Consider the following 121,896-nt stretch of genomic DNA (forward strand, 5'->3'; position numbering starts at 1 on the left):
CGTTCCAGAAATCAACGCAACTGTTCGTGGCAGTGGTGGACTGGATGAAAGGCTCACCTGTATCCACCCAGCGCATCTCCATCTGGATCAAAGCCTGCATCAAGTCCTTCTACGAGCAGGCGAAGGTGGTGCTTCCAGGACCTATATCTGCGCACTCGACCAGAGCCCAGGCCTCGTCGGCGGCCTTCCTGGAAGGAGTGCCCCTGCAGGATATCTGCAGAGCAGCGACCTGGTCTTCGATCCATACTTTTACATCCCTACTATGCCATCGTGCAACAGGTGAGAGAGGATGCAGGCGTCGGCAGAGCCGTGCTGAGAAGGGCTGCTCGCCAGTGACTCCTACCCACCTCCAAGATATGGCTATTTAATCACCTATACTGGAATGGATATGAGCAATCACTCGAAGAGAGAAAACAGGGTTACTTACCAGTAACTGTTGTTCTTCGAGATGTGTTGCTCATATCCATTCCAAACCCACCCTCCATCCCCGCTGTCGGAGTCGGCAGAAAGAAGGGACTGGGGGCCCGCAGGGTCGGCAGCACCCTATGTACCACAGCATGAGCGCGGCACTCCAGGGGGCGCCGAGGCCGGCCCTATGGGGGTTGCTAGGGGCAAAAAAGGTTCCGGGGACTCGTGCACGAGGCGCGCACTCACCTATACTGGAATGGATATGAGCAACACATCTCGAAGAACAACAGTTACTGGTAAGTAACCCTGTTTTTCCCCATGTAGGAAAGAAGAGGTGTAAATGGGATGTTAGAATTTAATATCTCTGTTAATTCCCTGTAAGTAGAACCTGTAAAATATGGTCAGCATTGGAAGCTAAATGGCATATGAATCCAAGTAGCACATGAGAACAAACTACACTGTAATTTAATAGATAATTACCTAATTATACAAGTGCTTAAAATACTGGCAGGTGTACAAGTGAACCAAACAACTGACTAAATTATTACTAAGTACTCTAATTTCTTTTATATTATTTTAGCGTATTCTATTCATACTTGCACGATTAATTCTTGGCTAAGATTCAATGTATACCTACCTAGCCATTGGTAGGGCTCTGGAGTGGGTGATCCATCAGGTATTTTTCCTTGTCTCAGTACTGTGAATTTATTAGTTTGATAATTTGATAGCTTGCTTTGTAAAAGAGGATTTCTGTTTGCTTACACTGGAATAAGGATGGTCTATCCTGTGAGCAAGATTGGGTCTCCCTTGTAACAAGATGCACCATAGGGGAATTGCTCAGCGATGGGCACCATGTCACCTGAGTTTGTCTCCTCTTCTGTTCATTCTTTCTAATTTCAGTATTTCAAACACAATCTGTGGAGAGAGATGATAGAATAGAGAGGGGATCACTGTGTTGTTGAGGTGGTCAAACTAGCTGATCATAATGGTCCTGTTTGCCTTAGCATCCGTTTACTAGACAGGTTAGATTGTTAAATGCGTGACTAGGATTATCCCTCACCCATTCATCTATTTGCTCATACAGAGGGAATTTAATTTTAAAAGGAATAATTTTAGGGCTCTTATTCCTCTGATACTACAATGCAGTATATGAAAATGAAAGGTTGTTAAGTACAGTGCCTTTCCCCACCAATTTGCATTCTGTACTCCCTCCTCCCCCCCAATGTGCTATGCTGTTTGTCACCTAAGAAGAATCGTACACATGGACAAAGCAAAAGGGCACCTTTGTATTTGAGACAAGAGTGCAGTAGCACTTCCACCAATCTCCAGCAGAAACACTGAGAACAAAAGTTGGACACCTCAAAGATCCTGGAATGTGCTTCAGTGACATCTTCTTTAAGCTCTGTTGTAGCTGAATGGCTTTCCCAAATATACTGTGTGCAGGTAATTTGCTGCAAAATCTGCAATTTTTGTGAGGTGGACTGCTCACCTATAAAACAGAATTTGTTCTATTCTTGGAAGTTTAGTTAGGTGGAGAATGTCAGAAGGGAGTAACTCCACACTCCCTCCCCCCCTCCCCCATTTTAGTACAGTTGTTGCTTTCCAGAATATGCATAGTCTGTTTTCTTCAGATGATTATCTGATAAAATAATTAGCTGTTAGGCAGGCAGAGGGAAAGGATCACATCTTCACAAGGCAGGAAGACTGGGACAGTAGAAAGGGGAAAAAATATCCCTACTTAAATCACAGCTGCCCACCACGCATAGTAATTAATAGAGCTTGCCAAGAATATTCACAGTGATTTAGGGAGAAAAGCTGAGGAAACCATTTAAACCCCAGTTAGCTTGGATCATTGACAAACTCTGTCATAGACTATTCCCACTTAGGCCAAAAGGTTTTCAAGCCATGTTTCCACCCTCCAGCCACACACACACACACACACACACACACACACTTGCAGTAGCAACACAAAATATGTAGTAAATGACAAAAGTGAATTTTCAAAGCAGCTTTAATAACTGAACAATAGCTGAATGTAGAAACACTTATTCTACCTTGATAACATTACCATCGTTACTTGATCTTGTGATTTACAATCAAGAGCTGGGCAAATAATCCTTGACTAATTTAAGGCAATGGGAGACTTGGCATGCATTTTGGATCAGGTAATTTAACTAGTAATTTTGTCTGTGTTTATGCATTGTCTGCGATCAGATCAGGTTTTCTCCCAAATGCGTTAATCCAAAATTATTTGCTAAATAATTTCTGAGAACAAGTGTTGGTCCATAGATTGTTCACGAGCAGTTAGTGCTGAGTATTTTTTATTTGCACGGTTGCTTGTAGCCGTGTTGGTTCTAGGATACGAAAGAGACAAGATGGGCGAGGTAATATCTTTTATTGGGCCACCTTCTGTTGGTGAGAGGGACAGATTTTTGAGCTCCTCGGAACAATGCAAGTGAGTACCTTTCCCAGACCTGAAGAAGAGCTGGTCTACCTCGCGTCTCAATATGTTTTATAAAAGTTTGAGTTGTAGATAGCTGTTCCATAGCTGGATGAACACATCTTCTAGAATCAGGTTTCCAGTCAGGATACTTCCATTTAATCATTAAAAATGTGCTTCTTGTGAATATCCTACAATATTTACTTAAAATCTGCTGTTTCTGGAAACATCTTTACTAGCAGCAGGAGAACTGAGTTCTTCAAGTGCTTGCTCATGTCCATTCCAGTGTAGGTGTGCGCTCGCCCCGGGCACCGCCGCCAGAAAGTTTTCCCCTCAGTGATATCTGTCGTCTTGGCTTTGGCACTCCCTGGAGTCACGTGCGGTATAAAGGCCCAACTGCCCTGCCACCCCATTAGTTCCTTCTTACTGCCTGAGACAGTTGCTGGAATTGCTTCACCCTTGCGTTCGCAAATATCCCTCCGTGGACGTGGTTTCTAACTTGTATACGGTTGCCATTATTATAGCTGTTAAGTTTTAGTTGTTAGAATACTTAGGTAGGTAGGTTAGCAAACCCCATGTTGTGGGGTTAGTCCCTGCCCGGGCACCAGGTATGCCTCGGTCTCTGGGGTTTTAGCTGTGTGATTCTTGCCACAAGCTTATGCTGGTGAATGACCCCCATTCCAGCTGCCTTAAGTGCCTGGAGGAAGCTCACGTGTGGGAGTGTTGCAGGATCTGCAAGGACTTCAGGCCCCGCATCAGTAAAGACAGGGATGTGAGACTAAGGTTCACACTCACAAAGGCAGCTCTCCGTCCTCCGTCTGATCCGAGTCGCTTGGACTCAGCACCGAGTACTTCAGCTTTCTGTCAGGAGTGCCCGAGAGACTCTTCGAACTTAGCACTGGTCTCCATCCCCAGCATTGACAACTGACATTGATCTTGCCTCTTGGGAACCTCGGCAACGTCTGTTGTCTCTGGGGCCGAAGAAGAATGCTCCGGCCAAGGACTCTCCACACCACTCTCCAGAACCAGTGCCAAAAAAGAAGCAGAGAAAAATGGACAGAGGTTGATGCCCGACCCCGAGGTCACAGAGGGACTCTAGTAGAGTGCGATCCATGCAGGGACGCTCTGAGACCTCTGCAACCCGCCTGGTACTGTTGACTCTGGCCCTGGAACAGGTACCCTCGAGTCTGGCACCATTGGACTCCCCTGAGAGACACCGGTTGCCTACTACCCTGGTGCTACCTTTAGCACCAGAGGCATTTGTGGCTGAGAGAGACTTGCTCTCTCTCCTGCCAGTATGGGAGAAGCTGACTGTGGTTCTGATGGGAAGATCTGCCATGGCACCAAGACTCCAGGTGCCCTCAAAACGGGCCATGATGGCTCAGCTGTGGTCTACTCCCCCCTCCTGTCACAGTTCACCGGCACCGGCTGGCACCACTCCACCTTGGTCTCTAGGAAGGGATTCCTCGGGGACAGACTCAGAGGCAGAGTCTTATGTCTCCCACAGGAGTTGGCACTCCAGCCAGTGGTACCCGAGAGCAGACCAAGGCCAGGGTATCCCGTTTCCAGCGCGGCCACCAGCACAGTGGTAGACACCAGAACCGTTGCCCTTTTGGAATTCCTGGGCATTCCCCCTGGCACAGGAATTGCATTCCAGCAAATCATACTCTGTGGCCTTGGAGTCCGTAGAGCTTGCTCCACCATTGGAGCAGGATCCGACTCCTGGTGCTGAATATCAGGACCTGGTACCATGGGACCTGTCTGGTGCTGAGGGCGAGGAACAGGACCCCCCAGCTGGTGCAGGCATCCTCCTCTTCCTCCCCGGATGAGGTGGTCACAGGAGCGGAGATCACCCTCCCAAGATGATTACAGGGCACATCAAAAACTCCTTAAATGAGTGGCGCAAAACCTGGAGATCCAGGCAGAGGAGATCAGGGAGTCCTCCCACACCCTAGTGAGCATCCTAACAGCATTGGACCCTTCAAGAGTGGCATTGCCATTAAACGAGGCCATTATGGACCCTATCAAGGCCTAATGGTAGACTCCAGCACCCGTCAGCCGATGATGAAGAGATTAGAAAATAAATACTTTGTTCCCGCTAAGGGATTTGAATTTCCGTACACCCATCCCCCACCGAGCTCTTTGGTGGTGTCAGCGGTCAATGAGCAGGAATGGCAAGGTCACTTGCTGCACCTCATCAACAGGGACCAACCCCCAAGGCCAAGGATGCCAAGAAGGTAGACATCTTTGGCAGAAAGGTCTATTCACTCGGGGGTCTCCAGCTCATGATTGTGAATTAGCAGGCACTCCTGAGCCAGCATAACTAACTCCTGGGACACTGTGGCAAAGTTTAAGGAGCTGGTACCACAGGAGTCCAGGCAAGAGTTTGCTGCCATAGTGGAGGAAGGCAAGTTGGTTGTGAGGGCGTCCCTGCAGGCATCCTTGGATGTGGTGGACTCGGCAGCCCAATCCATGGCTTCTGCGGCGGCTATGCGCATGAGTGGTCCATCCATCCAGATGTTGTGAAGGACATCTTCCAGAAGTGGGGGACTCCCCACTTAGACTTGTTCATGACGAGGCACAACAGGAAGTATCTTCAGTTCTGCTCTTTCCTGGGCCACAGCCCAGGGTCTCTTACAGATATTTTTCTCCTTCCTGGCACGGACCACCTCTTCTACGCATTTCCTGCCAACCCTGTCATACACAAGGTTTTGCTGAAGATCAGAAGGGACAGGGTGTGTCTTATCCTGATAGCCCCGACCTGGCCCTGTCAGCACTGATTCAACACCCTCCTGGACCTTTTGGTGGAGACACTATTCCGTCTACCTCCATTTCCAGACCTGATCCGCCAGGACCATGGCTGTCTATGTCATCCAAACCTCAGGTCCCTTCATTTCACAGCCTGAAAGTTCCATGGCTAAACCCCACAGAGCTAGCATGCTCAGGGCCGGTTTGTGAGGTGCTTTTAGGGTGCAGAAAGCCCTCCACTAGAGCCACTTACCTGGCAAAGTGGAAGCAATTCTCGGTCTGTTTGACACAGAAAGGTATTTCTCCTACATAGTCAATACTGCCTTTCATTTTGGACTACTTGCTCCAATTGAAGCAACAAGGCCTGTCTGTGTCATCCATCATGGTCCATCTAGCGGCAATCTTGGCTTTCCACCCATGGGTGAATGGCCGTTCCATTTTCTCGAGCTCCATCTATGGTCATTTTCTTAAAGGCCTGGAGAGATTATACCCCCAGGTATGACAGCCTCTCCTTCCCAGGACCTCAACCTGTTGTTGGCATGGCTGACAGGACCCCCATTTGAACTGTTGGCAATGTGTACTCTGCTCTCACTATCATGGAAGGTAGTCTTCCTGGTGGCCATTACTTCTGTCAGCAGGGTCTCAGACATCCAAGCCCTTATGTTGGAGCCACCTTATACAGCCTTCTTCAAGGACAAGGTTCAATTGCAGCCACATCCAGCCTTCCTTCCAAAGGTGGTCTTGCAATTCCATAGTAACCAGGATATCTTCCTTCTAGTCTTCTATCCCAAGTCACATGTCAACAGAGAGGAACAGAGACTCCACTCACTGGATGTCAGACATGCACTAGCCTTCTATATAGAAAGCACTAACCCATTTTGAAAATCTACACAGCTTTTTCTGGACATTGCATACAAATTGAAAGGCCTCCCAGTCTCAGCTCAGAGAATCTCATCCTGGATCACTTCCTGTATCCAGTTCCCAGCTCAGTCACAAACTTCCTAAAAGACCTTGAGCTAGTCCTATAATCCACCCTCTGCCTTAGTTCCCCACCTGTACAATGGCCTATAACCCTTCCCTCCTGCTGGGAGGATAAAATCCATGAATGGTTGCGAGGCACTTGGATACTCCAGTGATGAGGCCTGTATGCATAGACAGATGGGTATAGTCTAGCAGACGAGTTTGTGATCTGTGTGGGAAAACTAACCAAAAAGGGGCATGAACAGAACCAAAGCAAAGTTATATACAAAAAAAGCACCCAATTTTGTTTTGTTTAAGTGTGTGTGCACACACAATCACCTATGCTCTACTAGAACCGCCTGAAATTATGCCCATAAGGAGGGAAGGGTCAAAGAAGGCAACAGTCCAAGTTGCAAGTTATATTCAAGTCAGGGACTGAGTCCCTGAGTCCGTGACTTGGATATTGCAGAGTTGGCAAGTCCCCTTTCAGGGAAGGGCAGGGACCCAGAGCCCCTGCCTTCCAAAGGTAGAGAACGTGGTATCATCTTGAGCTGAGACTGTGGGATAAGAAATACACAGCTCACAAGGGAGGGCGGGGAAGATGCTGTTACTGTGGTCTGATGATTAGAGCAGAGAAACAGGATTCAAGACACCTGAGTCCCGCTGGCAGTTCTGCCACTAACTCACTGTGTGACTGGCCATGTCACTCTATGTATCTGCACTCAGTTTAAAAGGGGAATAATGGTCCTTCTCTGTCACACACAATAGGTGTGAGAATTAACTAATTACTTGGGTCTGATCCAACTCCTCCTGAAATCAATGGGAGCTGGATTGGACCCTTAGAGATGGTTGGGTGCATGGTGCTAGCAGTAGAAAATTGTCAGTTTTTTCGGTTTGTTCTTTTTTTTTGTTTTTTAACATACCTTATAGACAAAAATCACCTTCCAATGCCAGCGTAGTGCAGCGAGCGTGGCTACATGATAGACTCTTTGGGGCAAATGCATGGATTCTGGGCATCCCTTAAGGCATTGTCTCCATACTGAGGGGAAGTCCTCCTCCAGTGCAATACCTGGCTAAATGGTCTGTGTGTTTGGGATGCTGCAGAGAGAGAATCTCTTCTCCCACATACAGAGGGTGCAGCACAGATGCTCAGGAGCTTGCTGGTGAAGTTGGTCAGAAGATCTGCAGCTCTGCCTTCAAAAAGTAACATGGAGCCACCAGATCTGCCCCCAAAAGCAACCTCCTTCTTTGAGACGGGGACATCACAGGGTGCTGAGTATTTGCAGGAGCTTGACTTTCTTTCTATATCCCAGTACATCCAGGACCTTCTGCCACCACTCAGTGTGAGGGGAACAGGGCCTTTACTACCTACTCTCAAAGTATGGGATACCGAAGGGGGGAATCCTGCCAGCAGTTATGCATGTGAGTAAGGTTATTCACGTGAAGTTACTCCCACCAAAGCCAATGGAGATGCTCACATATGATAACTGTTTGCAGGATCAGGCCCTAATGCACAATTCCACTTTTGAGGGGCTAGAAGTGCTATTTTAATCTAAAAAGCGGCTCCTGGTGGAGGCTGCCTTCTGGAGCATGCTGACATCTTTGAATCACTGAAAAATGCATGTCTTCTAATGCATTTTCCAGAGTTGCTGGGTTATTTATTTGGAGCGGCGGGGGTTGGGTTAAATGAAGTACAAAAGAAAATGTTTCTGTGTGTACATTCATGGCAACAGCCACACAGAGACACAAACTAATGGAAGGCCCATATGTTGAGAAAATAGTGGCTGTAATGAGAATTGCTGCATTTTTGTAAAACGTAATGGGACAGATAGGCAGCAGCTGTGGGTTACTCAAGGAGCAGCTAATTCAGCAAGCTGAATTTAAAGATATTTCCCAGATCTCCAAAACAATGAATAGCAGTGTTGTTTAAGATTACCATTACGGCTTACATCCTCCTTGGACTGGAAGCGTCGGGAGGAAGCCTTTATCTGTGCTTCTGGGGCAGAAGTACATGATTAGTGGCTAGCCTATCATAAGAAGCCCCAGGGGAGCAAAGAGGACTGGATGTGAAGGAAGGAAGGAAATTGTGTAGGATAAACAAAAAAGAGCCTCAGGAAAGCACTTGAGATGGGCAAGACTTGGTAAAAAGTCAAATGCTCATGGGATCTATTTGAGTCCTAGCTAATTTTTAAGCCTTGTAAAAAAAGGAATAAAAAGCTTAAGCAGATGAGGCTTGATCTAAAACTGAATTAACAACATACCAGGTTCATGTTTCTGTATATTTAGTTACATTCTAAGCCAAAGTATTAATAGTTTAAAATATAAATAGCAAGTTTTAGAGCATGTGTGTCCGTTTGACTTTATTTTCCCAGAGCTCAATTACAATTAAACAACAACAACAAAAAAGTGAAACTATAAACCAATTGCAATTAGTGTTGAATGATTAATATTAATCATTTGGTTCATGGTGGCACTTACAGGTCCCACCTGAGCTCAGGGCCCCATTGTGGTAGGTTCTATACAGACGCACAGAGGCAGTCCCATTCTCTGAAAGATTAGGTCTGCAGAAGTGCAGAAGGCTGGAGGTGTAAATTCCAGTTGTAGGAGAAATAGCCAGGCCAACTGTACTTGAGTCAGCGCACTAAAAACAAAGAGTCTCCACAGCAGCGTGAGGGGCTAACCGCCCCGAATACGTTCCCATCTGAGACCTTAGCTGTGTACTCAGGGCAGCTAGCCACGCCCAGTTCTATTTTTAGCATGCTAGCTGGATAAGAGCTTGCACAAGTCTGTCTCCTCAAGCTGGAATTTACAGCTCCAGCATAGACATACCCACAGTCTACACAGATAAGGAAGCTGAAGGGTGGAGGGAAAAGAGAGGTGACATGACTTGCCCAAGGTCACAGAGTGGCAGATCCAAAAGCATAACGCAGGTTTACCAACTGCCAGTCCAGTGCCCTATCTACTAGACCACGCTGTCTGTAGTCATAACTGGATTAACTGTTAACCATCATAAATGGATTAAAGGACCTACTAATGGAAAGGTGGGAATGGAAATCCAATGGACTCATTCTATAGCTATTCCTCTGTTTTTATTTTACAGGGGGACACAAACCAGGAATGACTAACCCATATACAGAAACAGTTCACTGTATGCTCTCTCTATTGCCAAGAAAAAAGTGCTAATTCAAATGCAAACTCTCCCTCCAAAAACCCCAACCTGCAATTTTCAATGGCGAAGGCATTTATAGGACAAATATTACAACATTATCAAATTATCCAACCATCAAGTTTGCCAAGAACTAATAAGCCAAATGGCATGTTGCAGTTTTAAGTCGTCTTTAGGCAGCTGTTCTTGTCGGGGAGGGGGGACTGGCTAGCCTTGTGTCCAAATTTGTTGCAGGTTTCATACATGTAAACAAAAGAGGTTGGGCAGACAATCTGGGGCCTTGTTAAATTAGCTCCGTGAAGATCTGTCAAATGTAACTCAATGTTAAAAAAACAAATTGAAAGAGGCCATACAAGCTAAAAGTGTGTTCAGTGATTTTCAGTTAATGGTAATTAAGCACATATTTGAAAGCAACATTACTGCACATGCTGAATTACGATTGTAAAGATGGATCACATTTATTTTATTTTGTTTGATTCCCTGGCCACGATGTTACGTTTTCTATTACCATGCAGCTCAGATAACTGAAAGATCTAATTGCCCGTAAAACCACTTGATTGCCACCCAGACAGTAGAGTTTACATAAAACAAATAAATAAATTTCTAAATAAATGCCCCTTTGGGATCAAATTCTGGTCTCTGTTCCACCAGCGTAAATCAGGAATAACTGCACTGAAGTCAACATAGTTACTGTGGATTTACAGTGCTGTAACAGAAGGCAATTTGGTCCTTTGCAAACACGAGCGCTATGTAACAAACCTGGCTTTAGAGAGCAATAACAACTACAGCAGTGTCTGTGGGGGTGGGAGAGAGGTTTGTCAAGCCACATCTTAATTGCAAATTGACAAAGTGCATGACCATGCACAGAGAGGGATCATCGATCATGCTCCCACTCAAATCACTGTTAAAACATCCATTGACTGACATGAGCCAAGATCAGGCCCCAAAGTGCATAATGACAGAGCTCAACTCAGAAAGGCTCTCTGTGACCAAAGACCTTGCTTTCTTTTCGCTATATGTTCTGTGAAATGTACACATGTCCGGGATGTACTTCTACTATAAAAGTCTGAGCTCAAGATAGCTAACTAAGTTAGACGCCTTGGAACTACCTGCTGTATATTTTAAGTAAACAAATATTTTATTACTAAAACTATACAAGCAGACCCCTTATTTTTAGAACAAAGACCATATAAAACACTGCCACCCACCACGGTGTTCTTATATCAGAACAAAGCTCCAAGCACAGCACAGTCTTAGCATATATAGTCACTACATATACATATCTAAGCATATATCACAATTTAGTCCAGAAACACCTTGTTTACTGTTGCCCTTGTCCATTCTCAGCTCACATCACCTATTGCTTGTTCACAGCTACATCTAAAATGAGGCCTTTGTACTGCTGGGCATGACTGGGCCCTGCGTTTGCAGTCAATGGAGCTCTGCACAACACAGCCTTCTGTCCATAAGTGGCAGCTTGCAGGGGCAGGACCATGTATTGCACAAGGCAAGCAGTGAACTGAAAACCTGCCTCGCTGGAGCTAATGGGAGGTTTGCCATCAACTTCTCTGGGGTCAGGACCCCCCCCCCCCCCCCCCCCCCCCGGGTCTTTGTAAAGGGTGCAACATGCTTTTGGGTGCTGAATAAATAATAAAAGCAAATGTGATAAGCAGAATAGGAACAAGGCCTTAGGGGGCAAATACCGAATTTGCCATTAATAACACAAGACACTTCTTTTGCACTTGGCAGGGGTTTTATTTTCCCTGAGCAGTATATAATTCATTGAATTATGCCCAAACCATACAAGAAATACTCCAGACGATCTGCAGCATGGCACCACAACATGTAGGAGAGGCCCAGAGACCAACCAGTCTAGGAATTTTTCTACAGAGAACTAGTAAAAGGTGCAAATTACTTCACAAATGGTCATCCCAATAGGTGTGTGCGGGAAAAAATGACAGCTGCAAGAGTAGGAAAAATAGAGTTAGAATGACTAGTCATTACAGCAGGAAAATGGAAGGCAAGGCCAATGGTCTGCCTTTGACTGGGCACATTGCTTCGTTTATTTGTGCCTCAGTTTATCTAGCTGTAGCCTTGGTGCCATTGTTCACAACTATAGTGAGGCTTTGTCAGCATGCAAAGAGAAGGCACAGCAGTAGCAAAGTAATGAAATTAATAGGCAGCGGGTTTAAAACAAAACATAAGGAAGTACGACTTCATATAATGCACAGTCAACTTGTGGAACTTGTTGCCAGGGGATGTTGTGAAGGCCAACAGTAAAACTGGGTTCAAAAAAGAATTATATAAGTTCATGGAGGATCGGTCCATCAGTGGCTATTAGTCAAGATGTTCAGGGATGTAATCCAAGGCTCTGGGTACCGTAAGCCTCTGACTGCCAGAAGTTGGGATGCAACAAGAGGGGATGGATCACTTGATAATTCCCCTGTTCTGTCCATTCCTTCTGAAGCATCTGGCACCAGCCACTCTGAGAAGACAAGATACTGAGCTAGATGGACCATTGATCTGACCAGTATGGCCGTTCCTATGTAAAACAGCAAATTTGAAATACATGAATGTCAGACTTTTGTCCAGCCTAGAGTGTCTAGTTAAGCTTGATAACATTTCCCAAGGGGACAGGAGGAAGACTCCTCTTTTCTTGCAGAAAAGTTTGTTGATTTTTAAATATCTGATCCACAAAGAGACATATCACTGCCCTTCCGCCTCCAAACATCGAGAAACCCAAATGCAGGCCACACGGCAGAGGGGTGGCAAGGCAGCTAAAGAGTGCAGCAGCGAAAGGAGATGGTGAATACATGCATACAAAGCAGATCTGTAGAACTGCATACAGAAGAGCAGATGATAGCATTACTTATTTTCACAGACAGCTACTTAACAGTCAACATAAGGATCAGCCATGAATAGAGAACGGCAGACAAGGCATAAATCACAAGACCAACTAAAAGAAGAATATGGATCACATACTACTTTAAAAGGCAGACCAGATGTCTTCAGATACATTCAACTGTTCATTCGGCAAGAAAAAACGCTTTCCAGATTAGCTAATAAGGTTACCCTGCATGTTTGCTCTGCTCAGCGGGATGGAGCTCCTCCACTGCCAAGAGGTGATTCTTTCAGCAACCAGGGCTGTGTGCAGTTAAAAAAAGTATGAAGGAGTGAGCGAGTCCATCCAAGTACGTATTGGAACGAAAATGACAAAGAATGCTGGGTCTGTTTTTGGAATATGGAGTTGAGCCTCTTAACCTCAGGCCCAGTTTTTCAGAGATTGAAGAAAGCCTCTCATGTTTGCACTTGTCTGATTTGGCCTGTAAATTGCCAGTTGCATATTTGGTCCCAAGTGCAGTATCCCCAGTTGGCCTGCACACACCCGTGGGCTAAGTCATTTAGGCACAGAGGTGCACATATCTGGGGAAAATCAGGCCGCAGAGTTCAAGTGGCCTGTAGTCCCCACACATCCCCTTTGCAGTCTCACCTAGCCAACTAGCTGGCGCTCACCCCAGTTCTCCGCATGTCAGCATGAGTCTAGTCAATCTGAAAGAGGATTACTGCTTTTGCTGGATCATACTCACCATTCCATTTAAGTGGATTAATGCAGGTTAGCTCCAAAGTAGCCCCAAACAGCATTAGCCAAGTCACATTAAGTTCTCTACTACTGGCAGTGTTTTTGCTTTTCTCTTGTCGTGATGCATTCTTAATAGACTTGTGTGCAAAAGCAGCTTTGTAAACTCTTAGGGCTCCTGGTTTCCAACATAGAAGATCTGGCACATCAAGAGCGCTATGAATATTTAAACCTATAGTTTGGTTTAACTTACGCAGAACTGACATTAACCCTTGCTGGACTCTGTTACCACTAGTCCTGGGAGAATGGCATAAACACACCAGGCCTATATCAATACTCCTCTGCCCCCATAATAGACCTGTCTGTTCCCCACTTGTTCGATCAACAAAAAAACAGCAATATCTTTGGATTCTTTCCATTAACCTCAGGATTAACTGCTCTGAGGAATTAAAAGCTGGTGAAGATGCAGTGTTCTCAACAGAGGACTTTCACCTTACTCCTCCTGCCCTATTTTATGAAATGAGGGTATAAATTGTTGTAATGCACTGAAATGAAGACACTTCTTATTGTTATTTATTATTTTTATTAGAATACAGCCAAAAATCCCCAACCGAGGTCAGGGCCCCATAGTGCTAGGGGCTATCTGTACACATACTAAGAGACAGTCTCTGCCCTGATGCGCTTATGATCTAAATAGACAAGACTAAGGAAGGATCATTATTCCCATTTTACATATGGGCACCCGAGACACAGAGTGATTAAATGACTTGCCCATGGTCACATGAGAAGGCTGTAGCAGAACTGGAAATTGAACCCAGCTCTCCTGAATCCCAGCCCAGTGCCTTAACCACAGATCATCCTTCCTCAGAAGAAATTTGCTCTTTAAGTGTTTAAAAAAACACTTCTTACTCCCTTATGCTACACAGTAGCCTTTCCCAAGTAACCAAGTAATCTTATTAGTGTTTTCCTGTCATTCCTTCTCCAACCCCTCTCCCACTTCAGTGAGTTACACCTGGGATCAGTTTGTAAGATCTGAGGGTAAAGGATCACGTATTCCAATCTGTACAGTGAGGAACCCAGGATGCTCTTGGGTGCTGCAAACTAGTTGTAACAGCTGTGTGGGCTCAGGCTTTAAACACGACACCCAATCCACACTTATTCCTGCATTCATTTTCTAGTGAAAGGCAGCCCGCCTTTGGACCTATGTACAATACAAATGCAAACGTGTATTCAAACGGGAGTCACGTGCCCCAGGTTAGCTAAATCCTGCTTCTGTTTTACAGAATAGACAGGAGCTAAGCCAGCTTTGTAAGAACTGCCATAAAGCCTGGCTATGGTCCTGACATGGATGCAATGTTAGTTTAAATGATCTTATAGTGTATCACTAGTGGTATAGTATCGCTGTACAGCTCCATATGAAGTTGAACGGGTATCTTTCTACTTCCCAAATACATCTGAGAAGTATTTATGTTTAAATGAAATACATTTAAAATGTATAAGCTTGGGAGGAACCTCTGTTATTTTTAATAACATTTTATAAGAAATAGTGCCTTTCAACCCAAGGCACTTTTCAAATTATGTATAATAACTTTACTCACCATGGAAATGCAGCTACCTCCGGAATGGAATACAGCAGCTGCTTAAATGTGCATAGCAAGAGTATATATCACTTTAGGATAAGAAACAAGAAAAAGACTACTGTCCCTTTGAAAACATAAGCATAAAAATGAGATTTTGGCCAAAACAATGCGGCTACATCCATACAAAAAGAGGGCCATGAAATCTGTAGGCCCACATTTGAAAAAGTGCCATGCAAAAGTCCAACTTTTGCGTAAGCACAAACAATACAAACATATGTGCAAACTTGCAAGTTAGGCAACTTCTTCAAATATAGACCACAATCCCGCGAAGACATACGCCTGGGCTTAACTTTGCACCTCAGGGGATTACTTGTAATGCATTAAGTTAAGCATGTTTGGGACCTTCAACCATAAATGACCTCATGTAGTGAGGACCTCAATTTTACATCTCCTCTGGGACATATCAACCTCCAGTAGCAGTGTCCACCTGGACCCTGTTAGGGTTTTGGTCCAGATGTCAACTCAGAGCGTCAAACCATGACACTGCTTTCTGCAGCCACTGGGCTTCGTTGGAGGTCTCCCATCTAAGTAGGTACTACGCACTCACTTGTGAACTCAGAGGTGATCAAAGCTTGAGGGTGTCTAGCCACAGGCCATATTTTATATGAGAAAATACTTCTGAGGCTTCATAAATTAAACTGCAGTTAATCCTACCTATTCAAGTGTGTTACTTTGCAAATGTTTGGACCATACATATTCAGTGGAACACTCTCTTTTGAATTGTTACTAACAGCAAAACCCAAGTATCTTGCTGGGACTCAGGTATAATTCTCATTACTGAAGTACAAGTCTAAGGAAATCTCTTGAAATCACTGACTTTCAGACTACTCCCAGTTTATTTCAGAGATGGAAAGATGCCTTCCTTGAGGTACAGGATGGAAAAATTTAGGAGCAGACTGTTCATTTTGGCAACAAACAAAAGAGAATCATCCACCTACAACACTTCAAAAATTGAGCCAGTACACTCAGGCTGAATTATCACATGATGTGGCTAACCCTTCAGCAGCCAGAGCTAGACTGAAAAGCAGAGGGCATTACTTGACATATGCCTCTCTTCAAATTGGGAACGCTTTCCACATTCCATCACATATGCTTCATCACTATATGTGATTAAGAAAACCCGCTTGTATATGAGCATCACTATCACTATTAGACAGCAAGCTATGCTAAGGCACAGAGGGGAAAGCCCACATTTTCAAAATTTCACTAATTTTAGGTGCTCAGCTTGATGCATTTCAGCCTGATTTCCAGAGGTGCTCAGCACCTGTAGCTCAGACTAATGTCAGAGAGAAAATCAGGATCTCGATCTCGAATTGGGCTCCAACATTAGCAGATATATTTGGGAATTTTAGACTGAATCGACTTATGCAAGATCACACATCCAGTCAGTGGTAGAACAGTAACTAGAGTTTGAGTCATATTGAATGTACCAGGTTCTGTTACCTCAACTAACCTTCTTTCATGAGTTAGTCAAGCAAGAATAGTCACCTACTCCTGCTTTCATCCAAACCAATGGCAGATCTTTCGCTGACATCATTTGGAAGCGGGATCACAACTTTGGCCCTTATATAGAGTCTGTGATGGCCACTCAGGCTGCAGCTGTTACAAACAAGTTACCCTTTTGCATCTGTTTATTGGGAAGGGGAAAGTGTACAGAGTGTATTTACACAAATCTAAAATAAACACAAAGAGGCATTTTTGTATTGTTCTATGGTGTATGTATTGGCCGATATTTTAGAAAAATAAATATTTAGATAAGTTTCTAAATATGAGGCCTAGCGTGCAATCCTGGCTCCACTCAATGAGAGTTTTGCCACTGGTGTCAATCAGACTAAGATTACCCCCCTGATTTTAAAAAGTGCTGAGCATCCAACAGTTCTTATGACCTCCAACAGGAGCTGCAAATGCTCAACTCCACTGAAAATCAGGCCACTTTTATTTAAGATCCTAAATATGGACTTTGGAGCCTAATCCTAAACACCTAGATTTGAGAAGTTTGGTCCTGATAGTGATACAAGTCTGTGGCATAATTATTCTTTAAACTAAGGGATATGTGAGTCCCAGAAAAAAGGTATCGTACATCCAGTCTAATCATACCAGTTTAAAATGATAAATAAACAAACATGCTCTGTCCTCACCACATGCCACATATTCCCATCTAGGATTATTTTGTGTCCCTTTGGGCAGCGAAGAGCACACAGGGAAACTATACAAGAATAAGTATGTACAATAAGACAGGGAAAACTGGATGATACATAACAGAAGCTCAGAGCAGTCACCCAGCTGGGAGAGAAAAGAGGATGATGATGCAGCAGCAGCAACCAGTTGCAAAATGGCAGCTTTAGGGCTGCGGCTGCTTAGCACTGCCAAATTTATAGGACCAGCTGTAGCAAAGCATGCTGGGGGAAAAGGTTCCTATTGGAGGGTGACCTAGCACTGGGGTAGTCACCAAAAAGGGTATTCCTGGGTGAAGGACTGCTTTGCTGTATAGAAATTACATACACTGTAAATACAGCATGTTTTGTGCTCAATGAACAAAACCTCTTTATCACTGTTACATTAGATAGGGCACAAAATTATGAGGCATATAAAGCTTCATGCTTCAGGTCATAAATTAACCACTAACTGCTTGAGCTTGGTAAGAAATATCCTCTATGGGCAGGTAATTCCAATAAAGAGTGTCTTGCAGCTTCCTTCTGAAGTATCGGCTACAGGAACAGATGGAGACAACATCCCAGTCTAATAGGCCATTGGTCTGTTCCAGTAGGGCAATTTCTATGTTCCGCACTATTGAATGTTTGCAACAGCTAGTTAATAGAAAACTATGCTAGTACATTCCCAGCACAGGAGGATTTCAGTTTCACTTTAAATAAAATGTTGCATCAAAATAATGGGAAGATAAGCATCTGATGTAACACATATAAAGGAGATTCTTTCAGAGGTTCTCTCTTCTCTATCATAAAGAAGAATGAATGAATGAAGAATGAATCACACATTCATAAGGGTCTAGCTTTGTTCCCCATGACAGTTGCAATGTAACAGAGCAAGTACACCAATTCATAGCACTCTACCGATCACAGTACTATTCTCTCACTACCCCTCGCCCTCGGTACTTTCAGCGCTCTGTCAGTCACATCTGTAGATCTCATTCCTTCCATTTGGAAGCTGGGGCTTCCAGGCGGCGAACACTTCTTGAAGATTTATTTCAAAGCTCAGGTGGTCACAAATGGCAGTTGCTTCACTAAAAAGGTATCGCATTTCCTACAACTTCAAAACCTGTCTCTGTTCAGCGTCTGCATTCTTCACTCCTCGTGCCACAGCTTTACAACCACTTCCTTTAGGACCTTGCAATAACGTCAGCATTGATGGCACCTTTTCAGAGCTAAGTTGAGTGAAGGAGTTTACATTTATTTTTAACAAGCTCCTTTCAGGGATGCTCCCTCATTTTAGTGCATCTCTATTGTGCACCATCACAGAGCAACCCTCATATGTTTAGACTTTCACTCGCTGGTTAGTGTTTTAAACAGACAATGTCAACTTGAAAGCTAACCAGATTTTAAAAGATGAATTTAAAGTGGTGTAGAGGGACCACACCTGCCCTGAATGTTCCTGCCAATTATGTGTCTTTAAATCAGAGCTTCTTATTGTTTTACAATGTTTTTCTCTTTCCTTTTGGTGTTTGAAAGTCTCATGAGAAGAAGGGAAATTGACCAAATGAACACTGGAAATGGTGAAACTATCCATATACAAAGTGCTGTCAAAATGCACAGCATGAACAAACTAGACAAATATAAACAAAACTCTAATTTCTTTTGTTTCGTTTTACATTTTCACTCCTTCCTATTCATTCCACAAGCTTAGGCATCTCTTGTAACAATGGCAGGTACCTCCTTTGCCGACAGAGGTGACATCAGTTGACAGGGTGCCTTTTAAGTGACCTTGAGTTTTCTCTCTTGCATTTTCCACACTTTTCTTTGCAATTTTAGCTTGCAAACATACTTGTGCTCCGCCTTGCTCCCAGCACACTCACTTCCTGCAACTGTCTCCTAACCATGCTGAATGTACGACGTTCTGGTGGCAGCGCACTGTTATCACCCACAGCGTTATGACTCCACAGCCGCGGAAGGTGGCTCTTATTTCAAACACAAATCTTTAAGACTAGAAATGAACATGTTGTGTTATTGGCAATGTAAATTCCTTTTCATGGGCTATGTCCACAGCCACAGTAACATCCTAGAGGAAGGGGGGCAGAACAGGTGGTCTAGGAAATTGCGTGAGGGTAACCACATGGAGTTCCCTGTGAATGCACTTCTTTGGGAGATGGGCCTTGAGAACACAGAGAAAACACAGGGCTTTCCAAAACTGGTGACTCCTGAGGGTGAAATCCTGGCCCCACTGAAGTGAATGGGAGTTTTGCCAGTGACTTCCAATGGGTTAGGAATTCATTGCTGGGGTGCATGGGGAATGGCAGCTCTATCTATGCAGTGCTTTTCCCTGATCCTCTCCCACCTGCACTGGGAAAAGTAAACTCAGGCAAAGCCTATGAAAACACACACACTCAGTAAATCATTTGTATCTTTACTGCGCATTTAAGTTTTAAATTAAATTGACACAGTTTTGCCAATAACTTCCTGATATCTTTCATTTTCTCCTCTTCTTCTCCACAGCAATCTGCCAGTCCCCCTCAGACTATGTCTCCACAGCAATAAAACCACCCCGTTGCAGCGAGTCTCAGAGCCTGCATCAACTGACTCGGGATTGCCCTGCGGGGCCAAAAAGAGCAATGCAGACATTTGGGCTCAAACTGGCAGGCCAGGCTCCGAGACCCTCCCCCCATTTGCCAGGTTTCAGAGCCCCACCTCCAGTCTGAGCAGGAACATCTGCACTGCTATTTTTAGCCCCATAGCGCAAGCTTGACTCAGATGACTCAGGCCCTGAAATTCCCTGCTGGGGTTTTGGGTTTTCTTTTTGCTGTGTATATACCCTCGGTCTCCCAGACTTCTAGTGTCCCTGCCCCATGGGGTTTGACCTTGTTAGACACACAGATCGGAGAGACATCTGCATCACAAATCACTCCACTCCAATCAGCACTTCACAAAGGCTCAGAAGTGCGTGGGCATTCATGCACTCTACTCTAGAGCACATGTGGCAAGACAGGGAAGGGGAGTGGGATGGCATCTGACTACTGCCCCTGTTGTGATGGAGGAAGCCATTTTCCAATGGTGTTAATCTGGCACCTTTATTGCCAAAAAATCATTCGGAAATATCCCTTCATCTCATCTGATTGAATGCACAGGTCCAATACACCCAAGATGTACAGATTTCCTGGTACAGCCACAGCTTAGTAATGGTTGTTTCTTTTTATTGTCCACTTACAAACAACCATAATTGCCATTCAGCATTTAGCTATCAAGTGAGAGAAAACTAGGCTGAGATACCTTCCAGCTGCCTGACAGATGTTTGCTTCAGAGTATCGATGAATAAACCTGTTTTTCTTTTCCACTTTGGAAGGCTTCCCTTCTCAGTGGTTGGGCCTTGCCAAAGGCCAATGTGGTTCTGGGGTTTTCCTCAACACATTCATGTGCATTGAAGCACACCACTAAACAAGCAGAGAGTTCCTTTGGCGATGCCCAATCCAGGGGCTACTGCATGGAAGCCTCTTTCAGTGTTGTCAAGCCAGTGAGGGATCCCATGCTGCTGGATTTTATTGGGTTTTTTTTAAAGTGCCCCACATCTTGGGTTTTCAGCTCACTTTGGTAATTTCAAGATTCTGCTTCTGTAGCAATTTCCCCCCTACCTGTTCCTTTTTGCAGCCTGAACCTTAGCAATGCTGATCTCTAAATGTTCCTCTTAGAACATCAGCACCTGCTGGGGAGAGAAGGGCTGGGCATGGACGTTATAGAAACAGCTGGGTGCTCAGCACTTTTGAATAAAGATCTTTAGTCAGTTGCCTAAATATGGATTTAAGACTTTTTTTTTTTTTTTGAAAATCTGGAACAAAAACAATGGTGTTGTTTCTGAGATGTGTGCACTAAAAATACTGTGTCATGTTTTGAACAGGATATCTGCAAAACATGGTTGAAGTTTGGACTTTCTAACTTGGCTTGTGTCATAGTTTGTAATTAAAGGAGAAAAATAAGTCAATATTATAGTTTTAAAGTTGTGCTTTTCAAGTCAGAAATGTCATGAGGGCAGAAGAATTTTGCTATATAAACTTCTAAAAGAGGTTGAATTTTTAATGCATCCAGAGTTTGAATCACCCCAGAGCTAAAGGTGATCTGAATTTAGGAGGTCTCAAATTTAAGGGTGACTTGGGTTTGGGAAGTTGTCAAACTTGGTACTTTAAGTTCAAGAAATTTACAATTCCACTGGCAAATTTCCCTTCCCTCTTCTCTTTTTAGGAACATGAAAATTCCATCCACAAAAACAACCAAATAAGCTGACATTATCACAGCATTAAGGTAGAGAATTCCAATATTAGGAAAAGCACCCTTGAGATTGGAAGCTCAACATTAAAATAATCACTTGCTTTAGACTATATTTTTGTCAGTTGTGAATATTATTGTAACTTAATGAATGTAGGTTTTGAAAAAGAAATTTCAGTTTATAGTACATTGTGTACTTGAGATACATAATGGTCTAAGGATAAACCACATTTTAAGAGTATATATTGCAGAAGGGAGAGAATTTAGATTGAGTTTAACTCAGCGTTTGTTGACTTTGGAGTGGTTGAATTTTTCAAAGTGTGTGTTTATTGATATATCAATAGACAGTTATCACACATGCATGCACAAAGATACATTTGGTCTTTTAGAGTGCTTTAAAAAGATACACCAGTCAAAAGTACTGCTGTCGTCATTTTGTCTTACTCTGCATAGACAGCGGGCTGCATTAAGTGACTTAATAGAAATCAGACCCAAGTCTGTCAACTCTTCCTGAGTTTGTTTACAGACGAGGAATAGCAGAATCAGATGAATGACACTGACTGGCTGTGCATGAATGCAGGAAGGCACGCTAAAAATATTTGGAGAGATTCAAGCGCGCCGCACCAAAAATACATGCATAGTTTCCACCATTGTAAATATCTAGTCTCTGGTCAAGAGCCAAGCATTTTTATATTTATTTCCACTTGTGCCATCAAGCCGTGGAGGAATTTAATCTCATCATTCAAAATGTTAAGAAAACAGCTAAAGGCACATCATCCTGGGCTAGGATGAGGTATTAGAAAGATGTTAATTCCTTTAAGCATCATGTGCTGAAGGCATTGAATGGTTTCTGGTGTCTGGTGTTATTTCTGCCCTGAAGGGATGCCATGCTGCTGGGTTTTATTTATTTGTTTTTAAAAAGATCCACCACTTAGTTTGTAAAAAAGGGCTGGTCATTTATAAAATTTTATCCATAATAAACATTAGGAACACACACAACAATGTATATGCCAATGGCTTTCTCGTGCATAAGCTGAAACTGTCATGACAACTGGCTGGCAATTCACATTTCCAGACAGAAGGAGCACAAGATCCTGATTTCCATGTTCTATATGGATTGAAATGATTGGTTTGTTTCATGCTCCATCTAGCAAGTTTGTTGGGTAACCCAAAACTTCTCAATTAATTTATACAGCTAAGCTGAAAGCCTGCTAGAGAGAAAGGAAAGATGGGCTTGTGATAAGGCCCTAGTCTGGGATACAGGCTATTTCTGTTCAATTCTTGGCTCCATCAAAGATCTCCTGTAGGTAAATCACTTAAACTCTATGCCTCAATTCCCCATCTGTGAAATGGGGATAAATAATGCTTGTCTATTTAGATAAGCTATTTGAGGACAGGGACTGTCTCTTACTATGTGCCTACCATAGTAAGGCCTCAGTCTTGGTTGGAGCCGATATTAGGTGCTACATAATACTAAATGTACTATTTCATAACAATGTCAGAGCTCCTGGTCCCTGTGATGAGAAGGAGAAAAGCAGCTGGGGCTCCTGAAGAGTTGCAAGAGGTGGGAACAGCCAAAACCATGCTTGTCCATGAGAGAGGCGGTGCAGTTCTACTGAAAGAGCAATGAGTGTGTACAGACAGGATTGATTTGGGAGAAGTCTTATTCTCCCACCACATCAATTAATTGGTTACAAACCTGTTTTTATCATTTACCAGATTCTAAAAGCAGCCGTGAGTTTTGTATCTCCTGGTTAAAGGGCTCTGTGTCTGATGGTAACAGTGAGGAGCTGAAATCATTCGACTAAAATATTTAATGATCAGGCAACATTAAGAATCTGACCTACAAGAAATCTCCCTTGTTTTTATTACAGGGATTGTATAGGTGGAGAGACACGTATTAAATAGCTGCATATCTCTGGATGTTCCAGCAATCTCAGGCCTGATTTCCCTTCCCCCTGCACTCCTACCAGGAAACAATCCAATGCTCTTTCTCCCAATCCCAATCCTCACCAAGGCAACAAACCTCTCCCTTGTAGCCTGTATTTGAATTAAAAATACCTTACTCAGAGATCTCCCTTGCCGCTTCCTTGAATCAAACATCCATATCATTTCCTTACTTCACTGACCCTGATGTTTGTGACAAGTGTCTAGTTCTGCATCTCCCCCTGACTTTGGTACTGCCTTTATGGGGTAGGATTGGTGGAGGTGTTTGCAAGTTTCCTGAGTGGGCCTGGCTAATAAGCTCTTCTCCTAGCCCACTCCCTGGAACTTCACAACAGCTAGGAGAGTGCAGAGGAAAGGAAATAAGGGATATTCCAATGTGCTCTCTGTCACACAATATGTCTGCTTCCCAGACATTAAAAAGAGTTTTTTAAAAAAATATTTAGCTACATTCATTTTGGTATAAGAGGAGACTTAAATGTAATAAAAAGCAGTGGGAGTTTCCTTTTAATTCACCCTTCTCTTATCCAGAAGCAAGGCAAATCAGAAGTGACTATTAGGAGTCCTGTCCACATTTTGCCTTTTCATCATTTGCAAATGTGATTATAACACACTTTACACAGCACAAACGCAACATGTGAGGAATAATAAATATAGACAAGAATCATGCTATATAAACTAAACACAGGGTAATATAGAGCACTAGCTGGATTGTTATAAAACTAACCTTTCCCATGCTAGGCAGGGAAATGGTGTTATTATCACATTGATCTAAGAGGGAAGTTGGATCAGGCCCTTAATATTTATTACTTCAGTCTCCCACTTAATTTTAAACTCTTAAACTGAACCTCTTATGTTTCCTTGCTTATTTCAAAGGCAGGACTTGTGGTTTAAACTGAATCCTGAGTTGATTAGCTGAGACACCTTCATGAATGAACCAGATACAATAAAACCAAGTGCTTAACCTTGTACCTAAGCTAAATTATGATTTAATTGGCATCATTGAACTTGGTATGATAAATTTCATGCCTAGAATATTAATATTGAAGGGTACAACTTGTTCAAGGAGGACGGACAAGCAAAAAAGGAGCAGGTGTTGCCTTATACATCAAGACCATATATACTTGTCCTGAAGGAGGTGAAAGTGTCTGTGTGAAGATAAAAGGGCAACCCCCCCTCCCCCCCAACCAATCATGGTAGGAGGTCTACTACAGACTACCAAATCAGGAGGAGAAGGAGGTGAATGAGGCATTTCTAGAATAAAACAGAAATATCCAAAACACAAGACCTGGTAGTAATGGGGGCTTTACCTACCCAGACATATGTTGGAAAAGTAATACAGCAGAACACAAAATGTCCAGTAAGTTCTTTAAAGGTATTGGGGATAACTTCTTGTTTCAGAAGGCAAAGGAAGTAACCAGGGGGACAGACATTTTAGCCTTGATTCTGACTAATGGAGGAATTGGTTGTGAACCTGAAGACTCAAAACAATTATGGTGAAAGTGATCATGAAACGATAGATTTCATGATTCTAAGGAAAGGAGGCAGTGAGAATAGCAAAAAGACAATGGACTTAAAAAAAGATGACTATTTACAAAATCAGAACTGGAAAGTATGGTCCCCTGGGAAGAAAATCTAAGGGAAAAAAAGAGTTCAGGAGTTCTGGCAATTTCTCAGATAGAATATTAAAGGCACAATCGCAAAGTATCCCAATGCAAAGTAAAGATAGGAAGAATAATAAGAGGCCAAAAAGGCTCCATCAGGAGCTCTTTAATAATCTGACAATCGAAAAGGAATCCAAAAAGAAGTGGAAACACGGACAAAGGGGCACTTCCAATTATTGATCTGGGCTTAGACTTGGAAGCTTGTATTTCTAAATGTATACTATATGATCACAGTCTTCCTGCCTATGGCTTGTTGTGGTGGTTCCTCCCACCATAAAAATGTATGGTGAATGTTTATGGCTAGAAGGAATTCTTGAAGTGGAGCGGAGGGGTAACGCCAGATTTAGGAAGATTCACACATACAGCATACTGAGCAGATGCTAGTGCCTTGGAGATGGATGTATGTCTCATGGATTAGGGGAGATGTATGTTACAGCTGTTTGGTGATGTCTTTTTAACAGACTGAAATATTTCAGTTACTCAAGTAGTAAATCTTCAGAAAGTGAGTTACTTCTTTGATTCACAGGTCACGTTTATGGAAGAGGACATCAGAGACTATGAGAAGATATATATGGCCCTGTAAAGGCCGAGACAAGAAAGGAGGAAAGAAATCTCGTGTCATGGGGCCACCTGAAAACACCCTGCACCAAAAGGCCCAAGAAGCAGAGCTGAAGAATTCAAGCCCATAACTACGGTGATAGAATGTGACAAACTGTGAGTTGCAGCCTTTTAAGAGTAACCGTGTCCCCAGTCCAGGAAGCAAAGATTGCCTGTTTGTTGGCTAGCGGCAATGCAGACCACAGGATTTTCTATGCAATGATAGGCCTTCTAAACACAAGTCCTGACTTACATTGCAAATACTACTCAGGTGGTCTGCGTAGTTTGTGTGGGTTGAGACAGAAAAATGTTAACAAAATCAGACCTAGAATCTTTGAAAAGTTATGACAAATGCCCAAAGTCAGACCATTTAGGTTATACATTTAAAAGGCTTCTCTGGTTTGGTGGATGGATGCAGAATTAGGTAGCATGCCTTTGTTCAGAAAGGACTCTTTGAAATGCTTTCAAAGGACAGTCTTAGTTCAGCACATGTCCTATTGCACACCCCATTCCACAATATTCAACACAGTTCCGTTACGCTTCAGGCACAAACAGCAACTAATTAAATAATTTAAATAATTAAATTGGCACTCTTGTATGTCACTTCAATATTAGTTTACTGAAAAAACAGCTCAACAACAAAAACAGAACCACAAAAGTACTCAGTGTTGGTCTAATTCTGCTCCCACTGAAGTCAATGGTAAAAGGTACAATTTACTCACCTACCCATAAGTTTTCTGTCTCTGAAGTGAGTACCAGGTACTCTGTGATCCATTACATCTGGATATTCCTCCTCATTTTCCAAGTATGGAGGCTCCTTTTTTTTTTTAAACCTCTCTCTACCTTCACAATGTAGTAACAGCAGGCGATATTATTCATTCAGAGACCCGATTGCCACTCTAGTCTACACTGGAAAAGATTTGTGGGTATGGCTCTACCAACAAACTCTCCTAGTGTAGACTCAGCACTCTTTTGCTGATCTAACTTATACTGGTTTCACTGAATGAAATAAATTATGCAGCATAACTGCATCTACATTAGGGCTTTTCCCAGTACAGAAATGTCATAAAAATAATCATACCCTTAACCAAGATGGCTATACTGACAAAAGTTTCTAATGCAAACCTGGCCCAACGCCCCAGTCAGCTGCCCAATCTGAGAAGACAAACTATAAATTCTGATTAACAAACATTACGAAAGATGGTAGCCATCTCCAGGCAAGATTCAGGCTTGATCCTTTATCTGCTAGTTCATTTATTATTTAAAAACAAAAACGTATAGCAAAACAAGATCTCCAAGTGAGGAATCCCAAGATGTCTCCATCTCTCTCTTTTTCTAAAGGAAACTTCTGTAAAGGGACAAAAGGAAGGATTGAAATATTTTCCCTCCGATTAGAATTTAATGCCAATTAGATAATAGTCCGGGTGCAGTCTCCCAGAGCAACAAACTGCCCACTCCCGAGAAAGAAAAATTTAGGATAAGTTCTTGTAAGCACCTTATGAGCACCAGGTGCTCTGTGATCTATAACAACTGGGCAGTAGCCAGCAATAAAACCAATCTCCACAACCATCATCAATAAAAAAGTGAGCCAAGAGAAAAACCAGTTTTTATCTGCAGCTGAGAGTTCTTTTCGTTCAACTTTTGCTTTTCTTTTTCCTTCCCCCACCATATGAAAGGTGCAGGCCTGCGAATCACCTCATCTGGGATAAAAATTGCACATAAGGACTGCAGATGGATAAGGCCTCAAACTTACTTACTCTTCTGGCCAATGTAATTGTTAATAGGAAAAGTATTTTAATAGAAAGTACAGGGAAGATTCCGCCATATATTAAAAAAAGAAGGTTCAGAGATTACCTAAAGCATCAAATTATTCTACTAGTCTCCTGAAAGCGTCTTGGGTACTGCACAAAAGGGCAAGAAGTGGAACAGGCAACAAGACGCCTAACAGTCAGATTTGTATCTTTGGGAACCAGGACTCCACCCCAATCAAAGCCCCTCTAAAACGAACTCCAGTATTTCTCTGGTTGAGACACGATTCTAGTACTTTCAAGTGCACCATGAAGATCAAGTTCTCAGAAGCCCTTGAGATGCCCAGATTTGGGGATAGTTTCTAGATCTGAGCAGGAAGTCCACAAACTATCCTGAATGTTCAAGTTCTAGGAGACCAGGAAATGGAGAGGTTTTGCCAAGAAACTTAAATGCTCTAAGGTTGTAGGGAGAGGATCCTGGAACAGAAATTACCCCCCGACCAGGAGCTTCAAGGATGCTTAGCTGATGTATTTAGGAGTCAAAGGCTATGGGTGACTGGGCCACAACATGTCTAATAATTGCTTGAGGACTCAGCATGGCCTAGTAGTGGATAGGTACTGGACCAGGACTCAGGAAACCTGGGTTCAGTTCATGGTGCTGCTGCTGCTTTGTTGGGTGACCTTGGGCAAGTCACTTCCCTCCCTATGTTTTTCCGTATGTAAAATAGCAATAATGATATTGCCCTCATTTGTAGAGCACTTTGAGATCTATGAATAAAAAGCACTATAGAAGAACTAGTTTTATTCTCATCTATCCAACTGGCATCTGCTTAGTCAGGTGACCTGTAGGCTGCTCTTCCTGTCCTTATAGGGGGCTTGGTAAGCACCTAACATCTCGTGGGCACTACTATCAACAAACAGTAAGTAGTAAATCAACAAAACTTCCTGCTCCAGGAGTAAGAAAATTTCCCTTGCTTCATTCAGGATTTTTAAGTTGTACTCCAGCCTCAAAGTGCCAGTATGCCCTGAAGAGGCACTATTGTTACTTCTCATGTGAATGACCAATCCAGAGGAAATCTTGAGAGGGAAATCTTGAGATCTTCTTAGTTGCTTACTACTCTAGGACATTGTTCTGATGAGTTTCTCCAGACAACCATTTTCCTTGAATTGAATGGGGCCTGTTAAAACTCCCTCAGTGATGCAGAAGATCATCTGGTTCCTGATTCTGGAAATTCAATGGATAATCAGGAAAATGTATAGAATACAGATGTATATCAACAACACAGAATAGACTTTAATCCAATCACTGTCTCACAAAATAAGTGGAGTACTTGGGGAGTTCCCAGAGGAAATACAAACTGTGAAATATTTCCTTGAGCAACTGTACTAGAACCAAGAACATCTGACAATGTCCCGAGGCAGGCCAGATCCTGAATGAGAGGGCATTAAGGAACACCTCCGAAAATAGATGAACAGTTGGAAGATCCACTCAGTATGTGCCAATACTATTTTGTATTGGTGGGCCATCAACAAGTCACCTAGGAGCTTTCTTTCATAGACTGGCCATCAAAATGTTTTTTCTTTCCCTTCCCCTTTTTGTGTGCGTCTCATTCCCTTTTTGGGGTGCTTTTTTTTGTTATAGTTCACTAAGGTATCTTACAGAAGGCTTGAACTAACTGCCTCGGAAATGGCAGAGTCCCCAGTCTACCGGGCATCCCAGCCTCACAGCTATAAAGACGGCTGCTTCCACAGCTACAGCTTTTTGCTGCTGTCCCAGTCTATGGCCTGTCCTTTGGTGAGCCAAGTGAATGCCTTTTTATTTAAAAAAAAAAAATCATTTACAGAAGCAAGGGAAGATTTGGGGGAGTGGGCACCAGCATGTGCACCCAGTTCAGAAGCCCCTTACTCGTGCAGTAATGCTTTGTGAGCTTTAAAGCCTTGGCTGAAGTGGTTTTAAAAACACTTGTACAACAAAATGGTGTGCTCTCCTCTCTTAATGGTGAGATTTTAGATAGGATCACAGCCTTTCTGATTGTCCACTGGAACTGGCAGGGATACTCCGCAGTGTCAGACTCAACACAAAGGCTGGCTAGGCCAAACTGGAACACACCAAGGGGAACTGGAAAATCTTCTACCTGCAGATTCCAGCTATTTTGGTATACGCAGTGGGGTGTAGCCATGTCTGTCCTAGGATATTAGCGAGACGAGGTGGGTGAGATAGTATCTTTTACTGAACCAACTCCTGTTGGTGAGAGAGAGAAGCTATTTTGGTGGTACATGCAGGCTGGCTGTATGGGCTGGGTTGCTGTGCTGCCTTGGTAAGACAAGCAATCAGCAGGTGTGTTAAACAAACAAAAAAAGGCAGGCTGGGTTAGACCACACTGATCACAGGGAAGCCAAAGAGAAAGTCTGCTGGAACTAGTAGGCTAGTAGTGTGGGCTACATCATGAACAAAAACAAATCCAGAGTACTGGATAAGGCTGCACATGAGGTAGCCCGGGGAATTGAGGGTTAACATGCACCAGCAGGCTGGCAGCATGGGCTAGATGCTGTGACTGGGGGGGCAGAATACATTGGGGGAGAGGGGAGGGAGAAAACGGGACAATAGCAGGCTAGGCAGAAACCCACAGCTGAGGGAGCTGAGAGAACACGGGCACTGGTACCAAATACAGGCAAGCCGAGCCATTTGAGAATGTGCGTTTTGGGGTTTGAACTCTGGTTTTGGTTTCAGAGCCTGTAAGATTCAGAGCTGCCCTAAGAGGGAGAGGGCTGGCAGAACCAGTGAGGGGATGGGGTTTCAAGAAACCAGCCAGGACTGGATAAAGCCCCTTCTTGGAATTACTAGGGTAAAAAAATTTGGCAACTGAGGCAGCTTGAAAAGTGTGAGGGTTTTGGAGGGTGGGTGGGTCCTGTGCTGTGGGTTTTCCTTCTAACCTACCAGCCTCTTAAGCAACACTCGAGGACCCAGTATTTCACCCAGTCAGAACAGGAAATAGCCTAAAGTCCAGCCAAGGACCAGATCCTGCTGCTGAATTTCCACCCCAACAGTTCAAGGCTTGCCTACCACACAGCTGCTGTTGGAGTCAGCCAAGGCTGCCATGCTTCACCTTGGCCTGCAGCACTAAGTAGCTAGAGACAACTGGCTTGGAGATTTTGCAAAACTAGTTCCTGCTGATGAATTTCTGCCCTAAATAGCTTAAGGCTCACCTGCCACGTTGCTGTACCGTGGTGGAGATCCAAAACTCCTTTGATGTTAATTGGGCCTGCTACAGAAAAATCAAAATTAAACACAGTGGGAAGCCTGGAGACACAAACAAGAGTTCTAGGGGAACTTCCTGCTTCTCTGAGTGGAGATGAGATACTGGGAGGCAGCCAGATCTCTGAACAGCTCCACCGGCTAGCAGTACATTGTCACTCTAGACTAGAGAGAGAGAGAGAGAGAGAGAGAGAGAGGAAACTCCATGACTGAAAAATGAGGAATAACCCAGTTAAAATAGAGCACCAGGTGCCCATGAAGGAAAAATGCTCAGACTTCACTGGGTGCAGAGTTACACCAGTGCTGAATGCTATAAAAAAACCTCACTAATTGCAGAAATTCACATCATGCGTTTACCTGGCTTAAAAAAATTAAGTTTCTTCCTTTATCCCCTCCACCAAGTAAACCCTTGATCAGGTTTCTCTTCTGTGTTGCCCATATTTGCGACAATGTTGCCCCCATCTCTTTCAGATTTGCAAATAATATAAAGCAGCAGCATTTTGATAAGATGTATTTATATTTACATGGGCTACGCTGATCATACATATTAGAAACAATAAAAAAAAAGTTAACTAAAATGTACATCATACACTTGTATATATATTTTTTACACAGAGGTAAAAAGGCTTATAAAAAATCAATACAACAGGGTTTTAACTTTTAGTATACAGATACATTATGGATGTAGGCTTCAGGCACTTTAATTTGTTAATGTGAGCAATAGCTTGAAAAAACCTTTTTACAACAGAAAGAAACTTTTGGTTAATGTTTTGTTATCACAGATACAAAAATAAAATCTGGATAATTTCTCTCAAATGATTGATGTCAGTATTGCAAAGCTGACTGGGAAAACACTACACACTGTTCAGCTGCAGTGTGGAGATCAATGAGAAATATTTACAAAGAACGCCTCCATTTCTACCATTGTGCCCTTACACCACTGCTTCACAAACCAAAGAAAATGCGTAGCAAGATCTACAAGTATTACAAAAACCAAGAGGGGTAGGGAAGAGGGATTTTTTAAAAAGAGGACATACATAAAGGCTTGAAATATGTCTGATTTAGTTAAATAAATAGGGGCACTTAATAGAGACGACAAAAAACTGTAAGAGCTCTTCGTAGTGTTGTGCTTTGTAGAGGCAAGACCTTACAGACGTATGTTTATAAGAAACAACGCGCAAAAAAAAGGTTGTTCCATCACATCTTATTGAGGCTGGCTTGATGTTTACTAGACACCATTGAGAGATTTGTCATTTGCGATCAGGCACAAAATATTTGTATTTAATTCAACGAACCCAGACATGTTATACGAAGAGCAAAACTCCATCCCTTTCTATTTTCAATTTTTGAAACTAAACCCAGCAACTGCTGCAAATTGAGTTTACCAAACTCTATAGTCTATAAGCACGTTGCATAATTAATGGATGGTTTACAAAAAAAACTGATTAACTCTCAGAGGAACTGTTGGAACATTCCAACTAGAAAGAATGGCAAGCATTTCTTAAATCTATCTGGCAAAAATAAGTTCCTTTCCTTTAAGACTGATGTCAATGTGCAATAAGAGGGAGGGAAGGGGCATGCATCCACTGGCAATTTACTGCAGAAAAAAATTATGGCAGGAACAGCAGTGCCAGCTTGGACAAGCCAATCCCTAGCTGCCTCAAAATATTCAGATTGTACTATGCTAGTTATAGCTAACTGCTCTAAATCTTTTTATTTTTTTTAATAAAAATTATTTGGCTATTCCTTGTAATATATTAGAAAAATATTCTTTCCCCAGCTAATTACAAGCCTTGTACAAGACATGACATTAAAAAAAATTTAAAGAATTCTCATCTTGCTGTATGCATAACACAATGCTCTGGATCCACTTGCTATATCTGGGTGGTGAGCTGGGAGGAGAAGGGTGTAGGAGACACTTAGGCCCCAATCCCGCAAACACTTACTCACATGATTAACTTTACACATGTGAGTAAGTACTTCTGAAGTCAATGGAACTACTCACGTGCATAAAGGTGGCACATGAATAAGCATTTGTAGGGTCAGGCCCTCAGTCAGGAAATGGGAGTGGTGGTTACATTTAGGCTTTTTATTTTAAATACATATTCAGAGTTGCTCTAACATGTGGATTTCATTGTGAATGTAAAATTTTCATGCACATGTATTTATTCTATAGAACAAAATGTAATTGAAAAATATTTTTTCTGCCTAATTCACCACTTGTTCAATGTTTCTCAAAATCACTATGGATTATACTACTACTTTTGTGGTTGAACTGGCTAGCTTATTAATAATTCTTTGCATAACAACAAGAAGAATTTTTATTCAGCTAAAATATTAGTGTTTTATTCTCAAATAAAGACATAGCCAGGTAATGAAAAGTTCCTTTTTGTTATGTAGAATTCCAAAACTAAAGTTTTATTTGCAAAATTATTTAAGAAAAAAGCCTAAATTGAAATTTCCCTTTCAAATATTGGTCTGAAATGAATGCAGTTTGGAGAACTATCAGATTCTCAAAAGTTAACTGAAATTAAGGCTCATTTCCCATATTCACTTAATATTTGAACTTTAACATCAGAGAAATAATTTAAGATGTTTGCCAAAAGAAATGATTATGGACTCTAAAGAGAAACTGCAGCTTATATGAATATTTTGGCTTTAAAAAACAAACAGTGACAGCAATACTGTGTTGTGGTACAAGTTTGTTACTAGAACACCTTCTATACATACAATAATTGACTGCAGGTTAAAATACCTTCTGGGTGGGATTTCGTTCCATTACACCACATTTCTCAAAGTGCCAACGCTTGCTAGATGTAGATGGTACTGCTCAAGGCAAGCTATGGCAAGATAGATCCAAATTAGAGATTTCTAAAATCCAACACCATCCACCGTTCATATTTCAGAGTCCTTTTAACTGAAAAAATATAAACATGTACACAACATTCTGTTTGATTAGATTAATAATACAAAAGTCTATGCTGTAGGTTAGTTTGTTAGAACACTTGAAGAGCAATCAATGCAGAGTGGCCTCCTGAAAAACCAAACATAAATGATCCAATTGGTTTCTGGACTCTGTTGGGCACACTGCCTGCATCAAAATAGAAAGGATTTGAATGCTCCAAACCAACGTGCTCCTTAACTGCAGGGAAAGCATAACACATTTTAAACTTGTGTGTAGTCATCCAGCTGCTTTGTGTTTCCCACCACAGCACCTGCACATAACCCCACAGTGGTAACAAGCCCGAAGGGGTAAGTAACAGCACATACATGGGGCAATGAAGGACAAGGCGATAAGGGCCATCCACCGGAGGCAAAACTTTTCATCACTGGTGTCACATGAACAAGGGTCTGTATAGTCTCCTTCCGGATCAGACATACAGTGATAGAGCATACTGTCCGCACACCACATACAGCTGACTCGACGGATGCAACTTCTGACGCGGTCTGGTGCATCCTGACACTGACCCCGCCTGTTTTCCTCATGATTGAATATGTCCCTGCAATACACACACCGCGACCTCTCCCCATCTTCCTTCCGTCTTGGTTTGAACTTTCTTCCATCAGGCTGAGTCTTTATCACAGCACCCTTTATATCTTCGCCTGGGTCAAAGTCTGAGCTGTCTACATACGGATAATTGTAATCATGTTTTGAGGCATCACTTTTGGCAAAACGTACGTATGAGTCCACGTCATCGGTGTCGATGTACTTCCCCCGTGATGGGGCATGGCGGTAGTCCTCATAACCTGTCATCCAAATCTTTTCCCGAGGGTTAATGCGCACTATCTCCTCATCATCATCTGGAAAGCTGACATGTCGATAGGTCCTTGGTATTGACTGGTGGAGAAAAGGCAAAGTTTATTTTTCAATCAATATCAGTCAGAAGCTTTTGACATTTTTTGATCAAGTGTTACTAAGCATCGGGACCTTTGATCAGTGTTTTCTTAGTATTTTTAAAATTTCTTTTGATCAGACATTATTAAAATGGTAAAATTAACCAAATAATTCTCTTTTCATTTTTCATGCTCCTAATTTTTGATTATGAAAACAGACAAACCACTTTCACTTTATCGTGTACCTCACTTTCTCCCTGAGCATGGTGGTAAAAACCTTTTACATGTTGTGACCTTACGTTACAACAGAAAATAGCTTTGGAACCTGCATCCCATCTAGACATAAGGAAAGACGTGTTGCTCACTATGCCTCCCTCTCCATTCCCCAGACACGTTTGTGACCACCACAGGGACACAGCCCCAGGTTAAGAAGCCACGTGCCAGCTCAATGCTGCAGCTGCCTGTTGCAGATAGCACAGCTGAATGTTTAAATTCCAAATTTTTTAAAAACCCAACCTGCTTTTCACCAAAAATTTTTAAAAACAAAATTCATGACAAGTCTCTTAATATTAGGCTTTTTAAGAACTTGATGCTTGAACTTTCTCACAGTATCCCTTTAAGTAAACAGCAATTAATAAGAACCTCACTTGTTCTAGTTGGTAGTGGTCAGAGCTATACTGGTCGTGAATATGACCATGAGTGCAAATTCTGCGATGTTCGCAGGATGTGGGAGAGGCTAGTATCCGCATAGGTTGTTCCCTTTTTTGAGAAGAATTAGAAGAGCTGTCTGTAGCATTCTATTTTAAAAGAGAAGGAAAAGATAATTAATTTATACATCCATATATTACTGCATATGGTATTGAGATACATGCAGCCACACTATGCTTCTGCACACACCTGCAATATTGGCAACACACAACAGCAGACACCATTATAAATGTCATCTGCTCCTAAATTCTATAAAAAAGCAGATGGATCTGTGCCTAGGCCGTAGAAGTTGCTACCTCAGACAAAAAATAAAATATGCCATAGCCTAGCAGGGCTCGGTGAGAGAACACAATTTCTATTTGTCTGACGTTGTTTGTTGGAATGTACATTAGAGAAACCAGGATGTTCATGCTATAACTCCTTCTGGATGGCAAAATTAATCAATCACATCATTTAAAGGAATTTAAACTCATAGGATACATTCAGACAATGTTCAGTGCGATTAACTGATTTATGCACACAGACTAGATAGTCAGACTGCGGAAGATTTAATAATGGTCTCTTGCAGGTTTAAAAAAAAAAAAAAAAAAAAAAAAATCAAATGGAACCTTCTTTAGAGTTCTCCAAGCATTTGCCTAATTCTAATGGGTCACAGACTACATACATAAAATAATCAACTTTTCTTTTTAAGTTTTTTTTTTAAAAAAGTTGTCACCAATCTCAAAATTCAATGAATTTTCCTTATTTTCAAAAGTAATGTCCAGTATCCTTCCAGCCCAGATCTTGCCCAGAATCCTGAACACTTTTTGGATCTGATAATACTGCATCACTATGTTGCAGTAAATATCTCAACAAATGGGTGATTCATCCTATACTGACATACTGCCACCAAGATCTATCACATCACTTACAGCTTCATATTAAGATTATTTCTCCTTCAAGAGAAATTCCAAAGGGTCTTAACCAGCATCTCTATTTCATCATAGATTTGAGGATAACAGATAGCTTTATGTGCAATCTTAATTAAAAATTCTGAATCTGATATGCAAACAATATGTCCACCATCTTGATTCACACCATCCATTGAACCTGTTTCATAAACTGTTCCAACTTTTCACCTATATTATATATAAACCAGAGTGATTTGTTTAACAAGTTTTACAAGTTCTCTCCCACTTGCATGAAATCCTTCATTGTGTCCACACTGAAACTGTCAGAAGTGCCAGTATACCTCATTGCACCTGTTAGCACACATGCCAATAAGTATCGGGAGAGTGGAAGGAACAGAAGGCAAGAGAAATCACAAACATTGCCTAGATACCAATGAGAAACACCATACTGTTGCATGAGCCTGGAGTTGTATTGATGCAGGTGTCTTGAAGTCCCAGAGAAAAATCCCTCCAGGATAACAATCCATGGCCAACAAGAATATGAGGTTGTTAATTAACATACAGCCCAACACCATTTCTTTGCTTCCCATGATGCCATGGCATAGGATTTTTAAAAGCTCTTTATGTTGCAACTGATGTCTGAGCTGGGGTTTTTGTTGCTGGTGTGCTAGCGGTCTTCCCTCTCACTTCACTCACTGAAGGTCATCTGTACATTTCATGGGGATAAATCTAGAGACATGTGCGACTCTGGGGCCATTTCACAATGTGGCTGAAAAGTGTGCTACACCATTCCAAACCATCACTAGAGAGGTCTGTGGAAAGAACAATATTTTTCCTCAGAGCCCTCTAGAACCAGTCCAGTTCCATTAGTTCATGAAGATAGACCTTCGAACCTGAATATGAAGGAGGCAACACTCTGTCCACAACATGGGTGTAAGTTTCAGTACTCTCCCACCTCCACTCATCTCAAACACTGCTGAAGAAGTTGAAATGCCAACCCCATGGCACAGTTCCGTGGTACTCATAGTGACCAAGAAATCCAAGGCTGTTTCAGGCTTATTATCCACATGGACACTAAAGTCACCAAGCACCATGAAATTAAATATTGGGGTAAGTGAAAACGTGAGTGTGTATAATGTATCAGATATGGTTGCTAGGGAAGAAAATACAAATCATCCAGTTTCTGCGTGAAAAGATCTCTATTATAACACTGCAGTAACTTTATTTTTAAAAAAATGCTTCACTTACATTTCCTTCTCAGAATTTGAGACATTCCTTTTTAAAATGACTCAGTCATTTACAATTTTAAAAGCCTAGTCAATATATGTCATTAGTGAAGAGTACTGTGTTAATCATTTACTACAGTCCATTTTTCACTAAATGTGTTTGTTGCTCAAGAATGGCTAATCAGGTGTCTGAGTAATATCCTGAGATAAGTGCTCATCATGAACAAGATGTGAAAAGACTACTCCCCTACAGACTCTAAACTGGACTGGTCACCTTGTCTCTGCTGACTTTTCAGAATAGTTTCGCCATTTGTTATGCAATATACCGGATGAATATATAAGGAAATTGAAAAATTCATGCTGAAAATATGAAGCAATATAATATGAGGTAGTGTCAGAAATCAGTTGCTCGAGGGAAATAATGGAAGCCTTATCATTTGGGATTTTTAAAAGCAAACTGAATAAGACACTAAAAAGTTCACTGTCAAGAATGATTCTGTGCTGAATGATGCAATAAGCCTTTTTAGATTTTATGATTCCACAGAAAAAAATCATCATGCTTTTAAAGTCAGCCAGGAGATACAAGAATAATAGCCTAAACATAATCTAAATCTATATTCTATTACCTTGGTCTTTTTTTAAGCATAAAACATCAAGAGCTGACCAATTCTTTGTGTTGCTTCACATTGCTCTGCTCACTTCCCTGTGATATGCAATCCTAGCCACTGAATCACCCATATTTGGTTGGGAATGTGGGTAGAGACAGAAGCCTTTATATGGTGGAAGATCTCTTCTTTCCTTAGGAAGAAATCTCCTTCCCGCTACCATTCAGCTGCTCTCTTTTTCACTTCCAAATGCAGGTATGCTAAAGGAAAGCCAACTTACTGGTATATAACCTTGTATCCAAGGCCCAGAACACCTCAAACCCTGAGGCATGCAATACTTTTGAGTTTACAGGCATGAGAACCCAGTAAGGACGACACCAGGACCACCCTCTCACATCCCCTTCTCTCCACCCATCTCATTCTTGTCACTGAAGTGCCCCAGATCCCCACCAGCCACCAAAATGCTCAGACAGCAGGAAGATGCACTGAGACACTCCAACATCTTTCCCCCAGCCTCCTTTTTCAAGTTGGGAAGGATGACCAAAATGAATCATTTCTTTTCATAAACAAGTTATTCTTCTCCTCAAGATATCTTCAAGTATCCACAGGGATGAGGGTGAAGGGGGGCATAGGAGAGGGGGGACTTCTCTCATCAGCAGCAGCGGTGGTTAGGGGAGGGGCCACACTCCAAGGCTCCATTTTGTGTGTGTCTCTCTCTCTTTCTCTCTGACAGAAAGACAAAGAGGGGGCTAAGAAAAGTGAGCCTTCTTCCCTGTGCCCATTCTTTGGTGAAAGGCGTTATACTATTGCATGTTCTTTAAGTTGTATTGATGCAGGTGCCTTAAATCAGAAAAATACTATCATGGCAGGATAACACAAAAAAAGATGTGTGCACAGCAGAGGGAATAAGGAAGACTGCAGGGCTAACATATTCTGGGGGGAGTAATTTTGAGGCCTGTGAAGAGGCTGCAGAACCAACAGGTCTTCATTCCCAAACAAGAGCAATAGCTGATGATTAGTAGGACAATGTACCAGCTCTCTGAAGGAGAGGCTGTTTGAGCAGTAGGGCTGATCAGGAGGGGACAAAGAGTCTTTGTCTAACAGGTCAGGAGATGCCAATTTCTCTCTGGATTGACAGCTTCCTTCAACTGCCTACACATCTGCGAGGATCTCCCATAAGCAATCTACCTCTTTGTGTATTTACTATAGTCAGATGCACTAATTAGACGGTAGTAGCACAAGCTATTTCTTCTCATAGGACTTTCTTTATCCAGTTGGATCACTGGGGAAAAAACTGAAATGGCAACACCATGAAAGAAAAACTACAATACCTGGACACACAAAATAAATGATCAGCCAACTACGGGGGTAAATCTGTGTCTGGATTTTCTCTGCAGACTATCCCTCTGGTTTACAGTATTTTAATGTGTGTAGTTTGTACAGTATTTCAATGGCACACTATGGGTGCAACCGTCTTTCCAGTGAAATCACGAGATGTCATTCTCCCAAGATTCCTTCAGTTAAGATCTTATACGAGCAAGTCCCCAATTTAGGATGATGTTTCAGGAAAAGACAACAGGTGCCTTTGCACTATTGATTTTGGTAGAAGTGAGTGGAGAAGAAAGTACTTGCTTCTTGTACCGTAACATACCAGTTCCTCCCTCATAATTTTACAAAAATAATCCCAGCACACTAAGGAATGTTTTTCAGGATCAAACTTTTAAGTCACATCTAACATTGTACTTTTGTGCTTGTAAAAAGGCCAGATTGAGAATCCCTTGAGAAGGTGAGAAATTACAAAGAAAGACATATTTAAAATTGCAAACTGATTTCTTGTGAGAATAAGCTAATTTTAATGGACCAAAAATAAAACTAGCCAAAGAAAACATTTTTGCCAAGAACTTGTAAGATAAGTGGTTATTGTATAACTCTGAAAATGATGCTGCCTAAGCACAGAGTTAAGAAAGGGGCTGTTCATTTAAAAAAAAATTATAGTTCAAGTCCTTGTTGAATGCTACTACGTAACTGCAGTAATATACAGGAAACCTGAAGCAAATTTGAGATTATCTTTCAGTGGAGTTCAAAGAAGATTTGAGTGTCCACAGATAACTGTGGTTATAGCAAGCATGGGTTAGGATTTTCTAAAATAGGAACAGGACTACAATTTCTTAAATATTTGGACAGTGTCCTAGTCACTATTTATACAAATACGAAAATATAAGTATAATGCAAGTTAGTTTTAATGTTACCTTTTTGACTGTTGGAGTGATATCATATAGTGCCAAAAATACTCCCATGTCTGTGCTGTGTTAAATCAGCATAACTTAATGCAAAGTGTACATGGATTCTGTGCACAAAATCTTCTGATTAAACTGCATCTTAGTCTGCTTATGGCACCACCAAGTTCTCTCTTATGTTGTATAGGGCTTGAGTAAGGCACTCTCACATTACCACGATGACAGAAGGGGGCTTAGTATAAATGAGAATCAGGCACATGATCAGTTTAATTAGAATGGTACATGGTGTCAAATGTCCATAATGTAAAAGCTCTGAGTTTTTTCTGTTTTTTAAATACTCTTGACTAATTGTCAATGAGACAAGGCATCAGACATGTCTCTTAATAGACAGAGAACAGAACAGAGTTTCACAATAGAAAAAGCAATTTTAATATCAAACAAATTTTAAAATAAGAAATTTGTGGGTTAGAGCCACCATTCTAATTCTATTTATAATCATCATTTATGCTGTACCTTCACATATACTAGATACAATTGGTAACGAAAAGAGTAGTCAAAAAAAGTTATATGGGATGTTATTCAGAGGAATGCTGACAGCAGTGGCTAAAGCTATCACATGTTACAGTGATGAGTGCGGTAGGACAACCTAGACAGAAAATAAAGTTCTGTTTATGAGACTCTGGAGATTCTCTCGTTATTTGGGCATCCCGTTTCCTTCTCTATCCTTGTGTCTCATCCCTGCCTTAATAAATTTCTCAATGCTGTGATTAACTAGATAATTTCACTGGAACATGGACATTGTTGTGTACCTTAAAAATCACACCCCTTCACCCTTCAAAACCTTTGGTGGTTGTTTAACTTAACCCACTGTGCAAAGACGGAGAGCCTGCTCTTGTGAGGAGAGGGTACTTACTGCATGGTCACAAGCTTTGTAGTATTACCGTTATTATATTAGTAAGTGCACAAGCAAGTACTTTCAGTAGTTAATCTTTTCAGGCCCTGAAAGAGAATTCTGGTGACAGTTTATGGCAGTCTGTAAAATCAAGTGCTAAGTCTGCACGTTCTCATTTACAGAGATCTGTTTCAAGTTTAGCAAAGACACCCCTTTTAGAGCTGATGGTAGCCCAGGCCTATTCAGGTGACTAAACAATATTGCTTACAGGCATATCTTTCAGAAATGTGTATAAACATTACTAAGGCAAGAGGAAGTATTTGGGAAAAGAGCACTAGTTCGTGTGCACACACCCAAAAAGTATGAGTAAGTTTGTTCTGTGTACATCTGCTGGTAGGAGCAGATAACACAAGAGATAATTCTACCAAACTGGCTATTTGTTGGCAACTGTCATTCTAAGAAAAACTGGAATTAAAAAAACCTCAACAAAACAAAATTAGCTGAGCTAAAAAATTGTGCGTCCATCCCCACGTTAAAGCCTTTGCTCTTTACAATTTAAAAAACCCCATACATTCAGCTGCACACTTCTTAGACTATGTTTAATTACAAAAGGAGGGAGAAGTGGTACATGTAGACTTCCCACAGCAGACTGAACTGATATTTTAAGTCAATAAGGGGGTCATTTATTTAGTTATGACCATCCACGTTATTTTAGCTGGAATCCATCACCAAAATAGAACTCATCAGCTGATGCAAACTTTTAAAATACTCTCGCTGCATGCCTCGCAAATATGTCAAGCTTTGTTTAAAAAGGCAATAGTATTTATTACTAGCTTCTCTTTTTGCAGAAATAAGAAGAGAAGGATGATGTAACTGCTCACTATAATCACTTCAGATTTAATTTTTCATAAAACGTTTACAAGATGCAGGGAAAGCAGGCCCTTGACATTTCTCATGAAGCAGGTAGATGAGGGAGGGAGGGTTATTAGATGCAGTCATTTACAATAGATTTCTACACTATGCAGAGTTAAATTTTCAGTCCCCCACACTCAAATATCCGATGGAATGTATTCTTCATCTCCTCCAACTAGCAACACGTGTCTGTGGAAAAAGTTGATTACCATGCAATATTACAGAAACCCTCTTCCACTTCCTGAGTGAACCACACTAAAAGAAGAAGAGGGTCGAGTGGAAGAGTTTGCCACTAAAAGAAATCGCTCTAGGTTTTTTTGTTTGTTTGGTTTCTGACTCATGAAAACACATTGTTTAGTTTTATTAAAATGTTGCAAAGAGACTTCCATCTCCTTGGAGAACTTTCTGCAACATTTGAGACACTAAAATCAAATTATGGTTGATTTAACAATGCTCATGTGTACATTTCCAAGTAGACTAAAGTCTCTGCATGTTTTTTTCGAGTTACAATGGGATTCAAACCAGATTTGTCTATGTTTAAATAGCATGTGGAAATTATAGCCTCTCTCCTGAAGAGTGGTGGTTATATAGTCATTTGCCCTGTGGTTCTGAATCAACCCTCTTCCTGTCATCACTCAGACAGATGGTCCAAACTAGCACTGGGAGGCAAATTCCCCTCCCCCCACTTTAAATTATAGAGGCCAGGATGTCGTGGCCAGGCACAGCTTCAGCCACTAATTCCAGATTCCACTTCCCTCCAGAATTCTCCTCAGACTTCACTAACATTGTTGTGTTATACATTGAAAGGCAATTCCCTAATCCTTTTTACTGTGGTAACAGGAAGTTGTCAATCATCTCCTTGTCAGGCTGCCAAGGCTGCCTCTCTTTCAAACCATGTTTACATGCTAAGCTTGGCCTGCTCAGCGTGTCACCTTCAAGAGCAGAAGGCAGAACTGAATGATGAGCAAGAAAGAGAAATTTCTGACTGCTCTTCTACGCTGTTTTTGTTAGTGCTGTTAATTCTAAAATGTGTGCCTCAGAGGAAAGGAAACTAATGACTTCAGTTTTAACATATCAGCAGAATGGATCATCACTTACAAGTCTACCTTCTTATTAAAGAACTACTTCCTTAGTCATATATAATACGTAACAGAAGACTTCAGCATTTACTAATTAGTGAAGTTTTCAAGTATCGTAAGAGCCAAAAACAAAACAAAAAAGTTGTATGTATTCCAGTTTAGATATGAATGTAAAGAGCGGTGTCCATAGATTAAAAAGAATCCTGACTGGGGGACAGAATCAGATAAACTCTATCTTACATGTAGAACTATTAGCGTTCCTGTTACTGCCAGCAGTTTGGTCATGTTACTGCTACCCAAAATATACCAACATCTACTCTGACTCACCTAATATATTCATTTCAAGATGCATACAGATAACACATACCCTTCTTGGTAATTTCAGCAGGATTTAAGGAGGAGCAAAACTAATGAAAAAGCTATAATTACTGACCAATTACCGAGTCATGGTCTACACTATATACAGAATTGCCTGAAGGGACCTCAAGAGGACTAAAACTGTTTTTAGAGAACGGAACTAGAGGCAACAGAAGCGCTGAGGCAGGATTAAGTACAGCTAGACCATCCCTGACTGGTGTTCGTCTAATCTGTCCTTAAAAACCTCCAGTGATGGAGTTTCCACAACCTCCCTAGGGTAACCTATTCTAGTGATTTAACTATATGCAAATTATCTTACAAATAAAGTTCTCTCCTCCCCTCCAGCCCATGCCCCAACAAAACAAAGCATCAGGGTTTATTACTCTAACCCGCTGTGACCCATATACATTTTAGCAACACTGCACAAAGGGCTTGTCTAGACTAGGATAAAAGGTATATTTTAGAAATGTGTTGGCCAACATGTTTTAATACAGTATAGTATACAGCACAAGTTGTATGTGTCTCAGTTGGTTGAGGTGAACCCCAAGTGGTGTTTAAGGTTCACCCTGACAAACCAGCACATGTTAAAACAAAACTTGTCTTATTTACAATGGTGTTAAAATGTGTTACCTAACACATTTTAAAAATACATTTTTTTTTAATCTTACTGTAGATAAACCAAAAGGCTAAATCTAAACAAACTCAGGGTCCTGTCAGACATGATGTAAGCCTCCAAAGCACATACATGATGTCCGCTTCACTCTCACACATCTACTTTTTAAAAAGGAAGCTTCTACACAGCCTTCTCCTCGCCACTTTCCAAAAACCCCATGCTTAAAATCAGATCCGCAACTATTTAAACAAACCAACACGAGCAAAGAGATTTGGACTGCCATTCTATAGCCTTTCAGTATAGATAAGTCCGCTGGTCCTCTGAGTAATTTTAATTAGCAGAGAGAGACTGGCCGGAGTTACGAGGTTGGATTCTCCAGTTTGCCAAGTTCACTTGCAGTGCCTGTGTAGCACAAAATGAACTGAAAGTGGCTGGAGACAGCTAAATTGCCCCTGTCTCCAGCTTTATCTCCATGGCCCAACAACCATGCTTCCACCCACCTCAGAACTTGCACCTTTCAGTGTAACTGTAAGCCCAGGGCATGAGAGTTTGTACATCTTCATAAAGTTTTAGCTACTGCAGTTTTTAAAGATCCAAGTTCCACTTTCAACAAGCATTTGATCACTTTGTGATAAATAAAGTGCGAAGCTAAATTAGTGTGAGCACATGCCTTTTTCAGTTGTTGAATGCACACGTGTTAAAACCAAAACTGTGGCAAAAGAAAAACAAAACAAAAACAAGCTGGAAATACCCTTTCCAACAGGCTGGTTTGCACGGAAAGAGGTGTTAAAACTAACACAAAAGTGTTTTGAGGCTAGATCTCAGATTTAAGTAGGGTGATTTTAATACAGACATTTGCACATACAAATTATTTTTCCAAACTAGAGAAACCGAGAAGCTTTCAAGGAGCTGATATATGAAAGTGTGACTCTGCTATAATACATTCATTCAGAACACAGATTTATTCATCTGGGCTAGAGACTACAACTTTGAAAATGGTGATGGTTCAATTCATTTTGACCTCCCCGCAGCATTCACAGCACTGGCCAAATTATGCATCTTATGATCTGGAGGACGCATTTTTCTTTTGCTAATTTTATCAGGTCAGAAATCTCAGATATGGGCTGGTTCTTGGTTTTCTGAAGAATACCGGAATGCTTCCAATTCTAATTATATATAATAAAGCAGTTAAATGTAATACACAAAACCAAAACAATGGGCATATTAAATAGCGTTGTCATAGCCAGTTAACCTGAGGTGCTAAGCTCATGGGGCAGGAAAGGTGTTTCTCATTTAAAAACTGTCCCCAAATTCCCACATTAGTTTTTAAATAAAAAAGAGGCAAACAATATAAAATGATGCCTACCTGGCACATCTTATTACAAAGCTGACATGTTTTGGCAAGATACAACTGTAAGGAAACTTACATCACTGCAAGAGATCACTTTTCAACTTCCTACAGGATACATCACTGTCCCACTGCAAATCTGACTGCATACGTATATGGGAAGAAAGAGAGCCAGGAAATGCACACTATAAAACTGTTTTTAGAGAACGGAACTGGACGCAACGAAGTTGCTTCTTTTAGGTAAAGGCAAAGTAGTTTACAACAACTAACAACTACTATGAATTATGGAAAAACTGTTAGCAGAATCCATTACTAGAAAGAGTGTGTAGACAGTACATATTTAGAGTTGCTTACAAATTCAACATTGAAAACAAATGCTATCTGTTCCTCTTCACATGTACATCCAACCTGAAACAAGCCTCAAGTAGGCAGTTTTGTGCAGGAAAGTGTCCTTTCCCTTATGTGAAGTTGATACAATGAGAAAGTACATAATTTCTTTTGTTTTAATCACTGTGTTAGCTTTTCTCCAAAGTACACGCCAGAGCCTTGATTACTAAAATGGCAGAAGCAGGGGATGGGCTGTGCATAAATATCCAGCTTTAAGCACAGTCATGGTAATTTTGCATGTAAATTAGGCACACAACTGCTCATGCTTCTTCACATGCGTCACTGGTCTTCTGCTCTTCTGATAATCAGACTCTAAGTCATCACCCATCTAGCCTTAGCACTGATGTTCCACTTTAAAACAGTTGGCACTAATGTTCTTGACAACATCCGATATTGTGATGTAGGCACACTGGCTGCAGAGGCCATTCTGCCTACATAAAGTCACTGAAGCCCTGGTATGTAAGTGCTTTGTCCTGCACTTTGGAGAATACTTTTCACTTCACCTGTTACATAAAACATTTTCAGAACTGTGTGGTGAAATTCAGAGACAGGGAAATCTCAGTGTGGTATGGTGCAAAGGGCAGTTATTGTTTTAAGGCCTTAAACTTATACTACAGAAGGATGTGTGGTTCAGAACACTCTGTAGTTTAATGTTACCAATTCCATTTTCCTATACTCTTGGATTAAAATCCTGCTTCACCTGTCACTGAGATTAACTTGGTGGCTAAAAACAATTTCAGTTTTAAAAAAAAAGTAATTAAATCATAAGACTCATTTAAAAAATCTCTACCTTGCAACCATCTTTCCCAAGAGTTAAGTTTACTACATGTAAATAAACAGGGGAAAAAATCAGTTGAATAAATCAGTTTTAAGCACTGCATATCTACGCAACTTTCACCACAGTAGATTTTGATTGATCCTGTATAATCTACAAACTGCAATGGAATATAGGTATTTTATAGCCTGAACTACATGATTATTCCTATAGTTTAATCAGTTTAGGAACATAGTAACTGCCATCTCAGCTCATACCAATTATCTGTCTAGCCTAGTATTAGCTGCTTCAGAAGAAAATGTAACTTGCTTTTAGCAGCAGCAAATTTGATTTCAATGTAGCTTTTTTCAACCTATCTACTAAAAAAAAAAAAGTTACTGTGGACAAAGGCAGAAACATGCCTCAATAGGATATGGACATCAACGAGAGACGGTCCCACCCTTAGCAAGGGATTTAATTTCTGAAGTGACTTCCTACAGTAAAAATCTTTCCAACTGATGGATGTTCCCTGTTGATTGTCCAGGACTAGTAAGTAGCATAACTAATTTGAGAGAAAAGGAAAGAATCATAGAAAAGTAAGGCTGGACGGAGCATCAAAAGGTCATCTAGTTCGTCCTCCGATGCTGAGGCAGGGCCCAGTATATCTAGATCATTCCTAACTGGTGTTTGTCTAACCTGATCCAATAACAGGGATTCCCCAGCCTCCCTTAGAAACCTGTTTCAGTACTTAACCATCCTTAAAGTTTTTCCTCTACTATCTAACCTAAATTTCCCTTGCTGCAGATCAAAAAAGATGGTTACTTACCTTGTAACTGTTGTTCTTCGAAATGTGTTGCTCATGTCCATTCCATTGTAGGTGTATGCGCACCTTGGGCATGGTTACCGGAACTTTTTTCCCTTTAGCAGTACCAGTAGGGCTAGCTTCAGCGCCCCCTGGAGCCCTATGCACATGCCGCAGTATATGAAGCGCTGCCGGCCCTATGCCCCCTCAGTTTCTTCTTGCTGCCAGCTCTGGCAGCAGGGACGGGAGGAAGATCGTGGAATGGACATGAGCAACACATCTTGAAGAACAACAGTTACAAGGTAAGTAATGGTCTTTTCTTCTTCGAGTGCTTGCTCAGGTCTATTCCACTGCAGGTGACTCAAAGGCAATACCTTGGAGGTGGGCTGGAGTTACGGATGAGCTGCCTGCAGCACCGCTCTACTCAGGTTCGCGTTGTCCCGCTCCTGCTGGACGATGGCGTAGTGGGACGTGAAGGTGTGTACAGACGACCAGATGGCAGCCCTGCAGATGCCTTGTACAGGCACTCTCGCTAGGAAGACTCTGGATGAAGCTTGAGTTCTGGTTGAGTGGGCTGTAATTATCCCCGGAAGGGGCATCTTTGCCTGCTCATAGCAGAACTTGATGCAGGAAGTTATCCACGCCCGGTGGCCGTCCTCTCGAGAGGACACCAACTCAGCAGACGACCACGGTGGGGCTGCCTCAGAGGCTCCCGTTGTACGATGCTGAGTGGCGGAGCAGCGATGACCGATCTGTGGGTGCTCTGGAGAAAGGCCTCTCGGTGTCATCGATCATGATGATGATGAGACCCGGAGCCAGGACCGGTGCCGATGCAGGGAACCATGCTCCAACTGTGAACTGGAGTGCCCGGAGCGGTGCCTGGGCACCGATGACTTACAGCGCCGCTTCCCTCTTGGTGCCGGGTCAGCCTCCGGCGACTGGGCTCTGCACCACACTGGTGCGGGCGAACTCCTCGGTGCCGGGGAGCGGGAGCGGTGCCGACTTCCCTCCAGGGAGCAGTCTACTGCAGGCGACCCAGACGGGCGCCACCTCCTGGAACGAATTTTTGCCCGGTGCCAGGGATCATGACTGGTGCTGGGAGGGCGACCTTGCTCCATGTCCTGCCAATGCAGGGTGCTCCAGCAACTGTGTCAACACCTCCACTTGGGGCAACCGGATTGTTGGAGATCATCTTCCCCGCTCCAGGGATTGCTTGAGCCAGCCAGGGGCTTCCCCTGTGACACCGGCCCCTTCTCTCTGGGAGGAGGCTGGTGCGGGGGTGGCATGGGCAAGGCCAACAAGGTCCGTGCTGCCTAAAATGCCTCTGGTGTCGATGGCACCAGGAGGTGCAGAGATGCCCTCCCAACTCCCAGGAGTCGGGGGTGGCTCTCTGGTTGGAGACATAGGCTCCGGAGGTGGTGAGCGAGTCTCCACTGTCTGGCTTCGGTGCAGCCCTGTGCTCAACCCCACTTTCTTGGATGGTGCAGAGGAGTGTCCCCGCTCTGTGTGCTGCTTTCGCTGCTTCTTTCTTGACGAAGAGGAAGTCCAGTGCCAAGGCGGGGCTGTTGCCGACGATGCGCTCTGCACTGAAGCCACGCTTGGTACCGAAGCAGAACGGGTTGGTTCGGACGCTAGTCTGAGTGCTGCCTCCATTAGTAAGGCTTTCAAGCAGATCTCTCTGTCTTTTTGGGTCCGAGGTATGAAAGCCTTACAAATCTTGCATTTGTCCTTACAATGAGCTTCCCCCAGGCACTTTAGGCAACTATCATGGGGGTCGCTCAGAGGAAAGGCCTTCCCACAGGAGGCACATGGTTTGAAACCCGGTGACCGGGGCATGCCTTGCTCCCAGCAAAGTCCCAGCCAGGACTATCCTAAGTGACTAACTACCACTATTAACAACACCTGAGGTCTAATCTATTTAACTAAGACAAACAAAAAACGACTAAGGGAGAACAAAAGGGATTGAGCACTTGCGATGCAAGCTGAAGCAGTTCCAGCAACCGTCACAGGCGGAAAGAAGGAACTGAGGGAGCGTAGGGCCAGCAGCACCTCATATGCCATGGCATGTGCGCGGGGCTCCAGAGGGTGCCAAAGCCGGCCCTACAGGTACTGCTAAAGGGAAAAAAGTTCCAGTAACCGTGCACGAAGGTGTGCACACATCTTGCAATGGAATGGACATGAGCAAGCACTCGAAGAATTGATTATTTCCAAACCTACCTCAATAGACAGAGAACAATTGAACACTGGCCTCTTTATAACAGCCCTTTACATAATGGATGACTGCTACCAGGTTTCCTCTCTTCTTTTCGAAAGGCTAAACATGCCCCCCCCCCCCCTTTTTTTTTTAAACCTTTTCCTCATAGGTCCTCTACTCTTTAGTAGAACAGAACAATTATCTTCCATGTCTTAAATATTATGTTCCTCTTAATACACCCCAGTATATTAGCTTTTTTTTTTCCTCATGCAAATGCACCACATTATTGAGTCACATACAATTTGTGATCCACTGTAACCCCCAAGATAGAGGAGAACAAGAAAAATCAAGTAATAAATTCTGTATATTCAACACTCATTCATCCACCCACACATCTCAATATTCCCTTGTATCTCTTTGCCACAGGGTATACAATTCAGGAGGATTCCATTAGAGAGAGATGCCAGGAAGCAGTGTCAAAATACAAGACACTTTAGTGATAATTCTTTTCCTTCCATTGACACTTAACTGAGTACATGAGACTCATTATGAGGATGTTAAACTCAGCGGTCAGCCTGTTGGAACAAATAAAGACAGAGATCTGGAAGAAGTGATGAGGCAGGAAGGATGTGAGTTGTACTAAGATACAGGAACATTTGGCCAGTATAAGTTTGGCATTCAAGTGTTGGATTTTTGATGCACAAGTAATAAGTTTTATTTAATGCAAAATGCTTAAGTACCAAAAAATCTTATCTATTTCTAAGTCTTTCATTTTTTTCTTCTTTTGATAAAGAGAAGTTTTTTATTTTTTTTATTTTATTGAGGGAGGATTTGGGGGAGGGGATCAGGTTCACTCTTCTCAGCTGGTATTTTCAACCCAAACGAACAGCTGTGGTTTGCATGCGAGCCCAAAAGCAGACCTCAGAGGATGTGGGTGGGAGCACTGAGCCCACTGTCATACATGCAGAACAGCAACAGGAACTAGGAGCAGCAGCTACGGTTGGTTGCTGAGCAGCAGGAAGAATATAGGCAACATATTGCCTGGTTTCACCGTTGTGGCTTTTCCCTGAACTCTGCCCAGCCTACAGAAGAGTCAAGGTGGGCGGTGGAACCTATCTAGTCCTCTTGTCCTTTGCACTCCCCTGTAAAGAGGCATCTTTCCTTTCTGCTACTGTCTCCTAGCCCCGCAGAGGGAAGACACAACCTGATGCTGCTGCTCAAGCTCCTGCCCAAACTAATGCAGGAGTTGGTGTGGGCTGAAGAATCCTACTACTGTCTCCACCCTTCAGTGTTGTCCAACAGAGTCCCCTCCCTCAGAACAGACAGCCTACATTGTTTTCAGAGAAAAAAAAAGTATATTGCAAATTTAAAAAACTATCCCATGGCAAGTAAGAAATTCTTTAATGAGTTTCTAAGTATTCTCTCTTTAAAAAAAAAAAAACAGCTGTGGTTCTTTACAGGAACCATCTGAGTGTGAACTGACATGCTAGCAAGAAAAATCAGATTTAGTGCATATCCAACTTACATAAATCTTATGAATTTTAATACTGGGGCCTTAACGCACTTGAGACCCACATGGGAGATGAAAGTAGGGGAAAGGTTTCATGGAAAGGCAGTGGGATGAGATCTGTTTTTTTAATTATAAAATGGTAAGAGATGCAAAAAAAAGGCAGCAGTGTTCACATTTGACATAATATGTAATGACATGGCAGGGAACAGATAATTGGGTCTGAGACCTAAACACTTGTTAGCAGCGGCCAAACACCCAACTTTATCCATGCATTGTGGTAATTTGTGATTACATGTGCATATTGTGAAAATGCAAGAGGAAAAAGGATCATTCTGGATATGTACTTTATGGATAACTCAACCGAACATTCAGTATACTAAGTACAAAATCCAATGTATTCTACAGCAAGCTGGACCGATGTTCTCGAACAAGGATTCTATCTGAAGTATTTGTATGCTCCCCAACTGACTCCTTGTATCTGAGTACCTCACAATCTTAAAATGTATTTATCCTCACAACCCCCCTGTGAATCAGGTGAATACTCTCATCCCCATTTTACAGATGGAAAACTAAGGCACAAAGACTTGCCTATAGTCCCACAAGAAGTCAGTGTGGGAGCAGGGAATTGAACCCAGATGTCCAGAGTTCTAGGCTAACAGTACAACCACTAGACCATCCTTCCTCTCTAGATGATAGATTCTGCAGCACTCTGGGGTAGCTGATAAGAAATTCTGCATCAGTTTCATTTAAATTGAGAGCTTCTGATTAAATATTAAAATGGTCAGTACAGTAGCATGTGTCAGAATTTGATATCAAAGTAACTACTTTACACTGGAATATTAATAGCTGAAAACAGAAGGGGGAGAAGAGAGAGAAAAAAAGATGTTTGTATTGTATAAAACAGAATTACATTGAAGAAATTGTCAAAGGGAAAGCTGGAGAGTTTTTCTGCCACTGGGTCTACTTTTGGCACCCAGGAAGGCAATTGGATTTATATGATAAGCACATCAGACCAATGTTTCTGCTAAAATTGCCAACAGGTTTCAGAATTAACACCCACTATTTATTTCAATGGGCTGTTCACATGGCTCAGGGTTATTACTTCAGGCACTCTGCAGATTTAGGGAGACACTACTCCATCATTCAGTGAACTAAATTCTCATTTTCCATTTTATGATCATCTGGGATAAAACCTTTTTTTATTTTAAAAGTGAAAGCTTAGATTTCAAAAAATAGTTCTGCAGCAAGGGCTAGAGAATTCAGCCGCAAATTCTGTGGCTGCAGAATCACAGAATATATTGTGTCCTAGTTAAGTGATGCTTCTGAATTGAAGAACATTTAATCAAGGCAGGCAGTCTGGATGCAGACCGGATTAGTGAAGGCAAACAGAACAATCCCAGATTTTTGGAAAGACAGTGCTCCCCCAATGGAAACAGAATGGATGGCTAGCCTTACTCAGATTGCATCTCTTCAGAGGACAATTTATAATATAACAGGGACAGGTGAAATTTATTTGCAAACATATGGAAAACATTTATGGATTCTAGTGAGGGTCTGGAATTAAAGTAATACTACTATACATTGTTAAGACGACTCCTAAATGAATGATTAATCTTTAAAAGAAGCATTTTACACACAAACCAGTCATTTGTTTATGTAGTCTTTTGGGGTGTTTTGTTTTCTGTTCTGTTTAGGTATGGCTTTGGCTTTCAGTGCCGGAGGGAGGGAGGAAAAATTTATCAAATAATTATAGGCCTAATTACCCACCCCCTTCCACTTCACCTCCAAGCATACTATTTACTACCATACATAGTCCCACTGAAGTCAACAGAATTAAGCATGGTACAAGCACATACCCCGTGTATCCATTGCAAGGATCAGGCTTTAGTGCCTATCTGTATTAGGGATTTTGCACTGATGTAATTACACTGGTAATTTAAACTATCAGTGTAGACATACCTCAAACTGGAGTAAACCACGCTGGTGCAACTCTGTTTTAAGAGCAGTGCAACTAGACTGGGGTTTTGCATGGGTGTAGCCACATTGATACAAATATCCTCAATATATACAGGTCCCTAGACTGACCAGATTATGGTTTTGGGATATTCAGAAGGATTTAAATGACTTTGAAAATCAATTGGACTTGTACTCTTACATCATTTAGGCACTTCTGAAAAGCTCATTATAGATATTTTTTTTAAAAGTTATTAAGGTTTTATAAAATATATAAATACTCTCAAAAAAGAAGTAATGCATCTTTCATCTTGCAGCACAGCGGAAACTAAACTCGAATGGCAGCAGCAGTATTGTTCCCGAAACTTCTGCAGTGGCTGGGAAAACGGATGCATGGGAGTTTAAGAGTCATGCAAGAGAATGATGATGGCATCCTACTAGTGCACCAAACACAGGTTATTTTCTTTCAGTTTTAAAGGACTAAACAGTAAGCCAAAAACTAACCAAAACACAATTTTTTGGCCTGACAAGGCCCCTTAACTCCACCATCATAAATCAGGGCCCCCAAATGAGACAAACCACAAATTAACAGCCCAAAGCCTCTTAAAAATACCAGAGGGGGAGAGTTCAAGTTTGAGTTCTTTTACTCACTTGGGCACCCAAAGAGGGACATTGTGACACTAAACACTCATTGACTTTTGGAGCAATACAATAAACAAACCGTGAACAGACAGCTTAAACGGTGTGCAGAGTAGTCAGTCATGACACAAATGCTTTCCTATTTTACAAGTACTATGGATTACATGAGATTCAATATTATAGGGTCAACAGAGTGGCACAGAAACAGCCTAGAGGCTATCAACAGCTACTAAAGACAATCCAAAGCATAGCCATCTGCAGCTAGTGAAAAATGGCCTTGGTCCTTGGAAACCCAAATACCTGGCAACCTTGACAACACATTGTGTTGTTGAGAGTGCTGCCAGACAGGTTGAAACAGAAGAACCTGAGACATAAACTTCCCCCATTCATCTTAAGTGGATGCTAATCAGAACTAAGTTTTGACTACTTGCATACTAACATTATCAATAAAGGTAGCCTGAAGTACACCACACAGCTTGAATGTTTCAGATGTAATTATATGAAAGAGATAAACCTTGGGTCCCCAACTCTCCCCACCAAGTCTGAAGGTGCACACGAATAACCCATCACTGTAGTGATAATATTTGTATACCTCAGTGGGGTCAAGACGGGAAAAGAATTAGTTTATTTTTCAGTTCTGGCTTTTAACTTTGAATGTAGGATTAAAGATATAATAAAGTAGCTGGTGCACAAATTATCCAGCTTTCCTAACACAAACAACAGCCAACATTTGTTCCTATGTAAAAACCAAAGCATCCCAACTTTATGTTCATCTAGAATTTAGATATGGGCCGAAACCTAAATATTATGGACAAAAACATGGGAGTTTTTAAGGCCTCAGTTATTTGTGTGGATCTATCTGGTCCCTTGACAAATTGGATTGATTTTAAGAATCTCCTTAACTATTTTCCATATTTCCCTTTAAAGCAATTAAAGAGAAATATAAATCTCATGTTCATTTGACAGCTTCAATATCTCTAATGCAGCTAACAAAACTGACCTATGCCTGTCTAAATGACAAGTTTTGAGTACCTCCACTTTACAACAAATGCTCAAAAGCAATACACAAGTCTGGAGATAGGTCATGCATTTCAAACTGCACTAGAACATTGTTTGCAAGGATCTTGTAACTTTTGTAACAAAAGAGAAAAGCACTCCGGCTCCAGAGGCCCTCTCCCATCTCAGATTCTATAAATCACTTCTGGCAGGTAGCTGGGAAGCAGCTGCTAATGATAGTTTTGCTCTGGAGCACAGGAAGTCACCTTTTAACCCTGCCTGCTGTTGTTTGTCTCTTAGAACTGTGACAAAAGAACAGATGTGAACAACATGCCAACTGTCATGAGGATCTGGTCAAAACACTACAGGAAACCTGTCCAGACCCACATCATGCTGACCTAATGGAAGCTCAGCTAAATTAATCTCAAGCTACCTTTCAGCTTTGCATTCTCCCCTCACCTCTGACATCCACAGGATTTGACTGAATGTTTCCTGCTCAATTATCCTAGATATACAGAAGCAGCACATTTTTGAAATGAGAAATAAGTGAAATATTTTCACACTTTCACAGCAATGAAATACAGTGTTAAAGTATATTTGTTACTTCTACCTTTGGATTCTGAAGAAATCCACCTTTAACCCTCCGCTTTCTCCAGTGTTTTTCAACAAACAATTAATTTATAACTTAAGAAAAGTGTGTGCAATATTGGAGCTGAGCAAATAATTTGATTAATTTATCTTTTTTCTGCCCATGGAATAATATCCATAACCAGCCTGAAATTTCATTTGATATATATTCATTCAACTTTTGAATACGGAACAGGTACACTGTCTTCCTTTGTTTTGGGTAAGCTCCAGACACATTTTAGATGCTGCCACAAAATAAAATAAGAAACAACAATTATAAACAACAACAAATACTAATGGACAGCTGACTTTCTATGGTTGCTATTGGTCAGGTAAGTCACAAGGTCTGGCTTGCTTCCTCATTTGAATAAGCTTGCATGGACTTTTGATGTTAATACTTGCACAAGCAAATTTAAAATTCAGTTTTCCTGAATAACCACAAACATGACTTCAAAATTTGATTGTTACTGGCATGTTTTTTGGCAATCAGTGTTGCTAAACTTAGCAAACAGCTAACACAAAAGGAGCATGAACTCCACCAAAGCCAAGTCATTTGAAAAGTAAACATATGTTTGATTTTTTGGGGGCATTATTTACTCAGCTCTCTGACACTATGAACATTTGGCTCTACATTGTGATACTACTACGCTGATGACAATGGGAGGATTTTAAGGCCGAATCTTCTTTTGAGCCGGGGAAGGCAAAAAGATGAACAGAGAAATGTCACTTACAGACATATATTTCAAAATTGTTCAAGTGAACCACAGTGCAAAGGAGAACAATTTCCAACTAACTTTACTTACTGTGAAGACATCATCATCACCAATCTCAGCCTCATTGTGGATTGTTGAAGAGGAAGTAGTAGATCCTGGAAAAACATGATTAAAATATATGACATTTCTATACATCATATTTTTTTCAGTTAAAAACTGGTGGATTTTATTTGGGTATTGACTACTGTGATTATCATGATGAACATTCTCCAGATGAATAAAACCAACACAATAAAATTATGAACTGAGCAAGTGGTACTAAATTAACAAGAAAAAAGAAAAATAGGTCTATTGCTAGATAGGTTAGAAAGGTGACATCGAGAAAAGAGTTCCTTGAACTGATATTGTATGGCTGCCGTACAATTAGAGGATGGCAGAATAATGATAAACACTTACAATTATATAGCATTTTCAATTTCAAAATGTGATAAAAGTATAATGAATGAACATCCAGGGCTTCCACTAATGTAAATCAATGGAGCAACACTGCATTACATCAAGGTAAGCATCTGAACCCTGAAGTCAGATTTTATTATTGCTTTTACTAACTAACTCACACACACACACACACACACACACACACACACACACACACACACACACACACACACACACACACACACACACACACACACACACACGGCTGAATCAGAAAGGGAAGCAACTAACTATTCTGAAGAATTTTTGTGTTAAAAGGTATTTGTCAGAGAGCCATCTCTCTCCTTCTCACCTCCACACATGTAAAAACAGGGTTACTTACCAGTAACTGTTGTTCTTCAAGATGTATTTCTCATATCCATTCCAATATAGGTGAGTGCGCGCCCCGTGCACTGGTTCCCGGAACTTTTTTCCCCTTAGCAAGCCCCATAGTGCCGGCTCAGATGCCCCCTGGAGTGCTGCGCTCATGCCGCGGTATATGAGGTGCTGCCGGCCCTGCGGGCCCTCAGTCCCTTCTTTCGGCTGACTCCGACAGCAGTGGCGGAGGGTGGGTGTGAAATGGATATGAGCAACACATCTCGAAGAACAACAGTTACTGGTAAGTAACCCTGTTTTCTACTTTGAGTGATTGCTCATATCCATTCCAATATAGGTGATTAAATAGCCATACCCTGGAGCTGGGTAGGAGTCAGCGTCGAGCTACTCTCATCAGCACGGCCCTGCCAAAGGCCGCGTCCTCTCTCGCCTGCTGCATGATGGCATAGTGGGACGTGAAGGTGTGGACCGACGACCAGGTGGCTGCTTTGCAGATGTCTTGCAGGGGCACTCGTTCCAGGAAGGCTGCCAACTTGGCCCGGGCTCTGGTTGAGTGTGCTGACACAGCTCCTGGAAGTGGCACCTTCGCCTGCTCGTAGCAGGTCCCGATGCAGGCGGTGATCCAGGCGGAGATGCGTTGGGTGGAGACAGGTGAGCCCTTCATCCAGTCCGCCACTGCCACTAAAGCTGTGTTGACTTCCGGAATGGCCACATCCGCTCAATGTAGTAGGCCCGGGCTCGTTTCACGTCCAGCGAGTGCCATCTCCGCTCCTCCTCCAACCCGTGCGGTTTAGGAAAGAACACGGGGAGGAAGATATCCTGGTAATAATGAAACTGATACACCACCTTAGGCAGGAAGGCTGGGTGGGGTCTCAGCCGCACCTTGTCTTTATAAAAGACGGTGTAGGGGGGCTCCGAGGTCAAAGCTCTTATCTCGGAGACCCTCCTAGCCAATGTAATGGCCACCAGGAAGGCTAACTTCATGAGAGGACGAGCAGCAGGCATGTAGCCATGGGCTCAAGGGGGGTCCCGTCAGAGTGGCGAGGACCAGGTTCAAATCCCAGGGAGGCACCGGGTCGCGGACCTGCATGTATAGCCTCTCCACCCCTTTAATGAACCTGACTGACATGGGGTGCAAGAATAATGACCTCCCTTCCATCGGCTGGTGGAAGGCCGAGATGGCTGCCAGGTGCACCTTCAAGGAAGCCAGTGCTAGACCCTGGAGCTTCAGATGGAGCAGGTACTCCAAAATCGCCTGTATGGGCTAAAAGCTCGGTGGGATACCCCGGGACTCCGCCCAACAGGTAAAACGCTTCCAGTTGGCCCAGTACACCACCGGAGTGGAAGGTTTTCTGCTACCCAGCAGAATCTGTTGGACCTGCACCGAGCAGGATCTCTCTCCCTCCGTCAGCCACAGAGTCTCCATGCCATCAGGTGGAGGGAGTCCAGGTCCAGGTGCAGCAGGCGACCCTGGTCCTGGGAGAGCAGGTCATAATGCCTCGGAAGTGGCACTGGCGGGGCGATGGAAAGGTCCAGCAACATGCTGAACCAGTGCTGTCTGGGCCAGGCTAGGCGATCAGTATGATGTCCGCTTCGTCCCTCTTGATCTTCAAGAGGACTTTGGGCAGGAGTAGAATGAGGGGAAATGCGTACATCAGGGTCCCCGTCCAGTCTATGAGGAACGTGTCAGAGATGGAGCCCAGCTAGTGACCCCGGAGAGAGCAGAACCTCGGGCACTTCTTGTTCCAGGACAACGTGAACAGGTCCAGTTGGGGAACACCCCACTTGCGGAAAATGGAAATCACCACCTTTGGGTGCAGTGAGCAGTTGTGGCGGAGGAGAAACGACCTGCTGAGGCGGTCCGCCTCGTTGTTCCTGACCCCCGGGAGGTGAGAGGCAGATTTGTGGAAGTCGTGCCTCACCACAAAAGTCCCAAAGTCGAACGGCCTCCTGGCAAAGCGCCGAGGAGCGTGCGCCCCCCCCTTCCCCCCCCGGCCTGTTCATGTAAAGCATGGCCGCTGTGTTGTCTGTGAGGACCTGCACCGTCCTGCCCCTCAGAAATCTGAGGAACACCTTGCAGGCCAGGTGGACTGCCCTGAGCTCCCTGACGTTGATGTGAAGATACCTCTCCTCTGCCGACCAGAGCCCCTGGGTGCTGAGGTTGCTGCTGATGTGGGCCCCCCAGCCCGCATCTGAGGCATCTGTGATGAGTGTTACCAATGGTGCCAAGTCTCTGAAGAGGACTCCCCTGAGTACCACCCCTGCGTCCCTCCACCAGTTCAGGGAGGTCAGGACCTGAGTGGGAATGGTGACCACCCTGATCAAGGAGTGCCTGGCTGGTGCATACACCGAGGCTAACCATGCCTGGAGAGGCCTGAGCTTGAGGCAAGCCAGCCTCACCATGTATGTACAGGTCGCCATGTGTCCCAACAGCTGAAGGCAGTGCCTGGCTGTCGTAGTGGGGGATCTGTGGAGATTGTCCATTACGGCAACCATCGCCTCGAAGCGAGATTGTGGGAGGAAGGCTCTGGCCTGGGTGGCGTCCAGGGTGGCCCCAATGAAGTCTATGTGCTGCACCGGGGTGAGAGTAGACTTCTGCTCATTGACAAGCAGCCCCAGTCTGGTGCACGTCACACAGGTGAGAGCCACGCTGTTTCTCACGTGGGCCCTGGACTTGCCCCGAATCAGCCAGTCGTCCAGGTAGGGGAAGATCTGAACCCCTCTGTGGCGCAGGTGTGCCACCAGCACTGCCATGCATTTTGTAAACACCCTGGGGGTGGACAAGAGGCCAAAGGGTAGGGCCAAGAACTGGTAGTGGCAGCCAGCTACCACAAACCGGAGGAAACATCTGTGACTGGGGAGGATGGAAATGTGGAAATATGCATCCTTTAAGTCAAGGGAAGCATATCCCCTGGATCCAGAGTGGGAATGATGGAGGCTAGGGAAACCATATGGAATCTGAGGTGTTTGATGAATTTGTTCAGACGGCAGAGGTCTAATATGGGCCTCAGGCCCCCCTTTGCCTTGGGTATAAGGAAATATCTTGAGTAGAACCCCTTCCCCCTTTCCTGTGGAGGAACCGCTTCCACAGCCCCGAGGAGGAGGAGGGATTTCACCTCCTATATGAGGAGTCACTCATGAGAGGGGTCCCTGAAGAGGGACAGAGTAGGGGGAGAGTTCGGGGAGAAGACCGTGAGCTGAAGGGCATAGCCCTTGAGGACTACACCGAGGACCCAACGATCTGAAGTGATGTTTTGCCACTCGGTGTAGTAAGGCCTGAGTCTGATAGAACGGTAGGCTCAGATCCGGGGGAACAGTAAAGGTGCCACCCTCGGGCCACCATCAAATTTGTCTTTTATTGTTCTATCCCTTGGCTGGGCCTTGTTGGGGGTCTGCTGAGGACCCCGAGTGGTCGTGTCGGTTAGGTGCCCTATACCTATCCTGGCTCCTCCTGGGTTGAGCAGGCCTGGGAGGTGGCCTAGGGGCCGGCTGGGGCTGGCGCTGGGCTTGAGGCCGAGACTGACGCCTTGAGGCCTGTGAGGTGTACAGCCCTAGGGATTTGAGGGTGGCTCTCGAGTCCTTCAGGGAGTGAAGTTTATCATTGGTCTTGTCCAAAAAGAGTCCATCCCCATCAAAGGGCAGGTCCTGGATGGACTGTTGGACCTCTTGAGACAACCCCGAGGACTGCAGCTACGAACACTGCCGCATTACAATGGATGAAGCCATGGCCCTGCTAGTGGGATCTGCTGCATCACTAGTCGTTTGTAAAGCAGCCCCTGCGACCGCAGCGCCTTCGTCTATGACCGTCGTGAAGTCCGCTGCTTGGTCCTGTGGCAATCCCTGTGATGTTTATGGCCTCTGCCAGCCCTCGTTGACGACCTGTCCCGAAACGATGTCGATGAGGAGTATTGTTGATGCCAACGCCTGCGGTGCCGGTGAGGGGGCGAGCGGCTGGAGGAGCTGGAATACGACCTCCGCCTCGGTGCCGAGGTCTTGTGACTGCGCTTCCCCTTGGGGACTGGGAGCGGTGCTGGCTGTGATGTCTCAGTGCCAGCTCCGACTCCGAAGACCGTGATCGGCAGTGCGGTGCTCGTGTTGCTGTCGGTTCCGAATCTTTCGGCACTGGGATCCTTGCCGGACTACGGACCGGGGATCTGGACCGGTGCCGTTGTGCCTCTGTCAGTGCCGGGATCCATGCCAGGCAATGTGCCGGGCTACGTTCTGGGGATCTGGACCGGCACGGCTTGGTTGTCTCCTTGGGTGCAAGGATCCGCGCCGGGCTACGTGCCGGGGATCTGGACTGGTGCCAGGTATGTCGGGTCTCCTCAGGCACCAGGATCCGCGCCAGGGATCTGGACCGGTGCCAAGCACATGCCTGGGGGATCGATGCCGTACTGGACTTGGTACTGGGGTGCAAGATCTGGAACTGCTACCCCTGCGCAAGGCGGAACTGTATTGGCGTCACCACGTGCGCGAACCGCTAGACCGCCCTCGGTGTCGAGGAGCTCAACTACTCAGAATCGGAGCTGGGAGGGGAGCCCACACTCTCTACCCTCCACGACCATCTGGGGGGAGACTGGGACTCCTGTCTTGACTATCCACCAGGGCTACCCACCGCGGGTTTACCCCAACACACCAATCCCTGCGTCCTCGGCTGAGGGGGGACAGAGGCATGGGCATGCCCATGAGGGCGCATGCCACAGAGAACTCCTCTGGCCTCGATGGCCCTTACAGGGGCGCTCCCCCACCCCCAGGAGTCAGGGGAAACTCCCTGCGGGGAGGTGCCGGTGCTGGAGCACTCTCCACGCCATGTGGCTGGTGCATCTCCTGACTGTCCCCCAGCCGGATGGGCGGTGCGGGGAAGTCCTTGTGGGCGGCATCCTGCCGCTTCTTTCTTTTTGGCACCGTAGTGTGTCGAAGGGTCGACTCCGGTGCCGGTGGGGCGCTCTGCACTGAGGAGACGCTTGGTGCCGTAGGGGATCGCACCGGTTCGGAGTCCAGCCGAAGCACGGACTCCATCAGGACGGCTTTCAAGTGCGCATCTCTCTTTCTGCGTACGCGGCTTGAAGGCCTTGCAGATCTTGCATCTGTCCTTTCGATGCTGCTCTCCGAGGCAACGGTCGTGAGGGTCACTCCCGGGGAATAGCTTGCCACATGCGGCACAGGATTTGAAACCGGCTGAGCCAGGCATGGCCCAACCTTAAGCCCTTGAGCGCTATCTATCTAATCTAACTACTTAACACTAACTACTATGCAAACTTAAGTACTATACTTAACAACTACTTATCTAACAAACAACGGTAGAACAACAGGGAAGCTACTTGCTGAGCAAGAGGCAAATGTTCCAGCAACCGTCATGGGCGGAAAGAAGGAACCAAGGGCCCGCAGGGCTGGCAGCGCTTCATATACCACAGCATGAGCACGGCACTCCAGGGGGCACCTGAGCTGGCCCTACAGGGCTTGCTAAGGGGAAAAAAGTTCCGGGAACCAGTGCATGGGGCGCGCACTCACCTATATTGGAATGGATATGAGCAATCACTCGAAGTAAAACAAAGCATTTAAGAGTTGACAGAAGAACAAAAAAACGGCAAAAGGCAAAATTAAAGGCAAAAATTTTATGCAATGAGAAACGTGCATACACATTCACACCTTAGGTGTGATAGGTTGAAAGCCCAGCCATCAGATCTCCAGGGCTGTGCAAGGTCACAGATACCAAACAGAATTTCTGTAGTTCCGATATTTCAAGAAACAAGCTAAGGATTAAGTTTGTTTATAAGAATAATTGAATGCAGTGAAGCTTCAAGTGCACATGCTGCTTGGTTTTGCTAATTTGACCAGATTTAATAGACGGTACTGAGTCATAGTGACTCAAATCCAAAACTTCAGTGTCTTTCTCTCTCTCTCTCCCTCTATATATATAATAATTTGGATAGCCATATTTGGAAGTTAAGAAAGATTGCATTCATCAAGATCAGTCCGTTCTATTAATGTGATACACACAGATGCACTGATTTTGAACAGTAGCTAAAAAATAGGAGCACAGCTTTAAATGTATACTTGAAACTTGAATTCTACTGTGTTTAACATCATCTTCAGTTCGGCGTTGCTGCCATGTACAGATGTCCTCAAATACCATTCTATCACAATTTCCCTTAAATATAGGGCATATGCATTATTAACCCATTTAGCATCAGTGTGAATTATCCTCTGGAAGATGCCACATTTAATGCTCCAAAGAACTTGCAGTTTAAATGAGACAAACAAGAAAAGGAGTACAGTTCAGCAGCATAGGGCCTAATCCTACTCCCACTGATTTCCACGGTGCAGGGTCAAGCACATAATGCATGGATAATCAGTTGAGAATTAGATCTCATCTCTCAGTGGATCATCATTGAAAGGTCTGATGTCAAGGAGGGAACTGAATGATGAGGGTCGGCATTCCAAGCATAAGGAATGGCATGGAAGAATGGAAAAAGGATGCAGACAAAAAGCACTTGGGTATAATGACAGAGATGTAGGCTAGTATGGAGATGTGCAAGTCCTTATTAATGTTGGGACAGCTACAAATGTTCAAAATTTAAATATCCAAAAATGTAAGGTACTAGATTTTTAGCACACATATTCTAATCTTAATATACTGTTCATATTTACATAATTATTCTAGTCATTCAGAATAAAAGATGGCTTTGGCAGCACAACTATCTATATATAAAATGCCATTTATCAAATAACTGATTAATTATTTTTCACTGAAATGAAAACAAAATAAAGGATAATTTTGAATTGAAGGTACATTTTGATTCTCATTTAATGGCAATATACTGTGAAAAGGAAGTGTTTATGACAACTTCAAAACATGGATAATTTTTTTTTTTAATTAAAATAAAATTTTTAATGGGATAAAAAAAAATGAAGCCTTCAAGCACTACAGTTCTCCAGCTAAACTGAGACTTAAGTTTTGTTTAAGAAAAAATCTTTATGATTATTCAAGTCCATATAGGAATTCATAGTATAAGTTAACAAAATGTATTATGAATATCATGAAATAATTTCCAATGCAGTGTTAGCTGCATGTACAGAAAAGGGATCCAAAAGACAAGATGTGAAATACTTAGTTCTTTTGATAGCTATAGTTAGATCCACAACTGTAATGCATCTTTACAGTTTAGGTCTTGATGGATTAGGCTACATAGGGATTGGAAACACTGAAGAAATGCTTGAGTTAAACTCCTTGCCTCCCCAAGAGACTACTAACCTAATTCTCTATTGAACAAGAACTAACTTTATCTTAAAGGCTAATTGGCAGACTGCAGTAAGAAATGTGAGAAATGCATTCAAGTTAGTTTGAGTCCTGTCTCTGGAACCACTCCTCTGCAAAGAGACAAGCGTAATGCAGACATAAGCTTCAGTACCTTCAATGAGATCTTCAATTGCTTTCCGCACTCCTCTATCAAATGCTCGTGCATCGGCAGGGCTTTGAAAAGTGAGCCCAAACTTCCTGTTGTCAACCTTCCAGTGATGAAATGTAGGATTTGCTTTAGTGTAGACCAAGTCCTTTTTTACAAAGCATTCCAATACCACCTAAAAAGTTTCAGCATAAAAGTAAGGTTACATTTACACATGAAGGGCATCTCTGTCACTTTTGCCCCACAATCTCCCCAACACAAAACAAGCAGGTTATGAATTTGTTACTCTGATCAGAGAATATTCTTTAATATAAAATCATGTCAAAACCAGCAGTAAATGAAATAAACATTTTTAAAATGCCAGCTTTCTTGACAGTAAGACAATATTAAAACTGCACTATACTATCTACTTTCATTTAAACTAGCTTGTTTTCAAACACCTATTATAAGCCTGTACCAAATCGATGAGAGAGATTTTTAAGCTTTTGCATTTTATAATTGGGACCACTCTATCATACCCTCGGAGGAACAAGAAAAACTAAGCAACAGGGACTTAAAACAACAGTTTTTTTTAAACTTCCAATTTATATTTGAAAATAATTTTTATTTGTTTTATTTTGTGCAACAAAAGAAGTCTTCTAAATAAATAGCTATTGGACGGAACTGAGTTTGTCAATTCATAAAAGACAACTTGTCCTCTCATTCTTATTCGACTAGTCCAAACCTTGAATAGCATGCAGCATAAATAATTCATGGTCGTTTTAAAGGCTTGCATTGCATTACTCAGTACACGTGACCAGCTTCATGAATTCTTTACACTTCACTTCTCACATATTCTTATCAGGTCTTAGAAAAATAAATGTGTTAGTTTCATGTTTTAGGAATTAAAGGTGGCCTTTACATATTGCTATTGAACATGCAGCTGCTATTTCAAGGAGAAAAAATGGCAACCTAAAAATTAAGTCATCAATTTATTATTCATTTGTATTAGGATGGGGTTATTTTGCACAATCTGGCTTGGCTTTCAAGTTGTTTTGTTTTGAAACTTCTATAAGAATATGTTGATTTTGGGTAGCTTTCCTAAGAAAACAGACAAAAGTTGAATTAAGGTTATATTACCAGTTTGTCTTTTTGCCTTTCCCCATGGATTAGAAATCCACTTCTTCCATTGCCCTCTGGGTACATGACCTTGCAGACACCAACTCTACTGAGACCACCTCCTTCTTGAGGTAACCATCCCCCACTGGAGTCATCTCGGGTCATAACCACAGCTTTGACTCGCACAATATAGCTGTCACTGTAACGACAACAACAAAACAACTGTGTGAGATCACATATAATCTTACAGGAGTATTATTTATTACGGTATTTAGAAAGCATAGATCTAAACTCCAGGTACTTACACAACAATTTAAAGTTTAATCTGAGGATAAAGATAATTGTCTGTAACAGATGTTCTTTACTGCCACAGTCACTATACAAACAGCAGTAATAGCCTGGACTAATTTTAGGACCGTAATACACAAACTGAACAACACACAATAATCAAGCCTGAAGCCTTTTACCCCAGCCCGTCCAGGAAAGACCTTAATTGGGAGACAAACCTTGCAATGTGCCCCGCAGGCCTACAAATGTGGGCTCTATTGGACTACAAAGGGAAGCAAGTTCCACCCCTTGCTGAAGGGCACCCTGCTAGCCATACCCTCCTGAACGGGGAAAGAACGGTTATTTACCTTGTAACTGTTGTTCTTTGAGATGTGTTGCTCATGTTCATTCAGAATTAGGTGTGTGCACATTGCATGCACTGGTGCCGGAAATTTTTCCCTTAGTGCTATCTGTAGGACCAGCTATAGCGCCCTCTGCAGTGGCGCACGTATGAGCTTGTTTAAAGGGCGCTGCTGGCCCCCCTCCCTCTCAGTTCCTTCTTGCCGGAACTCTGACAGAGGGGATGGCGGGTGGGTTGTAGAATGGACATGAGCAACACATATTGAAGAACAACAGCTACGAGGTAAGTAACAGTTCTTTCTTCTTCGAGCGCTTGCTCATGTCCATTCAGAATTAGGTGACTTACCAGCAGTGCCTCCAGTGGTGGGCAGCTCATAAACGTGATGATTGCAGCACCGCTCTGCCAAACCCAGTGTACTCTCACGCCTGCTGATGGCATAGTGGGACATAAATGTATGGATTGAGGACCATGCAACAGCTCTACATATGTCCTGAATGGGTACATGCGCCAAGAAGGCCACTGAGGATGCCTGCGCCCTTGTCGAGTGGGCGGACAGCGAAGCCAGGACCATGATCTCCACTTGCTTATAACAGGCCTGAATGCAGGCTGTAATCCAGGGCAAGATCCGTTGGGATGACACCGACAATCCCTTTATCCAGTCAGCAATTGCAACGAAGAGCTGTGTGGAGCAGCGGAAAGGTCCGGTCCTCTCAACATAGAAAGCCAATGTCCTCCTGACATTGGAGATGCCTTTCCTCATTAGATCCATGAGGTTTTTGGATAGAACACTGGCAGAAATGTGTCCTGGTTAACATGGAAGTGGGAAACAACCTTTAGCAGGAATGCTGGGTGAAGCCGAAGCTGCACCTTGTCTTTGAAGAAAACCGTGTATGGCGGTTCTGAGGTTAGGGATTTTAACTCAGAGACTGTTAGTGCCGAGGTAATTTGAGTCCAGCACCGCCCTATGAACTCTATCTTTTGAACTGGTGTAAGTATTGATTTTTGTTCTTTTATTAGCAGGCCCAGCAACTGACAGGTGTCCCTTACAATCTCAACGCCATGTTGGACCTGTGCCTTCGACCGACCCCAGATCAGCCAGCACTCCTCTGTGCCTGAGGTGGGCTGCCACTTGGTGAACATATGTGGTGTGGTGGAGAGGCCAAATGGGAGGAGAGCAAATTGGTAATGTTGAGTGCCCACAGTAAACCGCAGGAATCTCCTGTGGCCCCGGAAGATTGCAATATGAAAATAAGTGTCTTTCAAATCGAAAGCGGCGTACCAGTCACCCGGATCCGGAGCGGGAATGATAGCTGCCAGGGTGACCATATGGAATTTCAACTTCTTGAGGAATTTGTTCAAAGCACGTAGGTCCAAAATGGGCCTGAACCCTCCTTTGGTCTTTGGGATCAGAAAGTAATGGGAGTAGAAACCTTTTCCCCTCAATCTTTGAGGGCCTCTACCGCACCTACATGCAGTAGGACCTACACCTCCTGAATGAGGAGTTGCTCGAGAGATGGGTCCCTGAAGAGGGACAGAGAGGGAGGGTGGGAAGGCGGGAGCGAAAAACTGGAGGGTATAGCCAGAAGCCACTGTGCTGAGAACCCAGCGGTCCATTGTTATGGCCCTCCAAGCAGGGAGGAAAGGAGCTAGGCAGGAAGAAAATAATCAGGAATCTGGATTCTGAGTAAAGACTAGTAGGTTGCCCTTGGGTGTACCTTCAAAAGTCTTGCATCCTCCCCCCCCCACGAGGGATGGCGACTCGGCCCTGATCTCAAGGCAGAGGCAGGCGAATTGCCCCGATGGTGTTTATAGTTCTTATGTTTTCTCTGTAGGGCTCCACCTGGGCCTGGCCCCCAAAAAGGACCTGAAATGTCTCCTCGACAAGGATGGGGTGTAGAGACCCAAAGATCTCAGAGTAGCCCTTGAGTCTTTCAGCTCATGCAGCCTGGAATCAGTCTAGTTTGCAAAGACGGCTGAGCCATCAAATGGAAGGTGCCGGATGGATTGCTGGATCTCTGTGGAAAGACCAGACAATTGGAGCCACGACGCACTCCTCATCAACACCGCGGAGGCCATTACCCGTGCCACCAAATCCGCTGCGTCTGATGCCGCCCGCAGGGAGGCTCTGGCCACTGCTCTTTCCTCCTCCAGGATCGCTTCAAATTCCTGCTTGGAGGACTGTGGGAGGGAGTTGGCGAACTTTTCCAGTGACTGCCATATATTATAATAGTATAGTCCCAAAAGCGCTTGCTGATTGGTCACTCTCAGCTGTAGGCTCACTGTTGAGTACACTTTGCAACCAAAGAAATCTAATTTTTGGCCTCTTTATTCTTTGGCACTGAACTCATTTTCCCCTGCCTGTTATGCCCGTTAGCTGCCGCCACAACTAGAGAACCTGGGGACGGGTGCGTGTACAGATATTCAAACCCCTTGGTGGACACATATTTCTTTTCCGCCCACTTGGATGTGGGGGGCAGGGAGGCTATGGTTTGCCACAGCGCCTTTAAGAGTTTTAGCACGCCTTCATGTACTGGGAGGGCCACCCTAGAAGGAGCTGCAGATGCCAGGATGCAAACAGTTCATCGCCTGGCTCAGAAAGTTCCTCTATTTTGAAGCCCAGGTTAGCCGCTACCCGCTTCAGCAGGTCTCGGTGTGTCCTGTAGTCATCCGGTGGGGCGGCATGAGAGGAGCCCGCTACCACCTTGTCTGGCGAGGAGGATGAGGAGACAGGAATCTGAGGGGGGAGTTGGAACTTCCTCCCCATTCGGGATGGCTACCGAGGGGCTACCCGAGAGAGAGAGTCTTCCTGGTCTGACCCAATATCTATGTCCGGTGCTGCAGCCGGGCCCTTTGAGGCATCCACAGACGACTGAGCGTATGGCACCATGCCCTGAGGGAACCCCCATGGATTCCAAAATTGCTAATGGCCAGGCCATTGCCCCTGCAGCCACCCTCCCCTCTGTGGCAGCATGGGGAATCTGGTGGGGCTGCTTGAGGACTTGTCTCATTGGGGGAACAATTATCTCCTCTCCCGAGTCCTAAGAGCTGATTAATGGCGACCATGGGGGTGCTGACGCCACTCACCAAGTGGTGCCAGGGACTCGGAGAGAGTCAGTGTTCTGAAGATCGATGCTGGCACTCTTCGGACTGGTGCCAATGCTCCAGCGACCGGTGCCTGATGTTCGGTGACCAAAGGCTCGATCCTGACCTATGCTGATGCAATTCTGGGCACTGGTGCTGGGACTCTGGCAACTGCTGCACGACTGGCAAACAGGGTCCCGTGGAAGGGGGTTGTTGAGGTGGAATCAGCACCGGCTTTCTCTTCGACTGACCCCCGGCCAGGGAATCAGTCCCTCGGTACCCCGCTCTACCCTCTTGTGGTGTAGGCAGTACCGGCAAGGCCAACAGGTCCTTCATTGCCTGGAACATCTCAGGTGTAGAAAGGACCAATAAACGGCGCGGGCCTCTGACACTCCCCGGAGTTGGCGGTAGCATGGGAATTGGGCTCGACGCCCTTGTGGGTGGAGGCGTTCTCGGGGCCGAATCGGTTTTTCACGCGGTGCCCAAGCTCTTCTTCGCCGACTTTGATTCCTTCTCGGTGTGCGCCTTCCTCTTCTTCGGTGCCAGCGATGTCGAATGGTGCCGTGAGGGTGCTGACACCGGGGGAGCACTCCTGGTCAATGCCGCTGTACTGGGTGCCGAGTCTGAACATGGCTCCGATAGCAGTCTGAGTGCCAATTCCATTAGAAGGGCCTTAAGTCTAATGTCCCAGTCCTTCTTGGTTTGAGGACAAAACCCTTTGCAGGTCTTAACCTTTTCATGAAGATGCGCCTCTCCCAGACACGTCAAACAGCTCTGGTGCAGGTCGTTCAATGGCATAGGCTTCTTGCACGAAGCACAGGGCTTAAAACCCAGGGATCGGGGCATGCCCCAACCCTGGGTAAACAACCAACTACCAGATAACTAACTCTTAAACAACAAGTATATACACTAGAAATACAAAGAAACTATGAGGGATACTAGGACTTGCAGGAGCAAGGGAGTGTTCCAGCACTGTCACAGGCGGTAAGAAGGAACAGAGAGGGAGCGGGGCCGGAAGCACCCTATATATGAGCGCATACATGTGTCACTGCAGAGAGTGCTAGAGCTGGCCCTATGGATACCACTAGGGGGAAAATTTCCTGCACCAGTGCATTTGGCGTGCACATACCTAATTCTGAATGGACATGAGCAAGCACTCGAAGAAGGAGGATTCTAGCTCCTGTATCTCCCATGATCACAACTGCTGAAGTATCACACAGTGGGAATGGGATCTTGTCCGGTACCAGAGTCCAAATCATTTAGGGCTAACTTCCTCCCCCCCCTTTCCCCTCCCCCAATACATTAAATTACATTTGGAAACTCATCTGCAACCAGCATAACATGCTCCCTGAGAGAAAGAGAGAATGAACCTTGCAATATCCCACGTGAGTATGTCCTCTGGGCACAGGAACAATTTGCCCAACATTAATCATTAGGCTCACACACAAGAACTTTAAGCCAACTCCACCTACCCTGGAGGGAACATGGTGTTTCATCAAGATCACATGGGCAGCATTGGAAGCAGCTAACAGAGGTAAGAGAATCAGCACAGATACCTGACTAGAAGCCGATCAACCAATGCAACTAGCAACAATTTCCATACCATACTCAGGCCTGAAACAAGAGAGGACTCAAGGAAATCTGAGGACTTCCAACATTGCTAGACCTGTGTCACCATTTAGAAACGTTACTGAAAGAAAAAAAAGAGAGTGGTCTTGTCACCAGAAGAATGTTCCCTTCGAGAGATACCACAAACACATTAGTTTCACCGCTCTCAGCAGGCAGGCAATCAAAACAAGACTTTCAGGCATCACGGAAGAGAAGATTCCAAACTGGAGGAGGCAGAAACCAATCACTTTTGGCTACACTAGAGGTTGGTCCAGGACAAAGACATAATTACTACCCTACCTATCACCAATCTCAGTCAAAATCCCTCTACGTCTATTATATGGCCAATTGTACTGATTGATCCAAAGGCTAGTTCTAGTGGCTATGAGGCCCCAAGCTGAAACTGAAGAATCACCACGCACAGTAACAGTCACCGAGCACAATCACAATGTAATCGACTCCACTGCTACAACCGACATCTAATCAGCTCATGCAGACACACTGTAGCACATTACAGTGACCCCTGTGGACCTGCACTAGTTTCACTTTTTTACTGGGGAATATTAACGCAGGGCATGCTTGTAAATAAATTGATCCACCACATAAGAGTAGGAAAATACAGAAGAGAAAACTAATTGCTTGGTCTAGTAAGTTTTTAACACTCTGCCAAAATCAAAGGGCCCCAAAAATGTGTGTGCTTTACTAGTACAATCTGTTCTGCCCCCAAAACACACAGTTCATAAAAAGGAAGGCAAACCCATACAGCGTTCCCGAAGGATGCCTTTTAAAATAGAATAGACATCACCCTGAGGGATGAGGCTTGAAATTTATCTTTTGGGAATTTTTTTTGGCATCTGAACAAACTGACAGTATCTCTTTAAACTTGACAACAGCTCCTTTTCCATCTAAGGTTATCAGAGGGGCAGCAGCATTCATCATTATACATTTGGTAAACTTCTTTTTTTTTAATTTACCTCACAGAGTTAATATTTCATTAAAAGTTGTTGCTGTATGACAGTTGCATTTCTCAGATGCAACCTTGTTTTAATATCTAGTAAGTCACTAACAGTGGTCTTGCTTTAGCTTAGCTACATGGCTCGGAAAATAAATATCCTGTTAAAAATAAATATCCTGTTTATTTCATGTTTTCCTCTCCCTTTAACAGTTATTTTCCACTTTAAATAACTTCAAAAATATTTAAAAATAAGCTTTGGCTGTAGTCCAAAATTACCATCACCCAGAAATCAAATACCCATCCTTCATGCTTATTTACACCCTTTGGATTTTACACACACAACCAAGTTAGTCTGGCTACTGGGAACAGCAGAGATAGTGTGAGAAACTTCGGCACAGTAAAGACTTTGTCTAAACACTACAGTAAAATTAGTGCAACAATTTCTGAAAAATAAAAGTCAAAATTATATAAAATAATAGCAAATTAGAAGAAAGGAGTGTATTTTAAAGACACCCCAAGTAGCACTGCTCTGAATTTCAGCCACAGGATGCTCACTCTGAGTAGCAGGAAATCGGAGAAACGAAGCAGCGGCAAATATTATTATTTTTCTCATTCAGTTTGGTCACTTGGAATGTCAAAAGCAGGACCCAGAACAAAGAGGCAGAGATGTGAGTCTGAGACTCTACCTGGTTGTATCATGCAGAACCTGTCTTCTAATGACAGCCTTCACAGAGGCCTGAACATTTAGCCTATAATAGTGATAAAAGTGTGGATAAACTCTGTTGTTGCCCTGCAGAGTTCATAGGGGAATTTTTTTTTTTTCGTGGGAGATTCAGCCACCCACTTGGAAAATCTTCAAAAGTCACCCAAAACTGGGAGTAGCTCAAGGAAAATGGAAGACCTATCAAGAATGGCAAAACATAGGAGTCTGCCACACAGTTGAGCCTCTGCTTCTAGCTGGATGTATTAGGAGTCATGTAGTCTGTTTTGTGGTGATGGAGAGTTCTGGAGAAGTCTCTCCAGGATGGTTCCCTTTTGATCTGTTTTATCGACTGGATTTTTGGTTCTCTTTGGATTTGTATGCAAAACAGCTTCATAAGGACTGTCTGATGGTTTAGTGTGGCTTGTGTTCCCCTTTACACAGTCTTATAGAAGGTAGAGTTTTACTTTCCGTTTCCCCTGAGCCTCTGCCACTACTTTTCATTGGCTCTCCATTAGGTTTCCCGACATATTTTGCTGTTGCCATAAGCTGCTTTGCTTGGATGTCTGTTTTTAATAAAGTCATCTATGCCTGCACTGCTGCCCGTAGCTCTGGCTGACATATGCAAAACATCAGTAGAACTGAGATTAAGGCCATGTCTACACTAGCGAGCTTACAGGGGCACAGCTGTACCCATGCAGCTGCACTACTGTATGATCGCTTGTGTAGCTGCTGCATACCAACAGGAGAGAGCTCTTCCATTGACATCATAAAACCACCTCAACAAGCAGTGGTAGCTATGTTGGTGGGAGAAGCTCTCCTGCCAACATAACGCTGTGCATACTACCACTTATGCTGGCGAAATTTATGTCGCTCAGGGGTGTGTTTTTTCACACCCTAGAGCGACGTAAGTTTTGCTGGCATAAGTGGTCATGTAGCCATGGCCTAAACTAGCTAGGAATGTCTTCAGAAATCTTGCTCCCGGCCTCAAGATATTTTAGCCTTCTGTAGGAGAAAGTCAAATGAGCATGTCCACAGTCTATCAGACATTAGTATTTTCCCAGTAAAATGTGGTATGCAGCCATTGGCTTCTACTAAAAACAATTTCTAAATTTGATTCACAGTGACTCTTGAATAATTAATTTGCTCCATTCTGGATATCTGGTGGCCAATTTACATATGCTACTTTCTTCTCAAACAAAAATTGACTGGCTTCAAGGAAGTACTGTCCCTGGGGATGTTTGAGCTCTCTTCTCCTGAGCTTTGATTTTCAGACAATTTCTGAAGATAATCTTTAGTGATCAATGCAGAGAGATAAACAATTTGTCCTTCTTCCCCAATTCCCTCTGGTTTTTCTAAGGTTGCATTCCTTCTATTTTGGGCTTAACTGCTTCTAGATTACATCTTTTAGTGTCTGTTGGGGAGTAACCAGGAAATTTCAACCTTTATTTATTTTAAGAAAGACACCAACACAATCTTCAAAACGCTCTTGCATAGAACGAATGGCCTTTTTAGTTTTTTCCTTGAACTTCTTGAGTGTATTATAGCTCAGACTAACGTTTTCTATACAATTTAATACAAAATTTCTAGGCAGAATTCAGAGCCTTTCACTTTCCTGAAACAGCATTACTAGGAACTTTCTAAAATGTGTTAATTTTGATTTGGTTTGATTTAACGACTGATTCCAATCACCAACCATTCAATACTTTAGATTTCTATTATTTAAAGGTCACATCTTAGATAATTCTCTCGTCATTGACAAACTTCACGTTCTTTTGTTTTAAATATTAGTATACCTCTGGGCTTGAATGTGTTTTTTTGTTTTTTAAAGTACCTTCCCCCTCATATTTACTTTCTTTTGGGGCACTAAGTGAATCATATGGTTTTTATTATCACATCTATGCTGATATTCTGACCTGTGGCTCTTTTACAACCTTTACTACCAAGGCCTGCAATGGCATCCGAGTGTATAACAGCTGTCTGACTGGATGTCCCAATCTGACACTGAACATGGGAAAAGACAGACACTTTGTTAATTGGAATGGACAGTTCCACTATTGAATCACATTTTGTGGAAGTCAGTTTGGTTGGATTGTTTTCAATGTCAACAGCTAGGAATGTCTTATAAGCCTGATCCAAGTCCACTCAAGCCAACGAAGAAACTTAAATAGGCTTTGGATCAGGCCCTATATTTGGAAATTGCGTAAGGCCTAAAAGTCATCCCAAGGACACAGCCATGGGGACATGGACACAAACTAAGTCAGACTAAATTGTACAGTGAAGAACACAAACAAACTTAATACTGAGGTTAGCTGGTAACAAACACAATTCAACAAAATACTCGTATAAAGCGGGAACTACTTAAAAAAGAGAACATTAAATGTATTTTCACCTGACTGCAGACAAGTGACAGAGCAGCCAAGTAGATTCACTTGAACTAGTACAAGTGGTTGGACTAATGTTATAGCAGCTAAAAATTAGTTGTTTACAGACTTTTAAGATAATAATTGATAGAATCCTAGCTTAAAGATGAGATGAAAGAAGTACATTTAAAAAACAAGCCACAGATTCCTGGGTTCTACAGTTATTCAGTATAGATAAATGCGGGTTCTAGATAGAGAGCCACAACTTCTCCATTTTAAAGACTGTAACTTTAAGGGACTCAGGCATTTCATCCTAAGACAAATCTAATTTCCCCCTGAAAATGAGATCTTTATCCCCCTCTGCCATAGCAAAAACATCGCCAGACAGCAGTTTCCAGTTTGTGAGACAGGAAGAATACTGAATTGCTCTTCTAATACAGTCAGTTGAAATTCTGTTTCCAGCTGTTAGCAGAAGGTCACGTTTACATTGTACACTCCTTAGAGCAGGGACAGGATCTCCTCCCTCATGGATCAACAGACACAACACTGCCACTACTCCAAACTATACTATTAAAAAAGACCTAGGACAGTAATTACTATTTGGTTTCACCAGGACTCAGGAGATCCAGGTTCAACTTCTAGTTCTGTCAAAATTCACTTAATGTCTCTATGCCTAAAGTCTCCATCTGTAAAATGGGAATAAGCAATGCTTTTCTGTCCCACAATAGTGTAGATAAATACCTGGGAGGTGTTCAGCTACTACAATGATGGGTCTTATAAATACCTAACCTCTTCTGCATGCAAATTTATTTATTTTCTTTACAATACAATTTCATGTGACTGCATCATGGCTTTGACTAGTTGCAAGCAACTCATTCTCCATAGTTAAATAATAATTTACAAATCCTTTGTCAGTATTATTGGTTCAGAGCAGCAAGAAACCCATGATCTTGTTGACACATCCATCTACTTTTATTATTCTGCAGCCATTTATTTCAAGGACATTCAGGGCATGTAAAATATTTGATTAACTTCCATGTATAGTATATTGAATGCCATTAAGGTTAGATATATGTCAATCTTTCATAGTAGTTAGAGTAAAACTACTAAAGGAACTAGAATTGACTTAAGTTTCTCCCATTTTATTGGGTTCTAAAAACTTTTAAGTGCCCTAATTGTTGGGTTTGTTTATGGCGTACATACTATTCAGTTTGTACAATCTATTCTTAATTATTAGTTAATTGGAATATTTAGCTGTTTTAACCCTAAATGATTTGTCTTAAATAGCGTTAAAAGCTTTGGAAGAAAATATCTGCTGAGATTATCCAACTGCATGGCAGGATGCCAGCCTTTTCTATCACTATGTTTTCAAGGTTGTTAGTCAGCCCCACCCAGAACAAAAACCATAATGGAACTTCAGGGCTAAAGGTAGCATGTGGTTTTCTTCACTTTTTTATTGGAAGGAAAAACAACCTATTTAAAGTTATAGCTCTTGGGTATTTTTTTTATTTGGAAGGCTAGTAAGATAATTTCCCTTGAGAAATAAACGAACAGTGATCTTGTAATAAGCAAATCACTATCATTAATATTTTACCTTTATTCCAACACTTTTTTACTAAAAAGCCAAATGTATAAAAGACAGGACACATGTACAGACTAATTGCAATATGAAGGATATTTTAATTTCAATTTTTGAGGATTCCGCTGAACTGCTTCATAAAGTGAGAATGTGTAGGTACCATACAACACCCTTGTACGTTACACTAACCCTACCAGAATGAGAAATCAAGACAAAAATTGAGTCATGTTAAATGTCTACAGCGGGGTTTTGTGGTAATGGCTGCAATTCTGTATCCAAAATTCATCAAATCAAATAATTTCTTTGCTAGTTAAGGCTTTAAACTGCACTTCTATCTGGGGAGTGAAAGACCTCACCCTTTGGATTTGGGGGATAGTGGAATAAGGAATTTGGATATTTTGGTAGCCACTCAACTCAAAGCCTGTAGGTCTGTTTACCTTCATAGTTTGAGTAATCTGCTATTTCAACAGGTCTTTCCCATACCCTCCCCCATTTGACACAGATTAGAATATCATGATCCTGCTGAATTATTTTCCTCCTCTGTTGGTAGACACACCTGGTAAAGAGCAAAACTAAAATTAAAAGGGTGGCCGGGGTGGTGGAGGAGAAGAGGACATGTTTCTTGCAATAACACAAACTCAGAACAAGATCTATTTATTTATTCATTACATAGAAGAGACTTTAGGGCACAGTGGGTTTTTTTTTTTTTTTTAATAAAGAATCTCCTAATGAAATATTCACTTCGAAACTTGGAGAACGTTTTTTGGTACCAGTTTTCTCCTTTTCCATTTAGCAAACACTGTCTCAACCTAGCTTTCACTGCTGACGGCCATCCACATTAAAGGTGCCATCTACATTCCGACAGTTCTGGGAATGGGGATTGTTAATTGAATGTGTGGCCTCTCCTAGCTAGCTGTCTCTGCAGTATTAATGATATGCTGTGCATTAAGAGCGGCTTATAAAAAGTTTCGCAGCAACAGAGAGTGGAGAGGATGTTTCCTATCTAATGATTAGTGTTTTAAGGTAGTTGTAGTATTGGGGCAATATTCTTTTAAAAGAAGGGTCAAATTTAAAAAATAAAATCATGGTTTCCACCAATTTCTGTTCTCCACTTCCTCCATGCTGCCCCTTCCCCCTTTAAAAAACAAACTATGAGTACGTTTGTAATTTCTAAAATGTCTAGCTGTAGTTTAAAATACTTCTTTTCCTTTTCACTCATTACACTTTTAAAACCTAAAATGCTTTCTTCTGGAAGATTTATTTCAGCATATCCTTTATAAGTTGGCAACTCTCCTCTACAAGTTATATTTGTCTAACTTCCTTTTCTAAACACATATGCTGTGTTCACCATGCAGCACTTAAATATAAGTAGTTACTTACCAGCTCCATTTTATATAAAGCTTATGGTATTACTTAGCACCACAAGCTAAAATATATTGTGCCACACTGGAGATTTGATTGGATAATTTATTATTTTTTTAAAAATATAGTTCCCATATAGGTAGCCAAAGCAAATCATGTGGTCATACAATAGCGTCTTAGCCTTCACCTTCCCTTCCCTACTCCACTTATGCATTTTACCATCACCGGGGCTATACCTACACCTACCACCTGTTGATCTTGCAAACATTTACTGCTTGCCATAGTGCCATTGACTTCACAAACAACAAGCCCCTGATCCCACACATAGATAAACTAAACAATTTAATCAGTTAAGAAAAAGCTAGGCTGTTAATTTTGATCCAAGAGTTGTTCTATAACAGTATTAAACAGTTTTAGACGTTGGCAGAAAGAAAACAAAGAAGAGAAAGCAGGAGGCTAGCAGCATTATGAGGGCAGAGTTAAGGCTGTCGGGGTAACCTTACTTGTTGAATTTGCCCACTTTCTACTTTTCAAATGACTTCAAACATCTGAAATTTTAACTTTGAATTTCCAGGCATTTAGCTCATAGTGCTCTTGCTACCTTTTAACTCAGATCTATCTGTCTCTCTCTCTTTTTTTTTTTTTTTTTTTTTTTTTTTAAGTAAAGGGCTGAGCGTCAAAGATCTGGATGACCCTGCCTGCCTGAAGTGTATGAAGTTATAAACTAGAAGAAACTTTTCTGGAATTCCTCCTCAGGTCCTTCTAATTCAGATTCCAAAGTTGTCCTTTGGTGACAATGATAATGAAAGACTTCTGGCTCCTGGACTTTATTTTCTTCTGCAATACTTTGTTCATGCCACATTAGCAAAGCTTGGATGCCTCAAGTGATTAGGACCTTTTCTTCATTGGACCAAAGTCCAAGATTTTCCTTTAAAGGGGGAAGAGCCCAATGAGGCCAGTGTAAGAATCAGAGACTGGGCTTTTCAATTGCTTTTGGATTTCGAGCAGTCCTAAAATTTATTATGAAGTAACATGGTCTTAACACATTATTTATGGCCCTTAGTTAAAAATTGCATCGATCAGTTTTAGTCCAAACACAATTTGAAAATGGCCAAGATATGAAAAATCCTTTACATTGTGAATTTCATCACATAATTACAATTAGTCACTGTGGGGCTCACAAAAACCAAAAAACAGAAGTTATGAGAAGCAGTGAACTCAAAGAGCATTTAAAAGTTTTATTTGTGCCCATCATTACATCAACACACTGAACAAATTATTCTGACATTACAGTTTGTGATATTTTAGCCATAGCAAATTCAAATTTGGGAAAAAACACAGCATGCAAGTGCAACACCGATAAGCTTGCAGAACGTGCTGCTGAAATTTTAATTTTTCCTGTAGCCAAACCAAACATAGAAAAGAGTACTAGCTGATCTTAAAAATGACTCAGTCAACTAACAAGAATCCAGGGAAGCAAACTGGTCCATTGATACTAGGAGAGTGCTGTAGTACATGTCTAGCAACACTTTACACTAAATAGATGTTAACTGGATACATTCAATGTTAGGTTTCTCTCTCATTTTTTTGTTTATTTAAAAAAAACACACTGGACCGTAATACATTCTTCCCCCTTTCCCTCTGATGCCTGAAGTTAGTTTTCTCCCCAGATTCTTACATTTGGTGCTATGACAATGCACACCAATATCACGCTTCTTAAACATAATAAACATAAAATAAAATGCATTTAATTTATTTGTAAGCCAGTGGGCACATTCACCAGCTTACAATTCAGTCCAAATAAAACCTTAACACTTGAGTTTAGTTTGACATCCCTTTCCCCACAGTGAGTTTCAATAACAGAAGATGCAAAAAAACTCAAGCACTGGAGCCTTGTCTACACTAGAGACTTTACTACTTCTGTCCGTCAAGGGTGTTTTTTCATGCCTCTGACCCTCCAAAGTTTTACCAACAAAATTGCTAGTGTAGACAAAAGCCTTAGCAACAAAACTTCCCCCTGCTTTCTACAAGCTGGAGAGGAGAAAGAGAGGAGACATCCCTCCCCTATGGAAACCTCTCCTGGCTACTATGGAGAAGCACAAGCTGGGTCTTCCTTGATCCTGGGTCTTTCCTGCCTAGGAGGCAGGAACCCAGCTTTTGAGTTTGTCTCGCCCCCCCCCCCCACACACACACACAAACACAGAGATCCAAAATGTTAGCAACTATCTATTTCCGTTTTAGTATCACACTGTAATACTAACCTTAAAAATACTTTGGGTCTTCAAAAGTACTTTACTGAACCAAAAGCCATATCAGATCAGATTTAAGAAGAGTTGGGGGAGGAAGAGGCATGCTGGGCTGCATCATGATCAGCAACTGGGGACGCTGGTGAGGGCTATGGCATTTGGGCACAGCTTTTCACTGTCCTCTGAGGTTGTCTTCATAGAAGAGGGGAGGGTACAGCCACCAGGTGGCCACTAATCCCTGCAGACATGGTCAGTCAAGAAAGCCCCATGGGGCAGCAAAACGACTATTTCACCCTTCTATGGGACCCTGGATCTGAATGGGGCAAAGGGGTCTGAAGGTCCCACAGAGAAAATCAGCTTCTAGCCCTGTAATTTGAGAGGATGTGGGAAATCTGCTCTGCAGTCAGTGTGGGGGAGTCCGTCAACTTGGTGCCCTAGAGTTGGATATGCTCCTCTCAGATAATTTAGGCCCTCCCTCCCCAAGGCCTTGTCTATTCTAGGAAAAAAGTGTGTAGTTAACACATTAGCAAATATGCCTTTTTTTCCCCAAGTGTAGACATCACCTGACCGACTGGGGTAGAACTCGAATCTTTAAAATAAAGACATCCTTCCTCCTCCCAGATGTTTGTATCCAGTACATCCAGGTATCCAGAGGGCCCTGCAACTGAAATGACTTAGGACAGTACTAATGAGGACATAGCAAACTTGCAAGGGTGCTCAAGAGTGGTCTACACTGGGGAAGTTTGCACTGGTGTAGCTACACCAAAGCAAACCCCTAAAGTAGACAAGCTGTATTGGTGTCAAAGGTGACTTGCTCTAGTTTGCCTTGCATTATCACACGTCATACGGATGTGCTGAACTATCTGTGCTTATGCTCAAGCAATTCAATTCTCTAGCATAGACAAAGCTTGATTTCTCTCCAGGAATACAGAATATAGATACCATATTAAAAAACAGCTGTATTTGGGGGGAGGTAGGATTTAAAAAAGCAATATACGGCACTAATGAATCTAGTTCACAGGGCTGTCAACTGGCTGTAAAGCAAGCATCTAGACTGAAATTCAGCAGAAGAATGTTCGGGTATCAGAGGTTAAAGATGGAGTGTGTTTACTGAGAACATACAAAAGAAAGGGTTGGACCTCCATGAAGAGGCAAATTAAAGCCTGTAACTCCATTCAGAATCTGCATTAATTCCATTCCATTCAGCTTTTAGACTAAAATGATGTCATGCTAAAAGAGAAAATCAGATTGACCCAAGCATTTTAGGGAAAAAGCACATTTGCCTGGATGAGTGATGTTGCCATTTTAAAAATCTTATACTTGCTTTGAGGAGTAAAATTCTCTCCCATGGACAGACTTAAATTCTATTCTCAACCAGAGTTACAGGCATGTTTAATATAGTAGTTCCCCTGATTTTTCTTTCTGCCATGATCCTATCAGAGTCAAAACCTTGTATCTTCTACACACCATTTGAAGGAGATGTTTTCATGTGCATGAGGTATGCAGTTACTCCTCTCAGCCCTCAAAAGTTATTTTAGCAGAACAACTTTAAAGATTTGTTTTTCAAAAATTTGCAAATTCACTCTCTTAGACAAAATAAAATTATGAATATATAAATTCAGATTCCAAGGAGTTTAAGGACTACCTGAGTTATTAAAGTTCATATAAAAAGCTTCTAGACCTTTTGGTTCTAAAGATATCTTTCTTAATATAACCAGTTTTGTTGTATCTGTGGACAGACAAAGCAATAAAACAAATGATATTTACTTTACTTCCAATAGTCTTATTGAAACATCTAGGTAATGGATTCATTTAAGTGGACCTTTCACATGCAGCAACAGTTGCATGTGTAAGCATTGGCACCCCTAGTAAAAGTTGCTGCAAAATAGTTATTTTAGGTCTTCCTGAAGATAGATTTGAGATGATTTGCAGCCATTGTAAATTTCTGCCATTTGCTCGAGGATACCATACCACCATCAACACACATGCTAAAATTAAACATGAAGGTGGGCAAATCCATCAGAAAAAAAGTAAAGGAAAAAGGGACTGAACTGATAGAACAGGTGAGTAAGGGAACTGTTGCAGTGCTTGAGTGATTGACTGAAGAAAAGAAGCTCAAAGAAGAGCTAGTAGAGGCATGGTGAGTAGGAAGGACAAAGCTGTGAACATCAGTGAAAGGTATGTTGGCATGGATAGCGGAAAGCGGAGTTTTCATTTACATCTTTAAATTTGATAAGAAGCTCCTTTTCAATGCAATATTTCTCCTCTCACACACTGTCAGTTTGGAGGAACACAATACAGATAGTAAAATGAAGTTTGAGAAATTTTAGTAAGTTTCCTTTTATTAAATTTGGGATGCTCATTCTTTGTTTCAATGATGATCTAGAAAACCATATGGAAATTTTAGCTTCATCATAGAGTCAATTTTAAAGCACAGTTACAATTTTATAATACCAGTCAAACTACAGTTCAAAGTTTTTGGAGCTATTTTCATTTAAACTTTCCATGTTTATTGTGGCAGTAATAATGAATTATAAGATTATTATTTATTTGCTTACAGATTTATCATAAAATATCAAATTCTTACATTTAAACAGACCAATTATTCAATTAATCATTTCAGCTGTATATGAACTCTTGCTGGAACACACATTCAAGCAGCAGCAAAAGAAATTCAGTTTAGTAAACTAATAGTTTTTGAATGATGTACCTACCCTGTATCACATTAAAACGCAAAGGCAACGACAAGCAGAGCAGAAGAGAAAATCCATACGGAAGTGTCACAGATTTTATATAAGACCACTGCTGATTTGGGCAAAGAATCCTTGCAGGTTTCAACAAAATTCCCCGTAGATTTCTGTTGCTCATTACTACTATCCCCTGTTGTAATTAGCATGTTATTGAATGACAGATAGCATTTGTTTCATAGAATATATAATATAAGATAAATGAAAAGTGCTTGTTTGGTATGTCCAGCCAAACAAATAGGCAATTCAGCAAGAATTGCATCTTGAATTAAAATTTTTTAAAACCAATCCTACATACTTTCATCCTTTACTACACAAAATTTCTTTGTAGCACATACCGATCATAAAAATCCCATTATATTTATTCTGTTTAAACTAAAGCAATGACTTGAATGAGTAATTATCAGCAAAACCAATAAATAATGCTCACAAGCACTTATAGAGGTTTTCACGTCAAGATTGGTAAGCATTATTCCCATTTTACAGATAAGAGAATGGAGATACAGAGATGAAATGCAACTTGCTAAAGATTACAGAGCAAGTCAATGAAGGAGCTGGGCATAAAGCCCTAACCTCCTGACTTCCAGTCCTGTGCCATTTCCACTGGACCCGTCTTTCACAGATGAGATTTTTCTTATGATCCTGTACACAGGTATCACAACAGCCAACGTGAAAAGAAATTCAACACACCAAACATCAGGTTATCTCCTTATTCCCAACAATTTTCAGTTTCAGAGGCTAGAGCTACTGGTCCTGATGCAGCCATATTAGTGAACCTGCATGGGGAAGCTTACACAAAAGCATGTCTGTCTCCAACTATAGCCATTAGTCCCTAAACATTTAATACATTACAATTTTTAGACGATAGATAAATACGGCATATGCACAGTTTTGAAAATGTACAAAACAGCAATTCACACAATATTTTTAGTGCATGCAAAATGTATTTTTTCATTCAGCTTCATTTTGGTGAATGCAGAATGCATCTTTTATTTCAATAAGAAATCTTCACTTTAGTGCACATATTACAATATAACAGACTAAGATGTAAGAATATTTTGCAGACACACACAGGCTATTTTTTCAGTATTTCAGCACAAGCTCTTCCTAATTCACAAAAAGTAAAGAGGGTATATACCATGAATACATTCACAATTTAAGTGTTTTTCCATGCTAGATAAATAAATCATTAAAATTATGGTCCTAAATTATATACAAATTGTACAGCATGCACAATTCAATTTGCCTTCCTTCTTTCCCTAAGCTCCCCCCCCCACTTCATGGGCAGAGGGGGCACCCACCTAGACAAGTTGTTTCCTAGGCAGCATCTATTTTCCTCTCAGAATTTTATGAGAGGATGAATATTAAAATATTGATATTACTTTTGAAAAGCTGACAGATTAAGCATAAACAAAAAAATATATGTTCCCTAGAAGTCACACAGTATTTACTTACAGATTATGTACAGAATTAAAAAGAACCAGAGGAACAAGGGGGAGGCAGACAAAAAGGAAATGTGAAAATGAAATCATAGGTATCAAGAGAATACATATACCTGCTGGGAGATGCCATTTCTTCTACATTTTATACCCAGGATGCTCAGTCTTACCATTATTGCCACAATAAACCTTCTGATAAAATGGATCGTCTTTTGCTGACCTGAGTACCAGCTGGCTGCCTGAAAAGTGGCTTCCCCCCATGTATGATTCAGTCTCCTTGACAAATATACTGCATTGTACTAGATGAGTCATCAGAGGGTTATTCTGCATATTATTGGCTTGTTGTATCATTACTCATATTCAACATCCTGCTTCTCAGAATTGAAGCATACTGAACTGACTGAAGATCTCTGCCCTCTTGCCACCCCAGTTAAATGTTATGGGTTTGGTTTTTTTTAAAAGAAAATTCTGTAGTTACCATTAAATAGTAATTCAGCCATTTCAAAATAGCTCACAAACACACTGCTAAAATCAATCAGACATTGCACAGAATTCTCAGAATCATATCAGTGATTCGTCCAAAATTACAAACAGATTCAAAGTTGAACTCAGATATAATCTCTTTAGTGACTTCAGATTGCACTTTGTGCTTGCAGTTTATGCTGAATAATGTTCATATTGCATCATGTTACTCCTAAAAGTTCAAACTACTTGACACTTCTGTAAGCAGCAATCCGCACTTATCAATGGGCTTGCCTACGCTACAATTGGTAATAGTGTTTTAGTACATGTTCACTATCATGATTACAAATTGCAGTGTAAATCAGGTCAATGGACTTCCAAATACCACATATAGTTAAATGCAAAAGAAACTGGAATTAGTGTAATGTTAAAATTGAAATATCGAAGTTCTCAAGTCTGGAAATTCCCAAAAGTTTTTACCACAATGTTGGCTACATATCACATGTAACATTTCTTATTCCTGTTTTTCTTGTTAAATGTAAAATGTAATGTATTACTACTTAGGTTAGTCTCCATTATATAATATACAGTACACATAACTTTTAATGTCACAATACAAGACAGCCCTTAAGCACGTTTAATTTTAAGCATGAAATCAATGGGACTTAAGCACATGCATAACATTAAAAACATGTTTGAAGGCTTTGCTGAATTGGGTAAGTGCTTATTCACCCTTAAAGTTACATACATTTCTTTGGATTTAAATGTCCCCATTTTGTTTCTGAAAACAAAAATGCTTCTAAAGAGCTGCCTTAGTTCAGCCTTAGAAAATTTTTTCCTGCCATGTTTAACACTTGTGAAAATTCCAAATCTAAAAATATTTATAAGTTTAAAGTAGTGACCTGATTTCTGAATGAATAACTTTCCTTGTGGACTGACAACTCTGAAGTTTCCAGCTTCAGCCATTTTTGAGAAATCCAAACTCAAAGTGTTTAATCAGAACATAAGGAAAAATCCCCCCCTTGATGTTCACATAACTTAAATATGGCTGAAATGATATTGCACAAGCTTCCTTTAAAAAACCTGGAAGAGTTCAGTTCAAAATGTGACAAAGTTATGAGAAACTGAAAGGGGGTTAGAACAGAAAAATACATTAAAAAAAAACAACAAAACTACAGCATTCTGTGTGCAGGGCAAATGGAAATGCCAGAGTGACCCATTTACAACATGGTTTTATTTTGTAGCATAGAGAGGCTTCGATAGCACAAAATAGGAACTACACATTTTAACTTTGTTGTAACCAGGTCAACTAACAACTGTGTTGTACCCTATCCTGAATTCTTCTGTCTGTAGTGTAGAAAGGCCCATAAATTTGATGGGTAATTGTTATCATTAAAAAGGGGGACAGTAAAGGCATGACCTCATGATCAACATGGGGTGTCAAACATCTGGCCTGTGGGCCGGATACGGCCCATCAACTTTTTTTGGTCCGGCCCCTGGTGGCAGCGCATGCTGCTGTGACACCTTGCGGCATTGTACTCTATCTTGCAGTGTTGCACGTTGCCGCCAGAGAGTACAATGCTTGCAGCGTTGCACCATGTGCCAGAGAGTACAACGCCGCCAGATGTTGCGGTGTCGCATGCTGCCACCACGAGATCTGTGTTCTCTGGCGGCAGTGCGTGGAGCACTGTGTGCACGAGACACACCGCTCCAAAAGGCGGGAGAGAGACAGTGTGGTCTTGGGGCATCGCACTGTACTATAATTCTTAATCACTGATTGATTCTTTTAATCGTAAAATAGTAGTAGTTGTAGAAGTGAATTTACTGCAGTTTTTATATCGCTGATATCTAGCAAATAAAATATAATACCACATAAAAATGGTTGTGCCTCGTATTTCAATTTATGGTCTGTATGGCTCACTTGAAGTACATTTAATTCAAATCTGGCCTGCCATAGCAAGTGAGTTTGACACACCTGTGGTATATGATTTATGGTATATCTTGATATGGAAATATTTACAGCTTACTTATACATGACCTGTTGGTGGCCTGGGCTGGTTATTTGTGCAGGAGTGTAAACTGCTATTGTACTTACCTGCTTTGGCTTCCCAGGCATTGTGGGAAGCAGCAGGTTCTGGAGAATCACTATCTCCACTCCAGAAAAAGCGGCCAGTGAATTGGCTCGCACTGGGCAGTGCAGCTGCATCAGGGATGTACCTTGAACCAAGTATAGAGCTGGCACATAGTATGTCCCTCTTTGGAGTAAGGGAAGATCTGGGAGACTGAGTGATAGTCTCCTTACAGGTCTGCTCCTGAAAGACACACTATAATACTGGCTAAACTTATTTTCTAAACTAAACTGTTTCAAAGAAACTGAATTCTAATATCAGAGCCATTAATCTGAGGATCAGAAAAACCTAAGTGTGCAAGCCAAAAGAGTGAAACAAAAACTAAGTAATTAATTTTGCTGCACCATCTGGTTTTCAAAGCTTCTTTTAAAGAAGAGATAAAATACAGAATATTGTGTAGCCAGTAACTGAAGATCAGCCTGGCTTGTCACTCCTTCAAATATCCTTCAGGTTTCAGGATATACTACCCAAGCTTTAGTTCCCCATTTGGCAACAGTGCCACAATCCTTTAAAAAACAAAAACAAAAACAAAACCCACCAGTGTTTGAGATTAAACGCATGTATTCCCACTAGTTTTGTGCTACATTGTCTATTCTCTAACATTTTAGTTTGCTTCCCGATTTGGACTGCAGTGTGACTGTTCTGATATATGGACATTTTTTCTAATTTGGAGCAGAACACATTACTGCTGCATAGTTTTGCTACTAGAAGACTAAAGTAAACATTGCAACTGCACAGCCAACAAGACACTACTACATTTGTGTTTCACTGAGTATATGCCTATGATAAGCACAGTTCAAAGAGCTGAGGCAGCGGTCTGGGCAAGAGGAGGCTATTTTCACTGTGTCTGTTGGAGTAATTACAATTAAGGAGAAGGAAGTCAACTACTTTAAAAAACCAAATAATTTTAGCAAGACTAAAATTTAACAGCAAAACATTAACAATGGGCCACTTGTCCAGTAGTGCTGTGTTTCACCTGTATGTCTAAAAAAAAATTTTTTTTTTTTTTTTTTTTTTTAGCAATTGCAGTTTAAAAGAGGAGTAGTAATCAATCTTTAAAGTCTTCACTTTGAACATTTTCTATCCAGAATTTAAACGATGTCTATTACTTTCAGACACCCTTCCTTGCCCACAAATATTTCCAGTCTAGCCTTTGTCCAAGTCATACTGTACTCAAAAGATGTGAGCAGGGCAGCAAAGGGAAGAGAATGCTCTAGTCTTACATCCTTAAGAATAATGCCAAAACTTAAGAGTGTGCTTGTCTAAAAAATAGTTGAAAGTCTACTAATTTGTAGTCAGGTAGCGTTGAAAACACCCCAACCAGCAGCAGCACCCCACACACTATGCTACATACTTAATTTGCTGATGAAAAAAGCAAGACTATAAAAATGGATAGATGCAATATAATGAGGTTCTATCAGGATTCTTCTTTCAACAGCCATGTCATTCCAAAGTCATATCCCTACATTTATTAGGCAACTAGCCTTGAACACAATTTCATAGTGTGGGCAAAGCATTTCATAAGAGACATGGTCTACAAACATCAGGTGTGAAGCATTTTTTTTTAAACCTGTTATAACATTATTTTAATTCTGTCCACAGGGCCAAACAATGTTTATAACACACAGTCAGTTCCCCATTAGATTAAATGTCATGAATTAAGCATTTCATAGCAAAGATGGGTCCTAAAGCTCTGTAGTATAACTTAAAAAGCTGTTACAGAGAACTTAAATATAAATTTTTTGTACCCACCATCTGGCCAAGAAAAAGGTATCAAGGGTTTCTCCCCTCTACTTCCTGCAACAACATGCGAAGCAGTAGTGGCACCCAAGAACCTCTTCCTGTTCCTTCTTGTTCTCCACTCCCTGACACATGACCAGCAGCGAGTGCTTTCAAACATAAAATTTTAATATATTTATAATGAAGTCCCTGGACAATAACACAAGGGCTGAAACAACCCACTCTCTCAGTAACCTCCCACTCACAGTTACACTACTTTATGCTCCCACCACCTTGCTGCTTAACACGAGAGGAACTGCAGACAGCAACAGCACAGCAACCTAGTCATCATGAGAAAGAGAGGTGGTGGTGTGGCATTTTAACACATTAATGGAAGTTCTTCTTTTTTCCTAAAGCTCTGAAGGACTATAGTTTTTCATCTCCAGATCCTTACAGAATGCCCACAATGTTATAATTCTTAAATATTCTGGAATTCAGATGTTTTAGAATGCCAACAAACCAAACTGGCTGCTCTTCCAAACTGAAAATTAGCAGCGATTTCCTGTTAGCAAATCTGGGGGATGCTAGACCACCGCCCACTCCCTCCTGCCACTTTCCAGTGGTAAGAAAACACAGGGTCATGCAGTAGGTTATATCTGCTTAAAAGATTTAAAAGATATGCATGTTTGGGTGGGAAAGAGGAGAAAGAGAGGAAATTAATTTCTACCTTCTCAGAAATGCATCCTCAAAGACCGGGATTTTCCTGTTTTATTATTTTCAGAATTTAAAGTTTCTCTTTTCAACCCTTGAAGAGATTTTTACAAGAGAAGCGTGGGCTTTTCTAATGTAACCATTTATTTTTAGATGATCTCTGGAAGCTTTATGGGAGACTGTACAAGGTTCTCACAAGAAGACTCCCCTTGAAAATGGGCAATCATGATTGCTTGGAAATTGGAGCAGTGTGTTCAACTCAAGTTTGAATTTTGACAAATTGTTCCATTTCACTTGAAAATATATTTAGGCTGCCTACACATACTACATATGCCAGAATAAAAAGTCACTACTAAATGTTAACAAGGATAAAGGTGATCTTTTCCCTCCAGTACATCAACAGATGCTGGAGAATGTATGCATAGAAAGGCAAGCTTTCTGTTTGGTGAGCTTGAACCAACATTTCCTGTCCACTTCTAGTTTACAAATTTGGAAATGATTGCAGGCATTCCTTCAAACACCTGGATATTGTGTACACTTGACGGCTCCATGGTTTAGTCTATATGGACACCCCCTTATTTCATAAGAGGGTCCAGCAGACTTGACAAGTTGCAGAGGTAATATTTCTTGCAGCTTCCAACTGAAAAATGCATTTATTTGGGAACCACGGCAACAATATGTATATGTTTAAAAGTAGCCATCTCAATATAGCTGTCACAAATTGTTGAGAGCCATTGGCCCCAATAGAGCCAATGGCTCTCAACAATTTGTGACAGCTAAATTTACTTGTTTGTGTATGAAATATGGAATCTTTTAGATAAAAAGATAAAAGAATTTACATTGTCTTTTCAATTTTATACATATGGATGCCTGTGAAAAATCATCATTGCAGCAATGGATTTTTAAAGCGTGCTGTAAGATTTCACTTGGAGGTCAGATGGATTTGTTTTTCTGCTTGTTTTCTTTGAAAAAGAAAAGTTAGTCTTGCCAGATTCCACATATTTATTAGCAGTTTCTGAACTGGACACATTATATGGATAATATACACCAAACTGAAGATCCTTAATACCAAGACAGAATCATTTTATAGCATATGCTTTTCTTCTAACTACACCAATCTTCAGTACTTCTCAAAAAGATACACAGACAAGGACATTTTCTTTCCCCCTTTCTCAACATTGTGGCTTCCATTTTTCTGTGAGAACAGCACCAGCGAGGGCAACCTATGAAATTTCCTTGTGAGGTTCTTGCTTTCCAAAAAAAAAAAAAAAAAAAAAAAAAAAGGTTTTCCTACTCTTTTCTTACATTTTTAAAAGATATTTAATTCAAATAAGGGCGGGGGATGGAGAGGGAGCTACCTACCTTCTGACCTGTCACACCATCCACCCAAAAAGAATAATTGCTAGGATGGTGACTAGTACGAGACGAAATTTTGCTGACAATTTCACAAAATGTTGAACATTTTCATTTTGCCTATTTTTTCTACCTGAATTTCATTTGCCCTAATTGTGGGTATATCCAAACCATATATATTTAGTGGGTTCTAGTGGAACAACGGATGTTTATCTGCATCCAAAATTGCCAAATTTTGCTCAAATCCAGATTTATCTGAGATTTAGTTCAGTTAATGGTGATATGAAATTCCCCAATGTTCTACAGGAAGAGCATGACAGTCTTCTGTGTGCAAGCTAAAAATGGGGTCTTCATCCAGTTAGACTATGCGTATATTGTCTCTTTGCTTAGGGCTGCTACTTACAGCATTGCTACTTCCATTCATAACCTGGATTTGGAGGAAAGGCAGAGTGGAAAATCCTACATTTAAAAAGTAGGTGGTTCTACATTGAAATGGACACACTTTTGGATCAATTTCCCAGCAGGAAAATGTAAAGAGATACAGCACAAAAATAAATCACACCAGAAGTTACACCAAGTTGAATAAAAATGGTCAGTACTTCACTGTACATGGCAACATAATGAACATATCTCAAAGGAATTGATCAGCCTTGTTAGAATGTTAAAATGCATCAACTAAACAAAATCTTTTTAAAAGGCTGATATGACAATAAGTTCCCCAGGTGCCATGGCGAGTTCACGTACACAGATGTGAGTTCCATGCCCAGTATTCTAACAGGATGTTTTGGCTCAGAAACAAGACTGTTAAGCAAGCACAGACTACCAAGTTGATTATCCAAGGCCCTGTGTTCACTAGAAGTGAATTTTCAGAGAGAATACATATTGTTGGTAATTACATGGTAATATGTATATGCTACATTTTTTAAAATAATTAATATATACTTCTCAGTATAATTAGCAGGGGGACTGGACAACATAATTCATTTGCTGATACTGTTAACATCCAACACCAAACCCACATCTCCTTGAATCTAACCAAGTGAGGCTTCCAGTATTAAATATAAGGGGCTGTTTCAGTGGTCACGTGCCTAAATTAGAAGAATTTTGTTTCGTACAGGGGCAAAGAAAACCAAAAAGTTTATGGCATTTTACATTTAGCTGCCAGACGCAACTAAAAAATCTATTCCTTATGTCTGAAGTCCACATCAGATTTTCATGTAATTAGAAAATCTGGAGTATGGAGCTTGGCAGTATTAAAAATTAGGATCTATAAAGGATTGAGGAAAAAGGAAGTCAGACAGGCTTCCTTTTCATCCAGAGCAAGAAACCCATTTAATCAACATCAAGGCAAGGCAAACTTTCAAACCCACATTTTTTCTACTGCAAGTGCAGTGTGGAAGAGGAGATAAGCCACTGCTATTGGGATATCGGGGAGTGTGATGTAATTCAGCACATGCCACAGAAACTTAACATGTTTTGCCAAGAAAAGTGTAAGTTACTGGAGGCCAAACAGATCAACCTCGCTTTAATGGATTTAGCGATTTTAAAAAATTGGTGCTTAATGCAAGAGTTCCATTCCAAATAGAAAGTCTAGGCAGAAAGCCAGCTACTCATCTCCAAATGGAATTTGCATAACCACATGAACACTTCAGGAATCCTCCCCCACTTCCATGGGGGTTCTTAAATTCAAGCATTCGAAGGCAGACTTTAGCCCATCTCTTTATTCAGAGGCAGCACCTCTTCCTACTCTCTCAAACTGGCCACTAATCCCTGGTTTTCATTTGCTGAATCACCACAGCATTTACACCATTTAGAAAGATGGGATGGGCAAGCTTCATGCAAGGCTACAGCTTATGCCAAGCCACAGAAAGTCCAGCAGGGAATTTTCTAAGAACTTTGTTAATTTATCTCACAGAAATGAAGAGTGACATACTGATCTCCATCTTCCTGAGAAGCAAAGACTTGGAAGTCAGTGTACTTCAGGTTAATTAGCCTATCACACTACCAATGTCTTGAGTTTTAAGTCATGCATACCCATCCCAATTCCTCTAATATGTTGGGCTGTGGGCCTGGTTTCACAGCATCTTCCACTGTCCAGTAGACATTGAAGGATAAAGAGCTGTGAACAACTGGAGAACAGTTATCAAAACACCACATTATGTCCTATCTACACTGGAGGCAAACAACATGCTAAATGAAAATTTTAAAATAAGGTTGTCTATCAGTGCGTTTTCTGTAGCATAGACAGGGCCCTTGAACAGTAATATATCCCATTGCCAGCTCCATTAGCTAGCATGTTGTCCTTCTCTATAAAAGTGGGGAAGTTTGTATAGTCCTTGATTACACAGTGAGCTGTTCAACAATGGAGCTAAGAACTGATTTTCCTGTTGTCTGAAGCCTTGATGTGAAGCTTGTCCCTCTCCCCAGAGATGGCAATTGTTAAATAATTTGTTTCTGTGGTCTACTTAAACTAATCCAAAATTATGACTTATTCTTAAACCCATCAGTCAAAGCAGGAGCAGCCAGTCAACACTCAGGATTTTCACACCCATCAATTCTGGATTTACACAGAAACCACATTCACAATTTGGATCATTAAAACTGAATCAAAAGTTACATAATGGGTCTGTAGTAGATTCTGTAGATTCCTCATCCTCCCACATACATATATTTTACAGGGGCTAAAAGGCATCTATTCAAAAGTTGAGCTTAGTTTAGCTGGATTGGAAATAAGTTAAGAGCACAGTTAAGAGAATGACTGCTCCCATCCCCTTGAAAATGTTCAAGAAAACAAGGGGTCTGAGTTGATTAACAGTTAATACTTCATTTTTGTAGGCTCTTCCAACCAATGAATGCAATGAAATACCATGTCAGTCTTGAAGCTGATACTAGATTGAGCAATATCCCTTCTGCAGTACCAGCCAGTCTGTACATAATAAAAGGATTCTAGCTGCATTTACTACTGAATTTTAAATTTAGCTAAAGTAATGCCTAGTCAAAACGAATGCAAACAAAGTGACCTCTGAAATTTGGGGCTACATGCAGATGGCTGAAAGGATGCCATTGGGTAAATCACACAAAAGGTATTTTTAACCCCCAACATCAAGATTTGTCTAGAAAAAAGTTTTATTACTATGGGACACTTTCCTATCATTTGTAGCAAAATTTTAAAAAGAACTAGAAAAAATTAATTTGTTAAAGACACAGATAAACATGTACAGGAAATACCTCTATGAAGGTCCTGGTCTGCTGAAGATTAATAATCTATAGTACTGGAGACAAAACCAGGACACTGAGGAAATAAGCTAACTATAAAAACAGGAAGAAGTAGAAGTTTATATTTTTAAATGTTATTTTGAGTGAATATTTGTTTTTGTGAAGCTTAAGATATTGGCAACAGCCTCCCATCTGCAGGTCCTACTACTCTATACAAGGCCAGCTGCAACAAAAATGTCTTTACACAAGCCAACTGGAGACCTCAGAAAGGCCACATCGCAGATATAGAAGCTATTTGCTTCACTAGCCAAAGATATGGCTGTTCACCTAGTTCAGGAACCTTTACAAGTCAGAATGTTGGCACTGTAGCCAAAGATGCATAGATGATACACAACAAAATAAGGTTCCTTTTCCATTGGCTTTTCCTAACATGCCATGCTGAATTAGTAATCTGATGACAGCTTTCCTCAGGTAAACACTGCATTACAGACATACATGGTCAGAGCACAAGTTTGGTACTATAACCACAGATTTTACCAGTCATGACAAGTTGTGCAAGTAAGCTAAAAGTTTCCATTTAGGACAATTATCGCCCATGAACAAATAAAGACTTCGAGATTAAGTCATACATGCAGAATCATTATTTCTCACACATTCTTTATTTGAAAGATTAACTTGTTTAGTATAGTATTGCCTTGCTGGTTCGCTCAATAGCTGTTCTGATTTAGCAAATGTCCCAAAACGTGGCAGGATGCTGTCAGAGAGATGGATGTAAATTGGCATAACTAGGGATAGCGCTTCCTTAGGCACAGCCTGAAACCAGGGCAACAGGCCATTTTCTGGATGGCATATCACTAAAAGAGCGCTGGGGATAAAAAAATTTCAAATATTAAAAGAAAGCAAGCCAAAAATGATTAGTCTCCCTCATACAAAGCTAACCTGGTTATGTTTTATTGCATATACTAACATTTTCTTCCTTTTCTGAAGCGTATATTTACTGTCTTCTACAAGAATCCAATAGGCACACAGTAAACTATATACAAAATAAATTATTCTACTGATATTTGGAAACAATTAAACTTGTCCTCATATAGCACATCTGAGGAATAGTGAGGTTCTGGATGACATATGGTGCTGTATACTTTTTTGTTCTTGTTTTTAATCACAAGTCTCCCAACAACTTAAACCCACATCCATTTGTTCTCTGTTCCAGTAGCTATTTTAAAGTATCAGGTGAACCTTCATATCATCTGCGGCCACAAGAAATCTGAGTCATTCAATTTAAGAACAAATTTGCACACACAGACAAGGTGAAAACTGAAATAAAGATAAGTGAAGCCCATGTGTAGAACCACCCTGACTAAGGAGAGCCGTTAACACAGAAAAACTTGACCTTACTTTGCAAGAAAATATTTCCTTCTCTGATATCCCATGCCACCATCTCGTTTCCTGAAGATACTGCCATTAATGAATGCCAAAATTCAGACACCCCAAATGTCATGGATTATAGCAAGACTCCTGGTGTCTGATGTCACAAAATGATGAATTCCAGAATATCTTCACCAAATCAGGAAGTGACAGAGAATTTCAAAGCCAGAGAAGTTCCTAAATACTGTAAGTCAGCTGAAACTTGTTTGTACTGAAAAACATTTAACAGTCTGAATTGGGGCATTCTTCTTTTACTTTGGAGAATAACTCAAATTGTGTCTCCTATGCAGTTTCATGTTTAATACAGTCTATTTCCCCACATTACCTATTAGTTAATGCAGTATTCCAGTTGGAGTTGCACTCTAACCAAACTGAACATAAATTAACAACTGTGTAGTGTACGCAACTTAAATAGCTGTTTGGCACCCAAACGATAAAGTACCACAGTATTTATATTTTACATACCTCAACTTGTACAAGTTATTGACGCAATTTAAAATAGATTAAAATAGCCAAATTGAACACAGAAATAAAGATCTGGCTGTAATATACCTTAAAAGATATAAAAAGTAAATAACTTCAAATGTTTCCCTTAATTTAAAGATTTAGCTAACTATCTTAACACAGTGTAAAACTACAAAGTGCACGTCTTTCAGAGTACACTTATAGTCAGGAGACAATGTCACATTCCATATTCCATACCTATTACATATGAAGGGCTCCATATTTATTCACTATCAAGCGTTTTTAGTTTACAGCTCATATAATTATTTTATAATTTATAAATTCTATTTATGCCAACTTGCCCTATGACCTAATGCATGCATAAACTTTATTCTGCTTCTGACTTTTTCACCAAATAAAGAGTTTTTGCAGATAGACAGTTAACTTGCACCAATCCTTAGTTTCTCACAAAGCTAGGGTTGGAGTATGGGAAGATCCCAGCCATGTTTTCAGCTATGATTATAGTTGAAAAGTGACTCTAAAAATACTCATTAAACATAGCTGTTCCCCCAAGCCTGCTTTTTTAAAGTATGTAAAAGCAGCCAGACTCAGGGAAATGTGCTAAAATAACAAATGACTTATTTTATATTTAATATTGCTTGCTTTCCTGACAGTCAAATATTTACTATGGTTAGGACTTGCCTAGCCAATATAGAAATACGAGCTGTGTTCTGTTCTGCCTAACATACCAACATCACTGTTAGCTAAGTTTAGGTTTAAAAAAAAAAAAGGCAACCCTTACATTTGAGATTGAGGAGGTACATATACAATCTTTGTCATACTTCCGCGAAAAACCACCTTGCACACCTGCTCATGAAAGTAGGAAGCAGAAAATGAAGATATGTATCAGTGGAGAAAGCTTAGGTCCAGATAGGACTTAAAAATTAGGCCACAGCAGACCTCTACTGCCCTCCACCTTCTCCTCTTGAAAATGAAGGCAAGGAAAACTGAACCCTATGCCCTTGAACTGAGACCCAAAGTAATTTGCTCAATTTATTTCCTCTTTGGCTCTCACTTGTGAGTATAGCTCTCTGCATCTCTTTGGCTTCTCTCCCCCTTCCTTCCCCCCCAAATTGCCATATCTGATGGATAATTTGGTTAGGGAGTGGGAGAGGAAGCCTACCTCTGTCATAAACCAGTGGGAGCTTTCTTTCCTAGCAGCAGGAAGAACAGAGAAATTAGACTTGGGAGAGCATCCCATATCTGTATATACAGTTTTTTTAACTTTTAAATTAGATTTAGAAAAAAGCAGAAAATACCTACACTATAAAGACGGATGTCACCTTACTTTGATTACAACATGCCCAACAAAATGTTAAGAAATTCCATTTTCTGATATTTAAAAATAATTAAATTAAATTTATCCTAAAAATTCCTTAAAAATGTGTAAAGGTTTTTCTGCTCCTTTTTGAGATTTATAAAGATCTTTTTAGCAAGGAAGAAATTGGCTGAGGGAGGAATAGTGAAAAGTGACTGCCCACAAAGTGCTGTCTGATGTACAAAGTAAACCAACTGAAAACAGAGAAAAAAATTATTTCACTAATCTTAGGCATTACAAGTTAACAGTAGATTCAAAATCATACATACAGAAAAAATGATTTTCAATTTGACAGTGTCCTGTAGAGAGGACCTCCATCTGGCCTTAGTAGTTAATACTGAAGTGAATTGTATAAGCAAACAGAGAAACTGCACTAGTTTTTGGTCAGGAAAAGGCTGGTCATGAATCAAAACTTAACAGATTTTTTTTTTTTAAATCAAAACATTGATGTTCCCCACACCACATGAAACCCTTCTTTTTTCACAAGGTTTTAATTAATTCTAGTTTGAGCATCCTCGAGCAGGATTTAATATTTTCCAAATATAGAAATAGTACCCTGGCCTCAGAGCTTCGATGCATTGCAGTGGTACAGGCAGCACCACTGAAGTTAATATATTTACAAAAGGAAAAAAATAAGCCATTACTGACTTTAATATGTACCAGTCTAACCCTTGTTACACAGGTTCTCCTCTAGTAAGCGTATCTTAAAATCACAGCAGTATCTTCTCTCAAAAAGCAGCATTTTAGAGCATTAAACCTCTCATTTTGTTCTCAGTTCAAACGCTGATGTGGCGTCAAAAACACATTTTGCAAATATTTAAATAGCCAAGGTATACTTTTTAAAAGCATATTTTTCAGAATTTAAAGTCAGCTTCAGCATGCTTTACTGGATTATGTGTGGATATTCTAGGCACTACTCAGTCCTTTCCTTGGGAATCTGTGTATTGCAAACACATGCATCGTAACTCTTCCCTTCAAAACAGGATGAAAATGGGTGTGTTATACCAATATACAGCAGCTTCATCTGCTTTCACTAGGTCCTCTACTATCAATTTTCCTCTCTCCAGAAACATCTGCAGAGAGAGAGAGCAAATGCAACCACCAGTGAAAGGAACAAGTGAGTGGGCTTGTTGCTGGAGATCGGCCAGTACTGCAGAGAGGAGAGGTGACTACTCAGCCTGCTGCCAGGAGCAGCTCAAGAGGAAAGCACTATCACAGCTCCGTGGGTGCTCCTTCATCAGCACCAAACCTATTCCCTGTAGTTTTGTTGGATACCCTACCTTCCAACTCCCTGCAGTCCCTCCCACCCCAATACCCACAAATCCCCTTACAGTCAGACTCACTGGGCTACAAAGGTCCCTTTGTATACCCCACAGTGAAGACTCTCTTCTCCCTCAAGCTTCCAGTAGGAGAAGAGAACTGACATGAGGATTGTGCTTCCTCTTCCTCAGTGAGTGCCTTACTATAAGTAGTAGAATTTAAAACATGAGATTTGCAGGAGAGAACAATACTTAATGACTTACAAATGTTCATTGTAAACCCCTTCCAGCCCCATGCAAAAAACTTTACAACCAAAATCCAGATATTTCTGGTCTCATCTTTATTTGTTCTAGGAGATAAGGAAGATATTCAAGTTACCAACCTGCTTCAAAGGAAGAAATTGCACAGTACTTCTACAAAACAAGTTACTGATATGAAAGTAGTTGGGCTCCCACCTTGTGTCTTGTTAGCATACTGAATGCCAATTAGTGTACACTGCACCGTGGGGCCAGTCTCCATCTCCCGCCCCCCACCTGCCAATACTTAACACATCATGAACTTCAGGCTACAGTCAGCAATGACTCCTCAAATCCCTTTTAATGCATTTTTTTAAAAATGTTAAAAAAGATTAAAAACTATTAGCAACTTTTTGAATAGCTGGGGAAAGACTCTTTGACAGAAGCAACCCTTCCACACCACAGTCATTTTTCACTCAAGTGTGCTATCCCAAAGCTACTTTCAGAAAATCACGGAAATCCATTTTTAAAAATATGCTGCACACACCATGGTTGTCAAAGAGTGCTCTCAGCAAAGGCTAGTCAAAGAGCTTGTCAGACATTAACTCCTCTGGAGAGTCTCATGGCTTCTAGATGTTGTACAATGACGGTTGCCTCATGTCGATGAAGCCATGATAAACCATTCTTCCCTTCATCCATTCTATGTAAAACATTTAGATGCTGATTTCTAAGGAATGTATCACTCAGTTGTCTTCAAAAGCACTGTACACCTTTCTCCCTGGCTTCAAAAAAGTGTCAGAGGCAAAGAAAAAATAAACCATTAAGTCAATCAGTATTTGACACCAGTACATACTTATAGGGAAACTAGTCAGATCCATGACCACCTAAGTCATAACAATGATCTAAGTCAGTGATACTCAGACCTCAGTAGTTCAGGAGTCAAATTAACAATCAACACTATCCAAAAGAGCAACAATAATGTGAATTCATTATTTCATTTACTATTTTTATATAGCACAGCAAAATGACTGACCAAGTATAATTTTATCAGCTACAACTGGTTAATAATATAGTAAAAGCATCCTGATTGGTTAATAATTAAGTCACCCAACGTTTTAATATCGTGTGCTTCAAAGAGCCGCAGGAGACATACTAAAGAGCCACTTGCAGTTCGCAAGCCTCAGTCTGAATCTCACTGACCTAAGAAGAAGGTATGAGAAATGTACTGGACACCTACGAGCTCAAAGACTAAATCTATAACGAGGTAAATGCAAAAGAAAATGTCCGGCTTTGTGCCTGAGGACCACGAAAACTCACCGATGAGAAGTCCATCCCCATCCTGACCAGCAGCTGCTGCTAAGGAGAAAGGCGCCAAAAATGTTGCCCCTAAGACCCTAGTTGGGGCTTCTTATTTCTTACCCATCTGTGGCAAACAGGTATATCATGGAATTTCAAGCTTCACCCTTTATAGCTGTTGAAAGGGATTGTTTGTTTTCTCTCTCTTGCTTTCCAGACTCCTGTGCAAGGAGATAGGGTCTTTGCTAGTCTAGCCCACAAGTTTCCTGGCTGCTGCTGGGGGGATGGGATATCCTTCCCCATGCATAACTCCAGTGCTTTGCTCTGAGGCAGCTCATAGCTTTTCCAAACAGCAGCATGAAATGGACATGGTTCTTCTCAGTTTCACGGTTGCTCACATGGTTCTGGATAGCAGCAGTTAAAACCGACCAGACTCTTATTTCAATCTCTTAGTGTTTGACCAACCAACGCAAATAGCAGAGGAACTGGGGCTGTGTCTCTGCAGACTGTTGAAGAGGATACTGCACTGGTTCATATTGTTCACGCCTGTAAGGTTAAATTTTATTTTATGTCAAATGAAAGCTTAATTTTTGGTTCAGGTCCCATTGCTTGTTAGGGCAAGTTACTCACTGGAGGCAAGTAGATTTTTCAAACTTAAATCAGGATGCGAACCACACTGAAGAACTTAATAATTAATTGAAACACTGCACCAACTCAGTTTATGTTCTGCACGTCTCTCATGGTTTGGATGGTGAAACTCCAAGAGTGGGCGTAATTTGGGGCAGGGAGGATTAGTGTTTAATTTTGGGAAAAAAGGAACATATTCAGCACATCTCCAAGTTAAAACAAAATTATTCAATCCAAATTCATGTTTTAGAAGAATCTACAGCAGGCTCTTAAGTCGTGATGTGCCTCATTCACATTTAAACACCTTCTGTGGCATGCTGAGAATAGGGACCCAGATGACAAAAATGATTACATTTGCAGGTCTAATTGTGTGAACCGCTATGCAAAATGCTGCATACATGAACCTCATGTAACATTTGCATAATTCCTGGAGTGTTTGAATTTCTCTAAATTACTAAATGTACATCTATGACAACCCTATCTGTGTTATGCTATTTCAAGGAAAACTGTACCTTCAATTCAAGTATCAGCTTAAAATATTTGGTCAACATGACAGAGAGCCGAAATAAAGACAAAATAAACCAAAGTACCTATAGCTTTTGCTTGCAAAGTATTGGTTTGGAATTTAGACAAATGTGTATCAGTCATTACTAGTCTGAATTAGAACAATGATTTTTACAATATCAAGCACTGACATGCCTAGGAAACTCATTCTATGTTTGTAAACCTGAATGGGTTCTTTGAGATACCAAAACTGTTTAATGAAGCCAAAGGGCTTGCTGGGAACTGGAGACTGTTCCTATACAGGAATATTTGGATCTGCAAGCTGCTCCACAGTCAAACAAAATATTGGGAATATGCCTTTGCATAACAGAACTGTTTGCTTCAAGTTAAGCACACGGAAAACAATTTTGAGATCAGGGCCAAAAAAGGACTGAAGAGAGTAGCTCTCTACTGAATGATTTCATCTGAATTGTGGTCATATAGAAACACACAACAAGAAGTCAGAGGTTTTTTTGTTTGCTTGATTTTTGACTGGAGGAAAAAAGAATCAGTCATCACTTACCACTTTTTGAACTTTCAGAAAAATGGCTTTAACAAAGTTAAAGCAAATCTACAATGGGAAGTTACTACACACAGAAAATAAAGGTTTTCTTGATCATGCACATAGAGAAGTTTAGTATAAGCTAGAATTTTAATGAAATCCTTGAATGGATCACAAAGCTGCACCCTTACAAAGTATCTACGGGTACTAATTTTATGCTAAAATGTCTTATACAAATGTGTGGGTTTACTACTTGGAGAATCTCTCCTCTTCCCTGAAATGAAATTCAAGGTATGTAGATTGTAGCTATAACATTCACTAAATTATTAAATACAAGCTAAATTTAAAAGATACCAGGTCTGATGGTAGTTACTCTGCTTAACTAAAGGAAATAAATTCAGCTGTAAGGACTGGCATTTTTAGCAGCACAGACTTATTCATTGCTTTTGCAACTCTAAACCAAAGGACAAAGCAGCATTTTAAACAAAGCCTCCCTTCTTCGAGTTTCTCCACTTTCACCTGTTTGTGACACAACCATGACATCTGAACTACTTTTAATATTCGTGCGATAATGTAGTACTCTTAAAAATTAGGGGCTAATTAGCAATGACTTAGGGTAGGGAAATGAGCAAATGACAGGGAGCCAGGAACCTCTAAATTCTCATCCTAGCTCTCACATCAACTCCCTTGGAAGCCTTGGGACAGTAACAATCTCTTTTCCCTCGTTTTCTCCATGTTCAAAAGAGAGGAATCCCTAACTTGCAGGGTTATTGTAAGGTTTGACTGTTTGTAAAGAAGTTGGAAGATGGAAAAGTACTATTGTATATATTATCATCACCATTCCAGGCCTGCACCTCTCTGGAGAAAAAGCCTACCAATATTATTATGTGCACAAATGAAGCCAGAGAAAAACATTTAGAATCTAACTCACATGTGGCAGGACTTGAATCCAGTATTCTGACATAAATTAGCATGCCAATCTCTTGCACCAACGCCTCTGAACATGTGTGCATAAATATTTCCAGTTGCTATTGTATCTGGCCTGAGGCACCTGACTATTACAAAGACGACAGGTAAGGTTTGCATTGTGATTATTACAGCTCCTCCTGTTTTAAAGAGACACTTGCAATGAAATCACAACAAGCTTGAAAGACATGTTGGGCAGATGTCAGTGTGTATTATGACTGGTGTGCATTACATAATGAACCTTTATGATCATTCAGATTAAGACAGAGCATAGCAAATTTCTAATATCCCATTGTATGGACTTTGGAACAATTCTTCTGATGTCAGACCAGGACTGATTCTGCCACACTTCCTCACACTTATAGCACACCATATTATGCAATTAGTGCCATTAACATCAATGATGCTATTTGCACAGTAAGATACCACATATTGTGAGCAAGGGTGGGAGAATTGAGCTCCAAGATTTTGCCATTGTACGGAGGCCAGGTCTACACTCAAAAGTTAAATTGACCCAGCTATATCACTCGGGGTGTGAAAATCCCACACCCTGAGTGATGTGGTTAAGCCTAATGTAGACAGCGGTAGGCAGACAGAAGAATTCTTCTGTCAACCTAGCTGCTGCCTCTTGGTGAGGTGGATTCACTATGTTGACGGGAGAATCCCATCCTTCACTGTAGCTAGTGGCTACGCTGAAGTGCTACAGCAACAGAACTGCAGTATTGCAGCTGTGCCACTGTAATGTTTCAAGTGCTATTCAATGAATAGCAAAATAAGGGTGAGCCAATGCATTGCCAAGGATCAAATTTAACCCCTTCGGCAGCTACATGCTCATATCATAGAAAACTGGCCCTTAGAGATGTTGCTCTTTTCAGATAACTAAAATCAGTTGGCCCTAAGCTTCGTGGCCTGTAACTCTACACGAAGCAAGCAACACTGCACATTCTATCTCATTATTTAATACAAGTGACTAAGGCAACAATTGAACTAGTATCTATCGAACATTCAACGGTTCTGGTGAAAGTTTACATTCAGATAACTACAGGCATTTCTGTTCAGTGCCAAGCGTTGAACTAACCTTATTCTTCATCATAAATCTGGAAGTGAACTGCTCTCTACTGAATATGGATTTTTTTTTTTTGAGATATGGTTTGTGTTTTGATTGGTGGTAACCATGCTGCTTGCCTCAGAATACCAAGGTTTTAATATTTTACATGAGAGATGGTCCAGCATTCTTATATGTTTAAGATGAGTTTTAATGCCATTTTCAAAGTAAACTTAACATTTCATTCAATTTAACCTTCATTTACAAAATATAAAGGAGGCATCTTTGGACACAAGCTCTCTGCAGCTCTTGGGCACAGTCAGACCCTAAACAACTGTCTTCTCCATGTGCAAGGGGTGCACCTCCAGGTGCTCTTGAATATCTTGGCAGGTGACTACTTGAGTACAGTAAGAATAGTTTAGAGCATCTGCTCCACAACACTGAGCTGCCACAATCACTGCAAAAGAAAAACACAACCCAGACTACTGGCAAGGAAGGGATTTGGTTGAGTATGAACAAGGACATATTGAGTCTTATTTAAATGGCAGCCTGACTAGAGCAAAGCCTGCCAAGTGCTTGGTTTCTGTGTAGTCATTTGAGCCAAAAAATTTTTTTAAACTAAGGAACAAACTAATATCTAATATCTTTTAAGCTAGAATCCCCTTTAGTGAAGACAGGAGTAAACATCTGGCTGCTCTACTGTACCACAGTCTGCATGACTTTGGTTAGTAGCAGAAGTCTCTCTTGCACATAGCCAGGTTGCAGAAGCTAAGAGTTACTGTTTTACACAGATCAAAGAGAGAGACTTCTTGACCTCCAAGAAAGTCAAAGTAGCACCAGATGAAAATGTCCCGATGCATTCTGGGGTATGAAGGAATTCCTTACCCTAAGCAAACACCACATAAAGATGTGCAAAGATGACTAAGGTGTGAAAGATCACCTTGACTGCTCCAAATAAATCAAACACCCAGTATCTAGCTCTCATATGCTCCATGTGAATTTTTTAAATAGCAAGTTCACTCATTTTTTGGGAAATTTAGAATCCTACAAAAGAGAAGCAAGTTTTGAGCTCTTTAGGGGCCTAAGTCCCACTGACTTTCAATTAAACGTTTGCAAAATGGGACTTAGAGGCTTTAAAATTTTTTACCATTTATCAAATTTGTCCTTGGAAATAACTTGCATATTGATTGCTGTTATAAATCAATCACTGAAAGTGGAATTCTTAACTTAAGCAGCATGCTGCATGCTAGTTCACATTACAAGGAAATGGACAATAAAAGATGCAATGTTGATCACTGTAACAAGGCTTGGGTGCCTGGACGGCCTTAGTGACTAGATCGCCTGGCTCTCAGCCCCTGCTGGCTGAGTGGCCTCAGCCTTTGAGGCTGTGGGTTATGGGAGAGGGTAAGGGGATCCGAGCCCTCCCACTTCCTCTCCACTGGGTCCCAGCCCAGGGTCCTGTGCATATCAATTTCTGAACAGGGAGGTTGCTGTCCCTCCCGGCAGAGAGTCAGAATCCACTGCCTTGGGCTACTTCCTACCAGTCTGTTCAGTTTGGGGTGTGGCCCCTCTAGTCCAATCTACCAGGCAGTTTGCTTCCTGCAGGATTCCCTCTGGGGTCTGGACAGTGACTTGCCGCGGGGTCCCAGGCTCCTTCAGGCAGGGCAGCTTCAAGCTGGTAAGGGCGAGCCCCACAGTGTTTTTGGGGTTCGTTCAGTTACCTCCTGTGGTGGAGGTTCCTCCGTGGTCTCTCTTGGCTCTAAAACCACTGCTGACTTCCAGGTGGCTGCCCTGACTGGCAGGCTGATGCTTCATCCCTTCAGGCAAGGAGACAGTTAGCTTCTGCCTCTCCACCAGTCAGCCCTGACCTGCACCAGGCTCCCTTCTTTTATGCCCCCTCCAGGCCTGGAATTGGCTGCCGGTATAGCAAGGCAGGGCTAGGTGGGCCCAAAGGCTTTCTTTTACTCCTGCTGTGCTGGCACACTTTCTCCGCTTCATCACAATCATTACCACCACTGCAAGTTAGAGGAAAATTATTCAAAGGAGCCTAGGACTAAGTTCATCTTCGGTTGAAATGAGTAAGGAAAAGGAATGGGATCCTTCAGTCACGTTGAAGGGGACATTAGTAGCGTAGAAAGTTGAGGCACTTGTCCCCCTTCTCATCTCCAGTCATTGCACCAAGGTCTAGGATGGACAGCTATTCTTCATATTGTCACTAAACAAGTTTCCCAGCAAATTCACTTGCGACATGAGCAGGCTGCTGATGAGCTGTGTGCCCTGCAGTGCCATGGATTTATGTTGGATTCTGTACACTTGCCTACAGCTGCAGCCTTTCATGGAGGAACATGCTTGTCAAACAGACACACAGATAGGATGGCATCTAGCTGATTGTCTTAAATCCTCCAGCAAGGTTTATTCTCAAGATACGTTTGTGGGATTTCTATTTTAAGTTTATGGCTAGACCTCTGTGAAGAAAAGTACCCTCTTTCACAAAAGATTTTGCTATTTGAAATTTGGTTTCATTTAGGAATGAAAACCAAAGATTTAAAAGTTCTCTGTGAAAGGGGATGGATCTCTGGCCCCAGAGCAGTCTGTCTGGTGGGCTTTCTTAAAGCCTCATATCCTCAGGCCCTGCAGTATCCAGCCCCAAGGCACTCTGCCTGGCAAGCTATCCTGAAGATGCAGACACTAGAAGCCTAGGATCCACCAGTGGGCTGCTGAGGAAGTGAAAGAGCGACCTGGCAGGCATGAAACCAGTCATAGGTAATCCACGTCCCCGAGGTCGACAGAAGAATTCTTCCATTAACATGGTGCTTCTACACAGGGGATAGGTTGTCATTGCTCAAGGATGTGGATTTTTCACACCCCTAGGCAATGTAGCTGGGTAGACCCAACTCTTCAGTACAGACCAGGCCTAAGCATACAAATATTATTTAAGGTGAATTATTCCCTTTGAGAAACATACAGGATATTTTCTATTAACTACTCTGCACATCCAGGCAGTTTTACTGCAAGTATTTTATTCAGATACCAAGACTCTATTGCAGGTGTAATACTATTCTTTGTCCACACTGTCTCAGCCCAAACCAATAATATCCACATTAAATAAACTTTAACGGCACCTGTGTAATCAGGAAAATCAAGTAATCTAACAATTATATCACCAACATCATTAGAAAACTTTGTATGACATATGCAAACCAAGGATATTATTTTGTAGCAGTAACATCTAAGAAGCAAGCGTCTCCTATGTTCACTGCTAGTTTATAACAGTTTTTTGCCTGCTCAGATCAAATGCCCAAAGTTCTCTTTGAACTAAGTTAAAAAGCCACCTCTGAATAATGCTGCATGGATTCCAAGGCTCATATATTTTATTCTTCCCATCAAATGAAGATAGTGTACATAAAAAAATATAGCAATGAAATATTTATTGTGTTCTTTTCTGGCCTCATAGCAAGTTGGGATAAGCTGTTCCTCGAATAGCCTGATAAAGGTAGCCTGCACTTCCTTAGTGATACGAGTGCTCATGTGCACACAGGCAAAACACCAAGCCCACTAGAATAATTTTTTACTAAGTTATTGTTAAATATCGAATACTATTCAGACTAGGACACAAGATAGTATGCAACTGTACTACCCTTTTAAAGTTTTGAAATTTGGTATATTTGGCTAGCTTTATTCTCGAGTCGGAGAATAATCATGAACTGTTATGGAGCTACTGAAATTATTATTAGTTTAGCATCACATAGGTCTGTGTACAGACACACAAGGGAAAAAGCACATGAGATAAAAGCCATAGCCAAGATATTATAAATAGTAAATACTTTATGGATCTTAAGTTATCAATACACAATATATCTCTAAATTCACTACAGTTAACAACTTGGGGAAGATTCTTGAGTTAATGCTACTCACTGTTATTTTGAAAATGAATTACAAACTGTTAAATTAATAATCTTTTTCATCAACTTTTTAAAAAGGAAATGGTTACAATGTGTTTGACAGGTCTGCTGGTTTATGAACATTTCAGTTTGGTATATACAAGGTGTACTTATTTTCATATATGTACTTTTATCAGGCAATTTTGGGGGGAGGGGATGCATTAGATGTTTGTTTTTAGGCATTTACCGAAGGTGATTTACAACAAAATTTAAGTCTGGTTGTCCCAAATAAGGTCAAGGCATACAGGCTGGAAATTTCAGAGGCACCGAAGGGAGTTAGGCCCTTGCCTAATTTAACTCTTGTAGAAAGTTTGAAAATCCCAGGCATACTGATTTCTTTCACAGGTGCTCTAAACTTATGTACCACTAGCTCCAGCTTCAAGTAATGCCACAACTATCAAAAGCCCCACTGGAACCTGGCCCATTGATGGAGACTATTCCTTATTCCCCTCATTAGTTGTATATATTATTGAATACCAAAAAACTATTTAAAAGAGTTAAGGTTATAAGTGACCAAGCATTCAGAAATCTGGAAGTGTCAGAATTCAAGTTGCCCGTGTAACTTTTAACTCGGTACCCATGCCCACATACATTATAGCTATGTCTACACTGCAATAAAAAACCTGTGGCACCAAGTCTCAGAGCCTGGGTCAACTGATTTGGACTCATAGGGCCAAAAATAGCAATGAAGACATTTGGGCTTGGGCTGGGGCCTGGTATCTGAGACTCTGCAAAGGGGGGTTACAAAAGACAGCTTTTGTCGATGTGTGTCTGACTTTATTACCTTTGTATTTTTAAATCCTCTTTTTGAAAAAGAAATCCACCTAGAAGAATGAGAGTGATGATCTCTGGAAATGTTACGACTTATTAAATTTAAACTGTATGATGCAAATTCTATAAATACACGTTGAAGAACTTGTAAAAACATGAACTGACTTGACTAATGGTTCAGAAGTACCTGTTGAGGTCTACTATGTAATTTGTTTTTAGGAAGTATTTTTAAAAGGCACATCACCTATGTGATAAGATCTTGAGAGCCATTATAGTTTATATAAGTATATGGAAATATGTTAAAAAGAAACCAGTCTGGCAAACCCTCACTGGTGGACACTGTGTTTACAATGAGAATATTCCTATGACCTCCTGCAGGACTGGGTCCCCCGTGTGAATATTAGACTCCACTTAAAAAGATACTGCACATGTACAATATTGCAGGTCTCAGAAATACAGAGGCCTAGCCTGCAGACAATTAAGTAGTTCTGCTGAGGCATGGAACTACATGTTTAAGTAAAGTCACTCTCATGCATTAAGTGTTAGCAGGAGCTCTCGTTCTTTATTTACATGTATATCTTTAAGGGAAAAAGAAAGAATCATGATTTACAAAATTTCCTCACAACCACCACCACCACCCATTATTAAAATGGAAAGCATTTTAAAAGTCTATGTTACTTTTTGTCATTTAGACTATTAGCTTACTTTCTGCATTTCAATCAGCTGGAACAACAAAAATAGACTGGTCCTCATCACTTTTGTGAAGTCATTTTCTAATTAATTTAACTTTCAGGTTCTCATGCACAATATCACAATCTCTGGTTTGAAAACACGATGGGGAAAAGTTTATTTCTTCAAACCACCTGTTCCGATTGGATTTATTCCCCTGAAGGTTTTATTAATCTCCACTTTTGTAAAAGGTTACTTTTTACAAAACTTAAATTTTGAACTAAATTTGACTGACAGTATCTCTTATTTCCAAGTTAATTAAACCATTGATTTTATTTGGATTAATTATTTGACAACTTTCATTTTAAAACGAAGTTGATTTAAAACATTTGAATACAAGAGTATCAAAAGTACTCCTTACAAAAAGGACACACGCCAACATAATTTACTATCTTTACTCTCCCCGCCCTCCAGCCACCAATAAATAAATAAAGTAATTTTAATAGCCTATAAATGGGGAGGGGGAGGGTGAGAAATACAACCAGCCTGTTACCTTTTGTGCCAAGTTTCAATCAGGAGTGAATTATGATGGCAGAGTTATAAATCCTGAGAGAGAAACTTTCCACTACAATTTTTTAAGTATAAAAGCACCAGCATGCACCACTAAAAATATGAAATGCTTTTATACTGTTCAAACATGCAAGTACTTCTGCTTATCTATGACACTTTTAAAGTGTTGAATCCAAGGAGTTAAAAAAAATGGACACACACCATGATCTAGACCAGAGAAAAGAGCACAGGATCAGGCATCAAACCGCTAAGGTCTCAATCTGACTACCACTGACTCACTGGGTGGCCTTGGGCAAGTCATTTAGCTTCTCTACTTTAGCTTCCCTACATATAAGGCAGAGTTGGTAATACAACTGCAAGCCTGTTGTGGCAGTGTAGCTAATTACCTTAATTAAAGACGGTACCAAACTTTGAACATTTCAAGTTGTATATAATTTCCTTAAAATTAAATAAATGGTTTCATCAACTTCTTGTGCTCAAAGGATTAGATGATCTGTTTACACTCAGACATGCAGTCAAAAATCAGTCTATTTGTAAAGAGTTTGTAACAGCCCATGTAGAAGCCAGCCATACAGGAATGTTTGTATTTATGCTCTCATTAACCCTATGGATGCCTATTGGCTTCCTTCCACTGCACTATTTGGCTAACAATATGGGGAAAATAGTAACTTTGCTATATTTATAGCTGGTGCTTTAAAAAAAGCAGTTTTCAAGACCATGCGAGTTATCAGCTTTATTCCAGTGTTTCAGGCTGTCAATTCCCACTCCAAAGTCACTATGTAGCAGATAGTCCTGTTGCCAAAGGAGAGGGGGTGTGCAGGAGGAAATACATTGAGGGCCTGCCCCTGCTGCAACTTAATATTGGAGCATTAACCAATGGAGTCACAGCCTTAATTCATTTTTGTCTCAACCTGAGGCGAAACACACTCTTCTTTATGTGTTGTAACTTGAAGTATTAGTAATCTTATATCAGCTTTGGGGCATACCTTTCTGCTCATAAACCACATGAACAGGTAGATTATTTTCCGAGTGTTAAATGCAGGAGCACCAAGTTGTTAAGACATGTTAATGGAAAAATATATACTGAAAATATAGATGAATTAGCTTCCTGGCTTTGATTGAACATAGCACGTAATGTAGTCAGCTATGGAAGCACTGTGATAGGGCATTAAACATAGTCGATAGAGAACATTTGGTGTCACCCAAGAGAGTCCACTCTACAGATGCAGTTTGGCAGCACTTCAACTGCAAGAAACAATTCATTACTGATTTTTCACAATAGAGACAGCTCTGCCTGTTTGTTTCAGGGTACTGTTTAAAAGGAAGAAAATAAATACATACAAGGGGAATCCCTAGCAGAAGAGCCAATGGGTCGCCTTGTTGAGTTTGGGTGATCTTTTTAGAAATGCTTTTTCCACCAAGTGAGGACCAAAGCAAAAAGATACCATGTGACTCAGGGAGCTATATTCTTGTCTGGAGACTCTGGTTCCAAAAAAAAAAAAAAAAAAAAAAAAAAAAAAAAAAGCCAAACAAACCTTTAGGTCATAGGTGAAGTGACTGTTAGTGGTAACATCATAATCCTCAATGGGCATTAATCAAGATAATAAAACCATAGTTTAGTACAATTACAATTCTGAAGGCAAGAGAGGGACTAGACCGATGTTGCAGGCCATGACAGAGGGCAGTGGTTCAGCTGTTTGGGGAAGCACGAAAAGAGTTTCTGTAGCATTTGTGAGACTTCAGTGCCATCATTGGACTTTCATGAATTAAATTTATGATAAATTTTAAATATACTCCTTTTAATTAAACCAATATTGTCCCCACCATAGTAACTACTACACATACCTGTTTAAACAAGTATATTGGTAGTTAAATTAGTAAATATTATAAAACTACTGAGCAGGAAACTAACCTTGCTCCGCTACTAATAGTTTATTAAAGTGATCCAGCAATAGGGCTCCAAACAAGTGCAGGGGTCTGTACAAAGCAGCTTGCAGGATGGAGACCTTCACTTTCATATAGTACTTACTGATATGCAAAAGCTGCCATCATCTTTTGCACAAGACTCTGACTTCAGTGGAAACAACGAGAGTCCTGTAGCACCTGAAAGACTAACAAGTTTCTGCGGGCATAAGCTTTCGTGGGCTGCAGTCCACTTCGTCAGATGCAATTTGTTAGTCTTTCAGGTGCTACAGGGACTCTCGTTGTTTTTGCTGTATACAGACTAACACGGCTACCCCTCTGACTTCAGTGGGAATCCCTCATAAAGATCAATGGCAGGATCTGGCATCAGCAGACTCTACTTACGTTGCCCTAAAATAGCAAAAAAGGTGTCTGCTCTTGTTGAGAGAAGAACAGTGTTCCCAGAGAGAAACCGATACAGGAAAACGTAGTTCTAAAAAAAGTTTTGAAAGTTCTTTTAATATATATATATATAAAGTCTTAAAATAAAATCAGTTAGATTTATCTAGTATACAGCAAAGTGCACTATATGGCCTAAATTTGCCTTGATAGGTCCTAGGCCACAGATACTGCACAGCTTCACATGGGAAGAGGCTGCTCCTGACCAAGGTAACTTTTACCTCCGAAGGCCAAAAGCTTGACACTTTAGTGGTGACCTAAGCCTGCCTTCTTCACAAGTTAGTTTGACAACCCAACTGCCCTATGCAACCTAGCTTACACTAATGTCGGAGATAAAGGGGAAGCCAAGTAGTTTTGGCACCAAGCTGCGAATCACCCAGCTTGCTAAAATGAGGAAAGTTCTTTCCTGGCTAACAATGAATTAGACAGAGGTGGCTATGTAACTGGGCCACAAAGAATCCTCCCCTGGGTGTCAACTCCTGGACAGCGATTACCCAGAGTGAAAGAAGGGGGGTCTTTGGCCAAATATTCCCCTTAAAGTTACACTTGGAGAGATAATTGTTTTTTGGTTGTTTTTAAAGTTGTGGTTAAAGAAAGTCCAACCAGAAAGTTATATAAGCACAGATGAAATAGGCCAAAGGCTCACATGGATGTTAATGTGGCTGTTTGAGAGTTGGTTAAACCTCACGCAATAGGTGGCAACCTAGTTAAATAATGGCATGTATTTACAAACTTGAAAATGACTTTATAATACTATTTTGTGATGTAATTTACTTTTAAGGTGAAGCAACCAGTTTTATTGCATTAAATATCTGACATTCAAAAAAGGTATTTGGCTGGCATATGTAATGGAGTCATTACAAGATATTATTCTCCTCTATTGCCAGTCAAAACTGCAAGCAGAGTAATTTTGGGCAACATTCCTGCAAAAAAAAAAAAAAGGGGGGGGGGGGAAAGAAGAGGGATTCTGGAAACAGAAGAGGCAAGAAAACTAAGCAGTGATGGCAAGATTTCCCCTGGGAGGAGGACTGAGCAAGCAGGAAGTGACGGAACAGTAATATGGGGGAAGAGGTGTAAGAGAAGAACAATATAAGGAGGGGAATTTTTTTTTTAAAAGTGCAAAACAAAAAATGAAACTGGAAGAATGTCAGCCAAAAAGGAGACAGAAAATTCCGCCAAAAGAGAAAAATTCACTGTCCCTCTGCAGAGAGTGTATGAAGTGTTCATACTGCAGCCTGACCCACATTTTGTTTAACTTTGTTGGGGGAAAATTATCTCATTTTAATCCAGGAAGTATCTTTTTGTCTCTAAACTAAAAATTAGATTTAGCAAGGGTATATAGGTGAAGGGACAATACAGTCAGTACTCTGATAATTTAATGCAGTGCAATCCTTCCGGGTGGGGGGAAGAGGGTGAATAACAACATCTGGTATTGGAGTAGGTGACTCTGGGCTACCCATGTAGTATACATTAGCTCAAATATTTCTCTAAGGAAAACTTCTAGAAACGAAGTACAATTATGATGTTTGTAAATACAGCACATAAGCACTTAAGACTTACAGTAACACATTTATGTTACATTACACAGAAACTTTTGAAAAATTAACAATACTTTGTAAATTTTAGCCAATCATTTGTTTTATATTAGAACAGTCCCACCCTGGAAAGATAGGCTGTAGGTGAATATCATTTATGCTGTTGTAGTGCCCAAAGCCGCAGTCAGGATTGGGACCTCACTGAACTAGGCATTGTTTACACTCTCAGGAAAAGAGAGCCCTTTCCCCAAAGAACTTACATTCTAAAAGACATAACAGAGATGAAGAGTACGGAGAAAAAGGCTGAAGAAAGTAAATTTATCAAGATGATATCCGGCACAAATCTTAGAGCTTGTCTGTACGGGGAAATCCTCCAGCAAAGCTACAGTGGAAGAATTATTCTGAAATAAAGTCACTTTCATTCCAGAATACAGTGTCCACACAGGCAGTTAAACCAGTATAGCTACAGCAGAATACCTATAATTATTGCACTATAACTATGCTAGTGAATTTCACCATGTACACAAGCCCTTACAGCCTTTCTTTCTTAAATGGGGGTGGAAATTAGTTAAAAGCAAACAAATGTAAAGGGAAAAGGAAGGGGAAGAAGAAAGGAGAGAAAAGGAGGAAAAGGGCATGGAAGACAGGGACAATGAGGAAGAAAGCAGAGGTATCAAGGGAGAAAAGCAAGAGGAGTCTGAGGCAAAAGAATTGGCATAAAAATATGTGCCCCAAGATCATGTTGTAAGAAACTGACATCACAGACTAAGGGTTTGGAATATGCCCCACTACCCTGAGCTCCTAATAAGGGTGAGAAGGGCCTTCACTCCTAGTGGCTGGTTCTGCTACTGGGAGCTCCTCCTCTTCTTTTTCATAGGCCTTAAGACTGAGGAAAGGTCGCAGCCCTAGCTGAGACAATACCCCCTCTTCAGTCCCAGCTGTGCAGTTTATATTTGTTGGAGATTAAATTTTCAGTCCATTTCAGTCTATCTGGTAAAGGAAATAAAGTGCAAAGACTCTCCTTATACTCTTATTTGCTAGATTTCAATCATAAATATTTAATAGCAGTCCAGCGATGCAAGACTTGCAGAGAAAACTAAGAGCATTAGCCATCCATTCTCACCTCAACTAAATGGATACCTGGCCAACATCAGGTTGGCTAGAAATTCATTCATAATTCCATACATTCTACTAAATGAAACAGATATAGACTCACATCAGAGCCTATTACCAGGACACTTTAAATACACAAACTGACTAGTCTGTTCAGCAAACAGGTTACGTGTCAAAGACTCCACCGGCACCTGTAGTTTCTGATTGTGTAGTTTTGTTTATCAGTTCTTTTGCTATTGGTGCACCCACAATGTAAACTCGTATTCACGTAAATTTCAGTTTCTCATATAAAGGCATTTTTCTGCTCTTTAACAAACACCGCACAATCCACTGCAGTCAGCAGGAGCTGCGCACCTCTTCTTGGGCGGAATCTGGTCCCAAGATACACGGATATATAGGGTACAGTCTTGCAAGGCTGCAAGTGTTCTTAATTCCTTGACTTCAGTGGAAGTGGAGTGCGCCCAGAATATGGCAGGCCTGACCCATGTTTTATACCATTCACATCGTATTTGTCCTAAATGGCAATGGTTCCTCTGCAAAGATAAAAGGTATTCAACTGCCTGAAGACTCCTCTCCCAGGTTTTACCCAACTGGAGGATAATTTCCTTTCCTCCAGCACAGTGAGACACGAGTAGAGTTAATTTAATAAACTTGACGCTGTGTGTCAGGAAGCAGAGGAATTGGATGGCTCAAGGGATTTATATTGGTATTCAGTTGCCTTTTTTCTCAATGTCACTGATTCTAACATGGTTCAGTCCGAGTGACTAAAAGTGAATGCTGTCTAATGGTGGTTTGCTGGCCTAACAAACAAATGTATGGTTTAAATCCAGATCTTAGAGACTGACAATGAAAACATCCCACTACACTGGATACTCTTGTTTGCAGTGTCAGGATTTAATAAACCTGTAGAGGAAATTAACCTTTCAGCCCTAAGTGGCTGTTGTACCAGGTCAAGAATGAGGCACATTGCAGGGCAGGGTGAGGAAGCTTCCACTGTCACTGCCTGGGCTGCATCTGTTTTATAGGTAACAGACAACCTCTACTTCCAGGGCTGTCAATCTGGCACCTTCCATAAGAACCACACTTGCCCAGAAACACCACCACCACCAAAAAAAAAAAAAGTTTAAAAAGGTTAAAAAGGATGTATGGACTAAAAAAAAATTTTTTTTAACCTGAAGTCAAATTATTCACTTTACCTATTCACTTCACTATTCACTTCAGTTTTCCAAAACCTGAACTTGCTCGTCTATAAGTTGAGCTTGTCTGAAATTAAGAGTGAAGTGCTAGCTCTGGTGAGACATTCAATGCGACTCTACCAGTTCTGTTCCTCCCCTGTTGTTTTGGCCTCTTTTTCCTTTGCCTTTCTCACTTGACCACGTGCCACATACTGTCCCCAAAAACCTTTCAGGTTGTACTATAAATAAATAAACAAACAAACAAACCTACAAGTCTCTTTAAAGCCCAGGCCCTGGAATAGACGGTGATAGATTCCGTTCTCTTATCTGATTAAGATCTTCCCTTGAAAATAGTGAGTTCTCAATGTAATTGAATACAAGAGCTAGTTACTTCTATTTTTTTTAAGTAATGCATAAACCTCAGAAATAATCATATTAAATTTTTAGTTCCAAAAGTAAATGGTTACATTTTGGTAAGCCTGCATTTTCTGTCCCAAGAGCAAGCAATGATGTCATGACACACAGTATGACCAGTGCCTTCCTGCACAGCTCATAGTCATGACCAAAAAAAAAAAAAAGTAACCAGTTGTTTATTACATCTAGGAGAAAGCAGTCAGTAATGTGCAATAGACAAAGTTACTCTGAAAATAAGACAAGTGTAATTCCAATGGGCAACCATAAAGCTTGACTATGTTCAGTATTCACAGTAAGCATAGTGGTGATTTATTGCTCTTATTTTCAATGGTGTGTGGGTTTTGGGATCAGTATTTCTGACACAATAAAACCAGATGCAAAACAGATCAATACAAAGTTAACACTTCACTTTAAATTGTTATTTGAAACTGTTCAAGAGGATCGCTAGTCATATTTGCAAAGTTTGGGATGTGTCGCTACTGTTCCTAGGACCAAATTTCTGCAAGTTCAGTGCACCACAGCATAATTGCTGCAGACTTTCATAAAGCAACTCTGACACTTCTGATCAGAATCACAAACTATTTGCTCCCCAGCCAACTTAGTGCCATAGATAAGTGACAGGTGCCTGGAGGAGGAGCTAAAAGTCATTTATTTGTGAATGAGAGTAGGGTTTAATGTTCTATACTTTCACACCTTTAGTTAATTTATCTTAACTTTCCTGAGTGTCCCCATGTAGACAAGCTCTGAGACTAATTTCATTATCTTGACACAGAACAACAAACAATGCTACACACAAATACTTCCTCATTTTCTGACCTTTTTCATTTAATTACTTCCTGTGACTTCTTCTGGCACTGGGTATGCATCATGCTGAATGAAAGCAGCATTAAATATAATTGAATCTTTTTGTACATGCAGATTCTGATGAAATCTTATATTCGTCCCACTCATACCTGTAAACACAACACCAGCAACATGCATTTAGGATTTGGGTTGCATTGTCACCTACCTACCCATTTCTTGAAAATAAATTTACATCTGTACTAGACGTAAAATCCACTAACCCATATCTTCAGTTGTATAGACAGTTACAGTGTAATGGCCTAGAGGAACATGGCGTTTAACCTTTTTTTATGTCTCCATAGCTTCAACTCACTCAACACTACATCTTAATTATATTTAAGTTTTATTAAATATTTGTAGGCCCATTAACACCAACAAGGATTAGAAGTACTGTGGTGATATGAGGGTGGAGCAAGGAATGGGGACAGAAAAAGCCCCAGAAGCAGAAAGAGGCACTATGCAATGACAAATGCACTTTCAGATATTGATCTTAATGTTGCAAACACTCATTTTGGATATACAAATGGTTACAGAGTTGATCCAAAATTTGCTCAGTTCAATATACTAAAACAAGACAAAAATTTTAAATGATCTTGAAGAGGGTTGTTTAGAATTCATCTCAACAGTGACCATTTTTGTAATCTAATTGTGACATTTAGACTGCGTTGAACTCAGTGAAACTAGAATAACTAAGCAAATTAGAGCCAAATATCTAGGGTAAAAAGCAGTTTATTACCATTGTTCTGAGAGCTTGAGAAAATGTATCAGAGTACTGGTTCTTACTTCTTTTTACTGAAATGAAAAACAACGTACAAGTCACTACTTCAGCAAGACTGTCCATCAATTTAGTATAGAAGGTGAAGAATAATTTATAAAGAAAATTAGAGAGGATATTTAGGCAAGCCATAATGTAACTGCCTGAGTTGTACTGCAGCATGCCATGTTTCATCAGAACAAACAGTATTACTCTTACAACTAGTTGTTCAGAATGTTTAATGACCACAATTGGTCAGGACCTCCGTTTTACATTTGACCTGAAATACAGCACCTCCAACAGTCATGATGACAATTAGCACTATACTGGAAATTGGTTCAATGGTTACTCAGAGTAAAGAGCGCTGCCCACTGAGTCACCAGCACCACTTCCTGTCACCCTGTGATATTCTTGTAAATCACCCATTTAAGTAATGGCCAGAGCCAGCTTTGCTTAGTTAAATAGTGAAGATCACAGGGCAAACTACCTCCCTCCCCCCCAAATAAAGTAGTCATGAGTTAGTTTCCTTTAAAAGCGTGACAGAAACACAAGTAGAAGCAGTGGATCAGTTAAAGGGAAAAATGATTCCAAAACAAATAACTGTGAACCACTGAAAATCAAAGCATCAGATTTCTGAACAGAACTGTCTCAATATTCTATTATGCTGTTTTAAACCAACATCCACCCTTGCAGCAACCCCCAAATGTACTTAGAATACCCTCTCTCCTAATACCATAAAAGGTACAATGCATAACCGCTAACCACCTTAATCCATTGTAAACCAAAATGTTAATTTCTCCACTACAGATATGCTGCTGTACTGAGACATGGCCTTGTAGGCTGGAAAGTGTGACAACCGTTTCTGTAATAATAATAAAAAGCCACCCTAGTTTGTTTGTTTTAAATCTATCTTTATTGGTGGAGAAACAGCCCATAGGATAAACTGGACTCTTATTTGGAAGAATTGCCCTTCTGTGCTAGACTTCAAAATAATTTATTATTAGTCTAGCCAATAAAATCACAATTTCAAAATCTACACATATATTTTACAGCCTCTTCATGGAGAAGTGCCAAAAATATAATCCCTCTTAACACCTGGGTTGAAGTCAAAAGCTGTTTCCTTCATCACCCTTTCTGTAGCAAACTGATTTAGTGTTGGTTCGATTTTTACTTATAGTTATAACACAGAACACTCCACTGAACTACCATTTTTATTGTAAATGGGAGTAAAGCTGCACATTTTTTACAATGTTTTAAAATCCCTGAGAGCAGGAGTCATTGAAAGTATGGGTTTAATGCCAAGTACTGGACTATGTACCCATTTTATATGCTGCAACTAATTTTTCTGTCTGTCAAACCCAAAAAAAAGATAGTCAGAAACAATGTTTTGCTGAGTACATCTATTAAATATGTTTCTGTAATATTGTGGTAACATTTTTGTTAATTTTATATGTGAAAACAGTCCTCTCAATAATTTTGAAAAAAATGCAAACATGGCATCTCCAGCATTTACTTTTAAAAGATTTTTTGTGGGTAGTAATCTATTTCTTATTTGCAAATATTATTAACAACTGAAAGGCGTAACTGGACAACGTTTACAAGAAAAAAGCATTACAATATTAGAGGACTTCAGCTCTTTTTACTCTATTGATACTGAAACAGAAATGTCCGAGTTGCATATTATTTTATTGCATTCAGTGCATTTTATTGGTGGCTAATCCCATATTTTACCGTAGGAAGGTTACATACCTAGGACCTGGTCCTGCAAACTCTAAAACACATGCGCTTTATGTGAAGTTACATATGAATGTAAGTGACTGCAGAATCAGAGCCATTATTATAACTGACCCAATGGAATATTCGAAGAAATTATACCACAATTACTTTTTTCTTCAACCATGTCAAATCAAGGTTTCTGTGCAAAATGTGAGGGCATGGTTCTGAAAAACTCATTCCTAGATATGCATACAAAGACTGTAAGCCGCAGAGCAGAGGCAGAGGGCAGTGTACTTTTAACAGGCATTTCCCCAGACCATTCACTTCTATGCAGTGTTATTTTATGGCTTGATATTTAACCTTTTATTTACGTTTACGATCGTTCCTTGCATACGATGGGCTACGTTCACCATATGCAATAGGTACATGGCGGGTGGAAACCACCTAGTCAAGTGGGGCTGGATGGGTACCCGCTTTCCTGCAGAACGCCGCTTCACACAAGCCAACATGCAGGAGGAACGAACGGCTCTTCCGAACGTGTCTGTCGGTCGCCACCCAGATTAGGGGGCAACAGTAACAATATCCTTCCCACGTCTGCGAGATTACACCTTCGACATCGACCGCCCCTGGCCTGTGCTGCAAAACTGAGTCACTTCCCCTTCCCCGGAGCGCATGGAGGAGGAGGAGGAGAAGGAGAAGGAGGCGGTGGTGGTTCGGGGCCCACGAGCACTTTTTAGAGGGAGAGTTTCCCAGCGAGGCAGGGTGGGTCTCTCCCCGCCAGCCCCCTCCTGGGAGCAGCCGCGCACCAGGCGTGAATGGGGCAGGCTGAAGGTTACCGGATTTATGAATGCCAGGGTCATGTGACAATAACGGGACCGGCTCTATTCACAAACAGCCGCCGCCGGCCCACGGGGCAGGGAGAGGCGAGCTCTGCCCGCAGTCAACCGCGCAGGAAACCCGCGCCTCGGGGGAGGGCCGAGCCCCAGCCGCCCTCAGGCCGGGGCAGGCTCCGCGCCAGCGCCCCGCAGCTCCCCGCCGCCCTGCTCGCGCGGGGCCACCAGCGGGACCTTCCACCCCGCCGCGGCTCCTGGGTCTCCGGGGCAGCCAGCCCCGCCGGGCCGCCCCGCCAGCAGCCGCGCCGGGCCCTCGCCTCCAGTGAAATCCCCGCCCGGGTTGTTGTTGTTGTTGGTTTTTTTTTTTTTTATGAATGAAAATGTGGTATGCAAATGAGGGCGATTCAAGAAAAAGAAATGGCGGATGTGTGAGGGCTGCAGCGCGCACACCCCGGAGGGGGGAGGGGAGGGGACTGGGGCTGGAGGCACTGGGGCCGCCGGGAGCCAGGCTAGGAGAGCCAGGAGCAGCAGAGCCTAGGGACAGGGAGGGAAACGGGGACCCACCGTTAGCGGGACCGTGCATGTGGCCCAGGCACAAACAACGCACTGGCCCCCCCCAACAAAGGCTGCAAAGCCGCCCACCGTGCACCCAGCAGGGGCCCAGGCTGCAACAAGCGGGGGCACGGGCTGGGCATGGCTGCAGGGAGCAGGTGGCACGCACCACCCCCGCTGCCCCGGCCGGGGGCCAACCCGCAACCCCTCCACGCACAAGTGCCACAACTTCGCCCCCCTTCCCCCCTTTGCAGTGCAGACGTTCCTCCGCCTCCCCCCAGGTGTTTCTGGCCCCGACACTTACTCGTCCGGGTGGATTTCCTCGGTCATTTTCTCCCCCTCTAGGCTCATCCCCCACCGCGAGCAGCCGGGCTGCGCCTCCGCATCTTCCCGGGCTTCACATTGCGGGGGAGGCCGCCTGGCTGCGGGCGGGGGCGCTGGGCCTGGCTCGGGGCGGGGGGCGCTGGCCCGGTCAGCGGGCGGCGGCACGAGGAGGAGCAGCGGCAGCAGCAGCAGCAGCGCCCGGGTGCAGCCAGCGGCCCCGCGCGCGCCCCATCCCCGCCTCAAGTCACTCCATGTCCGAGCCGCCCCGCCGCCGACGGCAGCAGGAGGAAGCTGGGCGGAAGCGATGACGTGATCGGGCAGCCCCGCTGCTGCCAAAGCCGCCGCCGCCGCCGCGCAGAAGCCTCCAGTCCCGCCGGCCCGAGCGCGGGGTCGCTGGAGCCCGAGCGAGCCTCCCAGCCGGGAGGGGAGGAGACGCGTCTGCGAAGTAGGGAGTGGGACCTCCCCCCTGCCTGCCTCCTCCTTCTTCCTTCCCAATCCCCGGCCGCCCGGGCCCAGGCCCCAGCCGCGCTCGGCGTGCACGGGGCGGCGCTGCGCCAGTCCCCCGTAACCCCGGCCGGGGCCGGGCCCCTCCTCTCCTCTCCTGCTACGTGAGACCCCCCTCCTCCTTCCCGCGTAATTCCGGCTGGGCCCCTCCGTGCTGCATGGGATGGGATCCCCCTGTAACTCGAGCTGGCTGTACTGTATGGGCTCCCCTCCGGTAACCCCAGCCCTCTGTTCTGCATGGGATCCCCCAGATAAACCCAGTGCTCAGTACTGCATTGCATCCCCGGTTATAAGCCCGCTGCCCAGCCCCTCAGTACTGCATGGGATCCCAAGATAACTCTAGCCCATAAATAGTGCATAGGATTCCACATACAATTGCAGCCCCTCAGTAATGCATGAGATCCTTTACATAATTCTAGCCCCTCCGTAATGTATCAGATCCCCAGATAACCCCTCCCCTTCAGTACTGCATCAGATCCCCAGGTAACCCCAGCTCCTCACTAAGCCTTCTGGTCTGCCATATGACCTCAGCCATTCAATAGAGGTTTTGCCCCCCTATATAATCCCATCTGTCTGAAAAAATGCATTTACTTCTGTATAATTCCAGCCTCTTAAATAATGCATCTAATACC

At 41.8% G+C, this 121,896-nt stretch overlaps 1 protein-coding gene across 2 annotated transcripts; it reads right to left on the reverse strand.

Moving 5' to 3' along the window:
• Positions 1–31,076: 31,076 nt before the first annotated feature.
• SPRED2 (sprouty related EVH1 domain containing 2) lies at positions 31,077–121,386 on the reverse strand. 2 transcript variants are annotated; one of them, XM_067565263.1, is made up of 6 exons: positions 120,741–121,386; positions 65,188–65,365; positions 64,075–64,243; positions 55,940–56,004; positions 35,055–35,204; positions 31,077–34,411 (listed from the first exon to the last, which is right to left on the reverse strand). In XM_067565263.1, the coding sequence occupies exons 1-6, from the start codon at positions 120,785–120,787 to the stop codon at positions 33,755–33,757; spliced, it is 1,266 nt and encodes a 421-aa protein (XP_067421364.1). In that variant the 5' UTR covers positions 120,788–121,386; the 3' UTR covers positions 31,077–33,754. The 2 variants fall into 2 exon arrangements, with proteins under 2 accessions (XP_067421364.1, XP_067421365.1); XM_067565264.1 differs by lacking the exon at positions 120,741–121,386 and adding an exon at positions 83,991–84,087.
• Between the last annotated feature and the right edge of the window lie 510 nt (positions 121,387–121,896).

The sequence above is a fragment of the Emydura macquarii genome, unplaced genomic scaffold (genome assembly GCF_026122565.2).
Source record: "Emydura macquarii macquarii isolate MOO-44397 ecotype Brisbane River unplaced genomic scaffold, CSIRO-AGI_Emac_v2 contig_2676, whole genome shotgun sequence".
In the NCBI taxonomy this organism is placed as follows: Eukaryota; Metazoa; Chordata; order Testudines; family Chelidae; genus Emydura; species Emydura macquarii.

Excerpts from the sequence above, each read along its gene's own strand:
- SPRED2 (XM_067565263.1), bottom strand. The coding sequence starts at position 120,787 with ATGAGCCTAGAGGGGGAGAAAATGACCGAGGAAATCCACCCGGACGA. Across the intron at positions 65,366-120,740 it reads GAGGAAATCCACCCGGACGA|TGACAGCTATATTGTGCGAG; the intron begins GTAAGTGTCGGG and ends TTGTCGTTACAG. Across the intron at positions 56,005-64,074 it reads AATTGAAGATCTCATTGAAG|GATCTACTACTTCCTCTTCA; the intron begins GTACTGAAGCTT and ends ATGTTTTTCCAG.